This window comes from Carettochelys insculpta, chromosome 29, assembly GCF_033958435.1.
Source record: "Carettochelys insculpta isolate YL-2023 chromosome 29, ASM3395843v1, whole genome shotgun sequence".
NCBI lineage: Eukaryota > Metazoa > Chordata > Testudines > Carettochelyidae > Carettochelys > Carettochelys insculpta.
Genome location: NC_134165.1, coordinates 8,997,812 through 9,138,683, shown reverse-complemented (window position 1 = coordinate 9,138,683; position 140,872 = coordinate 8,997,812). Strand labels below are relative to the sequence as shown.

Genomic DNA, 140,872 nt, shown 5'->3' with positions numbered 1-140,872 from the left:
ATTCTAATAAGTGATGATTTTATATTCATTGACAAAGATGTTAAATAGCTTAGGGGCCCTTTGGGACCGCACTGGAAATGATCTCTCGATGATAATTCCCCATTACATTTACGTTTGGAGAATGGTCAGTTAGCCAGTTTTAGTCCATTTTATGTTGGGTTTTAATCCAAATGTCGTGCAGCAGCAAGTCAAATGCTGTACAGAAATCTACATCTGTTATGTCAACACTATTGTCTTTATCGACCAAACTTATATTCTCTTAAAAAAAAAAAAAAAAAAGATAAGTTCATTAGACAACATCTATTTTCCGTGGACCCCTGCTATTGTTTTGTGGAAGGTGCATTTCCCTCCTTTAGTTCTGTATTAATTGAGTCCTGGATCAGCTGTTCTGTTATCTTTCTTGGAATTGATGTCGGGCCAACAGGCCTATAATTATCCCAGTCATTCCATTAATTTTTTTTAAAAACTGGCATAATATTACATTGTTCCCTAGTTTGTCCAAGACTTATGGAAAATCAGCAGTAACATCTTGGGCCCAGTGTTATTTTGGTTCATGCCTGACTTCTCCCTGCTGATTTTAAAAAATAACAATAGTGATAATAAGTAAATTAAAAGACTTCAGGGACTGTTCATAAGCATCCAGATTTGACCCATGGTCTGCCTATTGGCTACCCCTGGAGTGAGTCATGGAGTGCCTGATCTTGGGACATGGCGGTTTTTCTGCTGTGAATCAAGCTTGGCAAGGCAAGTGCTGATCTATGGGCTATTTCACTAAGTGGTGAGTGTCAGGAGCAGCCTTACCTAAGGCAGGAGTCAGTAGTTGGGGACTAGGGGAACCCGGGCCCATTCTGCTCCATCAGTTTCGAATCCAAAGCCCTTTAGAATCATGGTCCCAATACGTGGCCAGTGTATGCCTGTTCCCTGGACACTTCTGACCCCACTTCTGTTCTGCCACCTGCACCCCGGTTCCATCTTGGGGTCCCCCTTGGATTGCTCTTGGGTCATACTCAGCAGCACCTCATCATCCTCAGCCCCTGCAGTGGAGAGGGTGCCGGCAGCCTGACTGTGGCCCTATGGCATTTGGGGTGTCGGTGGCTCCTCTGAAGGAGACTACAGCCCCTCCAGTGATGGCCTCCTGGCATTTCTACCCAGTCTGAGCCCAGCTGCTCTAGTTGGACTTTGCCCTCCATGGGCGTACACGGCTGTGCCCAGAGTGGCTCGTTAACCCTTGCCTCACCACTGCCTTGGGAGACTGAGGGGAGGCAGTGCATATTTACCTGCCAATCCTAAAGAGCAGCTTGCAGCACCTCCTGCCAGCCCATCTGGCTTAGCATTGCATTATTGGGAGTGTCATGGCTTCAGGAGCGATACCATCCCTTGTTCTGTGTTTGTACCGCACCCAGCGCAATGGGCTCCTGGGCTGTCCCATAATACGCCAAATAAATAACAGACAGCGAGCACCTTGCACACAGGTCCTGGTTCAGGAGTAGGGTGCTACTGCAATGCACATAATTACTTGTTTCTTTAGGTACAATGCTAGAGGGTATCGGAGGGGTAGCCGTGTTAGTCTGTATCTTCAAGAACAACAAGAAGTCCTGTGGCACCTTACAGACGAACAGATATTTTGGAGCATAAGCTTGCATGAGCAGGGACCGGCTTTGTGAGATGCATCTGATGAAGTGGGTCTTTGCCCACAAAAGCTTATGCTCCAAAAAATCTGTTAGTCTGTAAAGTGCCACAGGACTTCTTGTTGTTTCTGAGATTCATGCTGCCCCCAGGCAGGAGTCTTTGGATGAAAATCTCTGACATGTGGAAAGTCAGGCGAGGTGATCGGATTCCCTGCCTCAGTTTCCCCTTACATAAAATGAGGAGGATAATACTTTGTCTCTTCTGATGCTAGGTCTCATTAATGATTATTGTAAATGGCCCCTTCTGGCCTTAAATTCTCCTCATGTACTTTATAGATTTCCTCCGGTGTGGGCATTGGCTGTCTGAGTTAATAGCTATTCATGAAAATAAAGTAACCAATAAAAGGGGGGGAATAAAAATATAAACCGCTTGGGGAGAAAAAACTCCCTTCCCCTCTCAATTCATCAGCTCTCATTTTCTTTGCTGTTGTGCTTAGAAAGCTATTAGCTCGCCAGTGAGTCACAGTGTCTCACGACAGAGCAGCCAAGGACTGAATGGCAAATGGGTTAAAAAAATCAAACACTGAATTTTTTAAAAATTCTCCCTCCCCCCAGCTCCCTCATTTCCAGGCTGCTGTTACCCTCCCCCCACCGCCTGCACTTTTCAGATCCTCTGTAATGCAGCAGTTCTCTGGAGCAGCCAGTGTTGGTATGGGATGGGTGCTGCATTAGAGAGAAAAGCCCTTGAACGTGTGTCTCAGTCCACAACAGCGGCACCTCTAACAGTTCAGCACTCCGGGGGAAAACGGGCTGTTCACTGTAGGAAGGACACTAAGGCCTTCTAAACATTTTGGCCCATGCACTAAATTTCAGTCCCTTCCAGCTCTCCTTGTGCTCCACTGCAGCAGGGTTAGAGGGTCCCCACCCACCGCCTTGCAGGAGCACTGAGGCTGGGATGGGGCAGTTATCTCCCCGGTGTTGCGGGGATGTTCAGCTGGCGAAGGGATGAGTGGTGCTAAACTCACTGCTGCCATCATGGGGGGAAGTAGGGATCTGGTTTAATTGGCTGCAAACAAGGAGGCAGGGGATGTTGGTGCCAAGTGTGACGGGGTTTGGTGGGGAGCTGCTTCCCGCTCCCCGCAGCAGCCGGACGGGAATCCCAGGAGCAGAAGTGGCTGGTGCGCTGGGATGTAGTTAACTTGCCACACTGGTCTTGCTGTTTGCAGCTAATGCTGGAGAGAGCAGGCGAGGTCTGGGTGTTCAAAGGAGGAGTGAATCTAGCAAATTTCTGAACTGGTGAGCCCCAGAGAGAGCCTTGTGTCTTCCACATCTGAGTTTCCACCTCAGGTTTTGCAGCTGGTGCCCAGGGCAAAGAGGGTCTGTGCTCTCGAAAGCTTATGCTCCAAAATAACTATTAGTCTATAAGGTGCTGCAGGACTTCTTGTTTTTGTTGGTGCCCAGGGCTTTATGGCCACTCAGGTTTGGCCTGGCCACCTCGATAAGGGTGTGGTGGGCCACATCTGAATGAGTGCTGTAGCTAACTGGTGCGGCCCCATGGGTTTCCAGCACCACCCATTGATGTGTGGCCTTCTGCCCCCTCCGTCACCATGACAAGGCACAGTTGAGCCATGCTGCTGTGACCCCATGCACCAGGTCGCAATGCCTGGGCGGGAGCTGAGACCAGCCAGCCCACTGGGGCGAGAGTCACCATTGCAAGATGAGCTTGGCGCTGGCTGGCTCTGGGGCTCCCACCCCCAGGGCTTTCTGCCCGATCGTCCTCCCCAACCTTCCCATTTCCCAGAGGCAGGGCGTCTCAACTTCCAGGGGGCAGGATCCAACCCATGATTCTCATCTCCAGGTGCAGGATGCAACCCACCTTCCTGGGTCCTCCTACCTCCTGGGGCAGGGCCAATAGGGATGGGGGATGGAGGATGGGTACCTGGTGCTAGTGGGTTGGGGAGAGAGGCTGGGGCTCAGTGGAGGAGGGTGAATGTATCAGGAGGTGGGTAGGAGTTTCTGGACTGCTGGGGATTTTGAAGAGTGAGAAGGATGTGTAAGGGGGACACGGGTGCCCAGGGAGGCTCCTTGATTCTATGGTGGGGCTGGGAGGCGAGAACTGTAGAAGGAAGCTGTAGTGCTTGGGAAGACCCAGGGTGTCGTATGTGGTTATTGGGGTGGAGAGGACAGCCCTGGGTACATTTCAACTGGGGAACTCAAAGGAGCTGTTTGGGTGTTTTGGGGTGGCTGCCTTAAAGGGCAGTCTAAACCCTAGGCTCTCTCAACAGTATAGAGAGCCCAGGCGGACACTGGATTGCTTTATGCATGCCCCCTGATTTTATTGATGTCAAGGTAATGACAACCCATTTTAATTTCAATACAAAATAAATGGGAAATTCCTGAGAAGTGACACTAAAAAAAATAAGCATAATAGTTTTATGGGCTCTAGCCATTGGTGTGAGACAGGTGAAATGCCTGCAGAACTGATGTACGCTTCCTTCCTGTTGCTTTGCTGGCCCCCCTCAGGTCTGAACCAGCCCCTGCTATCCCAGTCCTGCCCCCGCCACCTGCTGTCTCTTCTGGTGCCCCATAGGCCTGACCCACAACTCCCTGAGAGCTCAGCCCTGGGCGCTTCTTCCCCGGCTTTCCTGATGCCCCTCAGTTCTGACCCCAGCCCCCTGCTGTCCCAGCCCTGGGCACGTCCCTCCCCCAGCTCTGCTGGGGCCCCTCAGGCCTGTCCCCACCTCTGTCCCAGCCCCACCAGGCCCCGCCCACACCCCATATTTAAACTGAAGTTCAACTTTCTTGAGGTTAAATAAATTGATGCAACTTCCTGTTTTGGTTTTTAAGAAAAAATGATTCTCACGGCTCTGCCTTTGGGGGAGCGTGGGGGTGTTTTGGCCGAGACAAATACACACAGGAAGGACACAAGGGAGGGTGTTGTTCTGGCCTGATGCAGTTGTTGCCTGAGTCCAGACTCACCAGCCCCTTCCTTGGCTGTAGAGTTCCAGCCAGGGTTTAGGGAGATAAATGACAAAGGGCTGCACAGGCACAAGATGAAGAGACAGGATGACACACCAGGTCTGTTTGAGTGTGGCTGCTCTGCCTACTCATCTTGGTCTCAGACACCTCCACACAACTCAGTCTGACTCAGCCCAGCAAGCACACAGGACCTGGATCCCTGGTCCCTGCAAACTGGGCCATAGTCCAAGTCCCACTGACGCTCGGCTGCAAGCGCCATGACCTGGGTCGCACAACTGTAAACCCAGGTTAATGCTGCAGCATGTATTTGCACACACCAAACGTGCACCCCTGGCTTCTGCCAGCCCAGATGTCATATGTAATGTGGACACCCCTTCCAGATCCATCAGCCTTCCAGCTGGGTGCCTTGCTCCTTGAACAACGGGGCAATGGGAAGGAAGCACCTTGGCCAGGCAGGTCCTAAGCACAGCCGGGCCAGGAACAGGCATCCTGTTTCTGCGGGGATTTGGAGATTTGTTTTGGTTTGAGAGCAAAATCAGAAAACTTTGGAGTTCCCCCCTAAAGAAACTTCCCCCAATATGTTGTTTAAGGTTCCTGGAAGTGTTTCATTTTTTGATTTTCCTAGATAAGAGATCTAACGGAGAAGAGCTGATTGATAGCAAACTCACCAATACACTGAGAAGTCATTCCGGAGCCATCAAAATGTTTTGTTCTGAAAAATCTCAAAACCAGATGAGTTGGTGTAACCATCCACAGGCTGACTTGAACCTGGGACCTCTGGAGCTTAGTGCAGGAGCTGCTACAGTGTGAGCTAAAAAGTCAGCCGGCTCCCAGCTAAGACTGTCAGGGACACTCAGTTTTGCTCTCTCTAAGTGGTTTAGGTGCTACTCCGTGGGACTGTGACCCATACAGTGGCATGGTCAGAATCCACCTCTCCTACCGCCCACCCCCAAAAATTGTTTTTCTCCCTCGCCCCCCAAACAACGCTTCCTCCCTCTCTCCCTGACGTGCTTGGTTCCGGACTGAGCAGGACACACTGGCGGCTGCTAGTCCTGTTGGAGTGTTTCCATTCGGTTTGGGTCCCAAGCACCAGCTTTTGCTAGCTTCAGGCTGGGTGCAGGCCTGGTGGTGCTGTCTGTTTTCGGTGGCCACTGGCCCTTTGCAATGTGGGAGGGTTTGGGAACTATTTCAAGCTCTGGAGTCCAACAAGTTGTAGTGGCTACTGCTATAGCGAACTAGGCACATTATTCTGAAAATGTATTTATTGTTCAGTCCAGTTAGCCACGCTCAACTAGCACAATAGCTGCATGTGGCTAGCATATTGGACACCCCAGACTTAAAGCAATACGAGCCTGTTCCTCTACACTGCCTTTCCTTCCATCTCAGCCAAACTTGGCTCAGCTCTGCTCTGCTCTGCTTTGGGGTAGGATTGGCTGTGGCCCCATGTGCTCTGGCTCAGGGTGGGCAGCCTGATACCTGCCCTCGTGTAAAAGCCAGACAGCAGCTTCCAACAATGACACCAAGGGGTGGGTATGCCCAGTGTTAAACTCCCTGATGCTCTTACTGTGAGGACCACCATCCTCCCCATCCTGCCTTAGAGCTGGGAAGAGACACTGCAGAGAGATCCCCTGGGGCGTGAGTAGCCTCCCAGCTGTAACTCCCATGCCCTCCCCTGGGGCGCAAGAGCTGGCTCCTGCAACTGCTGCTCGCTCCACAGGGGGAACATGTCTGCACATCCCCTTGCTCCTTGTCTCTCAGCCCCTCCCCAGGGCCCAGGCTCTCACTACCTGCATGCACCCGGCTCTGGCCTCACCTAGCGCTGCCCACTGCAAGGTCGTGCCCATGGCTGCACTGAAATCGCCCTCCTCAGCATCCACACCAGGGCTTTGCCCATTCACACATCCCTCCCTGGCACTCCTCAGGCCTGGCTGGTTGGGGCAAGTGCGTGAGCCCTGTTTACACATGGGGAAACTGAGGCACAGAGGCAAGATGGCAGTTTTACCATCTCTGATTGCTGCTGAAAGTGCAGCTGCTGCGGCGCTCCCATCGCTTCTACACAGCAGCTGCGTGTGGAGCCACAGGCACTGACTTGGTGGGTGCTCCAGGTCTGTGGGGATGTTAACAGGTGCAGAGTACCACTCGCACCCAGCACTCCTCTCTCGCCGCTTGCTTCCAGCTGCCCCACCCTTCCCAACCCCTTTCCGCCCTGCACTTGTGGAGCCTCATGAGCAACTGAGGCAGGAGGAGGGGTGGGAGGATGCAGGGCAGGAGTGAGCAGAGGCAAGAAGGGGGGCAGGGCTTGTGGGCAGGGGTGGAATTAGGGTGGGGCCTGGAGCGTGTGGGACATCGAGCACCTCATGACACCGTGAGAAGTCGGCCCCTATGAGCTGAGACTGGACTCCACTCCCCAGCCAAGCCCTACACCCCCCCACTTCCTTTTCGCAGCAGAGCCAACAGCCCGGATGTTTTAACTCCTGCTCCAGCCACTGTGACCACTCTCCCTCCCAGAGCTGGGCTTTGGACCCAGGAGTCCTGCCTCCTCTCCTCTGCCGCAACCAGCTAGATTCCCCTCAGCCAGCACATCTTCACCTTCATCTTGGTGCCAGCTTGCCTGCTAACTGAATGATTTTTATCAGGCATGTGATGGTGCCAGTTTGGGATATTGACACTTGATTCTTCAAACCCCCCCACCCCCCACAGCGCCTGTCGCTAAGCCAAGCTCGTTAAGCCTTCCATCAGCTCCATGCAAAGAGCTGCTATTAGTTATTTATTTTCCAGATGATTGGGTTTTCCTGCAAATGGCTTTGCAGGCTGCGCCAGGCTCAGTGGGAGAGAGCCATTCCTCCTCTTGTGGGAAGCTCAGGGCGGAAGCTGGACAGGACTAGCCAGCAAAGACAGGACGTGGGGTGAATTCACAGATCATGGTGCTGAGCTATCCGGGGAGCTTGAAATCCAGGAAGCAGAGACCTGGGAATAGCCTGTAGCCTTGGGCTGAGGCACGTACCAGGGGACTCCAACACTCCATGACGTGCAGGCAAAACCTTGGGGAGCTCCTGTTACAGCCTGATCAAGTCACCCCCAAACCTCTCTAATGAACCCCAGAATCACATTAGCCACACTGTAAGCTTGTGTTCGGCTCCTTATCCAACACAACCCCCAAATCTTTATCAGAGCCACCGCCTCCCAGCATTGAGTCCCCCTCCTGTCAGTAGGAAGTAGATGAGAAGTAGAAAGAAAGGGGGTGGGGATTGCTGAACACATTTTTACCAGCTCTATCAGTTTTTGAACTGAGGCAGGTCACCCACTCACCCCTGGTGGGGAGTAGAAGGGTAACTGTTAACTGGCTGCAGTAGTTAAACCCCTGAACCCCAAGTGGGGCATAGGTCATCCACAAGGCTCCTCCACCTGGTTCTGTCTTGGGCAATGGTTTCAATCTGGCCCCATGAACATCCCAGTTCTTGTGCTTCCGTGACTGTAGATCTCCTCCATGTTATTCGGGGTCTTCCTCGGCTGCGTTTCCCCTGAGGATTCCATTTTAGGGCATGTCGAACAATGCTGGATGGGGGTTTCCTCAAAGTATGTCCCAACCATCCCCATTTTCTCCTTTTTATTTGGATCCCCACTGGCTCCTGGCCTGTTCGTGTCCACAGATGTTCATTCATGACTTTGTCTTGCCATCTTATTTGTAATAGGTACCTCAGTCATCTGTTCAAAAACTTCTGCAGTTTGTGCGTTGAGGACTTTGTGGTGCGCCGTGACTCACAGGCACACAGCAGGACGGACTTTATATTTGAATTGAAGATTCTCAGCTTTGTTTCGACAGAGGTGTTGTGTGATCTCCACACTGGCCACAGAGTTTGAAATGCTGCTGTGGCTTTGCCAGTCCTGGATTTGATGTCTAGGTCGGTACCACCATCTTTATTCACAACAGTACCGAGATAAGTAAATTGTTCGATGTCTTCGAGGGTCTCTCCCCCTAAAGTGGTGATGTCTTGTTTAGTGGTTGACCCTCACAGTTCTAGTTTTACATCTACTGATTTTCAGGCCTGCCTTTGAGGCAGCGCTATCCAGTTCTGCAACTTTGCTGTCCATATGCTCATGCCGATGTGCCAGGAGAGCAATGTCATCAGCAAAATCGATATCCTCTGTTTGACAAGAGAAGATCCACTGAATACCCCTCTGGTGTCCGCTTGTTGTTTTTAGCGTAATCCAATTCATAACTATAAGGAAAAGGAATGGTGAGAGTAGACATCCCTGTCTCACACCTGTTCGGACAGTGAAAGATTCCGTCAGAGTGCCATTATGTCCAGCCTGGCAAGTGGAGGGTTCATAATTGGCTCGAATGAGATTAATGATTTTCTGAGGAATGCCATGATCCTGCAACAGTCTCCACAGTGTGTTTCTGTCTACACTATCAAAGGCCTGTTCAAGGTCTATGAAAGTTATATGCAGTGGGGAGTTCCATTCCAATGACTGTTCTATGATGATCCTCAAGGTCGTTATCTGGTCTACACATGATCTCTCGCTCCAAAAACCAGCTTGTTCATCCCTCAACAGCCTACCAATCTCTGCTTTCATTCTCTCCAACAGGATCCTGTTAAAGACTTTCCCAGGAATAGACAGCAGAGTGATACCTCTCCAGTTTCTGCATTCATTCAAACTTCCTTTCTTGGGTATTTTAATTATATGTCCATGTTTCCAGTCTCGTGGTATTTCCTCGGCGTCCACTATTCTGCCAAAGAGTTCGTACAGCACGTCTGTGGAGGTTTCAAGGTCCACCTTCACTGCTTCTGAGGGAATGCAGTCTGGCCCTGGAGCTTTTCCGCTTTTCAGCAGAGGAACGGCCTTCCTTATCTCCTCCTTAGTTGGTCTGTCTGTGTTTATTGGTAGTGGTGTTGGAGCTGAGGGTAAGTCTGGTGGATCTATTGGTGCTGGGCGGTTTAAGAGATCCTCGAAATGTTCTTTCCATCGAGTAAGTTGTTCAGCTAGATTTGACAAGACTCTCCCATCCTTGTCTTTCACGGGACGATCTACTATCCGTCTTGCACCTGCTAACTTCCTTGTGATATTATACAGTTCTTTTAGATTCTTCTGGCCTACGGCCTGCTCGGCTTGTGCTAATGCTTCCACGAGGTTCTTTTTATCCCTCTTTATACTTTTCTTCACTTCCTTGTTACCTTCTGCATACAATCGCAGCGCTTCTGCCTTGATAGCTCTGGTCTTGCTGCTGTTGACAACTGCCTTCTTGTCTTTTCTATCCTTTATCTTCCTTAGAGTCTCTGGTGATATCCATTCTTTGTGTTGTCTTGTGCTTTTGTCCAGGATTTTCTCACAAGCTTCTTTCCATGCTGATTTAGAGCTTTCCCATACTTGCTCTACCGCTACGGTAGTAGGCTGTTGTTTTTTAGTGGACTAGCCACTAGCAGGGGAGAGGACACTTGCTGTCAGGGAGGGTGCAGAAGCTTCGTGGCTGGGGTCAGATGCAGACCATGCTCGCAGGAGGGGGACTTAATGCTGGGAGGCAGTGGCTCTGAGAAAGATTTGGGGGTTGCATTGGATAAGGAGCTGAACACAAGCTCATAGTGTGGCTAATGTGACGCTGGGGTTCATTAGGGAGGTTTGGGGGTGACTTGATCAGGCTGTAACAGGTTTTGCCTGAACGTCATGGAGTGTGGGAGTCCCCAGGCCCTGCACCCCATCCGCAGTCAGAGGTGACTCTCACTCTGCAGGGAAAACAGAAGGTTTAGCAGGCAACAGGGACACAGCGTAGAACAGACTTGTCAGCTCAGCAACCAGAAGCCGTCAGTACAATCCATCTTGGGGAGAGGGGGCATGGAGGGGGTGACCCCCCCTTCCTCCCTCTCCAGCCAGACGAAACAGCCCCACTCAACGGCCCAGTTCCAGTTCAAACCAGCCAGGCCCCTTCTCCCGCCTTTATCCTATTTTCCAGGGAAGAAAGGTGTCTCCTGGCTGCCTAGGTTACAAAGAGCAGGGAGGGCCCGGCCCATGTGTGAGAAGTCACCACACCCAAACTCCCCTCAGCCCTGTGCATTGATGCTGTGCCTAGGGAAACTGAGGCATCCTCCTCGGCTTACTACAGGACAGTAGGAAACACATGCAACGTAACCGGGGGACCAAAGTCCTTACCCCACCCACTTTGTTGCACTGCACAATCCCATTTTAGAGAATTATTTTCTTCCGGGACCCTAGACTGCCTGGGGGAGGCCATTTTGAAGAGCAGAACAGCATCCGGGGGAGCTTGCGCTTGTGGTGCATGTGCACAGGGAATACCGCTTTGGGGAGCAACCTGGCGGCGTCCATGCAGTGGCACTGTGTGGAGCACTGTGGCGGTAGGTACAAACAGCAGCAGGCTCTGGATCTTCTTGTAGGTTGGCGGGGGGAAGTTGCTGCCCCATTTGCTCTCCTGGCTACGGTGAGGGGAGGGGAGCAGTGTCCTGGGTCACTGAATGGTAGATCTCTCCCCCTGGCTGGGAACCCCTTGCTGCCCGGGCCTCCCTTCCAGGGCCAAGGGGATCCCATGGCAAAGCCCCAGTCCTTGCTGAGGAAGGATGGGGGTCCCTGGGCCACCAGAGGATTGTGCAGGACCCCTGCCGACTCCAAGGCTCATTCTCTCCCAGGGCCCAGCCCACGGTGGTGGGCTCCTGTTTGGCTCCAGGGGTTTGCAGTGGCAAACGTCTCCCCAAACGCTCCTGCCTCCAGCGTGGCCTCACAGCTGTGCCTTGGCCAATGCCCAGCCCGAGTGCCCCATTGCCCTGGGGCCTCTCCTCCCCAGAGGCTGCTGCAGCTGGCGAGGGCCTTGCTGGGCTGGGCAGCACTATGATTTCCCTGGGGAGCCAGGCTGGGAGGAGGTGTCGTCTCCCTTTGGTTTGTTCCTTGGCCCAGTCCGTTCCCGGGCATATGTACTTCTAGTCTCAGAGTCAAACTGGGGCTGTGAGTGCGAAACAGCTGGGTCCTGGCTTCCTGTGCCACGCTTGGAGCAGAAGGAATGCAGGCCCATGAGGACCTCCCTGGAGCTGCCCAGAGCGGAGCCCACCAAGCACCCCAGGCCTTGGCATACTGCTGAGCTCCGTCAGCCGCTGTCAGCTCCATTTGGGAGGGGTACATGCCACCCATTAAGGACAAGCAGCTGAGATGCTGGGCCTGGGGTGAGGGTTCAGTTCCGGAGGGGTCTGTGGGCTCTGCCTCCTCCCCTGCTGTGGTGGGGCTGCTGGCTGCCGAAGCCAACCAGACGGTTATTTTTTAATGTGTTTAGTTCCAAAGACCAATTTGCAGCTGCTCTGTCTCACACCGCGTGACCCTTCTCAAGTCAAAAAGTCCTTTCTCTTGCCCTGCCTCAGTTTCCCCATCAGTCGGTTGGGAGTAAAATACCTTCCTGTTCACTGAAAGTCCTGGCAGAGCTGGGCTGCGAGATGCTGCACAGGTCAGGCCCAGCCTCTTCCCCAGTTGTGGGGTGGAGGGCTCCAGCAGTCCATGACCGGATGCCCTTTGGTCCCTATATCTCTGCCCCTCCAGCCCAGATAAGAAGTGGTGCCACCAGTGTTCCCCCTGACTTTTTTCTATCCACGTGCAGAATACTTTCTGTTATGGGCACCAAGTTGTGCGGGGATGTGAACATCCAGTAGAATCAGCTGTGCAGCACCTGACTCCTGGGCGGCCACCCAGGCACACAGCACACAGGTGCTGTCTGGGAAACCTGCGGGCAAACTCATTTTTGCGCATGTTCCAGGCACAGGCACCTCCTTCTCTGTGTGCCAAGTCTCACGATTTTACCACGGCTCTCATTTTCTTAAAGCCCCAGCCCTCTGACTTATGGCATGAGAGGGGCTCTTGGCTTTCAGTTAATATCCTGTCAATACATTTCCAGCCTGCTGGGTGCTGAGAAGTTTGAAGATACACTCTTGAAGAGCTCAGACGCTACAAGGCAAAGGAAAAGAACCTGCTTGTCTTGGGGTTTTTTTGTTTTTTTTTCGGTTTTTGTTTGTTTGTTTTGTAATCTCTTGATTTTTCGAGCCGGTCTCAGAGTGTTTTCTGCCTGGGGTTTGGTGACAGCGCAGCCTGCAGAAGGAGAGGGCTGTGTGAGTTCTGCTGGACAAGTAGCTCTTTATACAGTGTAGCAGGATGCTGGCCCATGGCCTGGCCCCATGGGTGGGCATGAGCCCGTCTCTAGGGCTGTAGCGATTGAACTATTGGATGCCTTCCTACCCTATTCTCTGCCTGTCCTTACCAGCTGGCTGGCGTGGGTACAGCCGGCACCATGGCATGTTCCGCAGCTCTGTCTGCTGCTCCCATCTGCCTGTCTGTCCATGTTCCTCCTGCACCAGCTGGCTGACTGGCTGGGGGTAGGCGTCTGTGGGAACAAGCAGGGCAAACACCCCCCGCACCCCCACCTCCCCGCAGTGAGCCTGCTCTCTTAACTGCCTGGGTTGGGGCTGCCCGGTTCTGCTAGTGGCTGAACTAACAAGCAGCAACTCATTCTTTGCAGGAGCCGCTGGGAGACATGCTATACAATAATCAGTGATTGTTTTGTGCCGGTACTTACCAGTAGTGAGTACCAGCACCTCAGCAGCCCCACCCATGGGATTGGCTGGGGCTGGGGGATGGGAGAGTCACCCCAGTACCAGCACCTTTTTTTTTTTTTTTTTGCAGCAAAGACGCTGCCAATAATTAAATCAGTACTTTCGTCTTCTGCACACACTCATTTCCTCTCCCCTCTACCTCTATCTCTCCCCACCGTGTTTAGCTCCTAGGGGCCCCTTATCTCCCAGCAAACCATTGTGCCAGGTGCTGCACAAATCTGGAGCAGAGAGGCCATCCCTGCTGCAAGGGACTGACAAGAGACAGCCACAGATGCAGGCAGATGGGCGAGTACAGGGAAACAATGGAAGCACATTGTCTAATAGGCAAGGCAGACGCTGGTTGGGGGAAGCATCTGAGAGGTGGTTGGGGGACAGCAAAGATCACGTTCACCCTGCCATTTATTTTTGGTGGGTTCGGTTAGGAGGGATCAGCTCACTGGATGGAAGAGTGAAGGCAGAGGGACTAAGGGGGGCAGGGGTGGAATGAAGCTCAGGTGAAGAGACTGAAGATGGGGAAGGCTGGAGCAAACCGGGATCAGCCCTGAGCAGAGCCAGCTGGAGCTTGGTCTGCAGTGTTGATTGAATGGCACAAGCCCCAGGTTTGGCGGTTCCCGGGCCTGCCATCTGGAGTGTCTGGCTAGTTGCTAGCTGTCCCCCAAAGTAATGTGTTGTGGGGGAACGGGATGCACCACCAGTCATGCAGATTGGAGTCAGGCAGGGGAAGAGCTCCCCCTTTTCTTTTCTTTTTTCAATAGAGCTGGAAGAGACCTAAAAAAGCCATTGAGTCCAGCCACTGCTCTAAGCAGGACCAAACCCATCAGATCAGCCCAGCCAGGGCTTTGTTGAGGCGAGACTTAAACACCTCCAGGGATGGAAACTCCACTACTTCCCTGGGTAGAGCATTCCAATGCTTCACCACCCTCCTAGGGAAAAAGTTTTTCCTAATGTTCAACCTGGACCTTCCCAACTGCAACTTGAGACCATTGTTCCACGTTCTGCCACCCGTGACCACTGTGAACAGCCTCTCTCCAGCCCCTTTGCAACCTCCCTTCAGTAAATTGAAGGCTGTTATCAAGTCCCCCCTCAGTCTTCTCTTCTGCAGACTAAACAGTCCCAATTCCCTCAACTTTTCTTCATAGATCATATGCTCCAGCCCCCTAATTATTTTGGTTGCCCTCCATTGGACCGTCTCCAGTGTGTCCACATCCTCCCTATAATTGGGGTCCCAGAACTGGACACAGTACTCCAGATGTGGTCTCACCAAAGCCAAATAAAGAGGAATAATCACTTCTCTGGATCTACTGGCAACTCTCCTCTTGATGCAACCTAATATGCCATTAGCTTTCTTGGCTAGAACAGCACACTGTGGACTCATGTCCAGCTTCTCATCCACTACAACTCCCAGCCCCTGCACAGTTCTGAGTGCAGGGCTCTGCTGGAGGACCCCTGATCCCTTGCCCCACATCCGTGTGCAGAAATCCCTGCTTTTGCTCCTGCCTTCTGGTATCTTTGTGCCAGTCAGGCCATGGGGGCTGGCTACCCTGGCCCCGGAGCGGGGATTCCAGCTTGGGCAGACATGACTGTGCTAGCTCTGTGGGAGCTGGTATGCTTAGCAGTGCCAGTGCCCAAGTCCAGACTGACAGCAGCTGGGCAGGGGAAATGTCTCTAGTGCTTCCCACTGAGGGATGACAACTTTCTATTGGAACAAAACCAAACCCGCCTCCCTCCTCCCCTTGCTCTCTCACCGCCACCCTGGCTGGGGCAGGGGTTGGGGTGTAGGGTGGGTGAGAGCTCTGGTTGGGGGTGCAGGCTGTGGGATGGGGATGAAAGGCTTGGGGTGCAGGTGGGTGCTCAGGGCCAGAGGTTGTGATTCTGAGCAGTGTGGCACCGCTCACCTTAGGCAGCTCCTGAAAGTGGTACCGCATCCCTCTGGCTCCTTGGCAAGCTGCCCCGGGCACACACACTGCCCCTGCCTCTCCCACTGGCACTACACTGAACCACCTGGCCACCTTTCTGCATGTCGCCACTTCCAGGAGTCACAGGGATCTGCGTAGGGAGCCTGCCTGTACCACAGCCAGCCTGCATCCCATGGCCATGGTCAAAGCACCCATCCAGGGACTTCTCCCACATCCATGGCACCCACCCAGCGACCCCTCCCGCATCCCACAGCCACCGCACCCACCCATCCAACTCCTCCCGCATCCCACAGCCACAGCACCCACCCAGCAACCTCTCCCGCATCCCACAGCCACAGCACACACCCAGCAACCCCTCCCGCATTGCACAGCCAGAGCACCCATCCAACTCCGCCCGCATCACGGCCATGACACTCATCCAGGGACCTCCCCTGTCTCCCACAGCCACAGCACCCAGCCAGTGACCCTTCCTGCCCTGGGCCCAGAACTGGTTGAATCCTTGCCCCCCTGCTTCAGAGAGGAGGTGGGTCTGTATCTTGTCCCCTCCATCGTAGTATGTTACTGCTGCAGGGCAGGGCCAGGCTGCCAGGTTCAGTCTCCACTGGAGCCAAACGGATAGTTACAGCAAAGGAGTGCAAAGGTCTGTCACAGCAAGCTTGGGTCCCCTCCCCCCACCCCTACGCTCCCCCAGGGAACCAGCCCCCGCTCCCCCATCTGTCCAGCTAGAGCAGTGCCCCGGCTCCAGGGAGCCTCTGCTCAGCGCCTCGGCTGCCGGAAAATCCATTCCAATTATGCGGCGCTGGAGGCTGTCGATGGCCTGGCGGGGTGATATCAACGCGAGTGCAGCTCTGCTCCTTGTCAAGGTTGCCTCTTGTTTTGCCTTGCACAGGCTGCTGTGACCCAACCCGTGAGCTGCTGTCATCCTTGTGCAGACAAGCTCCCACCCTATGGGGCTGGACACATAGGACTCTGCCCCCTTGCGCTGACAGTCCCTCCAAGCTGAGCTGGCCCGCTCTGGGACCTGGTGGTAGGGCTAGTCCCGCAAAGGGATGTGGTGATGCCACACCTGCTTCTGGGCTCTCTGCTGCCTAGTGGAATTGTAACCCACACACCTCGGGGCAGTTCACCACCCTGTGGTGACATCTCGACCACTTACACACACAGAGCAAATGAGTCTCTGCCACATCATCAGCTCGGAGCCAGCTGGCTTTTAGCTCAAACTGTACAGGCTTTTGCACTCAGCTCCAGAGGTCCCAGGTTTGAGTCCACCTGTGAGCAGTTACAGAATCATCAGCTGGAGGCAAGTGCCCAGGCCCCCTGCACCGTACACAGCTTAGGCCCACAGTGCACATCCCTCTCCCCATGGCAGTGAGGCTCAGAACTCACGTCTGTGCTTTGGGGCTCCAAAGAGCAGTGTTGAGGTTCCCATGGGGGCAGGACGCTGGGGGGACCTGGCATGTACCTGTGTTACTAGATCTGGAGCATGGGCCTGGCTCAGCAGACGGAGGCACTGCGATTCCCTGGGGGCAGGGTTTGTTTGGCGGTGTCGGGACATCAGCAAGGGCTGCTGGGGAGCCAAGGTGAGATGTATGGCCAGAGGTGGGGCTTCGGGCAAAGCAGTTGGGTGCTTTGCTGAGCTCAGCATTCCCAGCCTGGCACCCTAGGCCAGCATGTTTGGCGGGGATGTCCTCACTGTAGCTGTCAGCGCTGGGGGTTGGCCACTCTCCTGGGGTGGGAAAGCTGTTTTCAAACACCTGCTTCACTCATTTGGAGCAGGGGCTTCAGTCTCCTGGTGCCCCATGAGTGTCTCAGACAACAGGCTAGCGGTTGTTCTAGACTGGGGCTCTCCAGCACTTCCACCAAACCTGTTCCCTGTTGTATGAGAAATTAAATGCTCACTGGACTAGGAGCTTGGATGAGGGCTGCACCTCCCCATGGCACACCCTAACCGCTGGGCTGGGCTAGGCTGGTCACCTCTGGCTGTCCTTTGCTCAGCACACATGTGCCAGACCAGGTCCTTCAGGAGCGAGAGGCAGGAGAATGCCTCATTCATGGATCCTGCTGGCGTTTGGCTGGAAGCCCAGGCTCCAAGCAGCTGGGCAGCACCAGGATTCAGGCAGTTCTGTGTAAGTCTCCAGTGGAAACTGAGACACCGAGGTACATGTGGTGCCTCCAGGATTCAGACACAGCTGAGCAGGCGTTCCGTTCCGAGGAGCTTGAGTGTGCCTGAATTTCAGACTTAGCTGCCTAAGTCTCTTTGTGGAACTCAGCCTGTGCGCCAACGTGAGTGACAGATAGTGATCGTGTGACCCTGTCCAACCAAAGGGACTGCCATCTTGATTCTGGTCGCAGACGGGAGAACTGACCGTCTAGGCTGACTGCTGATCTAGCACAGGCCATGGTAGTGTGCTAAATTAAAGATCTAGGGGAGCATCCAGTATTGTTTAAAACCCCCCAGACAGTGTGTTTGCCACTGCCTGGGGGAAATCATTCCAGTGGTTAATTATTCTCACATTACTGTGGGATTGAACGAGGATCCCCAGAACAAAACCCTTAAGCGGCTGCACCTTGAGTTAAAGGTGCAAGGCCTGTGTTCTGCAACTGTACCCTGGGCTCTGGTGCTGGTGCCAAACCTGCCATGGGACCTGCCTGGACCAGCGGGTCACGTAATGATGTGGGGCTGTGCCTGGAGGACTCAGAGCCATGGGATTTCCACTTCCAGGTGACAGGAGAGGCCTCTCTTGCCAGAAGCTTTCCTGCTGCAGTGTGCTTTTGCTGAGTGATGCTGTTAGCTGCCAGTTGGGTTTGAACTGCAGTTAACTAAATAGCATTGCAAGTTTATTGTGCTCATCTGACAATTCTTATTGGTGCTAATGAGGTGGAGTTGTGCCAGGGAGCACCAGACCTGAGAAGCCCTCAGGAAACTGCCGCTGGAACTCTATTTTTTAATAATCTTTTGATTGGGTTTTAAATATTCCCCGAAGCAGAACATGTTTGCTGCTTTGCCCAGGACTTCAGTGAGAAAGGAGCCTTCTTGTTTGTCTATACTGCAACTAGAGGCCATGCTACACCTACTAGGTGTAGAGCCCAGGCAAGGTCAGTCACATCAGCCTTCTTCTACCATAGGGAAACTGAGACACAGAGGCTGCGTCTACACGTGCACGCTACTTTGAAGTAGCGGCAGTAACTTCGAAATAGCGCCCGTCACGTCTACACGTGTTGGGTGCTATTTCGAAGTTGAAATCGACGTTAGGCGGCGAGACGTCGAAGTCGCTAACCCCATGAGCGGATGGGAATAGCGCCCTACTTCGACGTTCAACATCGAAGTAGGGACGTGTAGACGATCCGCGTCCCGCAACATCGAAATAGCGGGGTCCTCCATGGCGGCCATCAGCTGGGGGGTTGAGAGATACTCTCTCTCCAGCCCTTGCGGGGCTCTGTGGTCACCGTGGGCAGCAGCCCTTAGCCCAGGGCTTCTGGCTGCTGCTGCTGCAGCTGGGGGTCCGTGCTGCATATACAGGGTCTGCAACTAGTTGTTGGCTCTGTGTATCTTGCACTGTTTAATGAAAGTGTGTCTGGGAGGGGCCCTTTAAGGGAGCGACTTGCTGTTGAGTCCGCCCCGTGACCCTGTCTGCAGCTGTGCCTGGCTCCCTTATTTCGATGTGTGCTACTTTGGCGTGTAGACGTTCCCTCGCTGTGCCTATTTCAATGTTGGGCTGAGCAACGTCGAAGTTGAACATCGACGTTGCCAGCCTTGGAGGACGTGTAGACGTTATTCATCGAAATAGCCTATTTCGATGTCGCAACATCGAAATAAGCTATTTCGAAGTTGGGTGCACGTGTAGACGTAGCCAGAGAGGGAGAGCACCTTGTCCCACAGACATATAGCTGAGCCCAGGCTAGAGCCCACAGCCTCAGAGTCCCAGGGCTGTAGGCTCACCACTGCACCCCATAACAAGCTGTGCACCAGTCTGTAGAATGCCTCCCTACATATGGCATGCCTGGCCACAGCTCTAGTCCTTGTGAAAAGCGAATTACAGCCTGGTGCTCTAATGCTTTTCAATTACACATGGGCTCCCAAGTGTCTAGAAGTTGTCTACACACAACTGCTAGTGCCTCAACTATTCTGGTCTAATTCAAGTGGCAGAACCCCGACCCTCTCTCCCCAGTGTGGACGCAGTTATGTTGGAGTAAAGTTTGGGTACTCTGTTGGGCCAGGTGTTCCTGTTCCCCTGGGGTTGTACTAGTCCGGTGTTTCCCAAATGGTGTTCTGGGGAACCTCGGGGTTCTGCAAAGTGGAAAGAAGGGCTCCATGAGCAAATTCCATCACAATAGCTGATTCCTCTGTGGCTCCCTGCCCTCTCACCGCTGAAATGGTAGAAGCAAACGTAATTGGTTTAGCAGCCGGCAGGGCGGCAGGAGGGATCCAGCTATTAAACCAACTGAATTTAGTTCCATTATTTCAGCGGTAGCAGGACAGGGAGTGGCGGAGAGCCTATCACTTGCCCCGCTACCCAATCAGCCACACCCCTCTGGTGGGCATGGCTTGGCTCACCTCCATGCCAGCCTTCCTTCTGCTGGGTGCACGTGGGCACCTGGCGTAGGCTCCCCAGATTCACCACGTTAGTCCTGGGGGCTGGTTTGGGGCTGATGCGGGTTAATCCTGGGGATGGGGGGTGCAGGTTTGGGGCTCAGAAGGGTTAAGCCTGGGGATGGGGGATGGGTTTGGGGAAGAGGAGGGCAGAGCCTGGAAATGGGGTTTTGAGTTTAAACGAGTTTCATGGCCAAATAAAATTGGGAAACACTGTACTAGTGTAATACAGTAAAAGAATCCCTCCCCAGTAAAAGGTCTGAGTGCTGAGCGGGCCCAAGTCCCATTCCCACAGGGGTTCTGGCCCTTCAAACCTGGACATGCATTGAAAATCGCTGGCCCTCATCCACACTTCAAAGCTTTCCAGTAATGCTGTGCCTTACAGCCCTGACAAAACCACCCCACTGAGACAGCTGTACCTGCAAAAGCCCCATCCCAGACACAGCTATACCAGCAAATAACCCCCTGCTGCTGGCACAGCTGCTCACACCCGGGGAACTGGGACAAGCTGTGTCACGACTGGGAGGCTGTTGATACAGCTCTACTGGCAAACCCTGGCACAGTCGCCGCCTTCCACTGGCTGTGAAAATTGGACGTCGCCTCCCAAGTTGCTTGGCACATTAGTAAATGTTCTAGTGTGGTGATCAAGTGACTCACACGCCGAACATGAGTCAATGCTGTGACGCTGCTGAATGTCCAGTGCAGAGGTGTGGAGTTGCAAAGGGATCTCGCAGACAGGGGTGACGGGGCAGCACCATGGAAGACGAAATTCTGCATCCATACATGTAAAGAAATGCACCTTGGAAAACATAATCCCCATTATACTGATAAAATGATGGGGGTTAAATTAGCTGTTCCCACTCATGTACGTCTTGAAAACATCTCTCAATGTGCAGCAGCAGCAGTCCAAAAAGCTGACAGACTGTTAGGAACCATTAGGGAAGAGCTAGCTAATAAGATAGAAAACACCATAATGTCAGCATGTAAATCCATGGGATGCCCACGCCTCAAATCCTGCCTGCAGTTCTGGTGGTCCTTGATCTATCAGAACTGGGAAGAGGACAGAGAAGGGCATATAAAATGGTAAGGGGTGTGGGAGAGCTTCTGTATGGGGACAAATGGAGAAGGTTGGGGCTTTGCAGATTGGAAAGGAGATGACGAATGGGAGGAGATGATGGAGGTCTATACAGTCGTGACTGTGAATACGAAAGTGTTATTTACCCCATCAGACATGAATTGGGAGTTACCCAATGACATTAATAGGCAGCAGATTTCAAACACACAGCAAGTACTACTTCACCCTGCACATGGGCAGTCTGCAGAACTCATTGCTCACGGGGGTGGTGCAGGCTCGCTGTGTAACGGGGTTCAGAGAGGATGAGGTACGATGATGGAGGATGGGGCCATCAATGGCTTTTAGCAAAAGCGGTCATGGGCACAACTCCATGCTCTGGGTCGCCCTAAAGCTCTGAGTTCCAGAAGCTGGGACTGGACAACGTGTGTGTGGTTGGGTGTGCGGAGGGGCAGAACGCAGTAAATTGGCCCATTCTGACCGTTCCCTCTGCAGCCTCTGGCGCTGGCTGTTGTTGGAAGGCTCCGATACCAGCTACATGGGCCATTGGTCTGACCCAGCGCAGGCATTCTTATGTTCTTAACTCTTGAGTGGGCAGAGATGCATACATGGTCTCTTGACTTGGCATGTTTTAGCAGCATGTGGCCATCTGTACTGGGACTGACTGCAGCAGCTAACAGGCTTTCAAATGCAATCAAGATATGGCCACGTCAATGAATTTCCGAATTTCAGGCTGGGAGAGGACAGCCGAGTGGAGCAGGCTACTGGGTTGCTCTGGCTCCCGCTGATGCTGTGAGTGTGTATATGAGGGGAGTCAACACCTGCTGCCATCCCGCACAAGGCCCCCTGGTAAGCCCCCAGCTTCATGTCACTCAGGGGAGGGATCTTCAGGCAAGGGGCAGGGCAGGTGCAGGGCTTGGGAGAAGGGGTGGAGCTGGGTCAGGGTGAGAGGAGCAGAGTTGGGGTCAGGGCATGTGGCAGGGTGGTTGCCCTGGGGCAGTGGAGGGGTCCCCCAAGCTCCAGGGCCCCCTGAGGATGGCCCCGCTCACGCTGACCATGCCCTGCCTGTGCTACAAGCGGATGGACCCTGACCTCTCTTCTCTGAGGTCAGATCAGTCCATGATAGAACTCTGAGAGCCCCTGCCACAGGAAGTGGCCACTGCAGCCTCTTAGCAGAGCGGTCCTAAGCAAGCAGCAACTGCAGGCCAGTTCCAGGAGTGTCCTTGAGCTGGCACCAGCAGCTCCTGCCTGTCCCAAAGGGAGAGAGCCCAGCATGGACATTCCATGGATGTCTGGGTAGAGGGGGAGAGATGAATTTCTCGGATCCACTCCTCTTCCAGGAATGTCCCATATGCTGGGTGCTCCCACCTGCCTCCCGAACACAGGCCCTTCATCCCCAAGGAAGCTGAATCACAGGATCTGAGTGAGGCTGAAACAGGCTAGGAAAAGGCATGAGCACCCGCCTGATTTTGTCAGCATTCAGGGCATGTTCCATAGGGGTTAACACACCAACCTGGTTTACAGGAGGTGTGAAGACAACTATAAAAATAATATGGAATAAATGGAGGCATTGATAATACTGAATATAACTCAAAAGGTAGGAACTGGAGGAAATTGATAAGGGAATCAGATGGACACAAGTTGACATCTGTGGTCAGCAGAGTTAAGCCTAATAAAAAGGAGAAGGGTGGGGATTACATGTGTTAGGAACAAGAGTCTTGACCATTGTACTGGTCCATCATTAGATGGAAATGGTAGAATTATCAATACTCTAGCAGAAGTATTCAATACACATCTCTGTTCTGTACTCGGGCAGAGGGAGGATGTAGTCATTTCACATGACAACACTTTTTCCATTGCGTTGGTATCTCAGAAGGAAGTTAAATAGTAGCACCTAAAGTTAGACATTTTAAAGGCAGCAGGCGCAGGTGGCTTGCGTCCAGGAATGTGAAAAGAGCTGGCTGGAGAGTCTCTGCACGGCTCGTGTTGATTTTCAGTAAGTTGTGAAACCCGAGGGAATTTCCAGGAGACTGGAAGAGAGCTGATGATGTGCCAATATTTTAAAAGGGTCATGGGATGACCTGGGTAACGATAGGTCTGTACATGCAACATCAGTTCTGGGCAAGATAATGCTGCAGCTGATACTGGACTTAACTAGTAAGGAATTAGAGGTGAGTAATATAACTGATGCCCGTCAACGTGACTTTATGGAAAACAGACCCTGGCAAACTACCTGGACATCTTTTTCTTAAGAACAGAACATAAGAACGGCCATACTGGGTCAGACCAAAGGTCCATCCAGCCCAGTATCCTGTCTGCCGACAGTGGCCAGTGCCAGGTGCCCCAGAGGAGATGAACCGAAGACAATGATCAAGCGATTTGTCTCCTGCCATCTGTCTCCAGCCTTTGACTAAAGGCTAGGGGCACCATACTTTACCCTTGGCTAATAGCCATTTATGGACCTAACCTCCAAAAATTTATCAAGCTCTTTTTTAAACTCTGTTAGAATGCTGGCCTTCACAGCCTCCTCCAGCAAGGAGTTCCACAGGTTGACTGTGCGCTGTGTGAAGAAAAATTTTCCTTTATTAGTTTTGAACCTACTACCCATTAATTTCATTTGGTGTCCCCTAGTTCTTATATTATGGGAACAAGTAAATAACTTTCCAATATTCACTTTCTCCACACCATTCATGATTTTATATACCTCTATCATATCACCTCTCAATCTCCTCTTTTCTCTACTGAAAAGTCCTAGTCTCTGTAGCCTCTCCTCATATGGGACCCTTTCCAAACCCTTAATCATTTTAGTTGCCCTTTTCTGAACTTTTCCTAATGCCGGTATATCTTTTTTGAGGTGAGGAGACCACACCTGCACGCAGTACTCAAGATGTGGGCGTACCATAGTTTTATATAGAGGAAGTATGATATTCTTTGTCTTATTCTCTATCTCTTTTTTAATAATTCCTAACATCCTATTTGCTTTACTGACTGCTGCTGCACACTGCGTGGATGTCTTCAGAGAACTATCCACTGTAATTCCAAGATCCCTTTCCTGAGCTGTTGTATCTAAATTTGCCCCCATCACATTGTATGTATAATTGGGGTTATTTTTCCCAATGTGCATTACCTTACACTTACCCACATTAAATTTCATTTGCCATTTTGCTGCCCAATCACTCAGTTTGCTGAGATCTTTTTGAAGTTCTTCACAATCTACTTTGGTTTTGAGTATCCTGAACAGCTTGGTATCATCTGCAAACTTTGCCACCTCACTGCTTACCACTTTCTCTAGGTCATTGATGAACAAGTTGAACAGGATTGGTCCCAGGACTGACCCTTGGGGAACACCACTAGTTACCGCCCTCCATTGTGAAAATTTACCATTTATTCCAACACTTTGTTTCCTGTCTTGACAAGTTTACTACTTTAGCTGGTACATTTAATCATGCTGACATAATGCATTTGACTTGATGCCACATGACAGTATGGTTAAAAAACCCTAGAGCTATGTAAAGTTAGCTTGGCTATCGGACAGGTTTTGAACTGTAATTGTAAAGGGGGACTCGGCATAGGATGGGTGAGTTTCCAGTGGGGTCCCAGAGAGATCATGTCTTGTCCCTCCCCTGCTTAACCTGGTTTCCATTTTCCAAAGGGTCTGAGGGGCCAGAATCGCATGGCCAGTCACTGGAATGCAGGACCCCAAGTAGTCACGTCTCTTTGGATGCACTGGTGGGGTTAAAGCCCAACTCCCCACTCGCAGTGACTGGGCTAGCAGCATCCAGCCAGCTGGAGCAAAGAGCAACCAATGCTTCTGGGAGCCTTGCTGCTGCCCTTGGCCCAGACACTGCTGAGCAAGAGAGAACTTTGGTTTATTTTTGCTCAATACACAAACAATTTGCCTAAAATAGCAAGTCTGCTCCTGGCCTTGTCCCTCACAGGGGCTGCAACGGAGACAGCCTGCAAGCTCAGACTGGACCCTCACGAACAGAGGGCTTAGGAGAGAGGCTGCTCTGGAGAATGTTGCTGCAGCTCCTTGAGCCAAACTCTGGGGCTGTTGGACATGCCCCGCCACCCCCGGCTGCTTTCTGGGGTACTGGCCAGGCGTGTTCCATTGCAGTTTCTGCTCCGCAGAGGTGGTTCTGGATTTCTGTCCCCAAGCAGCCTGTGGGGCTGCTCAGTCCCCTTGGTGGGCCCTGCAGATGGGTCCTCCCAAGAATAGCTGGGAAATGGCTCTTTACGAGGGCAGAGCCGAGGGCTGGTGGGGATCTCTGGGCTGCGGCGGAGTAAACTCGCACAGGCGGAGCTGGGCAGGGGTCGGAGCAAGAGAGGGGCTGTGTGCTTGTTTCATGGCAAAGCTTCCTCCACAGCTGTGTGACAGTTCCTGTGGGGTTATGCTGTTCACTGCTCCCGCCTTCCCCCGCCCTCCTGGCCACAACACTCCCACAGCCCCGCTGCAGCTGCCCAAGTTAGTTCCTCTGAAGCAAACAGCTTCCCCGCTGCCCTGGCCGGCAGTGAGCCCCCAGAGGTGCTGGCCAGCCAGCGGCCGGGCTGCCCCAGGACCAACACCGACTGCAAGGGCTGCCCCCAGCACTAGACTAGCTGGTGCTTGTGTTCCATGGCACGGTTCGTGAGAGTGCAGAGAGCCCACCTGCAGGGGCCCATCCTAAGGTAAGAGCTGGGGCATTCCCCACGCCTCCTTCACCCTGCTCAGCTCTGCTCTGCCAGTGACACAAGCACTGGGTTCGGGGCACTGGGGGGGTGGTTCTGGCACTGAGCTCCGCTTGTGGGCCCTGCATGGCACTGATGCCTGCACTGGGCTGGCTCCCCAGGGTTATTCAGAGGGACTGGTGCCATGTGGAGCAGGCTTTACATCTTGCTTTGATGCTCCGATGTGAGGAGCACTAAACAGGGGCGGGAGAGTCAGAGTCTGGAGGTGCAAAGACCACCGGCAGAGACATGACCTGTCACCTGGTACTTGGGAACTGTAGGGACTTAGTCCTACTCCTTCTCCTGTTTGCAGCGTTGCTACGTGCTGTTAAACAGCTGCTGCGTTCCTTCTCAGAGGTGGCTGCATTTGAGTGGCAGGGTATCGTTCTGCACTTCTGTGGCTCTCTCTGCCCGAGGCTGCCTAGGCTTGGGCAGAGGGAGGCTGCGGAGTGCTCACCATTGTGCAGGAAAGGGGCTGAAAGGCAACAGGGCCTGGTGGCAAGAAATCTGGAGGAGAAGCTCAGAGTCTTGGCTCCTATGTCTAGTGCGTTGGACTCTGTGGGGGAGACAGGGTCATGGAGGAGATCACAGCCTCATTCTACTGCCAAAGGGACCAGGACAAAACAAACTTTTTGGGTTAGAGTTTTGCCCAACCAGCCTGCATGAGCCCAGGCCACAGCAGCACTGAGGTTTGGCTGTGCTGACCTCTAGCTTAGCAAGGGCAGGTTCCCACATCAGCATTGGGGGGCACCAAGATCCACTCCTTGGTTCCCTGGGGAAGTGCCCCAAGCTCCACTGAGGACACCTCCTTGCACCTTGTCTCCAGGTGTGGAGCATGTGCTGAGTGCCTGGGCCTGTGTCATCAGTCCCTGTCCTGCTGAAAGGAGGCTCAGAGCCTGTGTGGGATTTAGGGGACATTTCCACCAGTGGAGAGAAAGGGGGGTGGGGGGGCAAGATGGGCTGGGTGCAGACTGCCTCTTGCAGGGATCTCAAGGCTCTGGCAGCTAGCCCATCTACCCAGCCCTGCTGGACAAGCAAGGATGGCCTCATCACAAGCTGGGCCCTGCCACCCTGTGCATGACTTTCAGGCATCAGTTCAGGGAACCTTGTGTCCATCCATGTGTAAGTGCCAACAGGTGGACTTAAACCCAGGACCTCTGGAGCATCTTGTAGGTACCACTACAGTCTGAGCTAAAGCCAAGTAGTACACAGCTAAGGCTGCAGAGGAGACTCATTCTTTCTCTGTGTAAGTGGTCCAGGTGCCACTGTATGGGTAGTGAACCGCCTCCAGTCGGTGTGTGGGTTACACCTGCAGGCAGGAGGGTTCTGCTGGTGCAGGCCTGAGCTACTGGCACTGAGGCCAATGCCCCTTGGGGGGCTTAGCCGTGGGGAGGGGCACCGGAGCTGAGTTTGTGATGGAAACTTTGCTGGGACGTCCTCAGCACCCTGAGCGGGACTGGCCCATCCTGCTGGGCCCAGCAGGAGAATACAGTCCTTACCCGCCTCTTCTGGGGCCTGCCCTCGCCCTTTTCCCTCCATGACAGGTTGGGCAGTCTCTCTGGGCCAGCGCAGGAAGGGCATCAATAACTGCTCACCCTGGCATCCAGAAGCAAGGCTCCTGTGCCACCTTTGGGCCCCATGGCCCTGCGTCCAGCCCACTCAGGCTGGGGGAGGGAGGGACCCCCTGCAATCAATCCAACCGCTGTGTGCAACAGCAAAGAAAAACGGCCCAAGGTGCTGATATCGTTGGGGTCTCACTGGATTTGCTGGGCCCCCTGTGGAGGTGAGAGGGTGGCGTATTCTGGTCTGTCCCGTCCACAAGGTTAGATGAGCTGAGCTGTCAGTACCTCTGGCCTTAATGTGGATGAACCCATGAAAACCAGCCATCATACCCCCCTGCTCTCCACTTCCTTTTAATGGGGAGGTGGTTAAGGAGCCTGCAGGACAAGAGCTAGTACCAAGTCAGAGCCAGCAGCAAAAGCTGCCCACACCTGGAAAGGGTGAGGCGGTAACACGTGCGCACAGTCAGGGCCCTCTTATTTTCAGGGGGAGGCGAGGAAGGGCAGGGTGGCCGATATAAGACACAGCCTCTCATACTGGGACAGTTGGTCACCCTACACCCAACTGGGCCCTGCCTGAGTCAGCTGAGTGTTCGGGGCTCCCAAGGAAAGCACAGAAGCAACCAGGCCTCACCAGCTGCAAAGAGCATTAGCAGCACACCTGAGAGCAAGATTAGCATTAGGGAAACTGAGGCACATCATGGAAGGCACTTGGGTTAATAGCTTCAGAGCCAGGATGAGCCACCGGAATGTCAAGGGCGGGTCTGGGGAGGCACCAAACACTGAGGCTGAGCACCTTTCCCAGGGGTAGAGCCAAGAAGGGGCATGGAGTTGAGTGACACTCCCAGGCTTCAGGTGTAAGCACCTGGCCATGTCCCTCACCACATGCCTCATTCGCACCTGTGCAGAGTGGGGGGCAAATGCTAAGTCAGCCTTCTCCTCTTGCACCAGGTGTGAGTGACTCAGTCAATAGTACTTCATAGCCGCACAGCGGTAGTGCCCCTGCTGTGCTGGGGACTGCAGGGTACAGACCAAGAGATGCTCCCTGTCCCAGAGAGCTCACAATCTGCACAGGACCCTGCTCTGTTCCTGTGTGTTTGGGGGGAGGGCGGGATGAGGTGTGAAGGTGGCTTTATGCTCCCACTATCCTGGGGATCTGTTCTGACCCCAGTGTAAGCTAGAGCATCCTCAAGGCTGCTCTCTCTTATGCTATGTTCCCTGTGAGGGCCCCCTGCATGGGATGTGGGAAGCAGAGAGGAGCACGGGGAGACTCAAGGCGGGGGGTGGCTAGGGGCAGGGCTGGCACAGAGCCCTTGGGTTAGCTGCACACCAGAGAGGGGGGATTCTCCAGTGCCTTTTGCATGTCCCTGGGACTCAGCCTCCAGAGCTGTGCAGAGCTGCGGAGGAACAAGCCCTGCTGCAGTGGGTTTCTCCAGGTGCCCTTGCTGGCCATGCACTGCTTCGCTTCTAACCTTGTTGAGAGCGTCTCGAACAAGAGCCTTCTGTCCCCTGCCGTGCTCTGAAATGGCCCTATTAGTGCCATTGCGCTGGGCTGTGGATCTGCAGCGCAGCTGTGAAGTGTCATGTCAAGGCCGATCCAGCATTTTGCTGTCTGCAGCCAGGGAGGGGGAGTGGGAGTGTGGGATATGCCTGGGGTGGGAGCTGCCGGGCCTTTTCCCTGCCCAGGGAAGGACTTGTTCCCGGCAGAGATGGGAGGGGGAATTCCAGGATGCAGCATCTTCTCCAAACTCCAGGCGTGGGAGAGAAGTGACTTAAAAGGGGAACTGAAATGCTCTGTGAAAGTACAAGAATGAGGGAAGGATTCAACAGATTTTGTGGCATATCTGGTCCAACAGGCCCGTGAGATCACCTACAGCAGGGTCAACAATCTTTCTGAGACGGGGAGCCAAAATCTGATCGTTTGACCTGTGGATGGTCCGAGTGCCACTGATACTTTCTCAAGTCACTAATAGTCCTACTTGCAACAGCTTCATTAATAAATACATTCAGATGCAGAGTGTTACCGTCTGGGTGGTGGTTGGCAGCAGTAGCTGGTTAATCCGCAGGCTTTGTGTAAGCTCCCAGCTACACGGGGGAGAGGGGGCAGGGCTGAGCTCCTGCCCTCACGTGCCGATGAAAATCGGTTCACATGCCACTTTTGGCGCCCATGCTGGGGGTTGCTGATGCCTGATCTAGTCTGGCCTCCTGTAGGCCACAACCAGCACCCACATACGCTTGTGCAGAGCCCAGCATTGCAGAGAACTGGACAGATCTTGGTGCCCTCAGTGGCCAGGCCCTGTGCCGAAGGGGTAAGAGGTGAGGGTCCAACAGGTGATCCCTGCGCTACGCCTCGCCCCGGGGGGGTGATAAAACCCAAGAGTCCCAGCTCCCACCCCACTCCCAGGGCTGGAATAGAGCCCAGGAGTGACCTGGAGAAAACGTCCTTTCTGATTCAAAACCTGAGGGTCACTTGGACCCATTAAACACCTAAGACACAGGATTGTCCTCTGGTGCATGCATCTTGCTATGCTGAAGGACAAGGCTGCACGTCTAACGACATAAAAGACGCTGTCCCCGATTTGCGGTGTTGGGCACACAGGCCTGGTCACAGTGGAGCCCACAGACTTGCCATCCTGACTGTTTTGCATGCAAAGTTCCCTCTGTTTGTTTCATCCGTGTGCAGAATAAATTTTGTTATGTGCACTGAGGCATGTGCGGATGTGCGTCACCCATAGAAACATGCTGAGCGTGTTCAGCTAATCAGCTGACCAGCTCCTGAGTCTCTCCTTGGCAGCTGCCCATGTGCTCAGCTGACAGGGAACACTGAAGCAGATCTGTACTGAGTGGACAGAACTGCTAGGGAAGCTTCACCTCGGGATTTGTGGAATGCTGCGGGCAGGCCCCTGTGACGAAGGGTCTGACAGAATACGGCAGCGGAGGGGCTCTTTACTCATGACAAGGACTGAATGTTCCCTGGGCCCAGCCATCCTCCGCAGCACCAGTCGGGAAATGAGATCACAGACGAGATTGTGTGAGCATGAACATGAGCCTCCTGGGACCCTTGTCCATGCCACTGGCAGGGGAATCCAATCCCAGCACAGCTCCAGTCTCTCGGGTGGGGCATTTCCTGCTTTCCTGCCCCTTTCCCATGGCCAGGAGTGAGGTCACAGGCCTGGTAGTGAAGGCCCTGCAGGGAGCTCCAGGCAGCCAGGCCTTTCCCTCCAGGGAAAGGGCAGGAGCCATATTGTTTAGGCAGCCTTTGATGCCCTGAGGTAGTTTCCTTCCAATCGTGTCTCTTCAGCTCCTGGGGGCTGTGCACTGCTCCAGGTACCAGGGCCTTTGCCAGCCAGAGAGCCCGGACAGAGTTGCAGGGGTGGGTCTGCGGGTTTGTATCAATGGGTGCATTGGCCCAGCCACCGCTTGGCTGTGCGACAAAGAGAGAGCCCAAAGGATACTCCTGAGTATACACCTTGCTCCTGGCTTAGCCCATCATCTGATTCCCTGTCAGAGCTCCCAGGCTGAGCTCCCTGGGGCAGGGCCGGTCTCCTGCTGTGTACCAGCGGGAAGGGGCCCTGAGTTCAATGGTTGCTACTAGCACTGAAGACTGACTGTAGCAGAGCAATATTCTGGCAGGTGAGGGTGTGGGGGGCAAATAGGGAGGGGGAGGCAGTGGATCTCAGACAGTTTGTTCTGCACACTGGTCCTGGAGGTGTTGGCCTGGTAAGGAGGTCACACGTTGTTTGGCTTTTGCGTTTTCCATCTGCCCACAAAATCTCCTTTCTTTGGGAAATTATGCAGCGTGAGGTGCCACCTTTGTATCTTTCAGTGCCCCTAGAAAAGGTCCCTCCGGGGCTGCCCCCCTCCCTACATATGTGCCCCTCATCCTGTCCCAGAGGGGCCTGCTCCAGGAGGCCTGGTGCATTCAGTCATTTGTCTACTCCAGAGCTGCCGAAAATCCAGAGCCAGGGTGGAGCTGGAGGCCTGGACACTGGAACACACCCAGGGGCAGCCAGTGCAATGGCTGACAGGAACAGCCGTTTGCCAGTGGGATTGCAGGGGTGGCCTCAGCAGTGGTTCGACCTGGGCACAGTCTGACACAGAGTTGGCACAGCCCACCCTCGGCTGCTCCGAGCTAATGCTCTGTCATCTCCGTGATGTTCAGAGCCTCTGCCTGGGGCAAAGAACAGACAACCAAAGGCCCTGGTGAGTCAGCATGTTAAGGGGGAAATCAGTCCTGGTGCTTGAGCAATGAGCTGTCATCAGCCCCACAGTCAGGTCAGGAGGCCGCAACTGACCACTTTACAGCAGCAGCAATGAGATGCTCGGTGGAGGCTGAGCATCGTGGCGTGTTCAGTCACTTCCCCTTTCTCAGCTCACGCTGGGATCCCGCCGGGGAGCTGAGAGGGGAGAGGTGCTGTGCTGTGACTGAGTCTGGACACTAAATGGAGCTTGTGAGCAGTGAGACCTGGGCCCTGCAAGGCTCAGTGCGTGTGCACCTCAGCCCTGTCCTGCAGGATGCGTGAGACGCTCAGTGAGAGACAGGCCCGCTCTGCAGAGCGCATGCCGTGGCCTAGAGATCAGGGCGGCTGATCCAGCCAGCCTTGCAATGGAGAGCACACCAGACCCTTGGGCTTGGCACACTTTACATGTGGGTCCCAGGAGCTCTGGTGTTATAGCCATAGCCAGGGTGGCCCTCAGAAGCACCACGGGGCTGGTGTGCAGTCTCTCCAGGGAGCTATGTGCTGCCTCCCTGATCCAGTGGCCAGGGCAGCTCATGGGGATTTCAGTAGCACCTGTACGAGGTAGCACCTGGGGAGACTGATTTTAGAGGGCCAGCAAGGGGCAGGCAGGCGGGCAAAGGCAACGGGCTTTGCCACGGCTGTGTGGCGCTCCAGTGTGGCAGTGGGGTACACCTGGCTGTGCAGGGCAGGAGCCAGCCTCCCTACAGCTGTGCCAGCACCCCCGTGTGCCTGTGTCCTGTTCAGAACTCCCGCATGCTGTTCCTGCAGCAGCAGCACGGTGCAGGCCGTGCCCAAGAGCAGCCTGGAGTGCGGCATCCCCGACTACAACCCTACCCTGGGACAGGCCATGGATTATTATTTGTATTTCAGCAGCGCCTTGGACCCCGCCAGGGATGACGCCCTGCAGCACCGGGTGCTGCGTAAAGACACCCCAAGAGCAGAGGCCCACAGAGCTGGGCCTGCTCTTAAAAGGCCAGGCCTCTGAGCTGGGTGCTCCCACCCCGAAGTGACAGCACCTTGTGCCCCCAGGCCCAGGGGAGGAAGCCTGGCTCCACAAGGAGGGCTGGAGATGGGTGACAGCTAACGAGGGCAGACATTCCCACTGCCCTCGCCCATCCACCTGGCTCTGCCGTCTCTGCTCCTGTGCACTCCCGGTCTCCCTCTGGCCGCCCTGCTGCTGAGCACCGCTGCCTGGACCCAGGCTGTGGCTGTTCCTGGCCTTGCCGGATTGGACACACCATCAGAGCGATAGATTCCCACTTGCTACTTTCACCCTCAGGTGAGGCCTGTGGCCCTTGGCTCCCCCAGCCTGTCGTTAGCGGCCAGAATTCACAGCTCTTTAGGGAGAATTAATGTCCTGTGGCCGCCTTAGCTGTGGATACTCCTGACAGCTGCAGGAGAGCACAGCCTGGCCCAGCGACCGCCTCCAGGCAGAGGGTAAGGGAGAAAGGGTCCTTCTGCCAGTTCCTGCCCCCTGCTCTCTGGGGTGAGTTCCTGCAACCCTCTGTGCCTCAGTGGCCCCATCTGTTAAAGTCAGGTCACATGCAGAACCCAGGCTGAACGGGGGCTGCCTGCTGTGCAGTGGTTAAAAAACCAGCCAGGCCTGTTGCAATCATCTTGTTGTCTGCTCTCAGGTGGGACGCAGGCTGCAGAACTGCCTGGGCAGAGGCGATGCCTGGGGAGTACACAGGGGGCACACACAGACCCTTGTGTCCCTCCCTCGCTGCCCCCAGAGCCACGCGGCCTGCGAGCAGCACCAGCTTCCTTGCTCACACCACTCTCAGGCCGTGCCGCTCAGGGGAGGGGGTCTGGCCCCATGCTCACTGGAAGTGGTGCAGCTCTTCTGTGGGAAGAGGTGAGCAGGGCACAGAGCAAGGGCAGGGCGTGGACGGAACAGAGGGAGACAGTGGGGCAGGCACTTGTGGCCAGCACCCCACCCCCCCAGAATTCCCACACCGGTAGCTATTTGTGCTGGGGCATGAACCAGCCCAGTTCCACAGTCTGTTGATTTGAAAATTGCCGAGAGTGGCGAATCCACCCCACCCTTGGGACATGCTCCAGGGTTAATTGCCAGTGATTTGACTGTAGGATTGTGGCTTTTGGGTCTCGAGTAAAATGTGCTTACACAATTCCCAAGTACGCCTCCTGCTTTTCTGATTAAATTCTTCCTCCCCGCTGATTTGGCTCATAATTGTTCTCAGCTTTATGAAACTGGCTCTTTTCAAGCACCGAGGAGCGAGCGTATCACTTGTTTGGACTTCATCCTGTTTGCACGTAACTCATGTAGTCAAGTCACACTTACTTGTATCTACCCTTATTTATAGTTCTGTGATCAGCTCCTCCTAAGCTGTCAAGGTGCAGTCTAACGCAGATTGCCCCATGTTGGCTGCAACACTTTGTGAGTTAGGAAATTGTCCTCCAGGATGTTTAGCAATGCTGAGAGCCTTTTAACACTAGCAGGAGGAGACCTGCCGTGTGTGCTGTCCAGATTGAAGTGCCCCGGAGATAATGCAGGTTTGTTTCCTAAGCATAAGTAGCTGCTGAAAGAGCCGGTCCTCCCGTTCCCTTGTGTGAGCTGATGGGCTGTGGCAGACAGCAGCAAGTGCCCCAGTTGTGCTTTATGGGTTCAGCTGTTGACCCATAAGCCAGGCCTCCTCCCTCCTGGAGCACCCCTACTGCTGGGTGTGTGGGAGTGGTGGCACAGCGCTCTGCCAGGCGTAGGTTCTCTGCCAGGAGTGCTGTCTGGCTGCCTTGGGGCTCCTTGGCAGCAGGGACAGTGCTTGGTCCTGCCCAGAAGGCAGGGGACTGCACTTGATGACCTCCCAAGGTCCCTTCCAGTTCTATGAGATGTGTATCTCCCTATGTTAAGGACTGCAGGACAATGATAACTTGGGTCCATGGTGCCAGGACTCCTGGGTTCTGTTCTCAGCCCTGCCACTAACTCATTGTGTGTGTCCCTAGCTGGGAGCAGGCTGGGAAAGGACACTCACACCCCTGGGTTCCCAGGGGGATGGTTTGTCTAAGCCACAGGCGTAGCAGTGAGTCTGCAAACCCGACTCCCAACCCCGCCCCCTGTTCTAACCGTTAGACCCCACTTCCCTCCCAGAGTCCAGGGGAGAACCCAGGAGGCCTGCTGCCCAGTCCCTGCTTTAACCAGTGGGTCTCATCCCCCTCCCGGGGCGCTGATTCTCAGCCCTGTTGCTGTGCCCACTAGCCCTCCCTGCCTCTTCTGTGCTGATTGCGAAGAGCCCCTTCAGAGGCTGTGCGCTTGTGTGGCTGGTGCTTTCTGGAGCTGCGTGAAGTGGGATGGTCCTACAACTTCGGGGTGCAGACTGGGCGCTGCCAGTCAGTCCCTTGCCCCGTAGTAGCTCCTCAGCACCCGGCAACACCAACTGATCATTTGTTATGCAAAGCAGGGAGAATAACTTAATCTGCATAATTACATAATTCCCGGGGGTGGGGAGCGCGGCTCCACCACTAAAGGGAACCACACGCAGGAATACCGGAGCAGCGTTTGCCATGAGTAATTCCTCGGCTGAGTCTCTGCCGAGCTGCACGCTCCTGCTCTGAGCAGGCTTCCATACATGCCCCAGCCAGCATGGGCTTGCTAGGCCTTACCATCCCACCTGGGCCATGCAGGCCTCTCTGACCATCCCTGCCCTACAGCACCTCAGTGCTTCGGCCACACCAGGCCCTATGGCATCTCCTGGCTCTACTCTGCGCTCACCTCTGCTTGTTTCTCCAATACCTCCCAGTGAGGCAGGGCCTGTCCCTGTCCCCGTCCCCCCCACTTTCCCATAGCAGCTGCTGAGTTGGAGCTGGGGTTTGGCTCGCCCCAAGCCCATTAGCCTGTACTGCTACCTTTTGCCCTGTGAGCCGCTCCGAGACGTTAGTGCCAGTGCAACCGCCCACAGACAGACTTAAACCTGGGACCTCTGGAGTGCAGTGCAGGAGCGTCTACAGTGGGTGCTAAAGGCCAGCTGGCTCTCAGCTGAGGCTGTAGCAGAGACTCATTTTTTCTCTCTGTAAGTGGTCTAGGTGCCACCGCATGGGACAGTGACCCACACCCCTAGGTGTGTGGGTTACACGTAAGAATCCTGCAGCTGTTGCAGAATATTGCCTCTTCACTCTGTTGCAATGCAACTAATCATAATGTCTGAGGGCTGCGGGATGGCAGTGGTACAGTACCAGGGTACAGTACCGTCCACATGGGAAACACAGTACCAAGGAAGGGTGGGGCCCAGTGACACAGGCCCTCTGCATGCTTGGGAGCTGGAACTAGGGATGCTGCCATGCTCCCTGGCTTGGAGAGGTTTCCATTCTATACTGTGACTCTAAGTTCAGTGACTCTGAGCATCCCCACTATACACTCCATTCCAGTGACCCATCTGCATGACTAAAACTATCCCCTGGGGTCAGTTGGTAGCTCAGAGAGAGGCACAAAAATCAGGCCTGTCCACCTCCCTCCCACCTGCTTCCACCATCTCCATTTGGTTCACAAATTATACCCCCTGGCTGCTGAGCCAAGCAACCAGGCTTAAGCCGAGGCTCCCTGGGGAGGGGCTGTCCAGTTCTGGATCCTTCGCTCCAGTTAGGCTGCAGAGTTGCTATTCCATCGTGCTGCACAGAACTGGAAACCTGTGGCTGGAATCAGAGAGAGCTGAGGCCTGGCTGCGAGCTGCAGAGGAGAAAACCGAGAAACCGCATCTGCTCAGGAGCAAAACTCGCGCCCAGGGACGGTGTGTTCTGCTGCTCTGCAAAGTGAAAGCAACTGGATGTGGCTTTCGCTCAGGCCAGGGGAGGGGTGAGGAGTGCAGTGGAAGAAGTGGCTCCCACCTAATACTGGAGAGATCCCAGCACCCATGTCAATGGCGAACAGGAGCCTTGGCTTGTGGGAGGGAAGATCCGAACCCTGGGAAATCAGAGTCGCCATCCTCACTTGCAGCAGCAACTGTTGGGGATAGGAGGTGTGAGGGAGAGCGAGTGAGCGAGCTTGGATTTAACCCTTAGGAGGATGGTTTCTTCCAAAGTCCCAGCCCGCTGGATGCCCAGGAGGGAGCGTTGTACTCATGCCGTTCGATAGGGGGCTGGTTCTTAGAGCTTTGCAATGAGGCACAGGCCGGGGAGGAAAGGGCTGATGATTTGCCCCTGAGATATGGGAAGCGCCAGTGAATCTGTAACTGGGCGGGAGGCTGCTTGTGCCACCATCTGCTGGGATTTATAGACTCAGAGTGAGGGGGCCGGCCCTGGATGGAGAGAGAGGAGCATGGAGTGGGGTGAGGTCCAGAGGCCTTGGGCAGTTCTGAATCCCAGTGAGTCACTCTGGAGGTCTGTAGCAGCTAACACCTTCCTCGCCTGTCAACTATCAACTGCAGAACAAGGAGCAATGGTCTGAAGTTACAGTGGGGGAGGTGTAGGTTGGATATTAGGAAAAATTATTTCACCAGGAGGGTGGTGAAGCACTGGAATGTGTTACCTAGAGAGGTGGTGGAATCTCCATCCCTCGAGGTTTTTAAGTCCTGGCTTCACAAGGTCCTGGCTGGGGTGACTTAGCTGGGGTTGATCCTGCTTGGGGAAGGGGCTGGACTTGATGACCTCCTGAGGTCCCTTCCAGCTCTGTGATTCTATGAACTCAATCCAACAATGCCCTTGTGCAATGGGTGGGGAGCTTCACCCAGCATTTTACAACTGGGCAAACCGAGGCACAGAGATTTGTCTGTAGGGCTGCACCGATGCTGTGGCAGAGCTGCAAAGAGAAGCCAGGAGTCCAGACACTCAAGCTCGCATTCAAACCACCCACTAGACCCCACAAGCCCCTGTCGTGGTATATTCCATTCATTTCAAAAGTCCTCATAGAAAAGTTTATGACACAAGATACTTGACACGTGCACGATCCTGAGAATCCCACAGGCTCCATGGGGAGACTACGACATGCCTGGGAGCTGTAACTGACTGAGGACAGGAAAAGGAGCTCAGCGTTTGCTCGGGCAGGGGCCAGTGCTACCTCTCCACCTGTGGTCCACTTCTGAAGCACTAGTCACAGCAATGGGTACCGCTATAGCAAACTAAGCATGTTATTCTGAAAGTATATTTATTGTTCCAGCCACATACCCACACTCAGATAGGGCGGCTTGGACACTACAGCTCTGCCGGAAGTCACAGGTTCATTTCTCTGATGTGGGGGAATTCACAGCCATTGTCAAGCACTCGGTACTAGGGCTATTGGACAGCTCACAATAAATATCAAGAAAAGTGACTCACTAACAGCTTCGCACGAGACCTTTTACTCCCTCTGCATCTATCCCCCTTTTGTTCCCTGCCTGTGAACATGCCCGCTTGTATGAACATTCATGAAAGCCTGTTGGGGGCCCACAGCCAAGAGCAGCTTCATGGCACCATGAAATCTAGTTCCCAGCAACAAAACTGTAATCAGAGAAGGTCTAGCGGTTAAAAGGATAGGCTGGATTCACATCACAGCTCCGCAGGAGGCACCTGGAAGGAGTCACGTTATCTTCTTGTGCCTCAGCTGTAAAATGGGGTTTATAATCTGTGCTGGGCTTTGCTTTGTCTGTGCAGACTGGGAGAAGCTCTCCAGGGCCGAGGTTGCCTTGCGCTGGGTCTGTGCAGTGCCTGGTGTGACAGGTCCCTGATTTGGGGCAGGGCTTTCAGGATGAAAGGTGATCTCAATAGGAAAAATTAGGCCGTCTAGTCAGGGAGTGGGAACTGCAGGAATGTAGGCACCTCCAGATACAGCTCAGGCACCTCATGTTTCTTAAAAGTGCTTCTGAGCTAGTTAGGGAGCTAAATCCTTTAGAAAATCATTGGGACGCAAACACCTAACTCACACAGGCACCTCTCTGCATCTTGGGCACCTATGTACCTTGGTACGTTGGGCCCCTGTGGGTGTCTCTGCTGACTAACTGTACTGGAGCATGTTGGAAAGGCTGTTGAGTTTTCCATCAGGCAACACTGCCATGGTGACCCCTTACCCCCCCAAATCCTTTTCAGTCAGATGAACTTTTCCGTGGAAGAGTGAAAAAGTCCATACAAATTGTTTCTGTGCCAGAACCTGTGAATCTCCGTTCTGTGGGAAATGCTGTGGACATTGGGACTGGGGCTGACTCAGAACGAAGCCATTTTTGAAGTGCTGAAATGCCCCACGAGGTGGACTGTCCGAGGTTCAGCCCCCGGCTTCTCGCTCACAAGAAGCACTTGGGATGACAATCACTGAGCGCTTCCCAGGAGCCCAGAGATGGTTCAGCCCTGCAGCTGCGCATGCAGAGCTGGGGGACTGGTTACAGGAGTCCTTGGTGGGCAAGGGGCTGAGGCAAGGGGCAGCTCTCCAGCTGGAGCATTTGGGAGACAAGAGTACTCTTCTGCAAAGTGTCTCCTTGAGTGCCCTTGCTCCTGGCTTTGAACAATGATGATGTTTTCCCTCTCCCTCCGCTTCGCTTCTCAGAAGCCACCTTCCTGGCTAATTGAAAAGATAGTTGGAGGAGATTATAGCGTTACTGTTTAAATTGCCCAGGAGGGGAGGCTGACGCGGCAGCCAACGAGGGAGGGATGTTTTCAGACCAGCGAGTCTAGATCACAGGGCTGTCAAGTTGAAATGTGGTCGTTCATGCAACATCACCCTTCCGCTGAGCAGTGGGATGCCACCTAGGCTGTTTATTCACATGCACGGATGCCTGGCTGTGTAGAGGTTTAATCCAGGCAGAATTAGCTGCTGCTTTGAAGACACAGAGCCATTAAGGGTCACCCCAGATGTGGGCTGTCCAACTTGGAGGTATTTGGATCCAGGTTTTGTTATTGGCCCTGGAGGAGCAAAGCTAAGAAAGTTCCTCACTCAGTCCTGAGAACCAGGGGGCAAATTCGTAACTTTGCCAGACGCTACAAAGCCTGGACTAGAGATGCTGGATTTATGGTTTATAACATTCTGTAGCTTGCTAATATCCCCCTTTCTGCTCCCCCGCCATGACAGGAGAGGTTTTAACAGGCTGCTACCCCGAATGGTCTCTGGAAATGTGCGTTACCGCCTTGTGCTAACGAAACAATCTATTCCACCTTGACTTTGGCTGTGACTGTCCGTGCACGTTCCAGCCCTGAAGAAGAGCTGTGCAGCTCCAAGGCTTGTCTTCTCCCCACAGCAACTGGTGCAATAAAAGCTATTATCTCCCCCAGCTCCCCTCTCAAGGAGCTCAGTCTGTTTAGTTCCCGAATGAGGTGAAGGGGTAAGATGATGACAGGCAGTAGGTACCTACGTGGGGAACAATACGTAAGACTGGGCTCTTCAAGGGAGCAGAGACACAATCCTATGGCTTGACCAGTCTCCAAGGGGCAGCCAGGTTGGTCTGTAGTGCCACAAAACCAAGTAGTTCTGTAGCACCTTAAGGACTAACAAATTTATTTATTCGGTAATGAGCTTGCGTGGGTCTTACTTTAACAGATAAATCGGTTAGTCTTTAAAGTGCTACTGGACTTCTGGGTTTTTGCTATGGCTTGAAGCTGAAGCAAGACAAATTCAGAGAGGAAATGGTGTAAATAAGCCATAGGCACCAGTGCCGCTCAGCTGAGCCATGGAGGAACTTCCATCCCTGGCAATTTTTAAATCCAGAGGGGCTGTTTTTTTAAGGGATCTGCCAGTCCTAGGGATTGTTTTGTGTTTGTTCCTTGGCCAGTGCAAGTCAGGGCAGGCTGGGTGATCACAGTGGGCCTTTCTGCCTTGAGACTCCAGTAACAGCAGCCAGGTTGTGTGTGCCTGCTGCTGAGCTGGGGCTCAAGGAAGTCTGCTTGCAGGCCTAGGCAGTGAACTACAGTGTTCTGAGCATGAGCTTCCTGCTTCAGTCTCTGCTCATGTGTGCCTGTTGCTCCTAGGGCACCATGAGGTGGGGAGGGGAGGCTCTCCGGCTGTAGGGGTGGTTGCCCTGTGGAAGGTGGGGGGGAGTCCCTAGATGGTCCATGCCACCAGGCACTGGGAACAGGGCTGCAGCTCTGTGGGGGACCTCCTGGGCTGTCCCATGCATTCAGGAGCTGGGAACAGGCCTGTTGCCCTGCCAGTACAGCTCCTGACTTCCCCAAGCTTCAGGCAGCTGGGAACAGGGCTGCAGCCTTGCTGCAGGGAGCCAGAATGGGGCTGCAGCCCTGCCTTGTGGGAGGGGAGAGGGTCTCCCAGGCTGGAGGGGTGGCTGCCTGGGTACCAGGTCTCATTAAAATCTTAAAAAGGAGTGTGGGACATACATGACCCCTCCACCCTGCCCCAACATCCCCTGCCTTACTAACGTGGCATGGCCCCTGCTGGCTCCCTCTCCTGCTGCTGCCTGTACATGTGGACGTTGAGTACCTGCTCCGCCTGCTTTCCATGTGCTCTCTGGCTGGCAGCTGTGGCTGCACTGACCTGGGGGAAGGGGAGCTCAGCAGGGGGCATGAATATGGGGCAATTATCCCCTGTGTTAAAATAAGTCAGGACGCCTGCCTGGCACCTGAAATATGGGACCGTGCCGGCCAAAGTGGGACGGATGCTCACCCTATGCAGGTGGATCCTGTTTTCATACTGTGAATCCAGTGTGTGTGTGTGTGTGTAGGGAGGTGTTTTGCTGGAAGGATGCAGGAGGCTGGTATGTGTAGGGCGGCATTTTATTGGAAGGTTGCAAGAGTCTGGTTGGAGATGGACAGAGTGGGGCTTCAGAAAGGAAAACTGAGACATTTGCTTGTATTGGGAAAATGCATCCCTGCTGTCACCCCTTCACTGCTCACTCCTAGTTCCAGCCTCCCCCTCCAATCCAGCTGTTGCCCCACCAGCTCCCTGGGCCTCCCATCATCCCTCATTCCCCAGTTGTCTCCACTCTTGACTGCCACTTGCCTTCTCCTCCGACTAGCTCAGAATCCCACAGGGTCCTTCACCTCCCCGAATCCCAAGACCTGCCGGCTCAGACACATCCCCCCTCCGTGCTCACATCTCTCCCCACTTCCCTGGCTATGTACTGGTGCCAAGTTATTCTTATCACCGTGGCCGGATGCTCTGAACCCCATCAAACCCTGCAGCCAGGTTCTGCCTGGTGAGTCAACAGCCTGATTCTGAAATATGCCCCAGGGGCACAAGCTGTACCCGACGGACCACTCGGAACAACACCAGTCGGGGAGGGATCAATCTAGCCCTTGACTGAGGTATTGGTCAGTATTGTCATCTGTGTGGTGGTAGCGCCCAGGAGCCCTGACACCACTGGCCAGTCATGGCCCATGCTCCTTGGAGTTTACAGTCTAAGAGAAGACCCAACAGGTGGATACAGAGAGGCACACGGAGAGCATGAGGGAACAGCATGAGGCCAGCATGACAGTCTATGGTTGCAGGGTTTCTGCAGAGAGGGGTTTGAGGAGGGCTTGGGAGGACAGTGCAGCTGTTAACAGGGAGCTCCTCCCATTCGACATGTGTGACTAGCTTGTGGACCTCCCTGCCCTGAGCAATCAGGAGGCCAAGATCTTAGCAAGACTCACACAGGCACTGGATGTTTCTAGAGTAACTAAACTGTCTCAAGTATCAGAGGGGTAGCCGTGTTAGTCTGGATCTGTAGAGCAACGAAGGGTCCTGTGGCACCTTATAGACTAACAGAAAAGTTTAGAGCATGAGCTTTCGTGAGTTAACTCACTTCTGAAGAAGTGAGTTAACTCACGAAAGCTCATGCTCTAAACTTTTCTGTTAGTCTATAAGGTGCCACAGGACCCTTCGTTGCTAAACTGTCTCAGGTCATCATCAATGACGAGAAACCTTCTGTGAGGGTGATTAAATCTGCTCTGGGGCTTCAGCTGAGCACTAAATATTAATTAGTGACCTGGATGAAACTGTTATGGGGGCAGATGCAAGGTCCTCACCCCTTTCTCTGCAGCATCAGGAGCTGGACCTGTGGGACTCAGGACCATGGAGCAGCTCAGCCGGACTCTAGAGTCTGGTCCCAGCTGACAATTTCCATGCTCCCAGCATGCGTGAGAGGCACCACAGCAATCTCATGCTCTTTGTGAGGGCTTTCGCTGATGCCTGTGGTCACAGCTGCTAGGCCCACAAGATGCAGGTAGTGAGGGTCTCTAGCTCCATTTGCATCTCTGATAAATGGACATTGTTCCTGCTGAGCCACCAGAGGTGCTGCCGAGAGGGTGGCAGTTCCCTGCTCTAGCGGGAGCAGTAAAGTTACGTGGGGTGAAGAAGCTGCTCTCTGCTCCTGCATTCCTTTTACGAACTTAATGCCAGTTGCCCTGGTTAAGCAGCGCCACACAGGGCTGTGTTTAGTCCCCATTGCCTGATGGGAATCTGCAGTGCTGGGAAGGTTTCCTGAGATCTGGACACTTCTCCCCTTTGCAAATTCTCCTTAAGTAGGCCTGGATCCTTCTGATTCTGTTCGTTGGGGGTAACCCGGCCCAAGTCCCCTGTGGGTGGCAGCTGCAGGCAGGGCCAGCCCCAGGCCAAATGGTGCCCTCGGGAAGGAATGTCTTCACCCCCCCACCCACATTTGATAAACTGCAGAAAACCACATTTTGCATTGCCTTTGTAGCCCATTTCACGACTCTGATGCGCGATTTACATGCATGATTGATCCCTGTCATATACGATGATAAATTTACGCACTCGGATCTGTAAATCTGTACTTATTCGTGCCATCTATAAGCAAATCAAAGCGAAGAAAATGTCGTTTTCAGAAAGCCTGGAAGGTTCCACGGGATTTAGAACACTCTGGAACATTCTAGGAGGTTAGTGGAAAGTAACCCCTCCGCCCCCCCCTTTCCGGGAATAATACCGGAGACATTTTACCTCAGACGTTCTATTCCCTTTTGTTCCTAACAACAGAAACAGCCTCCCACCCCTCAGCCTGGTGCCACCCGAGCCCAGCGGCTCAGTCACCTGTGTCTCCTGCCCTTACACCTGGTCTAGCTCCCAGCTTTGGCATCACATAACCCAGAGGGCTCAGGAGTCACTTCAGCCATCTCTGTGTTCCCTTGTTGTAGCTCATCCAGGGATTAGCTCACCAATGACTTGATGCCTCATCTTGTGTTTTGCGCCCGTCTCTCCCAGTGCGGCAGCTTGGCCCTCCAGCAGGTCACTCGACTGGGTGTGAAAGTCTCTCCCCATGCCACCTCAGGCAGCCTTCCAAGTCCACCACCCTGTGTGCACCGGGGAAGACTGCCCTCTACATTGGTTCCAGCGAGGGACCCTGCATTTGGCAGCTACGGCCCCTGCATGGTCACTTGTGCTTCTGTTTCCCCCAGGCTTCCTCCTCTTCCTTCCTCGCCAGCCCATGAGACACTGCAGCCCCCTCCCCTGCAGCCCCCTTCTGCTCTCCTCACCCTGGCTCTGTCCAAGGCCAGACGCTCCTTCCCCAGCTGGGCCTCACACGCAGTTCACCAGCCCACGTACTCCCCAGGGGCAGCACGTGCAGTCAAGCAGCCTATTCTGAGACATATTGCACCTCAGGGGGTGGAGTGGGGTAACTAACCCCCATCACACCCACCTGCGACTCTCCCCACCAGAATCTGCTTCCACCTATTTCAGCCGGGTCGCTGCCTGTTCCCAGCGTGGGCATGGCCAGCACATTGAAGCAGAGGGATGTGGAGATGGCTCTGTGACTGCAACCCAGCTGGGTCCGGGAACTCTGTGGCGCTGGTGTTGCACATAGCCCAGCCTCGACCTCTCGCTGCCATTGTTGTCACCCCTAGCAACTGGGCAAGCTCTTTTACCCTACAAACTCCTTAGGAGGCCCCTGCACCTGCAGGCTCCTGAACGCCTTTAAAAAATCTGCACTTGTTGCCTGAGATCAGATTCCCCTTCCCGTGTGGCACCCACACCCATCAATACACACACATGCCAGCAGCCTGGGGCTTCGCAAATCAGGCAGAGCCATAGTCACTTCCTCCTCTTGGCTGCCAGACAGCAGTGCAATGTGCTGTTCAATGGCTGAGGAGCCACCCCAGAGGAGGCTGCACTTCAGTGCCTGGAGGAATATTTGCTGCAGTGAGTTGCAAAATACCAGTAGATCTCTGCGGGTGAAAGACGATGGGCCAAATTTTCCCAAGTGCTCAGCACCCAGGAGCACTCTTGGCTCTCGGGAGGGAGGGGGGAATTTTCCATTGCTTTTAGTCAGAGATTGTGGGTGCTGCAGATTCCAGTAATTATTGTGATTGCTGTTGTCGTAGACAAGATGGCCACAGTGAGGTGCACAACAGCCAGGCTGGAGACACAGACTGGCTCCTAGCTGCCTTCAACTTGCAAGAGACTGTCTGGGTGGCAGATATCCCACTCTCTAAGCCAGACCTTCTCCCCCACCAGTGTGGTACCTGGCTGTTCCAACATCTATGCCTCCCTGTGCTCTGACCACTAGACAGCACTCTCCAAGCTCTGCTCTGCCTGGGCTGTGAAGTCAGGCATTGCTGTCGGCTGTCATGGGGCACCTGCAGGGCCATGTTGCTGCTGGGATTGGCCACGGCTGGGTGCAGAGTCTTTGGAGATGGCAGCGTTAGTCCCACAGACGTGTGAGTGCTCAGGGCCAGCAAAGGCTCCCAGTATGTTCTGCAGAATCCCCACTGTTCATTCCCAGCCACCATGCAGTGCTGGAGGACGGTGTAGGTGCTGGCTGGGGCTGTGCAGACAACAGGGCAGGGGGGGAGCTGGGAAGGTGCAGAGGGCAGGGGAATGGCTGCCTTACTGTCAGGCTGGACAGGGGCTTCCTGGGGACAGGTGGGCTTCTAGCACCTGCGCACTACTCTGGGTTGAGCAGCGATGGATGCTGTAGGGTGCGGGACTTCGGCGGTGACCCTGCTACTTGCAACACTCCCCCTCCCCGGCCCAGCCTGGGGGCTCCCTGCCCCACAGGATGGCGCAGGCTGTGCCACTTTCTTCCCTGCACCTCACATTGTTCTGCACAACCGCTTTCAGACTGACACCCTGTGAGTGTGTGTGTGTGTGCGCGTGTATGTGTGCCTGGGTGTGTGTGCACGTCTGCGTGCCCACGTCATGTCAGGGCAGAGTGGGTTTCTGATTGAATGCGGAGGTGTTAATCCAATTGCTGGCAATCAAAGAGCCATCAGAGGCTGTTCACAGAAATGGAATGAGGGCGGCTCAGCCAGATCCCCACCTGGGATTCGAACGGGAGCCAAGTCTCATTTCCCTCTGTCACTACAATAATGCTGCCTCTGGCGAGGAACAGAGCAGGCAGGGCCTCGGGCAGGATCTCCAGGCCTGGGGTTCCCTCTGGGGGCCCTCCCTGGCAACATGGGTCGGATGGACCAATTCTGGTTGCTGTGCTGACGAGGCTACCAGGCTGTATCCCTGTCACCTAATTCCACCTGCTGAGTGAGAGTCTCTCCTGGCTGTGGATGGGGCATGGAGTTTGGGGAGCCTTGGACCCCATCACAATGAGGCCAGTGGTCTTAGCGCTGGGATCCTGTCAGTGGCCAGCACGCACAGGGTATGTGTGTCAGTTCAGAGCTCTCTGCAGTGCTGGGCCTGTGTGCAATTCACCAGGCACTGGGGTGCAAAGGGGCCAGTTATCTCCAGAGCAACCCAGGGGCCAGGCACTGTTCACACTGAATCCAGCCCTTTTTGGCGCTGGCTGGTGAAACGCACTGGTGAGTTCTTAGCCCCCCAATCCCAAAACCACCCCTGCTGCTGTCTGTCTCCTCACAGAAGAAAAGAGACTAGGGCCCTGGAGGGAGGGCTGCCCCCAACCCTGACTTGGCAGGAAATCACGTGGGGTCAGGGTACCCTGCAGCCATGTTCTGTGGCTACAGTCCCTTGAGCTGGAAAGAGGCCATAGGGCGAATCCCAGCAGACACCCTGGCCCTAGGGCTGCCTCCTCCAAGAGGCAAAAGAAATGCCTACAGGTCACCCCCATCTGAACAAAATGGTTCCTAGTGCCAACTGTAGCTAACTGTTCCCCAGAAGCCCCTGTGCTACCAACTCCCGGGTACCTCAGCCATCCAGAGAGCTGGCAACCAGCCCCTCCCAGGAGCTCCCACCTCCTCAAGCCCAGTCCCCTTCCTGCACTGCTGCCTGCTGCTGAGCTTGGCTGTGTCCTGGGGCTGCCGAGCTTTCAGCAGGTTGAGGCCCAGCCCTCAGGGCAGGACCTAGGTGCAGCTATGTCCCCAGCTGTGGCTGCAGATAACAGCAGAGCCAAGCGGGCAGGATAGATGGCATGGCTGTGAAAACCAGGCCTGTGGCAGTCCCACTCATTCAGGCCATCTCTGGGGAGTTGCAGGGGAGGGATTTTGCTCTGGGACCTCATTGAGCAATCCCTCAATCTCTCCAAGAGGCCCCTTGTCCCCATGGCTCCAGGTGCCCATGTGTGAGGAAGGGGATTGTGAGCAGCAGACACTGGACGTGGCACCCTAGGAGCTACAAGCACAAGCCGCTAACAGGCCCTGGTCTGCTAACCGAGGATGCAACCAGCTCCCTGCTCTCTCTGTGGCCCAGTCACCCCGGCCTTTGAGCACAGAGGTGGGAACGCTTTCCAAGCATGACTGCAGCCTCCTTCCGTGGTCAGGGTATGGATGGCTTCCTTAGATAAGTGCACAAACCCATCCCTTCTGCGGGTGAGGTACTAACCTGGTGAGAGGCAGCTGGCTTTTTGGGAAAATTAATTAGCACAAGAAAAAAAGCATTAATTTAAAGCAACTCCAGGTGAGTGACAACTCCTAATCTGAGGAGGAGTAATTGAGGAGGTAGGGGAGCTTGTGTGGGTGAGGGAGAGACAGAGACTGCCTCAGTGCCATCCATCAAAGGAGGATCAAAGTGGTTTCAAGAGCCCCTGCAAAGCTAAAGATGTGTTCCTGTTTTTCCAAGTTCTCACGTTGCCCTCCAAGGAAATACCTCCATCCTGGCTACTGGATCAAGTTGCGGAATACACCAAGATCAGGGGGAGTGAGAAGGAAATAAAAGATCTCTCGACCTGTGATGGGGCTCTGCACAAATCCCAAGACCATATGGGGCTCAGAGTATAACGCTGGGTGTATCATTTGCACTGGTACATACTGGTGTGAAATATACTTACTCAGAATGCCCTTCACTCCGGTGTCAATCACTGCAGGGTGGGGGCAGGCAATGATCAGCAAATCAGGCCGCGGGTGTTTCATGTAGGGCTCTATAACCAGCTGGTTCACAGATCTGAATCTGATGTTTGTGAGTGTAATTAGCTGAACGGGAGTCCTATTTAAAACAATTTCAACCCGACATAATTAAATGGGATGAATTTGACTAGTCTAAATTACTTCACTGCTGATTAACTTTGGTTCATTTTGTGCTTCATTCAGCTGGGAAAGGAAAAAAAAAAGAAAATCAGTTCTGCTAATGCAACTGACTTTCTCACAAGTCTTTTGGTATTCTTTCTTCTTCTGAAGTCTCTAGCTCTCATGTGAGAATATCAGTTTTTATTTTATTTTGTTTTAAATATTTCCTCTCCCTCATGATTGTGGAGAAACTCTTGAAACTGTGACCTACGCATGACCCAAATGTCTGTAACCAACAGCCAAATAATAATAATAATAAAATCCTGACATATAATTTTGTTAAAATCTCAAAATTTCAAAGCCACTCTCCTGATTTTTGAGTGCTGACTCAGAGATGGTGGCAGGGTGGCCAGGCTGCAGCATTGCTCTGGTTCACTTTGGCTTTGATTTTTAAAGGTACATGTTGAACCTCTCTAATCTGCAACGCTCTCGTCTGGTCAGCTCTGTAATCCAGCATGGTTTTAGTTAGCTGAACAAACCAAGTTTCCTGTTGTCCCAAAAAGCTTGTTTATAGCTACCAGCCCTGGCTCTCTGTGTTCTGTGCTGTTGTTCAGCTGTAATTTACCCCTAAATGTCTTCAAGGAGCCCAGGAAGCTGTGGAAGTGTTGGTAATGTGCTAGACAATATTGACATCCTGCGGCCGGGCAAATTCTCTTGTCCGGCACCAGTCAGGTCCCATGCGCACCAGATGAGAGAGGTTCAACCTGTACTTAGGCAGCCAACTCCCGTTCTGGTCAGTTTCACTTCCATTATTCCCAGGCACTAGCCCAGCAGCTCTAAGCCTTCACTGCACTGCAACCCACTTCTGACAACAAAAATGACCACGTGACCCAATGCCACATGGGATCCCACAAAGCCACCTTGCTTGTGCTTTGGCTTTCTGCCCTGGGCCCAAGCAAGTCTAATGCCAGCCCTGGTGACCCCATTAAAATGAACTTGTGACTCACATTGGGGTCTGGACCCTCAGCTTAGGACAGCTGCATTAGCCTGAAGCACAGGGATTTCTAGTCTCAAAGGCGTAGCCATGGTAGTAGCTAGCTGCACAAATAACAAGCCATCCTGCAGCACTGTGAGAGCTCATGACCTGATTGTCTTTAAGGTGCTATAGGACGGCTTGTTATTTGTGAAGGGATTTCTAGGTTCTTGGCTCTGTCAGGGCAATGCTCACACCTCCTGCCAAAACAAAGATCCCAGTTGCTCCCACTGCCAACACAATCCATTTCAGAGGGACTTTCCAAGCTCTTCAACTTTTTTGTCCTTTTCAGACCACCCCTAGTGTTTGGGCTGAAGCTATTTGTATTTGCAGTTGGGATCAGATTCATTTTAGCTCAAAGGAAAGCAACAAAACGAGAGAACAAAAGCAAAATCCATGGAAGCTTGAAGCTTCCCTCCCTGAATGCTTGTGCAGGTGCACGTGCAGTCTCTGGCACAGTCTGCACTGATCAGAGCACAGAATGGCAGCTGGCTTTAGCAGATGGCAACAAGTGGCAGGAAGTTTTATAGGGGTGGCACACAGAAAGAATCCCCTGGAGCATGTGGTTGCCAAACTGTCAGGGTTTGTGCTGCTGCAAACAGTGTTTGAAGGGTGATAACCCTCCTCGTTCAGGGCATTAGCTGCTCTTCCACTGGGTGGAGCCCTCTGTTGGGGCAGATTACCCCACTTCGGACTGTTTCGGCCTTCTTGCACCTTCCTCTGCAGGACCCGTGGGAGCTGGGCCACTGTGCCAGAGAGCAAGCTCCCCTGAGGTTCAAATGGCTGATCAGTTTGCCGATAGCAGATAGTGCTGCTCTGTTTGAGAGTTGGGTGGCACAAATTGGTGGGTTCTCAACCTAGCACCAGCACGTTGCTCTAGGGCAAAGTACGGGCATCTCTGTCTTGGAATGAACCTCTCTGCAGCACCTACACGTGCTTCTATGCCAGCTTCAGGAGCAGGTCAACAGTCTTCCAAGAGTACACAGGCCTCGTCCTTCCCTATACACAGAATGTGCAGCTGTGCAGGACACCACTGAGTCTGAATACCCACACCTCCACCTCTTCCTATCCCTGCTCTGAGGCTCTGCTCCCTCTAGAGAGAAGCTAGTTCACTTAACCTGCTATTATCAGAACCCTGAACCTGAGAAAGAGCCATTCAAGTGGTAATGAAGCTACTAAATAGGCACTTGGCAACCCCAGGTACATACTTTCAGTTTCGGAATTTACTGTATTAGTCGGCAGGGTCTTTGTTTAAAATTTGCTTTAAAACAGGGGTCCCCAAACTTTTTGGCATCATACCCTGCTTTTGATTTTTGAGAAACCTTCACACACCCCCACCTCTTCTTTACCATCACCCAACCCCCACTTTTAACAAAAAATTCAATTTATAATTTAAAATAAACACAAAAGCTTGATATAAAATGTTATTTAAAATTAAAAATAAGCACACACAGTTTTTCTTGGCCCCTTGTGGGTTCAGCCCCACCTGGCCAGCTGCCATTACCCCATACCAGGCACCAGAGCTGCCCGCCCACCTGAGACCTGCGTTGCCAGAGCCTCCTGCCCAAGCCCCACACTGCCAGGGTCAGCCACGCACGCAGCCACCAGGGCCAGCCGCCCAACTTCCCGAGCCCTGTGTTTCCAGGACCAGCTGCCTGCCCATCAGCTGCCTGCCCCAGCCACAGGCCAGCTTCCTGAGCCACCTGCCTAAGCCCCATGCTGTCAGGGCCAGCAGCCCACCCTCCATACCGAGTCCCACGCTGCTGGGGCCAGCTGCCTGCCCACCAGCCCAAGCTACCCAAGCCCCATGCTGCCAGGGCTAGCCACATACCCACTGGCCTGAGCCACCCAAGCCCCGTGCTGCTGAGGTCAGCTGCCAGCCTGAGCCGCCTGAGCCCTGCAATGCCAGGGCCAGCTGCCCAAGCCCCACAAGTCCTGCAAGCTGGCTGGCGGCCCAAGCCCCACAAATCCCATGAGCTGCCCACCAGAGGCACCACCAGCCCCCCGCTCTTACCCCATGTCCATCCTCTCACCCAAGCCAGTCACCCCCAACCCCCCATCTAACCCCATCATCCCCCTTCTCCTCCCCTCCAACCCACACTCATTCACCTTTGCAGGAGGCAGCTAGCTCCACGCGGGCTTTTGCCAGCTGCCTGCTTTTGATAGCAGCTGCGCTGAGTCACCTATGTAGAATGGTAGGGGCTGAGAGCCAGAAGCAAAGGTCGACTCTTTCTTGGGGTCATGGGAATGATGGGGGGATGGGTTGCCTCACGCCCCCCCCGGGAATTTCTTCACGCCCACCCCCCCCAGATGGGCACAACCCCAGTTTGGGAAACCAAGTATTAATAATTTCATTAGTGTGTCACTGAACTTTATAAAATCACATCTCTAAAAATTGTCACTCCCCACTTCCAGGCTGCTGTTGGGCACAGGGGCACTAGTTTAACTGTACTGCGTACAGCCCCATAAATCCTAAGGACAGACCTTTACCTGCTCTCCCTGATGGAGGAACTGGAGCTTGCTGTGCCCTGGGATTGAAGCTCCAGGTTTTAGCCCTGCTGCTGATTGTGGCGGAGGGGGCAGTAGTGGGTGTCTGTTGCTCTTGTAGCCAATGTGGCTCAGATATCAGTTCCAAGGGCCTCCCCTTTAGAAGAGGAATCAGAATCCCAGGGCTGGAGAAGATCTCAGGAGATCATTTAGTTCAGCCCCCTGCCCAAAGCAGGATCAATCCTAACTAAATCATCTCAGCCAGGACTTTTTCAAGCCAGGAGTTAAAAACCTCTAGGGATGGAGATTGTACCACCTTTCTAAGCAACACATTCCAGTGCTTCACCACCCTCCTGGTGAAATAATTTTTCCTAATATTCAACCTACACCTCCCCTTCTGTAACTTCAGACCATTGCTCCTTGTTCTGCCATCCATCACTACTGAGAACAGCCTCTCTCCATCCTCTTTAGCGCCTCACTTCACATAGCTGAAGACTGCAATAAAATTGTCCCTCACTCTTCTCTGCAAACTAAATAACCCAAATCCCTCAGCCTCTCCTTGTAGGTCGTGTTCCAGCTCCCTAATAATTTTTGTTGCCCTCTGCTGGACCCTCTCCAGTGCATCCCCATCCTTTGTACACTGGCGGGGGGCTCCAAACTGGATGCAATACTCCAGATGTGGCCTCACCAGTGCCAAATAAAGGGGCATAATAACTTTTCTAGATCTGCTGGAAATGCTCCTCCTAATGCACCCCAATATGCCATTAGCCTTCTTGACTACAAGGGGACACTGTTGACTCATATCCAGCCTCATCCCCTGTAATCCCCAGGTCCTTTTCTGCTGCGCTGTGACTTAGCCAGTCAGTCTCCAGCCTGTAACAATACTTGGGATTCTTCTGTCCTCAGTGTAGGACTCTACACTTGTTGAACCTCATCAGATTTCTTTTGGCTCAATCCTCTAATTTAAAAAGGTCAGTCTGAACTCTATCCCTACCCTCCAACACATCCACCTCTCCCCCTAGCTTAGTGTCATCCTCAAATTTGCTGAAGGTACAATCCCTTCCCTCATTCAGGTCATTAATAAAGATGTTGAACAGTTCCAGCGCCAGAACTGTTCCCTGGGGCACTCCACTTGAAACCAACCAGACATTGAGCTGTTGATCACTACTGGTTGGGCCTGACCACCCACCCAGCTTTCTGTCCAACTTACAGTCCATTTATCCAATCATAGAATCATAGACTCACAGAGCTGGAAGAGACCTCAGGAAGTTGAGTCCAGCCCCCTGCTTCAAGCAGGATCAATCCCAACTAAGTCATCCCAGCCAGGACTTTGTCAAGCCAAGATTTAAAAACCTCTAGGGATGGAGATTCTACCATCTCTGTTGGCAACACATTCCAGTGCTTCACCACCCTCCTGGCAAAGTACTTTTTCCTAATATCCAACCTACTCCTCTCCTTCTGTAACTTCAGACCATTGCTGCTTGTTCTGCCATCTGTGACCACTAAGAACGGTTTCTCTCCCTCCTCTTTAGAGTTCCCCTACAGGAAGTTGAAGGCTTCCATTAAATCACCCCTCAGTCTTCTCTTCTGCAAACTAAAGAAGCCCAAATTGCTCAGCTTCTCCTTATAGGTCATGTGCTCCAGCCCCTGAATCATTTTTGTTGTCCTCTGCTGAACATCCACATCCTTTCTATACTGGGGGAGGGGCACAAAACTGGACACAATACTGCAGATGTGGCCTTACCAGTGATGAATAGAAGGGAACAAGAACTTCTCCAGATCTGCTCAAAATGCTCCTCCTAATGTATCCCAATATGCTGTTAACCTTCTTGGTTACGAGGGCACACTGTTGACTCTTATCTAGCCTTTCATCCATCATAATCCCAAGGTCCTTTCCACTGTACTGCTGCTTAGCCAGTTGGTCCCCAGCCTATAACAGTGGTTGGGATTGTTCCATCCCACGTGCAGGACTCTACACTTCTCCTTGTTGAACCATATCATTTTTCTTCTGAACCAATCCTCCAGTTTATCCAGGTTACTCTGGATCCTATCACTACCCTCCAATGTATCTACCTCTCCCCCTAGCTTTGTGTCATCCACAGATTTGCTGAGGGTGCAATCCAGTCCCTCATGCAGGTCATTAATAAAGATGTTGAACAACACTGGCCCCAGAACCAAGCCTTGGGGCACTCCACTTGAAACTGACCACCATCAAGATACTGAGCCATTGACCACTACCCGTTGGGCCCGACCATCAAGCCAGCTTTCTATGCATCTTATAGTCCATGTATCAAATTCATACTTCCTTAACTTATGGGCAAGGATGTGGTGGGAGACTGTACCAAAAGCTTTGCCAAAGTCAAGGTATATCACATCCATTGACTTTCCCATGTCCACAGAGCCTGTTACTTCCTCATAGAAGCTGATCAGATTGGTCAGGCATGACTTGCCCTTGGGGAAGCCATGTTGACTACTCTTGATCACTTTCCCCTCTTCCGAGTGCTCCAAAATGGATTCCTTGAGGATCCCCTCCATTATTTTCCCAGGAACTGACGTAAGGCTGACTGAGCTAGAGTTCTCTGGATTGTCCTTCTTTCCTTTTTCAAAGACGGGCACTACATTTGCCTTTTTCCAATTATCTGGGATCTCTTGCAATCTCCAAGAGTCTGCAGAGATAATGGCCTAAGGCTCGGCAATGACGTCTGCCAATTCCCTCAGTACCCTTGGGTGCATTAAATCCAGACAAATGGATTTGTGTACATCTAGTTTTTCTAGGTAGCTCTTAACCTGTTCTATGCCCACCGATGTCTGCCCTCCACTTTCCCATATTGCATTGTTTTAACACCGTGGTGTGGGAGCTGTCCTAATCTGTAAAGACTGAGGCAAACAAAAGCATTGCCCGTGTCTACACTAGCCCCAAACTTTAAAATGGCCATGTAAATGGCCATTTCGAAGTTTACTAATGAAGAGCTGAAATACATATTTAGCGCCTCATTAGCATGCGGGCGGCCGTGGCACTTTGAAATTGACGCGGCTTGCCGCCACACGGCTTGTCCCAACAGGGCTCCTTTTCAAAAGGACCCCGCCTACTTCGAAGTCCCCTTATTCCTATGAGCAGATGGGAATAAGGGGACTTCGAAGTAGGCGGGGCCCTTTTGAAAAGGAGCCCTGTTTGGACGAGCCGCGCGGCGGCGAGTCGCATCAACTTTGAAGTGCTGTGGCCGCCCGCATGCTAATGAGGCTCTGAATGTGTATTTCAGCGATTCATTAGTAAACTTCGAAATGGCCATTTGAATGGCCATTTCAAAGTTTGGGGCTAGTGTAGACACGGCCATTGAGTATTTCAGCTTTTCTTATATCATCTGTCACTAGGTTACCTCTCTCATTGAGTAACAACCCCACACCTTCCCTGATAACCCTCAGATTGTTAACCTGCCTGTAGAAACCCTTCTTGTTACCCTTCACACCCCTTTTCCACTGCAGATCCCATTGTGCTTTCTCTTTCCTGATTATTGCCCAGCATTTTCTAGCCATACATTTATACTCCTCCTTTGTCAGCTGTCCATGTTTCCACTTATATGCATCCTTTCTGAGTTTAAGTTGAGCAAGGATTTCCCTGTTAAGCCACGTGGGTTGCCTACTGTATTTGCATTTCTTACTATGCAGCAGGATGGTTTGTTCCTGTGCCTTCACTAAGACTTCTTGAAAATACTGCCAGTTCTCCTGAACTCTTTTCCTCTTCATCTTCATTTCCCAGGGAAACCTGCCCATCAATTCTCTCAGGGAGTCAACGTCTGCTCTTCTGAAATCAAGGGTCTGTATTTTAGTGCTCACCTTCCTTCCTTCCTTTTGTCAGGATCCTGAATCCACTATCTCATGGTCGCTGCAGCCCAGGTTGCCACCCACTTCTATTTCTCCTACTAATTCCATAGTTCCTTAATTTGCAGGCAAGAATGTTATAGGAGACAGTATCAAAAGCTTTGCTAAAGTCAAGGTATATCACATCCACTGACTTCCCATGTCCACAGAGCCAGTCACCTTATCATAGAAGCTAATCAGATTGGTCAGGCAGGACTTGCCCTTGGTGAATCCATGTCTTGATCACTCTTGGTCACTTTTCCCACTTCCAAGTGCTCCAAAATGGATTCCTGGTGGATCTCCTCCATGGTTTTTCCAGCGACTGAGGTAAGGCTGACTGTCCACAGTTCACTGGATTGTCCCTCTTTCCTTTTTTAGGATGGGCACTACATTTGCCTCTTTCCAAACATCTGGGACCTCTCCCAATCTCCACGAGTTTTCAAAGATAATAGCCAAATAGCCTCTGCAATGACACTTGCCAAGTACCTCAATACCCTTGGATGTATTAAATCTGGACCCATGGATTTGTGTATGTCTAGCTTTTCTAAACAGCTCTTAATCTGTTCTTTCCCGAACTAGGGCCGTTCACCTCCTTCCCATACTGCATTGCCTGGTGCTGTAGTTTGGGAGCTGACCTTGTCTGTGAAGACAGAGGCAAAGAAAGCATTGAGTACTTCAGCTTTTCCCGCATCATCTGTCCCCAGGTTACCTCCCTCATCCAGTAATGACCCCACACCCACCCTGATCACCGTCTTATTGTTAACAAGCCTGTAGAAACCCTTCTTGTTGCCCTTCACATCCCTTGTCAGCTGCAGTTCCAGTTGTGCTTTCACTTTTCTGATTATTCCCCAGCATTCTCCAGCATTTGAGCACTCTAGGGAGCAAGGCTCTTGCTGCCTCTTCCCCTTGGGAGGAGAGCATGTGTGGGCTGGCAGGAGCCAGTGAGTGCCAGGGCTGTGATGATGGGGCAGTTGGGGGTGCTGTGGGAAGGGCCAGGCACCAGATGTTGGATCCATGTAGCAGGTCTCCCCTGCAGCAGGAAGGGGGTGCTGATCTGGGCCAGGGTGACCTGGGTCTGTCCTGTTTTGCAGGCTGAGGTACATGGTGAAGCAGCTGGAGAGCGGCGAGGTGAACATTGAGGAGTTGAAGAAGAACCTGGAGTACACAGCCTCACTGCTGGAGGCCGTCTACATTGATGAGACCAGGTAGGCTGGGGTGTGCCTGCCCCATTGTGCCCCCTGGGTATGCTAGAGGGTTTACTTGGGGCATTCCCCCTTCTAAGAGAGGATGCATAGGTGGTGGGGTGCCATGCTGATGGGTGGGGGGTACATAGGGAATGGGGTCCATGTTCCCTCTAATCTTTCCCTGTCCATGTATGGAATACCTTTTTGTGCACTAAGGCATGGGCAATGTGCATCACCAGGAGAAACAAAAAGCCCAGCTGTGGGTGCTCTGCTCATCAGCGGGGCGGGATTTGACTCTCCCCTGAGTGGGCATACGAGTGCTCAGCCTACAGGGAATACCGGATGGGGCGCTGTGCTGCCTGGGGCATCCATAGGGAACAGAGTGGTGTGCAACCTGGGAGGTGGAGGGGGAATGTATTGGGTGCCCAGCTGGCCTGCAGAGACTCATGAACGTAAGTACCAGTCTCCGGGCAGACTGTTGAGAACCAGGGCACCACCCCCAAACTGAGTGTGAGTCCTATGCTTGGATTTCACCAATCCATTGTTCAGAGTAAACATCTCAGGCAATGGTATAGCTCAGGGGTCTGCACCCTGCAGCTCCAGAGCCGCACAGGGCTCTTTAAGGTCTTCTTCATGGCTCCCAGTGCTCTAATTGCAAAATAAAAAAACAAAACAACCCTTCTGATTATTTTCAATAAATTTAAATGTCTAAAAGCCCCCAAATGAACAACTAAGATCTAAGTAGCGAATGATACAGGATCTCAAAATGTTGGATAAGTCCCCCTGGCATCCTCCAGAGAGAGAGAAGGTTGGGGAGTGAAAGTCAGGAAGACAGTGACACACACACACACACACACACAAGGGCTACGTCTACACGTGCACGCTACATCGAAATAGCTTATTTCGATGTAGCAACATCGAAATAGCTAACGTCTACACGTCCTCCAGGGCTGGCAACGTCGATGTTCAACTTCGACGTTGGGCAGCACCACATCGAAATAGGCGCTGCGAGGGAACGTCTACACATCAAAGTAGCACACATCGAAACAAGGGTGCCAGGAACAGCTGCAGACAGGGTCACAGGGCGGACTCAACAGCAAGCCGCTCCCTTAAAGGGCCCCTCCCAGACACAGTTGCACTAAACAACACAAGATCCACAGAGCCAAAAACTGGTTGCAGACCCTGTGCATGCAGCATGGATCCCCAGCTGCAGCAGCAGCAGCCAGAAGCCCTGGGCTAAGGGCTGCTGCACACGGTGACCATAGAGCCCCGCAGGGGCTGGAGAGAGAGCGTCTCTCAACCCGTCAGCTGATGGCCGCCATGGTGGACCCCGCTATTTCGACGTTGCGGGACGCGGATCGGCTACACGTGCCCTACTTCGACATTCAACTTCGAAGTAGGGCGCTATTCCCATCCCCTCATGGGGTTAGTGACTTTGATGTCTCGCTGCCTAACGTTGATTTCAACTTCGAAATAGCGCCCAACACGTGTAGCCGTGACGGGCGCTATTTCGAAGTTGGTGCCACTACTTCGAAGTAGCGTGCACGTGTAGACACGGCCAAGGTGTGAGGAAATAGAATACATACGAAGTTTGTGAACGTCCTGCAGTAAATATGTATCACATTACAAATCACTGTGTGCGCTGTTCTTAAAAGAGGGGTTACAAAAAATATGGTTTGATGTTCTTTATTAAGCACTGTCTCGTATTCACATGCGCTGCAGCTCTCGAATTACTGAGTTTTTTACCGAATTGAAAAAAATGGTTCTTCTTGCTATTTTGGTTGCTGACCCTGGTGTAGTTTAACCATGGAGACACAGGCAGTCCCTGTGGGCTCTGATCTGTCTGACCCCGCCAGGTGAGCCAGCCTGTGTGACAGATGGTCCCCTATACCCTTTATTTTATTTATTTATTTATTTACTCCCAGTCCCAAAGGGCCAGTCATATACCCCAGGTCAGTTCCACCTTTGATCTCACACCAAAGACAATACTTGTAGCCAGTCCTGTAATAAAGTCTGTACAACTTTTTTAACTGGAGGAAGGAAATAAAGTTATTGACAAGGTCAAAACAGGTAAACATACACATTCAGATATGCTCCGGTTTTAACTTTCAAAAGGGAATAGTCACTTCTATAATAAGCAAACTCGGTATGTTCTTTTGGGCTAACTCTGGCTTAGCAGCAGGGGATCTTTTGCTTGTACTTAGTAATCCTTGCCCCTCAGAATCCAAGCAGAAGATACATTTCCTTCTTTTGATTTCTTTCTCTCTTCTGCTTCCAGTCCATTGCTGAGCAGGAACTCACACCTCCTGCTGGAGACTAGTGTTCCCCTCTTCTTAATGGTTCTCTGCTGTGTGATGAGTTACAGCTATGCAGCAAACCCTTAACCGTGACCGTGCGGCAGGGATTCCAGGTGTTGTAAGGGAGATTAACTCCCAGGCATTTCATAAAGTCTAAATACATCTGTGTAATTCAGATCCCTATTTTAACAGAACCGCCCCCAAGTGAGCGAGGCGTCAGCCATGGGACCCTTAGCTTGAGCTCGGATGAAGTCTCCCAGGATCCCATAGGAGAAGGGATGCCCTACATACAGGATGTATGGGAAGATGGCCTGTGGTCTACAGGGCAGGGGATGCTGTGCTGATGGGGCTCATGGGGGTGAGCGTACAAGGCTGGTACGTGTCCATCCCTGGGTCACTGGAAGTTTCTGTTTCAGACAAATCCTGGACACAGAGGATGAGCTGCAGGAGATCAAGTCGGATGCAGTGCCCTCTGAGGTGCGGGACTGGCTGGCTTCCACCTTCACCCAGCAGACCCGCGCCAAGGGCCGGCGCTCGGAGGAGAAGCCCAAGTTCCGCAGCATCGTCCACGCTGTGCAGGCTGGCATCTTCGTGGAGAGGTTCGGCACTGGGCCGGGGGTCACCGCGGGGTGCCTGTGGGCAGCTTGCAGGGTTCTCTGTGGCACGGAAGAAGTGAGCTCTTTGCTTGGCAGAGGGGCCTGGGAGCCGGGAATCAGGATTTCTCTTCCTGAATCTGGAAGGGGACTGGCAGCTGATGGGTGGGGCATAGGGGCAGGGAGCCAGGACTCCTGGGTTCTCTTCCAAGCTCTGGGGGGAATGTTGTCTAGTGGTTAGAGTGCGAGGCGCTGGAAGTCTCGACTCCTGGTTTCATTCCTGGATTTGGGAGGAAGAGAATTGAGCGATCTCCCCTCTCTAGGTGAGGTAAGAATGGCCATGTTGAGTCAGACCACGGGTCCATCCAGCCCAGTCTCCTGTTGGCTGATGGTGACCAAGGCCAGGTGCCCCAAAGGAATGAACAAAACAGGGAACCATTGAATGATCCCTCCTCTGTCACCGCTTCCCAGCTTCTGACAAACAAAGGCTAAGGACACTGTCCCTGCCCAGCCCGGTTAATAGCCAATGATGAACCCAACCTCCATGAATTTGTTTAGCTCATTTTTGAACCCTGTTAAAGTCCTGGCCCCTCTGTGCCTCAGTTTCCCATACTGTGCCCGGGGTGCACCCCACACGGGCTATGTGGGTGCAGAACTGAGCAGTGGCTAAGAGCTCAGAGCTCCTGGGAGAGGGTGGATCAGGGTCACCCCCGTGCATGACAGTAGAGCCTCCTGGCTGGGCTCAACACCTGTCCTAGCGCCCCCTGCTGGCACGTGGGGAGCAGGGCCAGGGCTTCACTGGCACCCCTTTCTTGTAGGATGTTTCGCCGGACGTACACGGCCGTGGGGCCCAACTACTCCACCTCTGTCATCAACTGCCTGAAGGTAGGGGGGGTGGGTGTTGGGGCCTGCTGCGTCCCACCCCCGTGACCCTGCCTGCGCAAGGGGCTGTGACTCCCGCGGGGGCAGAGACCACAGCCAGTCACAGTCCAGCGTCCTCTCTGCTGCTCTCCCACGTCCTGCTACAGCCACCAGAGCTGAGCGCGACTCTGCCCTGCACTGGCAGAGCCAAACAGGCCCAGCGGAGGCTGCATCGCCACGCCCAGAGCTCGGGAGGGGTCACCCAGCTCAGCCCTGCCTGTCACATCAGCGCCACCCCATCCCAGCACCTGAAGATCACCAGCCCCTCCCCCTGCGACGGGCCTGCCATTGGCCTGCTGGGATTGGTTGGGCGGGCCGGTGGACAGGGCCCCCCCATAGCCTCTTGTGCCCCTAGCTGGGTTGTCTGTGCCCTTCCCCCCCTGCTCCCCTAGCTCATGCTCCCCTGCACCCGTTCCCAGCCCATTTCGCCTGAGCTGCAGACAGGGTTTCAAAGATCTGAGGGCAAATTCCCACTGCATTGACCAGTGCCCACAGGAACAGGGCCCCAGCCTGGGAACCAGGCCAGCCACCCCGTGCATGCCACAGCCCTCTCCTGAGCCAGGCTGCCTCACTGGCTGTGCTGCACGGGCCAGGGTGTGACAGCTGCTTTGCCTTCCCCGCAGACCCTGGACCTGTGGGGCTTCGACGTGTTTGCACTGAACCGAGTGGCGGAGGATCACGCCCTGCGCACCATTGTCTTCGAGCTGCTCACCAGACACAACCTCAACAGCCGCTTCAAGGTCAGCAGCCCATCACCTTCTCTTCACCCCCAAATGGCCCCTGCCTCCATCCCCCGCCAGGTCCCCCCCCGGCCCCCTGATCCCCAACGGCTCCCTGCCTCCCGCCCCCGCCAGGTCCCCTTCTGCCCCCCCGCCTCCTGTCCCTGCCAGGTCCCCCTCCGGCACCCTGTCCCCCAACGGCTCCCTGCCTCCTGCCCCCGCCAGGTCCTCCTCCGGCCCCCTGACCCCCAGTGGCCCCCTGCCTCCCGCCCCCTCCAGGTCCCCTTCTGCCCCCCCCACCTCCCTCCCCTGCCATGTCCCCCTCCGGCCCCCTGTCCCCACCCCTGCCATGTCCCCTTCTGGTCCCCCACCTCCCTCCCCTACCATGTCCCGTCGGCCCCCTGACCCCCTCTGGCCCCGCTGCTCCCACCCTTGCCCTTCTACGCCCCGCTCTGGTCCCCTGCCATGTCTCTCACTGGCCACCCTGCCCCCCAGTCCCAGCCATGTTCCCCATTAATCCCCTGCCCCCTAACCCCAGCCCTTATCCCCTTCAGTCCGCTGCCTCCCAACCCCTGCCATGTCCCCCTCTGCACCCCTGCCATATCTCTCACTGGCCCCCCGCCATGCTCCATTACCAGCCGCCTGTCCACTTAGCCCCCGAGGGCTAGAAAATCCAATGGACAACGGAGTGCTCAAAGCACTGAAGAGGAGGTTTGAGGGACATGGTGCAGGGGTGTGACCAGCAGAGCTATCACCCAGCCAGGCCCTGGGGGGTCACAGCAGCCCTGGACGTGTTGCTGGGGCAGGAGGCCAGCTGCTGGGCTCGGTGCTTTGAAGGGAGGGTTGGGCCTCGCAGAGGAGGAATCCCCTACGTTCTCTCAGCCAGCCGAATGGAGAGCTGGCACTGATTATGCCGGCTCTGCCAAGGCTTAGGTAGGGCTCCTGTGCACACCTGGGGCTGGGTGTGCGTGTGCAAGTGCACGAGCGTGTCTAATGCCCACGGACGCCGCGCAGCATCGACCGGGGACTTCAGAAACTAAATGCCTGAGTCCCTGCTCCTGGCATTTGTTAAAAGCCCCCGGCTCGTAGCTAAGCCAGTGGCAGACTCGCCAGTCCCTCTCAGCTCTCCACCAGACATCTGCCAGGAGGTGCCAGCTCTGCTCCAGGTGGCCCCCGGTGCAAGTGTGAGCAGAGAGTCCTGATCGTAGAGACTGTCCCAGGGCACCACACTCACGCGTGTGCATCAAGGACTTTGGCTTAGCCGATTGGTGCTTCCCCTGACGGTCCCAAGGGGCCTGGATGCTCTGACACTCTTACTGCTCCATTTCCCACAGGACAGCGCCAAGGAGCCCAGACAGTCTGTCTCCAGGCGCTGACTCTGGAGCGGACTCCCCTTCACCCATCCTCTGAGCAAATGGACTCAGCTGTGATGCTTTGTTCCCCCTCGTAACAGGGTTGGGACCTGATATCAACTCCACTCCCATCTCCTCTCTGCCCTCTGCCGGCGTCAGGGTCCTGGCAACGTGGCCTTTTCCCTCAGGGGCTGGCAGAGTGGTGTTCCCTGGGCCATGCAGATCCCAGGCTGCTGCAGTCCTGTAGAACAGCCCCGACAGGGCTGCCCCTGCCAGCTGGCCTCAGCCAGTGGAGCCCGTCAATGGCTACAGAGTCCTGGTGCCCGTTCATTCCCTGGCCTCCTTGCTGGTGCTGCTCAAAGACACCTGTGCTGGAGCAGCACTGACGGGGAGTAAGTCCCGGCACGGTGGGGCCTGAGCCAGTCTGACATCTGCACATAGAACAAGGTGCTCCCAGACCACAGGGGCAGAGCAGGTCCCTGCCCTGAGGGGAGCACGGAGGTCTGGGGCTCCAGCACAGGTCTGAGAGTCAGGAGTGCCTGAGTCCTTTTCCTACCCGGACAGCCCTTGGCGAGTCACATGGGCTGTTTCTGTGCCCCACTTTTCCCACCTGTCCTGTCCCTGGGGCTTGTTATGGGGTGAGCTCTCTGGCTAGCGGCCGTGTCTGGCAGGCAGGTGCAACGTCCTGACCCCCGTCTCCTCGCTCTGCAGATCCCCACTGTGTTTTTAATGACCTTCCTGGACGCGCTGGAGGCCGGCTACGGGAAGTACAGGAACCCCTACCACAATCAGATCCACGCGGCCGACGTGACCCAGACGGTGCACTGCTTCCTGCTCCGCACGGGCATGGTGGTAGGTGGATGCTGGGTATCCAGGGCCCCTCCCTTGGGTTCATGCTGAGGGTCAAGGGCTGGTCTCTCTGCTGGCCAATGTGGGGAGGTGAGAAGATCAGGACACGCTACTGCTTCCTCCCTGGTGCCCCTGGGTGGAAGATCTGGGATCCCCCCCAGCCCTCAGGAGCAACCTTCACCCCCACCCCCCCAGCTCCTTGTCATAGCACTGGGGGAGGATCCAGAGTTGGGTTCAGCCAGGCGTAGAGTCGGGACCCAGCCTGGGGGTGGATCAGATCCAGACCCACTACGGCAGAGTTTGGGGGCGCTGGGGTCTGGGGCTTGGTCCAGGCCCCTGTAAGAGCAGCCTGGCCCCATGCAATAGGCTATGTCCGTACCAAGGAGCACAGCGCCCCCTGGTGGCCTCTCTGCCCTCACGGTAATGGCCAGGTGGTGAAACCATCCCAGTGTCAGAAGGGCGAATGGTGCTGAGTGCCCTCCTGCCTCCAGGTGCCTGAGGGCCTCCCCAGCCCTCCCCTGCACCTGGCACCTGCCAGGCTGCCCGCAGCCAGCGTAGACTGAGCTGCAGCCCACAGCCCTTGAGAAGGGGTCCGGGACAGGCTGGAGGAGCACAGATTCGGGGGGTCACTATATTAAGGTGCCGCTACCAACCTCCCCCTGCAGGTTATGTAGGAGCCCTGGGGCAGGACGGGCAAGGGGCGGAGCAGGGCAGGGCCCCTCCTGGGCACTAATGCGTCTCTGCCCCCAGCACTGCCTGACGGAGATTGAGATCCTGGCCATCATCTTTGCAGCTGCCATCCACGACTACGAGCACACAGGCACCACCAACAGCTTCCACATCCAGACCAAGTGAGTGCCAGCCAGTGGCACATGGCAGAGCCGCTCCAGTCAGCAACCCCATGGGCTTGCCTGGAGAGGAGCTGTGCTCCACTCAGGGATGTGAGGTGGGCAGGGTGCCCCTTGGCTGGGGAGCAGGGAGCCCAGGGGCCAAGCAGTGGGGGAAGGGGCAAGGAACCATGGGCCAGGCAGGGTGCCTGCAGGCTGGACAGCGGGAGCGGGACATGGGCCAGGCAGCCCCACTCTGGACGATGCTCTGGGGAAGAATCAGGCCTGCTTCGGTCCACACTCTGGGGGATTCCACGCTGCTCTGGCCTGTGCTCCTGGGAGAGGATGAGGCTCACTCCAGCCTGAGACCTGTGGAGGATTGGGCCCATGCCAGCCTGGCTTCTGAGGGAATTCAGGCCCACTCTGGCCTGCACTCTGTGGACGATCAGGCCGAGCGTGTACGCTGGTGAAGAATCAGGCCCTCTACAGCCTAGGCTCTGGGGCAGAATCAGGCCCACTCTGGCAGAATCATCCATCCCTCAGTGACGCAGCTGTGACACTGGCTGGTGGCAGCTTGGGGTGGCCTCTTCCCAGCTCCCCATCTGAGCCGCAGCCCCTCTGCTCCCAGGTCCGAGTGCGCCATCTTGTACAACGACCGCTCCGTGCTGGAGAACCATCACATCAGCGCCGTCTTCCGCATGATGCAGGATGACGAGATGAACATCTTTGTCAACCTGGCCAAGGATGAGTTTGGGTGAGGCCCTGGCTCCCTCCCCCACAGCTGCAGGCCCCCCAGTGCCCAAGTCCTCACTGGGCCATCTGGCCAACAGCGAGCACTTCGCAGGCCTCTGGGCAGCAGATATAGACGTCAGCCCCGTGACTGTCCCAAATCAAAAGGGAGGTGGAGGGACCCTTCCACCCCTCAGGTTTAGCATTGATCATCTGTGTCCTGTGTCTTTGAGGGGCTCTCGCCCTGCATCAGCACCCCACTGCATTAGCTCTGTGTAGACCCAGCACTGCAAGGCAGCCCCACAATGACTTGGGTTCGTGAGCTGCTGATGGGATTTTTACCACCAAGCAACTGTGATGCACCCCACTGTGCTGGTGGAACTTGCTAATGATGGAGGTTTGTCCCTCTGACACAGGTCTGGCCCTCGGCACAGGGCGGGGAAGGGGGTGGGAAGCTCATTCAGCCCGAGGCTCTAGCTGTCTTTCTGAGCCTTCTCTGTGCTGGAGGATCCTTCCTGGGGTGCCCTGGCAGCGCTGCCAGCTCAGGTCCGTCGGTTGTGCAGACACTGCAGTCACAAAGGGGCCAGTTCATGAGACGCAGCGGTGGTGGGGGGCATGTGAACAGGCTGAGTCACTGGCCCCACAGGAGTGATCATACGTCTCTTTCTCCACATGGGGAAGGGAGCTGCGGGCCCTGGTGATTGAGATGGTGCTGGCCACAGACATGTCCTGTCACTTCCAGCAGGTCAAGTCCATGAAAACCTCCCTGCAGCAGCTGGAGAGGTGAGCGGAGGGCCGGGGGCGGGGGAGGCGGGGTGCAGCCTCTTTCCAGGCTGCTGAAGGAGCGTGCTACTTCCAGGGGAGCAAGGGGCAGAGTTGGTGGGGGTCGGGGGTGCTTTGTGCACCACTGCAGCGGGTGACAGGACCGTGTGTGTCATGCAAGGATTTGGGGAGCAGGATGTGTGCTGAGTATGTGCCCTGCAAGCGCACAGGTGTGCATCTGCCCCACATGCGTGCGTGCGTGCATGCACCAGTGTCTGTGTGCCTCACACTGGCAGAGCGGAGCGTGTTCGGAGAAGAGCCACAAGGACAATTCAAACGCTGGAGAAGCTGCTTGCTCCATCTACTTCGCTTGTCAAACAGCTGGGTGAGAGCTGACCTGCTCCTGGCCTGCCCGGCAGCCGATTTCAGGGAGGGGAGAGCTCTACTCTCACAGGCCAACGGCTTGAAACCGGAGCGCAGCAAACTCCAGCTTGAAATGTCTGGCCTGGGATGCGGGGGGTGTTCTCTGTCATGTGGGGTCGATTGTCTTGCAGCTGGAGCTGTGACTCCCATCTGGGATGGACGGATACTCACTTAGCTGGGTGGAGGTGGCATGGGGCAGGCAAGATCCAGCCCACCGGCCAGATCGGGCACGCCAAGATTTGACTCCGGCCTGCGGCCCACGGCCTGACGAGTTCTGCTCCCTGGGGCTGGCTGGGCTGGGGGAGAGGGCAGGGTAACCCGACTGCCAATAGGAGCTGAGAGATTTCGCGGGGGGGGGAGGGGCGGGGCAGGGTGCAAAGCCCCCCACCCCCACTCTTTCAGAGAGCCACATGGAACAGCTTTGAACTGTCTGGGGCTGGCAGGCCAGGAAGGCTGCCTGGGAGTGATGCTGGCCAGGAGCTGCTCAAGTAAACACCTGACCAGAGCCTGCCTCTGGCACCCCACCCCCTCCTGCACCTCAACTCCCTCCCCAACCCTGCACCCCTCCTGCACCTCTTCCCCGGGCCAGAATCCTCTCCTGAACCCGGCCCCTGCACCCCAATCCCCTGCCCCAGGTCACATCCCCTTCCTTCACCCAAACTCCCTCTCAGACCCCCCACCCTCTCCTGCTCCCCAGGCCCCCACCGTGAGCTCCCTCCTGCAGCCAGCCTCCACCCCAGACCCTGCACCCCTTCCACAGAGCATGGGCCTTGTAAACTCACGGTTGTGAGGTCAGTCCCTGAGGGGCCTTTCAAGGTTCTGGGGCAGGTTAGATCATTTAAAAAAAAACAATCAGTGAGGGATGGCGCTAGGTCCGGCTGTGCGGGCAGGGGCTGGACTCCAGGACCTCTCAAGGTCCCCTCCACCTCTGTGCGATATGTTTAGCACTTACCAAAATCTTGGCGTGGTCCCCATCCAAAATGATTGTCCACCCCGAGACAGCATGTTAAGAGGAGCAGTGTGGCGCAGTGCGAGGGTAGCGGCGCCGGCTGAGATCCCATGTGAGCTCCTGGTGGGGGGAGTGTGTTTGAGCAGCTGGCCCCTCTCACGGCTGTGCCGCTGTGTTGAGCTCGCCAGCTCCGGCAGGTTCGGTGGTGACATCTGCGGAGCCAGGAATTGCAGCTCCCGCTGCAGCCGAGGTGGAGCCTCGGAGCCTGTCTCCGAAAGCTGTGCCCTGGCTCAGCTGTTTCTGGAATCGCTGCCTGTGGCCTGGGAGGTGCAGCTGGGCAGAGCAGATGATGACAGATGCAATAGCTGTTGAGCAGTGCTGGGATGTGCGTGTGCGTGTGCGTGTGTGTGCGTGTGCGTGTGTCCTGCATGCCCTTGCAGGTGCCCACACAGCTCCCTGCTGGGTGTGCCAGGCTACGTGTGAGCCTCCGGGGTGAGCAGTGGTGGGGCCAGGCTGCGCTTGGGTGGAGGCCGGGCAGAGTGCAGGGCCCCTCCCTCACAACGCCTCCTGCTGCAGGATCGACAAATCGAAAGCGCTGTCGCTGCTGCTGCATGCGGCCGACATCAGCCACCCCACCAAGCAGTGGAGTGTCCACAGCCGCTGGACCAAGGCTCTCATGGAGGAGTTCTTCAGACAGGTAGCGTGGGGCCACTCAGCCGCTCCCCAAGGACTGTGGCTCTTTCACTGTTGGCCATATGGCCGCTCCCTCGAACACCGGACGAGCCCAAGGGGCTCCAGGCCTTGCTCAGGAGCATTTCAGGAGCCTGCAGCTCCACAACCTTCACCTTGGGAACCTGCCCTAGTGATTTCAGTGTGACTTGCTACCAGGCAGGGGCCAGACCCCTGGCTGGGTGTGGAGAGTGGGTCACCATTGCCAAGCCCCTTCAACTGGCTCCTCTCAGCCAGGGGTGGGTGATTCCCTTATGCACTGAGCTCAGTCCACACTCCTGTGACCCCTGTGGGCCCCCCCCAAGTGTGGGCCTGCCCCAGTGTCACCCTGTGAGTTGCACTGGCTTCCCTGTGACTCCGGACTGCCACCCAGCCTTTCTCAGCCAGTGCAGAGCTGGGCATAGCTGGCTGGGGCCGTGATTCTGAACTCAGCCCCCGACAGCAGAGAGCCCAGCCCAGAGCCTCTTCCAGCCAAGCAGCCTGCGGGCTGGCGCTCCCCAGAAGCAGGGGCAGGGCACAGGCTGAGGAAGGAACATGGCTCATAGGCAGGGTGACCATATTTCCTGAGGCCAAATATGGGACATGGGATGGGGGTGGGGGCTCCCTGGCTGCAGTTGCCACCCCACAAGGGAGCTCCCTGGTTTCAGGGGTGGTTGCCCGTCAGCAGCTGCCTCAGTTTCCCTATCTGTAAAATGGGACTTGTACAGTTTCCCTGCTGGGTGACCAGCACCGTTGCGTCATTCAGCAGTGTAAGTAAGGACTTCGGGATTCTCTTCCCAGTGCTGGGAGAGGAATGGGATCTGGTGAGACTGAGCAGGTGGTCAGGGAGTCAGATAGATAGATAAAAAATTATAATTTGTAATATTTGTAATTTATATTATATCCATAATTTATATTATATCCCCTCCACCAGCGACAGGCATCCCCAGCCCCTGCTCTAACCCAATCCCCCACCTCTCCTCCAGATCCAAGCACCCTCCAACCCCCCAATATAACCCAATCCCCCACCCTTCCCCCAGGGCCAGGCACCCACAGTCCCCCCTTGCCCTAACTCAGAGCCCTCCCCCTGCCCCAGAGCCAGACACCCCCTACACCACCATTCTAACTCAATGCTGGCAACTCACCAGAGCCACCGCCACCACTGCCACCATCCCGGGGCCTCGGCCTTTAGCAGGGTTAATGGTTCTTTCATAGAATCATAGAACAATAGAGCTGGAAGAGACCTAAGAAGCCATCAAGTCCAGCCCCCTACTGTAAGCAGGACCAAACCCATCAGATCAGCCCAGCCAGGGATTTGTCGAGCCGAGACTTAAACACCTGCAGGGATGGAGACTCCACTACTTCCCTGGGGAGACCATTCCAATGCTTCACCACCCTCCTCGTGAAAAAGCTTTTCCTAATCGTCAACCTGGACCTTCCCAACCGCAACTTGAGACCATTGTTCTGTGTTCTGCCATCTGTGACCACTGTGAACAGCCTCTCTCCAGCCCCTTTGCAAACTCCCTTCAGTGAGTTGAAGGCTGTTATCAAGTCTCCCCTCAGTCTTCTCTTTGTCTTGTTTCTCCCAGGGGGACAAGGAGGCTGAACTGGGCCTGCCCTTCTCTCCACTCTGTGATCGCAAGTCCACACTGGTGGCCCAATCCCAGATTGGTGAGTTGCTGCCCACCCCCTCACACTTGCCCTGCTCCAGGGTATACATGGTGCTGTGCCCACCTGTTGGGCCAGGCCTTGCCCTCACATGTGTGGTGCACTCGGCACTGCTGGCTCAGGGGTACATGGCCCAGTGGGGCTCCGGGTGCAGCGTGCCCTAACGCCGCCTCTCTCTGCCTCGGCAGGGTTCATCGATTTCATCGTGGAGCCAACTTTCTCAGTGCTGACGGATGTGGCAGAGAAGATTGTCCTCCCGCTGGTGGAGGAAGGCTCCAAGTCTAAGTCCTCCTCCAGCCAGCAAAGCAGGTGGGTGCTGGCATGGGTGGCACAGAGCATCCTGCAGGGGTTGCAGCATTGGCTCTATATTGCCGGTGGGGGAACTGAGGCAGAGAAGGGACTTGCCTGTAATCATGCACCCAGCACATAACTCATTTGGGATTGAAACCCAGGAGTCTGGCCTCCAAGACTGCACGCTTGGCCCAGTCTAGCCATTTGCTCCATGGGAAGTGTGTCCCCAGGGCAGGGCAGGGCAGGTACTGGTTCCCTTCTGACTGAAGGGCTCCCCAGGGCAGGACAGAGCAGCTGGTTGAAGTCTGATCCGTGGGGGGCTACCTAGGCAGCCACTGATTACTTCCCAGCCAGTGCCACAGGGCTTTGGAGTGTCACTGGCTGGCCAGCCCCAGGCCCCTGGCACGGTATTGCGACTGCAGCCTGGTGCTGTCTCAGCCGTCCTGCCAGGAGGTGGTTTCACTGCTGGGGGCCTAGGGCCTGGATCTCCTGGCAGAACCCTCAGCGCCCGGGCCAGGCTGTCCAGCAGCTCTCATTGTTCTCGGGGAAGGGAGCTTTTCAGTGGACTCAGGGGTAGGGATATGGGCAGGGCAGGATCCCAGCTGTTCTCAGTGGAAGTGGGGGGACAGATCAGGGCTGGCCAGAAAGCCTGAATTTCCTGGTGTGAAAACTGCCCAGGTTTGGGCATTTGGGTTAGCTCCACACCGGGACAGAGCTGTGACTTTTGACCTACTTGACAAAACCCCAGAAAGCAAGCAAGAGAGATGCACCCCAAAAAGCCCAGTGGGCCGGGCGCTCCCCAGGGCTGTGGAAGTCCCAGGGCCCAGGTGTGGAGCCTTGGGACTAGCCTGAATATCTGGCTTGGCAGCAGCACAGTGAAAGGCTAATCTCTGCTCTAGATAAGACTTTGCAAGTCTCCTGGGAACAGCCCCCTCCATCCCACATGCCCCACTCGAACAGTAGGAATATGGGGAGCAGCTGCCACCCTGACTTTCGCAACTCCAGCTGCAACTTTAGCCCAGCTGCCACTGCCAGGCTGTGAAGGCAGGTTCCCCGCTGCTCTGCCTGCATTCCCATTGGGCCCTGCAGGAGCTCCAGGCAATAGTACTTCTTCTCTGTGGGAAGAAAGGGGAATTTCAAGCGGTTGCTTCCAAAGGCCTTTATCTCTGCACAGCACTGGGGAGGGGAAGGGGGGAGCAGGGCAGGTATGGCCTTGGGCAAAGTCAGGTTGTGTGTGAATGGCTCCGGTTTGTAGCTGGGAGTCACAGCCCAACTTCAGAGGTTCCCAGCTGCTTTGTATGCACCTGCCTGCTTGTCTGCAGCGTGAGCGCCGAAGGCCAGGGACCGGCTGGGGCCCTAGGGTGACCACATTGCCCTACGGCAAATATGGGACACTGGCCTCCAGGGATGGGGGGCTGCTGTCCTATGTCAGGGCTCTTCAGCTATGGGGGCAGATGCCCCCCAGTGAGGCACCAGGGATGGGGGCTCTGCAGCCTGCTGATGAGGAGAGTGGAAGATGGGGGCTTCACAACCTCTCAGCGGGGGGCGCCAGTGAATGAGGGGGCTGCCCTGTGGCAGAGCTCACCAGCAGTGGGGGCTGCATCCTGGGGGTGCCAGGGAATGGGGCAGCTGCCCAGCGGAGGAGATCCCTGGCTGCCACCTCGAAACACTGGGTGCCAGGGAACAGGAGCCCCACAAAATATGGGACAATTCGCCCATTTGCTTAAAAAAGTCAGGATGCCTGTGAGACATCTTAAATAAGGGACTGTCCTGGGAAAAACAGGATGGATGGTCACCGAGCTGGTGGCTCCAGGCTGTAATGCCTGAGCCTCACAGACATGCGTTCACTGTTAGCTTAAGTCCCTTGTTACCACCATTTCACCAGGGGAAGCTAAGCCCAAGGGCAAAGGGCTTGAGCCAGTCATTCAGATGAAGCCTCAGGTGAGTTAGGGGCAGAAGTGAGGACAGAACCCATGAGTCCTGGCGCTCAGCCCTTGCTCACTGGAGATTGTTGCACCACCCAGGTCTGGGGCTACAACCCAGGAGGCTTTAGCCACAAGCCTGATCACGTGGCCGATGCCAGTGAGGTGTCCCTCCAGCCCCCACAGCGCCTCTGAAAACCAGCACCGTGAGGCCTGAACAGGTTTTGCCAGACTGGGAAAGGCTCGTTAGTGGTGGTACCCAGCCGCCTGGTTGCAGTGTGTGCTCGCCCCCTGCTGGCCTTGAGCAGAGCACCCACTGCAGAGGACAGGAGCAGGTCTGAGGGGCTCAAGCGGAAAGCACAAAGGATGAAGGAGCCACCCGAGGGAGCAGTGGGCCAGTTGGACTTGTTCAGCAGGACTTAGCACTGCAATCGCTCCCAGCCAGCCCCTTCCTGGGGTCAGCGCCAGCAGAGCCTCCCTAATGGCAGCAGCGTCTGTCTTCCCGCTGGCAGCGTTCCCGCCCCCACCCATTCCTACCACTGGATGGCAATCTCACGTCACACCCTCAATGAGCAGGTGCCCTGAGGAGGCAGCGGGGTCTAGGGGTCAGTGCGAGGCACTGGGGCTGCGAGGCAGGGGTCAGGGGATCTTATCACAGCTCCTGTCTGTGGCACCAGGGCAGGTCCCATTGCCTCCTGTGCCTCAGTTTCTCTTCCATGCCAGGAGGGCTGTGGGGTGCCTAGGGGCAGGCACATTCAGGGTTACTTGTTACTGAGATGAGGGGCTGATTTGCTGAGCTGTTGGGTACAGGCAGCTCCCACGACCACAGGCTGGAGGGGAGGAGATTAAGCAGCCCGTGTCCTTGCCCCAGCCCAGCCCCATGCCAGCTGCTGGGACTGCCTGCCACACCGTCTACCTTGGCATGGTACTGAGCAGTTCCCTCACTGCCCCTCTGGCTTCCCTGCAGCTCCCAGTGGCGGCAGCCATCCCTGGACGAGCACTCAGAGCTGGGTGACATCAACGCCGACATCACCAGCTTCCGCTCCACCTGGACCAAGTACATCCAGGAGAACAAGCAGAAGTGGAAGGAGCGAGCGGCCAGTGGTACATACCGGGCTTGGAGGGCGTGGGGGGGGTAGCCAGGACCTGGAGCCCTCTGTGGAGAGACCCTTCCCCACCCAGCCAGGTCTGAGAAACCCTCAGGGTGCTTGTAGCCCCTCCTTCCCCCACCCCTGCACCCTCCAGACCAAGCCAGGCCAAGTCTGGGAGCACTGCATCCCTCTGCCAGGTCCAGCGAGGGCCATGGTGACATAAGAGGAATGGCCTGGCTGTGTGGACCTTCCTGCTGCCCCAACAGGGTCAGGGAGCAAGCTGGGCTCTGAGCAGTGGGGTGGCAGTGGCAGGCCTTCCTGCCCCAGATGGCTGCAAACTGTGAGTGCTCCTGGGGGCAGGGCAGATGGGGGCCAGCAAAAGCTGTTCACCCAGTTCCAAACCCAAGCAATGCAGGGAAGCAGTGAGCTGGAGAAACACACTGGATGCGTCAGTCCATGCAGGCTGCATGGCAGCTGAATGGCCGTCCCCGGTAACCAGCTCTGGGGCCCTGCACGAGATAAGTTGGTAGCTCTCAGCCTGCCTACTGCGGGTGTCACTGGGCTCCATCCTGAGGGGGGCGCGTCCCTGCAGGCCCAGCTTGTGAGCCGGCCGCAGTGCCCAAGGTGCCCTGTTTCCCCAGGGATCACTAACCAGACATCCATCGATGAGCTGTCACCGTGTGAGGAGAGGCCACGTGTGCCCGAGAATCAGCACAATCAGAACGGCGATGTGGAATAGCACAGCCTGAGGTGAGCACCCGTCTCCATGATCCCGGAGTCAGTGCAGCCTGGTGCTGTCATGTGGCACTGGCCACCTTGAACCCAGAATCCTGCACAGAGGGGGCCGGGCACCCACACACCCCCGCGCTGGCAATGGGCAGAGGCGTCCTGGCTGAGCAGGACCCCAGCAAGGCGGGATAGGCTGTCATGCACAGAGGCTGCAATGCACTCACATTGATACTGGTCACGGGGAGGAAGGGGGTGGTGCTCAGATCCTGGGTGGGTGTGGGATGCATTTCCTGCATATAAGCGTCTGTGCTGTTAGATTGGCATCAGGCAGGGGTTACCCTGGCTCAGTTGGCCCTGGGAAGAAGGGCTTATCTAGGCTGCAGAAGAGAAGACTGAGGGGTGATTCGATAGCAGCCTTCAGCTTCCTGAAGGGGGGCTGTAAAGTGGATGGAGAGAGGCTGCTCTCAGTAGCATCAGATGGCAGAACAAGGAGAAATGGTCTGAAGTTACAGAGGGGGATGGTCTAGGCTGGATATTAGAAAAAAACTATTTCCCCAGGAGGGAGGTGAAGCACTGGAATGTGTTGCCTAGAGAGGTGGTGGAATCTCCATCCCTAGAGGTTTTTAAGTCCCAGCTTGACAAAGCCCTGGCTAGGATGATTTAGTTGGGGGTTGGTCCTGCTTTGGGCAGGGGGCTGGACTCGATGACCCCAGAGGTCCCTTCCAGCCCTAGGAGTCTAGGATTCTGTGCAGCAGCGCTCCCTAGGTTGGTACAGCGCAGGGTGTGCCCTGTCTTGTTCTTGATTCTCCTGCTCTGCCCCAGCAGGTCCTGTTTCTGACCGAATGATGCAGTTTAGTCCAAAGTTTTTGACGCCATCGAACTCAGCACCATTGCGGGAGGAGCCGCCCCAGGCCGGAGGGCGAGCGCGAACCACCATTGCCAAGATCCGATTAGCCAATGTCAACCTTCGAGTCAAGGGCAATCCTGAGGTCACCGAACACATGGCCTGAACCCCTCAGCACCCTCCCATGCCACCCACCCCAGAGTCCCGCCATGGCCAGGCCGGCCGCAGCCCGGCTGAGCCAGGTACAGTAGCTCTTGTTCCAGCTGCTGTCCTGCCCCACCCCTCCAACTGGGGTTAGTGGAGGCGCCTCACTGCCCACCAGCAAAGGCCTGGGTCTTCTAAAAGGACTTGTTCCCTGGAATCCCGATGAGCCCAGGGACAACAGAGGAGCAGAGGCTTCAGGGGGTTCACTGGCCTGGGGGAGAGGACCCCAAAGATGGAATCTGGGGGGGAAGGGGGGTTGGTGAATTGATCACTTGGGGAATTGTAGACTCCAGCAGTGCCCACATGCCCATTGGAGACAGAATGGATGACTGCTGCACAGGCCCAGGATGGGGTGATGCCTCTACCCCCAAACCTCAGAGCCCTGGTGCCTACCCTCAGCACAGAGCCTGGGCCGGTTCACTCCCCACAGCCCCAGCCACACACCCTCTCCTCCCCCCGCCCCACTGGCAGAGTGGCAAACCCGCCTGACCAGTGGTGGGTGACTTGTGGCCCACACACCCTCTCTCTGCCCTGCTCCCACATACGCCTCTTGCTCACTGGGGCTCTGCACTTCCTGCTCCTCCCCACGCCCTCCCAGCGGGGGGGGAGGGGGGCACAGAGCACACATGAGCTGATTCAGATGCGCCAGAAGTGCTGGGCCAGTAGGCGGAACAGAACCTAACCTGGGACCTCTGGAGCTAGTTCAGGAGCCTCCAGTGCTTGAGCTAACAGCCAGCTGGTTCTCCAGTGCAGCTGCAGGGGACAGCCACTCTTTGGGTAAGTGGCCTAGGTGCCACTGCTTGGGAGAGCGCCCCTCCCCTCCCCCCCCCCACCCCAGGTGTCAGGGGTTACATCCTGCCCCCAGCCGAAGAAGCAGTCCCACACTTTACTGACCCACTTGAAATCCTGGACGAGCCCTCACTTGTAACCACCCACAGGCGGACTTGAACCTGGAACCTCGGGAGCTTGGTGCAGGAGCCACTGCAGGCTGAGCTAAAAGCCACCTTCTTTCTTTGTGTAAGTGGGCTGGGTGCTGCTGAACCCCACCCACAGGCTGCAGGTGGCACCCCAGTGGGCAGCAAGTTGCCTACCACTGCCCCTATGCAGCTGCTGAGCTGAAGGAGGGCCACCCGCGAGGCCTGGGTGCCCAACGCTGCACTTGATTCAAATTTGCTGCTGCCCCAATAGCTACCTACCTGGTACCCAACAGTCAAACAGCCCCTGTGCCAGGGCCAGACCCAGTCTCGGCAGAGCAGCTCCTGGCCCCAGCTAAGCCCCCAGAGGGGGAGATCTGGGTCCAAAGTGGGCATAGGCTGGCAGTGTGTGCCCCACAGTGTGACATGGCCCTATGAGTTAAACCCCCTCCCGATCAGCTGTTGCTCCAATGTGATTGGGTCAGAGGCAGAGCCCAGGCCAGTATCCTTCCTGTGGGGGCCCCAGAGGCGCCTGCTGCCCCGGGGCTGGCGTGGGGGTGGGGGCAGCACTGGGGCTGTGACCTTAGCCACACCAAGGCGCTGCTGTGTGGACTCTGCTCTCAGTGTGACCTGTGCCTGTGACTCGCAGGCCCCATGCGCCACTTGTGGGGCGTGTGTTCCGTGTCACCGTGCACATGGGGCCTTGTACATGGCGGGCGGGTCCCCGGGGCACAGGGCAGGGCATGCGTGTAAACACTTGCTAAAGAGTAAAGGGTCCAATTCCACGCAGCAGGCAGTTGAAGCTGTGTCAGCCGCAGTGCGAGCCATAAATGCAGCTGCTGCGAGGGCTTCTCTTGGGTGCCCCCTCCACACCTAGGCCTCTCCTTAGGCCACACAGACAGGCTGTCACTGCTCCCAAGCACCCCAAAGGACCCTTGTGCAGAAGGCCATGGAAGGCTGGGCAGCGGCAGGGCAGTCGTGCCTCGCCCTCTGGGTGCAGTGACTAACCGAGCGGCCCTTGGCTGGCAGGTGCTCCAGGGCAGGCCGCTTTGCGTGCCTGTCTCTGACCTGGTCTCGGCACGCGCGCACGCGCGCACCAGGCGGCCTGGCCCACACCCCAGCGTTTGCTTCATGTGACCCACACCCTGCAGGGCTACACTCGCAGCACTGGCATGGTGGGTGGGGCGTGTTTGAACCCTGCACTCTGGCCCTGGCCTACTCACACATGCAATGACTCTGGCCGCCTCAGGTCCAAATGGCTAACACTGCAGAACTGCCATGGGATGTGGTGGGGCAGGATTCAGCAATATCCAAGGGCACCAGCAGGCTGGAGGGGCATTGGCAGAGCTGGGGGGAGGGTCAGGACTGGACTAGCAGAGCTGGTGGAGGAGGGCCTGCACCCTAGAGGGCATGCAAAGGGAATGAAGCGTGCTGTGCCTGGCCTCTGGCTCTATCCACTGTAGCGGGGAGCCATGTGCTTTGCAGAGCTGGGAGCCAGGACATGTGGTGTGAGGCTAAGAGGCACACTTGTACTTGGGGCCAGGTGCCCTGGGCAGGGAGGTGAGGGGTAGCTTGAAAATAGACTTGCTGTGGGGCCAGGGGCCCTGGGGAGTCACGTTTTCTATAGGGGCCAGGAGCCCTGTGGAGGGCGGGTGGGGGGGAGGTATACTTGCTGTAGGGGCCAGGTGCCCTGAGAGGGGTGTGGCTGGGAGGTACACTTGGTATAAGGGCCAGGAGCCCTGGGGAGTGGCTAGGAGGTATGTTTTCCATAGGGGCCAGGAGCCCTGGGGAATGGCTCACAGTACATTTGAGATAGGGACCAGGAGTCTGGGAGGGAAGTCAGAGAGACGTATGCTTGCTGTAGGGGCCAGGTGCCATCTATAAGGGCTGGGTACTTGCAGGGAATGTACGCCGGCTCTAAGGACCCAGCGCTCGGGGTGGGGGCAGGTTCACTGGCTGTAAGGGCCCAGTGCTTGGGGGAGGGGGTAGGTACACCAGCTCTAAGGGCCAGGTGCTTGGGGAAGAGGGCGGGTACACCGGGTTTAAGGGCCAGGCGCTGGGGGGACAGGTACCCCGGCCCTAAGGGCTGGGTGCTTGGGGGTGGGGGAGTGGGGGCAGGTACACCGGCTGTAAGGGCCAGGCGCTGGAGTTTGGGGGGCGGGGGGAAGACAGGTACACCGGCTCTGAGGGCTGGGTGCTCGGGGGTGGGGCAGGTACACCGGCTCTAAGGGCTGGGTGCTTGGGGGTGGGGGAGTGGGGGCAGGTACACCGGCTCTGAGGGCTGGGTGCTCGGGGGTGGGGCAGGTACACCGGCTCTAAGGGCCAGGTGCTCAGGGGTGGGGCAGGTACACCGGCTCTGAGGGCTGGGTGCTCGGGGGGGTGGGGGGGGGGCAGGTACACCGGCTCTAAGGGCTGGGTGCTCGGGGGTGGGGCAGGTACACCGGCTCTAAGGGCCAGGTACTGGTCCCTTGGAGCACTTTCACCTTTGGCTCAGTTGAGATGAAGGCCTGACGACCCTGATGGACTCACCTGTTGAGCTGTGGGTCCCGGATGTAGGCGTTCAGGCCTGGCCACCCCACCCCAGGCTGCCCAGCAGGCTGGGAGCCTCCATTGTGCTCGGGGCTGTCTGGGTGGCAGGAGACACTGCAGTCACCAGCCCCAGGGGAGCAGAGCTTCATACTGACCACAGCCTTGCAATTACTGGGGGACAGCTCGCAGCATCTCTCCAAAGCTCAGTGAGCTGTGTATGGGCAATCCTGCCCCCCCAGACTCCATGTCACCTGCAGACCCTCCTCCCTGCCCTCTGGCCAGGCAGCCTCAGACCTGCCCATTGGAAGGGAGCTGTGGTTGATAAGCCACATTTGCTCCCAGTGCTGTGGGAGTGGGCTGGGTCTGGCGTGTGGCAGCATGGGGCTGGAATCAGGACTCCAGATGCTTTGACCAGCTCTGGGATGAGCCATGTGCCTGGAGCAGGTGCAGGGGGTTTGAGCTATGGCACTGGGAGTCAGGACTCCTGGGTGCTACCCCCAGCTCTGGGAGGGGCATAATGTCTTGAGTTGGAACTGGAAAGTGGGATGCAGGACACAGGTTCTTGTCCAGCCTTTGAGACAGTTAGGGGTTGGGGGGGAGCATCAGTGAACTGCCTTTGGTGTTGCTCTGCGATGTGGTTTTGGGAGTGTCACCCCCCCCACATCCTGTGTTGAGCCCCCCCCCGCAACATGGGGGTAGTGGTGCTGCCCCCCACCCCCGGCTAGAAGGGCAAAGGTGCTGGAGAGGATGAAAAAAAGGAGACCAAACTGACACCCCACTCACAGCCAATCACCTGAGACCACCCAAGCCTCAAATCCAGACCACATCCTGGTCTTCGCCACACCACAGCAAATCACCCAGGTAAACCCAGGTGAGGGCCTGACCCAGAGAGCACTGAGTGTTAGCACTGTCTCTGAGGCCATTGTGCATCAGCAGAGCTCAGCATCTCTCAGGGTCAGGCACTAGATGAGAAAGAATCAGGCTCAGAATCAGCAGCGCTCTAGCAAGAGCATCCCTCAAACTGACCTCACCAAAGTGGCTTCCTTGCGTGGGGGCTTCTTCGACTGTGAGGACTTTTCACTTCAACGGCCCTGATTTGCGAACCTCTCCTGCCCTCCCTGTAAATACCCCCGAGCTCACCTCCGCCATGGGTATTCTCTGTACGTGTTTGTACGTCGGGCATAATTTTCTACATTGCCGTTCCTCTTCGTTTCTCGAAACTGGTTATTATTCGAACAGCTCCACCTTCCAATACTGAATCCAAACTCTGCGCATGTAAAAATGAAACTAAGGAACTAATCACAAGAACTACGCGAAGGATAAATAAAAAAACAAAAGAGCATTAAAAATGGTTTCTGTTGTAGGTTTTTTCGCCTCTCTTTTGGAAATAATTTTTAAAAGGGCCTCAGGGGAAGAGCCTTACTGCGGGGAGAGGGAGAGAGAGAGAGTTCACAGGGTAAGCTGGGAAAGAAAGAGGCGATTTAATTATTTGTTTTTTTAAAAAAGCCCATGTCTAGGGGTACATCTATGCTACTCAGGTCGATCTTCTGGGGTTCGATTTTCAGTGCCTAGTGGAGATATGCGAAATCAACCTACTGGGGTCGACATTTGACAGGACAGCCAGGTAAGTTGACCATAGATACGTCGATTCCAGCTACACAATTGTTGTAGCTGGATTTGCCTATCTACAGTCGACTTTAAGGTCTAGGGCAGCCCTGCCGTAGGTCTTACCCTGGCTTGGGAAACAGAGCAGGATGTAGTTGGCAGAGCAGGATTTGTCCTGACAACAATTTTTGTGTGTGTATCAGAAGCAGGAGGCCTGCCACAAAAAAGAAAAAAAGAAAGTCAACGGGGCCATTGGCTGATCAATGTGCCAAAAGAGGAAGGATTCAAGAAGAACAAGGCTGCTGCAGAGACACCAAATGAATTCTTGTATTGGCCGTCACTGCAGATGAGGGAGATTCTGACAATTCCGAGATTCTGAGCCTTTTTGTCAGGTGACAAAGCTGAGGAACTGTCTCAGATTGAGGTGTCAGTAGAGAAGGTTTTGGAACAAATCAATCAACAGTATTCGGCACCAGGACCAACTGGTATTCACCCAAGAGTTCTGAAGGCACTTAAGCAAGAAATTACAGCGCTATTAACCATGGTATGTAAGTCAGCATCTGCACCAGCAGATTGGGTGGTAGCTAATGTAGTGCTGATTTTTTTAAAAGATGCCAGAGATGATCCTGGCAATTACAGCCTGATGAGCCTAACTTCAGTACCAGACAGGTTGTTTGAAAGTAAAGGATTGCCAGACACATAGATAAATACATTGGGGAATAATCAACACAGCTTTAGTAACAGAAAATCATCCCTCACCAGTCTACTAGAATGCTCTGAGGATGTTAAGAAGTATGTGGACAAAGGTTATCTTGTCAACATAGTGAACTTAGACTTTCAGAAAGTCTTTGACAAGGTCCTACATGAAAGGTAAAGTAATCTGTCATAGGAAGTGAGGTAAGGACCTCTCCTGGCCGAGTAACTGGTTAAAAGATGAGAAACAAGGATGACATAAATGTTCCTTATCACAACAAAGAGCAATAAATAGCAGAGTCCCCATGGAGGTGGACCTGCACTGTTCAACATTTCCTGCACTGCGAAATGGGGTGAAAAATGAGGTTGGAAACCTTCCTGACAATACAAAAATTACTTGACAGATCAGTAACTGAAGTGTAACGAAGGGAGCTCACAGCCCTGACCTTCGTGACTGGGTAAAGAAACTGCAGATGACATCAGGATTTCCTCTAATTTTTTCAGGCCATGGGTGGAATAAATGTTGTTACATGTACTGTGGCATGAGCTGATGTGCACAACTAACAGATACACACACTGCCGGCTCAACACACTACCAAGCGCTCAACTGACAGGGAACACTGGATGACATTTCAATGGCAATAAGAGAAAAATAATGCACATTGGATAACATAATCCCAAATACACCCAGAAAATGATGCGGGGGGATGTCTAAATGATCTGTTACCACTCAAGAGAGATCATAGCTTATTCGCCCAAAACACTCAATGGACAGCAGCAGTCACAAAAGCTAATGAAATGTTTGGACCTATTAAGAAAGAGCAAGTATACTAAAGCCACTCTATTAATCCCTGGTACGTGGAGACTCACATGCTGTGTGCATATGTGGTTGTCCCAGCTAAAAAAAGCACTATTAGAATTGGAAAAGGTACAGCATGGAACAACAAAAATGCTTAAGGATATGGAAGCCTTTCCATAGAAAAAGAGTTTGAAAAGACTGGGCCTGCTCATCTTAGAAAAGCAATAAAGAAGGCGGGACATGATAGAGGTCTATAAAAATCACAGGTTGTGTGGAGACCGTGACTAGGAACATGTCATTTACCCTTTCACCTCACACACGAACCAGGAGTCTGCCAGCAAATTAGTAGGTTTATAGACTTAAAAATGAACGTAAGGAAGGACATCGTCACTCGATGCACAGTCAGCCCATGGACCTCATTGCTAGGGGCAATGTTGTGAGGGTCAAATGTATAACTAGGTTCTAAAAATAGGTAAGCTGCTGGTGGGCTGATGTGCAATGGCTATTGGGCTATGTAGTCAAGGACACCACCCTGTGCACTGGGTGTCCCCAAACCTCTACCCGCCCGCAGCTGGGACTGGACAAGAGTTGCCCTGGTCTTGTCATTCCCTCTGAAGCACCTGGCACGGGCACCGCTGGGTGAGAGGACACTCAGCTCTGGCAGGGCTATTGGTTGGCTCCCGTATGGCTGTTCTTAGGTGCTGGGAGTCGGGTCTCCTTGACTCTATTCCCAGCCTCAGGAGGCAAGTGGGGCATAGTGAATAGAGCAGGAGGGTGCTGGGGGTTCAGGTAGCACAGGGTGTTACTCACAGGGCTTGGCCTTTGAGCCCCTGGCCATTTCCAATGCCTTTGTTGCCTAGGCCTGGCCTCCTCTCTCCAGCCTCCTGGGGACTCTGAGGGTCTGCTCCTAATTCCTGGACAGCTGCTCAGGCTGGGCCTAGGTCAAGCTCAGAGCTGGTGGCACCAAAGACATCCTGGCTGCTGGGAAGACACCGAGGACAGGGCCACTCATCCATTGAACCCACCCAGCTATTATTGCCCTTGAGCTCCTGGGGCAGAGCCAGGAGCAGGGGCCTGAGAGTTGGGGCCTTTCTGCACCTGCTTGTCAGTGCTAAGGAGGGGGTGTCAAGAGAGTCCCAGAGCAGCAGCAATAAAGCTCCCTTGCCTGAGTATCACAGGGGGGTGGAGGGCCCCTGCCAGTGAGACCAAGGGTGGCTCCTCCCCCGCCACGAGAACAATGGAGTTTCCTCTTCCCTCCCCCCCAAAAGAACAATGCAGAGTCTTTCATCACACTGAGAACAATGGAGGCTCCCCCACACCTCACTTGGAACAATGGAGATTCCCCTCCCACCACCAGCAAGAACAATGGAGGCTCTGCCCTCACACTGGGAACAATGGTGACTCCCCCACTCTGGCAAGAACAATGGAGGCTTCCCCAACTCACTGAGAACAATGGAGACTCACCCCCACCCCTGTTATTCTCAATGGAGGCTGCTGTGGGGGCTGGGAACTTCTGAGCGCCAGAGCCCCGGCCCAGGGCTGCCTCCTGCCACCCGCCAAGAGAACTTTTGGACAGAAACACAAAAATGTTCAGCCGATGACCTCCCTGCACTGTCCTCCCCAGCCGGCAGCTCCCCTCCACGGTGCCGTCTTCCCCAGGGAGCTCCGCTGTGCTAGAGGGGTATCTGGACTGTCCTGCTCCCTGAGCGAGATCCCCGTGCTGTCCCTCTCAGCCAACGGCCTATGCAGCTGCTCTCATGCTGCTCCGTACCTCACTGCCTACGGTGCCTGCCTGGTGCCTGTCTCCAAGCTGGCCGGCTCCGGGTTCCCTCAGCCAGTGAGCTGCAGTGCAGGGGTAGTGGGCCTGAGCTGCTGCTCTGAGCTGGAGGCTCCCTGTGGGGCTCCAGGCCTCCCACCCAGAGCTGCCAGTGTAGCCCCTGCCAGGCTGTCAGAGGCTCCAGCATCGCTCCCACCACAGCAATCGCTTTGCTGAGGTGCTGGACAGCCACTAGGACTGAGCACATGTGCCCCTGTTTGCAAACAGTCCCAGGGAGAGCAGAGGCCAGGGTCACGGTGGCTTCTGCAGCTCAGATCCTGACTGGGCTTCTCTGGCTTTTATTTTCTACACTTTCCTGCTCACTAATTAAAGGCAGGATTTTCAAAGCTGACCAAGGGAAATACTTTACCACCCAAGAAGTGCTTGCAGCTAGGAGACCGGGCTGGGTGGGCCCCATCTGGCAGAGCCTTGTGGACCCTCCCTCACTGGACCCCAGCGGAGAAGTGTGCTGAGCAGCAGGTGCCGACATGAGAAGAGCAGTTTATTGATTGACACAACAGACTTGGTGCTCTGGAGGGCCAAAGCTGCAGTGACAGAGGGGGCTTGTCGAGGCCCTGTTGAGGCCTGCAAGTGACGACAGAGACGCCAGGCGGGGCTCAGCCTCCGGTTCTGCGACAGCGGCAAAGGCAGCTGGGCACCGTGGCACTGCCCCGCTTGAGGCAGGCTGCGTGCTCACATCCATGGACCCAGCGTGGCCCCCCTGTCCTGGGCCCTGGCTTTGGGCAGCAGGAGCCGTGTAGGGCTAAAGACCCTGCTGACACCCAGGGCAAGGGGAAGCACTGAGAACCCTCTGGATGCTGCGTGGAGTTGCAGGCCCACGCCCATCACTATCAGTCCCGCCCAGGACGATTGCGTTGTTGCAAAATGCCCCACGTGTGTTGAGTTGCCCCAGGAAGGGCCGGTGGGTCACCGGGGCCAGATTTCAGCCTCCTCCTTCCCACCCCCCGGGCATCTTCTCTATGCCAGTAAAAAACCCCAAAAAATCACAAACACGCAAACAGCCATTGAAATCTTAGAAAACAATCAGGAACCCCCCATGCCCAGCGATCTTCCTTCTTCCGGACTGCCTGCGGCGTGGCCCTGCTGCTGTCCTTGAAACACCACTCACACCGGGACTGGCATGTCACCTGCAGGAGGGTGAATACACAACAAACGGTGGGATTGGGACCCACAAAAGGAAATGAAAAGCCAAGCAGCTCTTCCTGCTGCTCCTCTACCTGCCGGCGCACGCCCGCCCATTGGCACAGCTACGAACACCGCAGACCTGCACTGTCACCTTAACACTTCCCATTTCCACACTACGTGCACACCTGTTTCCCTGGACAATGGCTCCCTAGCGCTAGGGATTGGGGCAGGAAGGGACAGCCACTGGCTGGCGTGGTGAGGTGATTCAATACACAGCTGAGAGCAGAAGAGGTGGGGGCAGGCGGCGTTACTAGGGGCAGTGAAGGCTGCCATGGATGTTAGGGAGATATCCAGCCTGAGTCAATAATGCCTCCCTTATTGCCCAAAGGGTGAGCCCCAAGGCCTTGCCTTAGCTCACGTACTGATTTCAGGGCTCAGCTGCTCCTTGGCCTGGCTGCTGGGCCTGCCCAGGATGTGGCCAGCAGCAATAGCCCCCGGGTTGGGCGCTGTGGGGTGGGCAGCCACGGGCAGCTGGAGTGTGGGGGCTGCTGAGAGGAGCTGCAAAACCTCATGGATTTATAAAGGGGCTCGGGGGGCACTCCCGGGGCAGCACAGGGTCACTCCCACTGCCCACATGCACAATAAACAGGAACAGGCCACTCGGGGTGCTCGTTTGTTTCGAATAGTCAGTCGAAAGCGCCAGTGTCCAGGGAGCAGCATCAGCATCAGCCAAGCAGGGAGCTGTGATCCATACCCAGGGGAGTTAGTCCAGCCCTGCACCCGTTATCACCATTATCACATCTTGGGCATGCAACACTCAGCCCCTGGGCATCCCAGGCCCAGGAAGCTGTTCCTCGCGGTCAGTCCGTTTTCCTCCTCCAGATCCACTGGCTACGTCTGCAGGACAGTTATTTTGAAATAACCTGGCTGTCATCGACGCTACGCACACGCTATTTCCAAAGAGAGTCGTGTGCATTATTCTGAAATTGGCACCCCTCATTTCAGCAGGAAGAGCGTCTCTTTCGAAATAGGTCGAAATAGGCATTGGTAAGACACGGAACAGCACTGTCTTGAAATAAGCCATAACGGCTCCCAACGGCACTATTTTAAAATCGGCTCCAGGTCCGGAAGTGCTATTTCGAAACACAGTGTTTGTGGTTGTGTTATTTCAAAACGAGACATTTTGAAATGCCAGGTTAGCAATGCCTTAGTTTGAAATAACTCCGAGGTGGAGATGTAGCCACTGTGCCCCACCCTGAGCCAGTCCTCTCCTGGGGCACTGTTCATGCCCTCCAGCTCCTGCTGCACCTCCCAGCCCCACTGAGGGAGCACAGAGCCAAGCCCGACCCAGCAGCTTTTAACTTCTCCCTGCTCAGCTTGTGCCGCCAGCCCCCCAGTGTCTGTATCCCTGTCGCTGAACTCTTACCAGGGCACTGATATCTTCCTGGGAGTCAATCAATCCGACTGCGCAGTCTATTACCCTCCCCCAGCCCCGTCACGTGGAAGCTGCATGCATGCTCCAGCACAGGCCTGGTCAGGTCACCTTCCTGCCTCGGCCTCCTGTGGATTCGTACCTAGTCACTGGAAGAAGCCTGCTTGCTTGGGGAGTCCTTTGGTTGTATATGGACGCTCTGCTTCTCTGAGGACTGTCCTGGCCTTCCATTGTCTTCGCTATCCACGCCAGCTCCTGTCCATTTCTCCTCTGCACAAAACAGGCCCAAGGAACATGAGCATGGGGTGGGGTGGGGGGAGATGGGGGTGGGGGTGCAGGTTTCCTACTCTTCCAGGACACTCCCAAAATGGCGTGCCCCCCAGACGTGCCCAGTGCGGCCTGCCCCAGGGATCTTCGCCCTGTAGGATGTGATGCAGCCTGCGCCAGTGGGCCACCTTTTTCTTTGCAAAGAGGATGCCACGGAGACACGGCTGTGTGGTGTTACTGCAACAGGACTGTAAGGGGTGGAGGATGCTGCTCTCGTGAGTACCAAGGGACCTAGCAAAAAGTGCTTAGAGCCAGCCCCGCTGCCCACAGCGGGCACTGATGTTAACAGAGAGGGCAGGGGGCTTGCACCTCCCCCATCCAGCATGGCCCCTTCACAGAGGCTAGGAGAGCATCCTCAAAGGACCCCTGCTTGCCCAGGGACCTCCTGGGCTTTGCAGAATCGGATGGGAGGGTTCAGGTATCCAGTCTGAGCCACTGCCGCCCCACTTCCCCCCAGCCCAGTGTTCTGAGTCCCTCTCTAGTGACTTGTTCACTTAAGATAAAAACCTACTAGCACCTCCAGCTGCAGGCCATTGTCCTGTTAGCTCAGGTGGGGCCCAGGCTTTGGATGCTGTAGCAATCTCAGATGACTGAGCATGCTGTAGGGAAGCTGTGTGTGGCTGATACGCGGTGTTCCTGTAGCTGGGCCGCTCCCAGCCTCCGAGAGAGACGGGGGAAGGGAGAGCTATCATTTCTTGCACCAGCGTCCATTGGTTGAGAGAGGCCAGCTCTCGAGCCACACCGACCTCTGCGTCATGCAAACCCTGCAGACAGACCTGCGCTGCTACCATGATCAACACCCCCACAAGACACCTTTTGAGACCCCTGGTGCCTCACACATGCCACTCACAACATGTGGGGCACCTCATCCACACCAGTGCTGCAGTGCCAAGGGCGTGGAGGTAACCAGCCAATCACTGTGCCCTCCAGCAGACTTGCACAGGAAAATGAGGAAAGAGAAAAACACCAATTTGCCCTGGGATACAGAAGGGGAAACTGAGGCACGGAGAGGGGCTGAAATCTGCTCTGAGGTGCACAGAGCCAGAGAGAATCCTGGTTGTCTCCCACTCCAGCAGCATCTCTTCTGCAGGTGCGTCTATGGCGTGCTGTGGTGCTGTGCATCTGGCCTGAACACAGAGGAAGCAGCCAGCGAGAAGCTGGGGAGCCAGGTGTCACTTGTCTGCATCATGGGTGTGTGTGTGCCCCCTTGCAGGCTGCTGGCAGCACAGGACCTCCCGGTAAGTATTTGATGAGGGTTTGGAGGACTTGGTGGAAAGGCTGCTCCAGGGAGGACACGAAGAGATGGAAACTTTCTCCCAGCTCCATCATGGCCCCTGGAGCATCCAGACCCCAGCTGCACTGCTGGGCATTCACCAATAGCACCAGTCTGGGCCAGCCGCTCTCAAGCCCTGTGACCAGGGTCCATCGCTCAGCCTGTTCAGTGGCTCTTGGCAGTGATGGGGAGCTGAAGCTTTTCCCCGTGACCACTGGAGATCAGTGTTACCACCGCTGTTGAGCAACCTTTCTCACCCCCTTCAGACCCAAGCCCTCCGCCCCCGCCCCGGCCTCGCTCCCACAGCCTCTCCAAGACATGGCTCCGCTTAGTCCACTGCGGCAAGGACAAGGAAGGGGGGGGCACCATGGGGAGAGGCTAGCGGGGCAGGAGGCAGAGAAAAGTGTGTTTGCTCTACATGGCACCAGCGCAGGGCCTGGCAGGCCCATGCACGGGGCCATGGCACATGCGAGGGACAAGAACCCCCCCACACACACACAATGGGCTGCCCCACCACTTCTCCGCTCCGCTGCCATCCTGACCCTGGGTCCCCCCCGACCAGCCTGGCTAAGGATTACCAGGGGGGGACCATCTCCCTGCGGCCTCCCTTGCTCCCCCACCCCCCCAGTGTGCGCACAGCAGGCTGCATGTGGCACCTGCCTCGCTGTGGTGCGAGAGAGGCACAAGGTGCCGGATAATGGTACCAGGCCTGGCACAGAGCAGTGCAGACAGAGGGGCAGGGGCTGACTCTGTCCAATGAGGGCATCACCTTCCCGTGTGTCCACGTAATACTCACGCCCGGCTGACTCTGCGTGGTTGCCCTCCTGCGACTCCAGCCTGGCCTTGGCATGGGCATGGGGGCAGGTCCCCCCGGGGCTGTGGCTGGGGTCTGTGTTACCGTGGCGGCAGCACCCAGGGCTGTGTGGCTCCTGGCTCCCCACGCTGGCATCCTCCTCCTCCTCCCCCTGCTGCTTGCACAGGTGGTGCTCCACCATCATCTGCAGCTCTGCAGGAGAGAGAAACGCCAGAGTGAGCAACGCGCAGGGGCCTGGGGCCGAAGGGGGAACTGGCCCACGTGGACACCTGCGCTGTGTCTCTGCCACGGTGGGACAGTACATCCAGCACTGGGCCACCATGGGTCAGGGCTGACTTCGTTAGCTCCCAGGCCTGGCCAGGGCTAGGGCATCTGAGCAGACCCGGTGTCGATCCCCCTGACCCGTGGGCACATTCCCAGCACTGAGTCACTCTGTGCCCGTTCCCAGAGGAGACGCTGTCCCCCGAACCCTTCCCCAGCCCTGTCCCACCCTGTCCCAGGTCAGGCCTGTTGCAGGTCCCCTGGTGGTGACCTGGTGTGAAAAGGGTGACATGACAAGGTGGTTTTCACCCTGGGCAGTAGCCCTGGGGACCAAGAGTCTGGGCCCCACTAGGACTGTGCCCCCGAATGCAGCCAGCCCAGCGGAGGAGGCCAGTGCACGGCCAGGTTCTCAGTGGAGGTGAAGATGAGGAGGAATCAGGGGTGAAGCTGAGAGAAGCGACGGGCAGAACAGCTACACGCAATGAGCCAGTGGTGGGTGGGACCTGCCAAGAGACAGAGGAGGCTGATTCCCAGGGATGTGCAGTAGAGACATGAGTGTGTAGTGAGTAAGGAATGGAGGTTCTAGCCCCAGTGCCACAGAGCAGGGAGGATGCAGCAGTCAGAACCCAAGCTGGCAGCCCAGTCCTGCAATGGAGAGGACTGAGGCGCTGGGGCCACTTGAGGTGGGCTGGCTGGGGCCACACATGCAAGGAGGCCATTGTGGGCAAGTGCAGGAACTAAGGAGCCCAAAGGAGCAAAGTCCATGACCAGGTGCTGAGGGGTGGAGATAGGGCCATGCAGATCCCCTGCTGCTTCACTGGCTGCAATTAGTGAAGTGCTCAGTGCAGATGGAACGTGAGGGTCAGAGTCAGAGGAGAGCCCTGGCTCTTCTATTGGCTTATCCTTTCTAAAGTATCTTTCACCTGGACATCCTTACAGGAATCAGTTAACTGCCCCCCGCCCGCCTTCCACACATGGAAATGCAGCCGCCTCTGGGGTGGAGCACAACAGACTATCAACAGCCTCACTGCAATGCATTACAGCCATGTAGGAAGGAGGCTGAGACTGGATTCATTGTAGCTATGTTAGAGGCAAGACTCCAAAACTTCACCCTCAAGAACAACACCAGGATATCTGTACTGACTGAAGGTGTCACGCTCAGGAATAGGCACTCTCCACTGCACAGGTTCAGAGAGCAGAGTGCCCCCTACAGCTTCACCAATCCCATTTCCTGTAGCACCTGGACTCCCCTTGGTCCCCCATCTGAGATCCAGCTGTGCCTAGTAATGTCTCGCTTCCAGGCTTCAAGCACGTGTGTATCTCAGTGCTGCCTCTTCTTTAACTGCTAGCTACGCAATTATCATTTAGAAATAACTTCACAGGCACAGTAACTGCTGCTTCATCAACCATGGCATGGAACTGGGACGCACCCTCAAGCTCCATGGCTGCTCAATTTAGCAGCCCAGTTTCATAGGGTGGCTATCCTGGGTCTGCGGACAGAAGGGCAATGCATCAGTACAGACTACTTGGATGGGGAATCAGGAAATTACCTGGGAAGCAGCTTTCCCTTCATGCACATGCTAAGACCCAAGCTCAGGACTCTGCCCTAAGCCAGCCAGCATCAGTACAGCTGGCTAATCAGTGCCTTCCTCCCTGTTCAGCTACAGCAGGCAAACCTGGGATGCAGCATTGGATCAGAACAAATTTTCGCATCTTATTTAAAATAAAACATTGCCATTCCCTGGGATGGGGCTGTGCTGAGCACGCCTGCACTAGAGAGCTGAGCTCTAGTCGCGGAGGGACTCTTTCCTGGGGATGTTGACAGATCACAATGTTTTGATCTTATTTTAAAAAACAGACCAAGCTGTGTAACAAGAAGTCCTGTGGCACCTTATAGACTAACAGATATTTTGGAGCACAAGCTTTCATGGGCAAAGACCCGCTTCGTCAGATGCACAAGTCAAGGTCTTTGCCCATGAAAGCTTATGCTCCAAAATATCTGTTAGTCTATAAGGTGCCACAGGACTTCTTGCTGTTTCAGAAGACACAGACTAACACGGCTATTGAGCTGTGTAAGAGCTCAAGGCCAACCAAAAAGTTTTCTCAGTTTAAAAAAAATCCATCTGGGAACTTTTTAACCACATGAACCTTCCCCTGGAGACTACCAACACATACTGGTCCACGTGCATCCCACACACCTATTAGGTGTGGGTCACTGTCCCATGTAGTGGTACCTAGACCACATACAGAAGGAAAGAATGAGCCTCCTCTGACAGCCTTTGCTGAGCATTAACTGGCCTTTAGCTCAAGCAGTAATGGCTCCTGCACCAAGCTCCAGAGAGTCTGCCTGTGGGTAGTTACCTGTGCAACACTGGCCCAGGACTCAGGGGGAACAAGGTGAAAATGACGGGCCTGTTTTCACTGCCCTAGCTGAGAGGAAGAGGAAAAAGTGACATGGAAGCTCTGCTGTTTGTGCCCCTTTGGACTCAGAATCACAACCCTGCACTCCGCGTGATACCTTCCCTGTGTGTTTGCACAGCACCTGGCCCAGGGATCCATGACTGGTGCCTTGGTGTGCTCCCAACAGACACCTCCAAAAGCGATTCTCTGCCTGAGAGGCAGTCTGTCACACAAGTGAGGGAAATTGCATTCTTGGAGATTTCTGGAAATGCCAGTGCCAGTTTGCTGCCTCTTTAACGGAGGGGCGTGTAAGGTGACTGGCCACCTTTCATGCCTCGAGTCTCCTCTGCCACAGCCAGGCCACCTGCTGTCCCTGTGTTCACTTGGCAAAGGAAAAGCTAGCAGACGAGGTACATGGAGACTCCATTGCTGTCCCCATTGGTGGGCTCGGAGTTCAGGGGTTTGTGCCTTGCCTTGGGCTGGTTTGCACTGCTGTGAGAGCTGGGTCCCATTCGAGCCCCTCTCACTCTCTCAGCCCTGGAAAAACTCAGAACTGGATCCCAGGTACGTGAGCTCTGTTACTTCACCGGTGGCTTCAGGGAACGTGGAACTGGAACTCGGGTCTTGGCAGGCGTGTGAAGGAGGAAAAGATCTTCAGACTATAGGCTTGTCAGAGCTTGATGCACAGTGGGCCAAACTCTGACTGGTGCCCACATGGGGGGGCTGGTTTTCATGGAAGACGTCCACAGCCTCTGGACTGCTATGAATGTGAGGGATGCCATCAACACCTGCCCCCTGCAGCCTTCCCCTCTCTCCTGCCAAGTAACGGCATGGATAGATCTGTGCACAGCAGCAGGCGAAGTCCAACACCCCTGCACAGTCTGGGACGTCCCTCTGCCACTGGTGTTTTATCTCCCCAGGCCTGGCTGCAGGAGCTGACCACCGTGTTGCTGGTCTGGAACCCAGATCTCTCCATGTTTGCTGTTAATAATTGGCCATGTGCACTTTGGGTAGGAAAGAGGGTGGGCAGGGGGAGTTTTGTGGCATTAACTTATGCCCAGTGAGCTGTCAAACCAGGGAGTTCACCCAGCACAGCTCTCCTAGTGGCTCCACAGACTCGGCCACCAGCGCCCGTGTTTAGAAGCAGGCGTGTGAAGAGGGTTTTAGCAGCAATGTGTAGAGCCATTGTCCCCCAAACTGGCTGTGCAGCACTCTCACCCAGAGCTCATCTGTCGGCCCTGGACTTTGTGGACTGGGATGGAAATGGCCTGCTACTGCCTGCTCCAGAGACCCCAGCCCCATCCTCTCTGATCCCAGCTGCAAGCAGACGGCTGCAGTGGAGCAAAATCCACCAGATGCAGAGCTCACAGAAAGACCTGAGCATGAATGAAGGTTTGGAGCTGTGGGCACATGGCTCTCAGGCCTGTTCCGTCTGTTATTGTCTATTGTTCTCTTGCCCGATTGTCTCGCTGCTTTCGAGGGGGCAGAGCTCTGGGCAGCAAGGAGCAACCTGTGAACTCATCCTGTGCTTCACACGTGTTCAAAATGGGTCCAAGCCCCACTCCCAGCTCCACACACCTCAAGTGCCCACAACCACTTCTCCGAGTTGAGAATGGGGAAGGCGTGCTGGTCTGTGAGCCACCCGGCATGGACTGGGCAGGACTCCCCTTCGCTGGGTAACACCAACCGGCTGGGGAATATCAGGAAGGGACTGGAGCTGTTCTGCAGCGCCAGCCTCTCACCTCAGCGCCCCCAGAGGCCCCAGTGCCCAATGGTTGCCAGTCTGAAGATGGGACAAGATGGTGGGAGGGCAAAGGGTGGAGAAAAGGAGCAAAGCTCAGAGGGAGGGAGGCAGGGTGTGAATGGAGGGAAGGGGAGACAAGCCGAGATGGATGGCGAGTGGATGAAGGCAGCATTAGGGGACAGAACCAGGGTGAGCTGTGTCCCCTGCGTGTCCTTGCACCCCCAGAAACAGCAGGAAGTGGAGGGGGAGGAGGTGCCCCGGTACCTTTCATGGTGGGGGTCGTGCGGGGGACCTTCTTCCTCTGTCTGGGTGACATGGACAGACCTGGCTGCAAAGAGAGGGAAGGCCTGGTCACCGCAGGACACTGCATGGCACAGGGACCCCACAGCGACTGGAAAGGGCAGCACTGCAGTTGCTTTGGTAGACCACTGGGGAGCAGGGCTGGCAGCCAGCAGGCCCTGACTAGGCACTCTGCCCCCCAGGCCTGCTCTGGGGCCCCCGCTGCACAGATGCCAGGGAGCGTTTAGTCAGGAGAGACCGGCCCACTGTCTCACCTTCAGCCTGGCAGGGTGCCACAAGAAGCAGAGTATGTGGGCAGTGAGGCCTCACCCTCTGGATCCCAGTGGGGCACTGATAGGCTGGCTGCCCTGCTATAGCTATGGGACCCCCGACATCAGCTGATTACAGTGAGTCATGTGCAGAGCTGGTATCCTGTCCCCCCCCCTCCCCTTGCTGGGCCCAGGGATTAGGCTGGGCTGCTCTGCCCTGCTGCTCCAGCCGCATGTGACTCAGGCATGCTCCTGCTAGGAAACGCCAGGCATGCAGGAGCCTACTGTGTGGGGCGTGCCCTTCCCAAACCACCAGACGGGGGTGCAGAAGACAGGAGGCACCTACCTTCAGCAAGGGGTTGGGGAGCCGGTCCTCGTCGATTTCTGTGGGGGGAGGGGAGGGAGTGTGGAGTGGAATTGGGGAGAAAGAAAATGGGGGCGAGGGAAGAGGAGCCACAGGTTAGTACAGAGAAGAGTGCAGGAGCTGATTACACACAGTACATGCTGCCATGGGGTCTCTGATCCCTGGGGGTAGGGCTAGCCCTGGAGATCTGCAGCAGCTGCTTTATGACATGCTGGGTTCAAACCATTAACCCCGACCACATGACTTCTTTGTGTTTCCAGAATGTCCCTGGCTGGGGATCTCAAACACGTCGGAAATATGGATCCACTTCATCCCAGCAAGGAAGGGAGCAGGTGAAGGGGCTCAGCCCTGGTCTACAAAGGGGGTGACAGCTGGGGTATTCGCTCCAACCCTCTTCCTGCCCTGGGGCCAACTGAGCAGGCCTCTCGTGTCATTCCCACACCTGCAAAATGGGTGCAAAATACCACCCATTCAGCATGGCTGCACCTTGTGACCACTTGGTGCTGGGCAGAGTCTCAGTTTGTTACTTGGGAAATCATAGAATCCTAGGGCTGGAAGGGACCTCAGGAGGTCATCTAGTCCAGCCCTGTGCCCAAAGCAGGACCAACCCCAACAAAATCATCCCAGCCAGGACTTTGTCAAGCCAGGACTTAAAAACCTCTAGGGATGGAAATTCCACCACCTCTCTAGGTAACACATTCCAGTGCTTCACCTCCCTCCTGGTGAAGTAGTTTTTCCTAATATCCAACCTACACCTCTCCCACTACAACTTGAGACCACTGCTCCTTGTTCTGCCATCTGTCACTACTGAGATCAGCTTCTCTACATCCTCTTTAGAGCCCCACTTCAGGCAGTTGAAGGCTGCTATTAAATTACCCCTCACTCTTCTCTTTCACAAACTAAAGAAGCCCAAATCCCTCAGCCTCTCCCCATAGGTCATGTACTCCAGCCCCCTTAATGTTCTGGTTGCCCTGCGCTAGACCCTCTCCAATGCATCCCCAGCCTTTCTATACTGGGGACCCCAGAACTGGATGCACTGTCCCAGATGTGGCCTCACCAATGTTGAATAAAGGGACATAATAACTTCTCTAGATCTGCTGGAAATTCTCCTCCTAATGCACCCCATGTACTGTTAGCCTTCTTGGCTACAAGGACACACTGTTGACACATATCCAGCCTCTCACCCACTGTAGTCCCTAGATCCTTTTTGCTGCACTGCTACTTAGCCAGTCGATCTCCAGCCAGTCACAGTGCATGGGATTCTTTGATCCCAAGTACAGGACTCTGCACTTGTCCTTGTTGAACCTCCTCAGATTTCTTTTGGTCCAATCCTCCAATCTGTGTGGGACATGGGAGGGGGAGGTTATGGCATTCAGTCATTCTGTGTTTTGAAAAATTACCACAGACCTGAAATGTACTGGCTGAGTCCCAAGGAGTACCTAGCAATAGACTCTCTGTGCCAGGGCACCACAGCCCAGGCTGGTGCAGGACACACGGCACAGCAGGCCTGATGCTGCCAGACTCACTCTGACCCTTGCTGGGGCAGCTCCTGTTGCTGATGGTTAGCAGCAGCATTGTCAAGACCAGGATCAGGCCCAGCTTGCTGGATTCGTTTGTTCCCAGTTTCTCCCCGGTGAGGCAGGCTTTGTCAGAGCCTGGGCAGCTGAGTCCTTGCTAGGCAGCCTGGGCAAGTGGCCTCCGCTCCCTCCCAGAGAACATGTGTGTGTGGGCTGTTTGTACCGCGTGCCTACAGAACGGGTGTGTTTATGGGTGGTGTCTGTGCGGGATGTGTGCCGAGTGTGTGTGGACAGCACGTAGCTGCACAGAAGGAAGCGACTCTGTGTGTGTGTGTGTGTGTGTGTGTGCACGCGCGCGCACACGGGCACATGCGATATTCCATGGGCTCTCTGCCTTGTGTCTCACCACCTCCCCCGCAGGACTGAGCTGGGATGCTGTCACCATGACAATTTTGCTCCAACAGACTAAAAAAATCCCCCAATTTTAAAACACTTTCCCACTCAGCAATGGGATCTGACCTGTAGCATCTCAGTTGCCTGGGCAACAAAACAGGGTGTTGCCATGGTAACCAGAATCACTGACCATCAAGTTCCCTCAGTCACTGAATGGCTACAAAGCTTGTGGACCTCAGGAGGGCCTCAATGGCAGAGTCCTTAGTCCTCTCCCCTTGCCAGTCCTTAGAGGACAGGGGCCCAGTGGCCTCTCCTTTCTCCCCTCACACTGCTCTGAAGCACCAGGGGAAAGAAAGAAAGAAAGAAAGAAAGAAAGAAAACGCTGTGGCGTTGAAGCCTCCACAATAGCAATGGTGGCGTCTCCATCATGGACAATTTTTAAATCCAGATTGGATTTTTGTCTAGAAGTTCTTTTGTTCCAACACGGATTGATTCACAGAAGGTCTCTGGCCTGTGGCAAGCAGAAGGCCAGACTTGATGATCACAGTGGCGCCTTGTGGACTTAGAATCTAGGAACATCTCAGAGCTCATCTACACTTAAAATACTACAGCAGCACAGCTGCGTACTTACAGCAAAAGGAGTGGCTCACCTCCTCCCTGTGAGGTGGTACCTGGGCTGATGGACGTAGTTAAACCACCCTAATTTTCTGGTGCAAATGAGATTTCAGTATGAGGCACCTCTACCACAGCTGTTTGATGTTCCCATAGCTACCCAGGGCATGAGATGGAAGGTAAATCCACTCAGCTGAGCAACCAAGACCTCCTATTAGATGCTACACACAGTCCAGGCTGGCCCTCACTTGCTGTGTCTGCACTAGGTTAACTGCCAGAGGACACTAGTATTTTAACCAATGTGATTCAGGTCTAGTGACAAGGTGGGAATAATAGAGCTGAGCACTGTCTATGAGTGCCTCCATAGGTGGAGTTGCCCTAGGAAGTTCTGCCCAAAAGGCCAGGGCTGTAGAAATGCTGCTGAGGGAATCTGCCAGAAGTAAATCAGCTGCTACGGGGGAGATTTGAGGAGTTTGACTCCTCACCCACTACCAGAACCATCGAGTCACGAATTGAGAAAGAAGGATCATCAAGTCTAACTCCCTGCCAATGTTCAGGATCTGTTGTGTCCAGGGGTTGGCACCACAATGGTGTACAGTGGACACTTCACAAAACCACTGTACTTAGTGAGGGACATGGGGGCAGGGTATGTCATTCTGTTTTTTGAGAAATTACCACAGTCTTCAGAAGTTTTAGGCTGTATGAAGATGTGGCTGATAGTAGCAAAACCACCCAAGACAGGTGGCTATCCAGCTTGCTTTTGGAAACTTCAGTGAAGGAGCTTCCACAGCCTCCCAAGGCACCTGTTCCTTTCTCCTACTGTTCTTATATGGCTACCATATAAAAAAGAGGACACCTTTGAGAGAGAGAGCGAGAGAGAGCGCATCTGTATCAGTGTCTACCCACTCACATTGTTGTAATGTACTATATACATTATAACACATTAATACAAGGTGAGTTGGTACATACTGATACAGATAGACTCCCTCTCAAGGATGTCCTCTTTTCTGCAAGGTCAAATATGGCATCCCCAGTTCTTACAGCTCAGAAGGTTTTCCTGATATTAAATCTAAAACTGACATTCTCTAGTGTAAATCCATTACCTCTTGTCCTGCCCTCTTGTGGCAAGAAAGAAGATTTTTTGCCACCTTTTTTATGGCAGCATTTCAAATATCTGAAGACCATTATCATACCCCCTCCTGCCCCAGCTTCCTCTTTTCCAAACTAAACATATCCAGGTCCGTCAGCCTTTGCTTGTACGGCTTGTATTCCATCTCTTTGATCATTGTTGTCCTGCCCCTCTGGATCCCATCCCATTCCTCTCCATCTTTTCTACACCCTGGTGACCAAAACTGGACATGGGATTCTAGCTGTGGCCTAACCAGTGCTGAGGAGAGCATTACTGTCCCTGTGACTTGCCTGATATGCCTCTGTTAATGCAACCGAACATTGTACTTGCTTCCCCCCTCAACAGCATTGCATTGCTGACTCCATTACAGCTCCCAGATCTTCCTCATCAGAGCTTCTGCCAAGCCAGTTTCCCCGCATTCGCTGTTTGGGCTTTTATTGTACCCCCTCAAGTCGAGCACCTTACATGTGTCGTAGCTGAATTTGAATTTGAATTTTGTTATCTACAGCCCAGCCCTCTAATTACTTATGGTCCCTCGGCTTTTTCACTCTATCCCCAAAGTTGCTGGCAACCCCTGTAACACGCTGTACCTCAGACTGACACCTTGCACCCCACACAGTCATCACTCAGATATGGTTGTGATATCTCATACGAAGCCTGCCATGTGAGGCGTCATAGGAAACGTCATGATCTGCAGGGGCCCATTGTTCTGCCACAATAGGTGTGTGTAATAGGCTAAGGAGTATAGAAGTATGTGATTGTTTGGTCCGGTTGTTCCTGAAATATGCTGTCAGTTTGCTAGTGTCATGGAAAGTGTCCCTGCTCATGTGTGCCACCTGTGTGACATAACTATGCAGGCACCACAGAATAGGAACTGATCAATCACTGTGACTGGGCAAACCCATCAGGATATATGTGAGCTGGTGTCCACCAGGCACATGGACCAAGAGTATAAAACAAGGGACAATACACTAGGTCTTGGCTTTTCTCCTCCTGCCTTAGAAACAACCAGCATGCCAAGAACATGAAGCTCCTCTAAACACACTGGACCAGGCTTCCCAGAGATGTCTGTGCATGAAGGACTGAAACATCCAGTGGGGGAGAACATTGCTCGATCCAAATATTTCCTAGTGGAAAAGGGTTTAAGATTGAGGTTGGTTGCTTGTCTTTTCTTTGGCAAGCATCTCTGTCCTTCTATGCCTACCACTTCTAAACACTTACGCTATGTCTACACTGCAGAGCTCTTTTGAGATATTTAGGTATCCTAAAATAGCTACGCCATGTCTATGAAACGTGCCCAGTATTTTGAAATATTTTTCAAAATAAGGGGCGCACTATTTTGGCATTCGTCTACACCTCATTGCAGAAGGCATAAGGGATGTCTCCAATAGTGCAGTATTTCGACATTAGTCACTGTGCAGATAGTGCCAAATGCCAAAATAACCAATTTCGAAATTAACTCAAAATAAGCGACACTATTTGCATAGTGCACATTTCATCTTATTTTGAGTTTAGGGGCAGTGTAGCCATAGCCTTACACTCCCTCCTTCTGCAATTAATAAAACTGCTTTATATTTTACCTGTGTTTTGCTTACTAAGGGAGGGGCAGGCTGGGCTATATACATGCACTGTTCAAGACTTGTGGTCTTGGTAAGACGGTGCAGCTCAGGGGAAGGTCAGGGAGCTGTGGGGAGTCAGCTGGTCCCTTTCTCTGTTATTTGCGAGTGGCTCTGGGAGCAGTCATACAATCTAGCTGGGTGCAGGGCTCCATGTGCCGTTGTGCTGAGTGTTAAGAGCACCTGGAGGGGTTTGCTGCTTGTCCCTAGCAAAGCACTGTAAGAGACAGCCCTGGCTGGAGAGTTGAGGGGACACAGCAGTACCCCAGTTCCAGTCTGTGTACCACATAACCCACCATATCTCCCCATCGGCTTTGTGTCATCTGCAGACTTGACCAGTACGATCTCTGTACCTACAGCCAAGTTATTGATAACACTAGCCCCAGACCTGATCCCCGTGGAACTCCACGTAAGATCTCCTTCTCATCGGCTACCATTCCACGGAGAGTTACTCTTTCTTCACCGTTGGTTAACTGACAGTAGTTCTCTTGAGCCTTCATTTCTCCATCTTCCTTAACAGAATGTCAAGTGAACTGTGTCCAAAGCCTTGCTGAGGTCCTGGCATATTATGTCCACCCCATTTCCCCATCCATCACCATGCTATGCTGAAGGGCTGGGTGGGGGAGAATAGCCCCTGCCCCACCCCCTTCCTCCAGAGGCCCTGCTCCTTCCTGGAGCCTGGAGCTGGCCCTCCCCACCTGCGGAGGGCCACAGCAATTGTGTCGGCTGCTTTGGTCACAGAGAACACAAACAAACACATTCTAATATCTAGGATGGTACACACATTCCCCAAGGATAACAGGAACACACTGAGCCCACCCAAAAGATAAGGTTAGGATGACAAGAGGTAACAGAAATGTTTTGATCAAACCAACACGTGCAAGGTGACATCAGAGGCAGTAACTTTGTCAGAGGGGTAGTTATAACTTGCTTGTACGGTGATATAAAGACTTAACTCACAGGGAATATGTTTGCCCAGGAGAGGGAGGAATGGAAAATCCCACCCATCCACTGTCACAGGCATGCATGTTTTAAATAGCCTCGTAGAGTCTGCAAAATGCACAACTGTGCTTGGTCAGCAATAAACTTGGTCTGATACCTTCATCTCATAATGAATCTTGTGATTATTGGGTGGTTTGCTCAAGGTCTGCTGTGCCAGGTGTCCCGACTTACTTTAACAAACAGTTACTCAACGTCTCTAAGTGCTTGCTGGGTACTCTGGCTCGGTGAGCGTTTGTACTCCAGGAGTGCAGCGCGCTTCTTTTCAATGACAGGAATCATCTCATCGGAGTTAGCTTCGAACCAGTCGTTCGTGTTTCTAGCTCTTCTTCCAAACACCAACAAGGCCGTGTTGTAAACTGTATCCCTCAGAGCTTGCCACTTGGATGTCACATCGGCGCCCCCAGGGCCGCTGCCCAGATTTTCCTGGAGGGTCTCTCTGAACTTTTCAGCTTTCTCCGAGTTTGCCGTCTTTCTGGCGTCGATGCGGGGCCTTCCAGCAGATTGAGAGCGGTGCAGCTTCTTGGGTCTCAGCTTGAGCTTGCAGCAAACTAGCGAGTGATCTGTATCACAGTCAGCACTATGATAGCTGTGTGTCAGAAGGAAGTTTTTGAGGTTATTATGACTAGCGAAGACCACATCTAGTTGATGCCAGTGCTTCGAGCGTGGGTGTCTCCACAACACTCTGTGCTGTGGCTTCGTTTAGAAGAATGTGTTTGTGATGCACAGATTGTGGTACATGCACAGTTCAAGGAGACGCTGTCCCTTGTCATTCATTTTTCCCACACCGAAGTGTCCTAAGCAGGAAGGCCATGAGGCCCAATCAGCTCCAACTCTTGCATTGAAGTCATCCAAGATGTACAGTTGTTCACGAGCAGGTATTTGCGCTACAGCAGCACTAAGCACGTCATAGAACTTGTCTTTTACTTCTGGTGTGGTGTACAGGGTTGGAGCATAAGCGCTGATTGAGTGGACGGGACCGGCGCAAGTTTGAAGCGTGATCCGAAGAAGTCTTTCTGATCCGCCCAGGACTAATTCCACCATTTGTAGAAAGGTGTTTCTGACAGCAAAGCCAACACCATGTTCTCTGGGTTCTTCTTGGGCTTTACGCTGCCAGAAAAAGGTGTAGTCCTTTTCCTTTAGAGATCCCAAATCTGCGAGTCGCGTCTCTTGCAGTGCAGCGATATCAACTCGGAGCCTCTTCAGTTCCTCGTTGACGACAGCGGTCTTTCGGGTGTCACTGATGGCCTGAAGATCTTCAGTCAAGCCGGTCAGCATGGTCCACACATTCCAGCAAGCAAGCTTAAAATGTTGATGTTTCTCATTTCTTGTTGATTTTCTTATTGGTTTGCCTGGTGCCCAAATTTCAGTCACTTGTCAGGTTCAGGAACCTTAAGCCTCACGCATCCAGTGAGGCAGGTGAACTCTGTCACTCTCATGTGGGTCTTCATAGTCACAATAGACGCTGTAAATGAAGTCCTCAATTGAAACTATAAAGGGCGCGATCCATAGTCTATGCAGACTGAAGGATGCCTACTACTACCTACTCAACGTCTATCAACATCTCACTATGCTTCAGGCCAACAATTGCTTATCTGGTCAGTGCAGCTGGTCCCTGTAGAAATCATGATCTAACACAACAGAAAACCATGAGTCAGGGAAGCCCCCAATCCCCTCCCAGTTCCACAGAGGTTGAAGAAATTCGGACCCTTCTGAGCTTCAGATTAACACCAACAGTGGCTACTGGATACAGGAAGACAACTCAAACTTTTGTTCTAAGTTTGGAACAGAAACTATCTCAAAAGTGGCCAGACATGAAGACAATAGCCAAATCAGATGAAAAGGAAAAAGAGAGCCTAAAAAGACTCTTAGAACAGATGTTACTCAGATAACAGTCGGTCTAGAACCTGGGGGCTGTGCTTGTGTCAATCTGGATGCAGAAAAAGGATGGATAGCTCCAGACACTCTAGATAAAAGAATTCATCATCCAGATCATATGTGGTCAAGACTGACAATGGAGAGTTCAACAGAAACTATTGCCATCTACAATTTGTTTCTCAGCAAGATCAGTAGATAATATGTAACCACACACCTACTGGGTGTGGTTTACTGTCCCATGTAGTGGCAGTTAGACCACTTACAGAGGAATAGAATGAGTTGCCTCTACTACAGCCTTAGCTGGGAGCCAGCTGACTTTCAGTGAGAGCAGGAGCGGCTGGTGCTAAGCTACAGAGGTTGCAGATTCGCTTCTGCCTGTTAGTGTTAAACAGACTTTACAGAAGACAAAGTGGCTCGAGGATTCCAGACACAACCAATTGTTGCAATTAATGGATGGCCAGATAAGCAACTTGCTGCAAGGTTGAGTTGTGGAATTAGAAAATCACGAGTCAGTGGCCGTTAACAGACACACTGAGCTGGTCTGTAAGCTTTGCACATGGCAGGAATAGTAACAGAGAGGTAGCTGTGTTAGTTAGTATTCTATCAAAACAAAACAGCAGCCATGTAGCACTTCAAAGACTAACAAAATAATTTATTAGATGATGACATGGCAGGAATGTAGAATTTAAGGGGGGAGCTGAAATGGAATGTTAAACTGTATTATACAGTTTAGTCACTAGATGGCGCCAAGTGTACCATACCTTAGTCAAATAGTTAAGGTATCAAAACAAAGAAGCAGCCCAGTAGCACTTTAAAGACTAACAAAATAATTTATTAGGCGATGAGCTTTCGTGGGACAGACCCACTTCTTCAGCCCATAGCCAGACCAGAACAGCCTCAATATTTAAGGCACAAAGAACCAAAAATAGTAATCAAGGTTGACAAATCAGAAAAATTATCATCAAGGTGAGCAAATCAGAAAGCAGAGGGGCAGAAGTGGGGGGATGATAATTTTTCTGATTTGTCCACCTTGATTACTGTTTTTCGCTCTCTGTGCCTTAAATATTGAGTCTGTTCTGGTCTGGCTACGGGCTGAAGAAGTGGGTCTGTCCCACGAAAGCTCATCACCTAATAAATTATTTTGTTAGTCTTTAAAGTGCTACTGGACTGCTTTTTAGTTTTGATAGTCTATAGACTAGCACAGCTTTCTCTCTGTTAGCTACGGTAACCTCTGGCACACCTGGGCAGTGCTCACAGCTGGTGCGCATCTTGCTCAGAAGGAAGCTCTGGCTGGGTCTACGCTTGCGGTGCAAGATCGAACGCTTGGGTTTGATCTTCTGGGGTGCCATTTCAATGCACGAAACAGTGCATTCCAGGTCAAGGTCGGCCCCGGACCCCCTTGTGAGCACGAGGATTAAGGGATGCCGAGGGGAGGGGCGGTCCCGTGGGCGTTCTGCGGCGAGGACAGGGATGAAAACTGACAGTCGCAAAATTGATTTTTGGTACTCAATTAGTGTACCTAAAATTGTGCAGCAGCCGTCGTTATTCAAAGTAAGTGTAGACGCAGCCTCTGTGACCAACCCGTCTGCTCCAGGAGCACAATAATTGCCCCATGTGTGTCTGTGGAGTGTGGCAGCACTAACTTGTCAGGGTGACCATCCGTCCCATTTTGGCTGGGACAGGCCCCTATTTCAGGCACCAGGATGTATGTTAACAAAGGGGCTAGTTGTCCTGTATTCATGCCCCCCGGTGAGCTGCCCTTCTCCCAGGTCAGCGCAGCTACAGCTGCCAGCCAGAGAGCACGTGGAAAGCAGGCAGAGCAGGTACTCAACGGCCATGCGGACAAGCAGGAGAGGGAGCCAGCAGGGGCCTGCCATGTTAGTAAGGCAGGGGATGTGGGGCAGGGTGGGGGGGTCATGTATGTCCCACACTCCTTTTAAAGATTTTAATGGGACCTGGTACCTGGGCAGCCACCCCTCAAGCCAGGGACACCCTCTCCCCTCCCACAAGGCAGGGCTGCAGCCCTGTTCTGGCTCCCTGCAGCGGGGCCACAGCCCTGTTCGCAGCTCCCCATGGCTTGGGGAAGCTGGGAGCCACCACTGGAAGGGCTTCAGCCCTATTTGCGGCTCCCTGTGGCTTGGGGAAGCTGAAAGTTGCACCGGGGGGGCTGCAGCTCCGTTCCTGGCTCCTTGCGGCTCGTGGAAGCTGGGAGCCACACTGGCAGGGCTGCGACCCTATTCCCGGCACCCGGAGGTGTGGTCACCTTGGAACCCCACCCCCCTCCACAGGGCAACCACCCCTGCAACTAAGGAGCTCCTCTGTGGGGCAACAGGCCCTGTTCTGGAGCCCCATAGCATGGAGCAGCCAGGGAGCTGTACTTGCTTGGCAGTTGTAGCTAGGGAGCCACCTTAACCTACCCCCCTCCCCGCCCCATGTGTTCCGTATTTGGCTTAGGAAAATATGGTCGCCCTAAGCTTGTGCTAATGATAGTCAAATAATGATATCAGGATAAGGTACAATTTATTTACTTCTCTCCTAAAGACAAGGCTTAGCCAGCTGCTATGGACAACACCGTTCCCTCAGAAACAGCTAACCTGAATAAAGCAGACAAGCCCCGCCTCCATCAAAAAGAGCCCCCACGAGCCCATCATACAGTGCATTTGAAATGGAAAAAATAATTTCCTATTAATGTACCATTGTTATTTGTTATTTAGATGTGGTCATGCCTAAAAGCCCCAACCTCGAATGCACTATGCAGGTCACAGTCTAAGTACAGGATGAGACACAATCCAAAGACAAGGATGCTTGAGGTATCAGTGGTCACTGTAATAAGAAGCTGTAACCTAAGATGTTCCCAGGTTTCACCCACAAACATCACCAAGCTCTACCCCCTCCACAGCAAATGGACACGGATTCATAATAGGACAATCCCTCTCCTTCTAAACGTTATCAGTAGTCTCCAGAGTCAACACACATTGAGCTGAATGGGGGAAGATCACCCGCGCTACAGCCACTGCTCCAGTCTGTGTGCGCTCAGGTGAACGTCACTGCATTTGTTACGCTTGCTGATAATTGACTTCCCCGGTGCTGTGCTCAAGCTCCCTCAGTGGAGGACATGGCCCTTCGTATACTTTTATTGAAAACTGAGTTTCTTACTCTGATGCACGGTAAGAAAAGCAAATATGGTAGGCAACCAGCTAGGCTTAACAGGAAAATCCTTCGCGAGCTCACACTCGAAAGGGATGCATATAAGAAGTGGAAACTTGGACAGATGACTAAGAAGGAGTATAAATATATGGCTGGAGAATGCCAGAGAGTAATCAAGAAAGCAAAAACACAACTGGAATTACAGCTAGCAAGGAAAGTGAAGGGTAACAAGAAGGGTTTCTACAGGCAGGTTAACAATAAGAGGGTTATCAGAGAAGGTGTGGGGCCATTACTAGATGAGGGAGGTAACCTAGTGGTAGAAGATGCAGGAAAAGCTGAAGTACTCCATGCTTTTTTGCCTCGCTCTTCATGGGCAAGATCAGTTCCCAAACTATGGCACTAGGCAATGCAATATGGGAAGGTGGGCAGCCCTCGGTGGGGAAAGAACAGGGTAAGAGCTATTTAGAAAACCTAGATGCACACAAATCCATGGGTCCAGATTAATGCATCCGAGGGTACTGAGGGAATTGGCAGACGTCATTGCAGAACCTTTGGCTATTATTTTTGAAAACTCATGGAGATCGGGAAAAGTCCTGGATGACTGGAAAAAGCTAAATGTAGTGCCCATCTTTAAAAAAGAAAAGAAGAACAATCCAGGGAACTATAGACCGGTCAGCCTTACCTCAGTCCCTGAAAAAATCATGGAGGGGAGCCTTAAGGAATCCATTTTGGAGCACTTGGAAGGGGAAAAGTGATCAAGAGTAGTCAACATGGATTCTCCAAGGGCAAGTTGTGCCTGACCAATCTGATTAGCTTCTATGATGAGGTAACTGGCTCTGTGGACATGGGGAAGTCAGTGGATGTGATATACCTTGACTTTAGCAAAGCCTTTGACACAGTCTTCCACAACATTCTTGCCCATAAATTAAGGAAGTCTGGATTGGCTACATGGACTGTAAGATGGACAGAAAGCTGGCTAGATGGTTGGGCCCAAAGTGTAGTGATGAATGGTTCAGTGTCCGGTTGGCAGTCAGCTTCAAGTAGGGTGCCCCAAAGATTGGTTCTAGGACTGATATTGTTCATAATCTTTATTAATGAACTGTATGATGGGATGGATTGCACCCTCAGCAAATTTGCAGACAACACTAAGCTAGGGGGAGAGGTAGATAGCTTGGAGGATAGGGCCAGAACTAGATAAATTTGAAGATTGGTTCAAAAGAAATGTGATGAGGTTCAACAAGGACAAGTGCAGAGTCCTGAACTTGGGACAGAAGAATCCCAAGCATTGTTTCAGGCTGGGGATGGACTGGTAAAGTAGCAGTGCAGCAGAAAAGGATCTGGGGATTACAGTGGATGAGAGACTGGATATGAGACAACAGTGTGTCCTTGTAGCCAAGAAGGCTAGCGGCATATTGGGGAGCATTTGGAGAAGCATTTCCAGCAGATCTAGAGAAGTTATTGTTCCCCTCTACTTGGCACTGGTAAGGCCACATCCAGAGTATTGCATCCAGTTCTGGGCCCCCCACTAAAGAAAGGATGTGGATGCACTCGAGTGGGTCCAGCGAAGGGGAATAAAAATTATTAGGGGGCTAGATCACATGGCCTCTGAGGAGAGGCTGAGGGACTTTGGCTTATTTAGTTTGCAGAAGAGAAGAGTGAGGGGCGATTTCATAGCAGCCTTCACCTTCCTGATAGGGGACTCTAAAGAGCAGGCTGTTCTCAGTGGTGAGGGATGACAGAACAAGGAGCAACGGTCTCAAGTTACACAGTGGGAGGTGTAGGTTGGATATTAGGAAAAACTATTTCCCCAGGAGGGTGGTGAAGCACTGGAATGTGTTACCTAGAGAGGTGGTGGAATCTCCATCCCTAGAGGTTTTTAAGTGCTGGCTTGACAAAGTCCTGGCTGGGATGATTTAGTTGGGGTTGGTCCTGCTTTAGGCCGGGGGCTACACTTGATGACCTCCTAGGTCCCTTCCAGCCCTAGGATTCTAGGATTCTAAAAAACCAGGTGGCCACGTCACGTCACAAAGACATCAGCACAGTGGCAGCTCACACAGCCCACTGCAAGCACCCTGTGGATGCCACTCCCTCTGTCTATGGCGGACAGGCAGGATTCAAGGATGCCTGAAGCACTGCAGAATCTGTGAGCTGGGTGGCAGAGGGCAGCAAGGCCTGGCCTGGCTTTAGCTAGGCTAAACCTCTCATCGTTAACATTTCATTCCTGCTGTCACTTTCCATTTCTCCAAGAGGCAGATTTCCCCTGTCTGATGAAGCGCATTTGCCAGCTCCTTTCACGGTAAGAGACAGAGCGTGGAGCCTCCCCCTGCGATCCGGCTGCAGGGAGAATCCCTGCATTGTGTGCATCAGAGGTTATCATGGCCACAAAGGAAAGACAGACCAATTACAGCATTAATGAGCTGGCTCCATCTACCAGCTCCTCTCAGCACCAGGCATTCAATTCGCTTTCATTTACAGAGTTAATCCCCACAGCTCTAAGAAGCTTGCAGGCTCTGGCATTTATAACATGTCAACCCAAAGCCCCGGATCCAAACGCCATGGGCCGCCCGGACATCTGAAACTTGGATCCCAACCAATGGCTCCAGCCAGAACTGGAGCAAGGGACTTGGCATCTGAAAATCTGCCTGCCACTGGTCCCCAGCTGTTTCCCCTCCGTCAGCAGGAAGCTCCGCTCAGCCTCTTAGAGAGCGAGTGGCCACAGCACTGCAAACTCATTCATATTTCATTGCCTGGGAGTGTTTTTAAAAGACTGCAGCCCTCTCTGGGTCTCAGCAGCATGTCACAGCTCATCTGTCAGTGGAGTGGAGGGAGCCGGAGCCTTAGTTGGGACAGCAGTGAAATCCTGAAGGCAGAGCTGCTCCCAACACAGGCCAGCCCTTTCCTGGCCCCTGCCATAGGAATTAGCAAAGCAGTGAGGCCGTCCCCAGAGCTGGGTACAAAAAGCTAGCCAAAGGGCATCAGACAAGGGAGACCTACAACAGAAAACACTCTCACCTGGGCCCAATAATAGGAAGGAAGAGCTGCTAATGGTCTGCAGGAAGCAGGGAGAGGCCCAGGGAGCGCTAGGAACACTGACACCAGTGGAAAAACTAGGAGAGAGAGGTCTGCCCCATGATTTTGTTAAAGTTCTACAGGACTGCTTTTGTGTTCTTTGAAGACACAGACTAACACGGCTGCCTCTCTGTGACATGGAGAGATGACTGGAAAGGGGATTTTTCTTTTTTCAGAAGGTATCAACTTTTTGGTGGGAAACAAAATATTTCCATTCAGAAAGGCCTCCTGGGAGCTGGAGTCTGATGTTTCAAACTTCTGCTCCCTGCACTAGGCCAGGCTGCCTGGTCCGACAGCATCTCCCCCTTGATGAGGGCAGGCAGTTGCATCATGAAGTTGTCGCTGTGTATCTTGGGAGAGGTAGTCTAGCTGAGATCATAGAGGAGAATGCAGCAATGAGGAAACCAAACCACAAGTCCCATGAGGCACTGAAGCAGGCACTTGGAATTGAAATATTTTTGTTCTCAGATTTTTTTTTAAACAGAAAAATCAGCTTTTCCTCAGAAAACAGACTCTTTGACACAAAATCATGCAGTCAAAAATCTAATTTTCCGTCAAAACTGATTAGATAGCATTGACCAGCCTGAAAATTTATGGCAACAGTACAGAAAAGTCTGTCACAGTGTGGTTTATCTCAGGCTGGATGAAAAACTGACTTCTTTTCATTCAGTGGCTGAACCAAAAAGATCTGAATTTCTGGTGGTTTGGGCTGATCTGATACAGAAAATTGTCAGGGTTTTTGTTTTGTTTTGGTTGTTTTTTTTTTTTTTGGTGAATTTTCCACCTTTTTTAAAACTACTCTAGCTACATTCTGAAAAGAACCATCCTATTGAAACTCAAACTCAAAGTATTTCAGTTTGAAAGTGTAAAACATTTCAACTTTAAATAACTTATTTTTATCTGCAGATATTATTTGCTGAATTCAGTCTGAATTCATGATTAGCTTCAGTCAACCTAAAACTGATTTGCTGTTGAGGAAACTGTCGTCTGAAAAAGTTCACCCAGCTTTAGTTCTGTTGTTAGTATTACACAGGGTCTTGCAAGTTCTTTTTCCAGATAGGGAGCAGCGTCTAGCCTTCGAAGAAATGCTGTTGTTGTGAGCTTGGCAATCTAGTTTCTTTGGGGGATCTGTTGCAATCAGCTAAGAGTTTGTTCCTTGCCAGACTCTCTCTAGCTAGCACCAATCCCAAGGCAGGGTTACTCCATGGAATTTAATATATGTATCTTTGCAGCAAGCAGCTTGGAGCATTGTTAATGAGTCCTTTGTCTGCAGGTCACTAGTTCGAATCCAGTCCAGTGGAGCTGGGCTTAGAACAAGCAATGGTGTCACCTTCCCGCTCTGGATAGTACTGTTCATTGAGCCCCCATCTCTCCCCCACAAGGAGGCGCTGGGGTTTTGGGGGGATAGTCCCGACCCTCTGATTTCAGAACTCCAGCGCTGTCTAAAACCTGTTCCTCTCTGATTTGGTGTCCCTGACCTGAAACGAATTTGGTGAATTTGTACTACTGTCGTGCGCACCAGACGGGGAAGTGCTGGGGACCGGGTCTGTCTCACCACTTGTCTGGGAAGTATTCTGGGTGCCTGGGGCCTGTTCTGAGCTGGGACCTCTAACAGGAGGGCAAACCTGCCTGACTTGTGATGACCGTGGACGAGTTGGCAGCCCTGTCAACCACAGGGAAAAGGGGGAATCCCTGGATCAAACCAAAACAAAATACGTGATTTTTCAGACAGTCTCATGAGCTGTGAACTTTCAGGGTTGTGCTAACAGCCACCATGGGCCTCTAAACAGACGGATGTCACAAAATGCCTTAGCACCAGCGCAGGTCAACCACAGGGTGGGGGAAAGGGGCAACTGCCCCAGGGCCCAGCAATTCAACAGAACCTGGGGCTCCCAGCTGCTACTGGTGGTGCTGGAGCCTTGTACCCAATACCACTGCCAGAGCCCTGAGTAGCAGGCTAGCCCCAGCCCTGAACCCTCCCCAACCCCAGACCCCAAGTCTTCGAGGGGAACGGAGCCACCACAACCATGCCTTGCCCAGGGGACTGGCAAGTCTGTCGGTCCCACTGCAAAAGCCTTTTCCTGATGTAAAAGGTCCTGCTCACCCCTCCCCCACAAACCATAGCATCTTAGGGCTGGAAGGGGCCTCAGGACATCACTGAGTCCAGCCCCCTGCCCAAAGCAGGATCAACCCCCAAATAAATCATCCCAGCCAGGACCTTGTCAAGTTGGGACTTAAAAACCTCTAGGGATGGAGAATCCACCACCTCTCTAGGTAACACATTCCAGTGCTTCACCACCCGCCTGGTGACGCAGCTTTTCCTAATATCCAACCTACGCCTCCCCCACTGTAAGAGGCTGAGAGCTGGGCTGCTGTCAGAGTCTCCATGTCACATGGCAGGTCAGAGGCAGCAGAGGTGGAGGGCCGGCGGCTCCCCTGATATCTCCCTAGACCGGCAGATCCCAGGGACACTCAGTTCAGCCAGGTAGCTGCTGCCTGGTGTGGGGAGAAGCTGCATCCTGGGATGGGATGGTCCACGCCAGAAGCAGCTGTTTCCATGAAGACAGAAGATTGATGGGGTGAGGTAGGGGGCTGTGCCCCCTGGGACTCTCTGACTGCCCCAGCTCTGGGAGCAGAAAAGGAAGGGCAGACTGGATTGGAGCAAGGGGAGGTTTACAGATTTTTAAGGCCAGGTTGAAGAAGCCCCGGCTGGAGTGATTTAGTTGGAGTTGGTCCTGCTTTGAGTACGGGCCTGGACTCAAGGATTTGCTGAGGTCACTTCCAAACCTCATCTTCTGTGATTTTCAGACAGTGCTGGGGGGTGAGCCTGGGAGCAGTGGTGCCTACAAATTCACTCCCAGCCCACAGCCAGAAACCTGGATTGCTCTTCCAGACACATGTTTCATGATCCCCTCCCCTCACCCATCAGGGCTGTGTCCTTGTTTACAGGGAGCAGGTTTTGGAGGTAGTCAGGGAGGAAGAGGAGCTGGTATGCCTGGAAAGCCCCCTGCCTTATCGGCTGGGACTCTGCAAGTTTCCCCCAGACTCAGGGCCACATCTGAGAATGGAAATCAGCTTCCCAGGTTCTCCTGATGAGAGACCAACTCCTGCACATAAATCTGCTGTCTACGGCTCTCACCTGGAGACGACTGGTCGCTGCTCAGAACCAGGGTGGCAGGAGTTGGCCGGCGCCTCCGGATCTAGACAGAGAGAGGGGACAAAAATCATCTCTAAACATCAGTCATGCAACAGGAGACAAAGCAATACAATACAGCAGAACCCCAGAGACAGCCAGCCTGCCACCGCCTGGGTGCAACAGCCCTTAGAAAATGGCTGTTGTATTGTGTCCATCCATCCGAGGCACTGGGCTGCACAGCTGGGTGATCCCACGCTCCAAGGCAAGGGCGGGTGGGTAACATGTTGCTGATACCACAGTTTGGCCTGGTGCTGCCTGTCCATCGTTACAGTTAAGTTCAAGACTGACTCATCAGCCACATGCCTCATTTGGAACCAAAAGTATGCAATCGGGCAGAAGGGGAGATGAAGGAAATACTGGAGAGTCCAGGAAACTGCTAAAAAATGAAGGGAAAATTTTGAAAGAGGAGACGTGACAAGGGAAGGAAACTGTTCCAGCGCTTGGTTCATTTAAATGAAGATGATTAAAAGTCTTTTTCTTCTGCACAATAAAGTTTCAAAGCTGTTTTAAGTCAATGCTCAGTTGTGAACTTTGGAAAGAACAACCATTATGTTTTGTTTAGAGTTAAGAACATTGCGAAGTTACAGCCAACTCTGAGGTTCTCCTGTACTTGCTGCACCCACAGCTGCAGGGGAGCTGAGGTTTAGCACAGCATTAACTAGAGATGACTCAAGCCCCCAAATCAGCATCTGGGTGATGATTTCTTATACCCAGAAAGTTGCAATGTGGTGAGAGTTTCGTCTGGGATTTTGGTTCAGTTGAGGACCCCAAAGCACCTTACAAATTGTAATGGTTCCTTGCCTGGGCAGGTAGGAAATAAAGTCGTCACCATTTTATAGGTGGAGAAACCGAGGCACGAGAGAGCCCCCGCCAAGGTCACACACCGAATTGATGGCAAACATGGGTATAGAATCCCAGTCTTCTGTCTTGAGCCACAAGCACCATACTGTTCCCGCATTCATGGCAACATTCAGCGATAATGACTAGAGCTGTAAAAAATTTCCTACAAATAAATACTTTTGCCTGAAAATGGCGTTTGGATCAAATGGTAATTTTTGAAAAGTAATTTCCATTTCCACCCAAAACTGGGGTTTTATCAGGAACACAAAAGAGGAGATACCTTAGTGCAAATCCTCCCCCTCCCCCACCCCCCAGTTTTTCACCAGAAACAAAACTTGTATTTTAAAGGAAAATTGCAGCAGAATGGTTGAACGTTGCACCGGGTGGGGAGAGGGATTCCCAGGCAGCTCCAGTCTTCCCTCACACAACACACGGCTGGCACAGGGTTACAAAGCCACAGCAGTGGAGCTGTGTCATGCCAGCACGTTGTGGAGAAGTTACCTGCACCAACAGGAGAACTTCTCCCATCAGCGTGCGGACTCCACCTCCCTGACAGGTGGTAGCTATGGCAACAGGAGAAGCCCCCGGATGACATTGCGCCGTCCACACTAGAAGTGAGGTGAATGTAACTATGCCACTCAGAGGCATGGCTTGCCATAAGTCTGTAGTGTAGACAAGAACAGAGACAGTGAAGAACACTGTCTCTTTAAGAAAAAACTGCATAAAGTGACATGGGAGCAATACATAATTGATAACTGATACAACCATTGCATCAGCCTGGGCATCGAGCTTGCAGATGCGTAGGACTACAGAAATCAGGAGGCAGCGGAGATAGATGCTGCTGCTCAGTGACCTTGGGAAAAATCAACATACTTGATCTGTGCCTCAGTTTCCCCCTCCATAAAACAGGGATCGTGACCTTAACCTCCCTGTAAATTGCTCTGCAAGCTATTGATGACAAGCACTAGATGAGACCTAGGGATTTCTAATGTCTAGAGTTTAGGACCTGTGTGTTACTCTTCAGAGCATCTGTCCCACTTCTCTTGGCATCTAAATGGGTGCTGAGGTCGTTCACGTGCCTGGCTCAGGAGGTAATGCTGGATATGCAGAAAGCTCGGCCTTTAGGCTGGGACAGGGGCAGCTCTGTTCCCAGATCCTCCAGAGCCTCCTGGTGTCACCGGGAGTTAATCAAAAAGCCAAGAGCCTCAGCTGGATCTTGGGCATCATGAGCCTTCTCCTCTTCCTACTCTGACATTGGTTGAGAGCTCCTTGGGGCAGGGGACGTGTCTGGACAGAGCCCTGTGCTTGGGCGCAATGGGCAAAGAAACAAGTATCAATATTGCAGTGATGGAGCTGGAGGCAAGGGAGCGAACCAGCAGACGGGCTCCAGCGAAGGGGCTGCTCCGTGTGTCTGCCTCCGGGTTTCCCTGTGGCTGCGTGGCTGGGGACCTAGGTAGCTTCCAACAAGCTTAGCAAGATGCAGATGTCCTTTAAAACCAATGCCTTAAATAGTTCCTGGCAAACGTGGAAAATATTGACTCTAGTAAGGTGCGTGGGTTAATTATACCCAGTGCCAATAAACACTTGGCAATGTCTGGGCTGTTTTGTGGTCCTGTTTAGCGCCAGCTTCCTCCTCCAATGAAGCTGCCTCTTATTAATAGAGCTCTTCATTGCCAGAGCACTTCAACAAGGGTAATTAATTAATCATTTCGTCCGAGTGCTTGCTGTGTGCAAAGTACAGTACAGCCATTAACTACCTGGGCACATTGATCACACCGAAGCCGGGGCTGTCCACTGCTTGGCAGAGAGAGCTCAGAGGTCCCGGGCTGTTCTGTCACTGATGTGTGTTTTGTTTGGCTGACAGATGGCCTCCCAAATGAAGCCTGATCAGGCAAAGGGCGGGACCCAGCACAGCTGGGGTGGGGACAGCTAATCAGGAGAGAATTAGAGTTTTACACTTAAAATGTTGTATGGAGACTCAGGAATTCTGGGTGCAATTTCTGGCTGTGCCACAGGTGCTTTGTATGACCCTGGGCAAGACCCTTAGGCCCAGAGCCACAAGTATTTAGGTTCCTAACTTCTCCCATGTTTTCAGTGGCACTTTGGTGGATGCAGACGGTAGTGACTCTGGGCCTCAGCTACCCGTGTAGACTTGCAAAGGGGGCTTGGTTCACATGGTGTATATGTGTGGAGCAGGGGAAGGGGGCTGTTCTTAGCAGCGCTGCCCAGGAGAACAACAGGTTTCACCCACCAATACCAAGAATTTGCTCTTTGCCCCACAAGTTCAGCTTGTGCCCTCTTTAAAGAGTTTTGCTCAACCAATCAGGCTGCACACCCATTGCCATGCAGCTTCCTGGCTGTGCCCAAAGTGGGAGCAGTGGGCCCCCTGGGAGGGTGTGAAATTTCATAAAGGGCAATTGGCTGCTGGGTCTCAGGCTCATCCAGCTCATTAGAAATGTTGAGATCTGTGACTGGTTTGATGTAGGTGTTCACATTCATATACCGATCAATAACGTTTTCACATTCTTCACACTTATTTTCTTACACACGCTGAAAGGTTTTTTTCATATAAACATAACCAAAATTGCCGTCGGTTTGGATGACATTAGACAGGTGTGTGGGGGCGATGGGTGCTAATTTTAGGGATGAAAAGAGGGGCCCACTGTAAAATGTTCGCTCCCCCTTGTGTTACAGAGCTCCCTTTCCGCAGTTAGGGTCTGGCAGTAACTCACCCTCCAGCCACGGCTGCTCCAGCAGGCCAGATGTGAACCAGATATGGAGCAGTAGTTGTGCCCAGTGCTGCTCCCCTGAGCAGCCCAGGCTGCTGCTGCTTTCACAGGCTACTTCTGCACTGCTGCCTGCCTGCCATCAATAGCAGGAGGAGCCATGATATTGATCAAGCTGTGGGGCATGTAGCACAGGGCCCATAAGCACTGCACTTCCCCAAGCACTCAGTGATATTTATACCACATACACAGGCAACTTCCCCCCCACCCCCCAGCTGCCATTAGCAGCTCCAGGCTCCGAGACTCAGCCAGGGCTTTGGGATTTCTGGTTGATTTTCCACTATGCATTTGGTTCTCATCTGAAAAGAGGCCCAGCGGCCTGTGCCAACTGTCCCTCCATGCTCTGGGTGGCTGCAGGGCAGAGTCCTGGCTTACACCACACCCTTTGGGCATGCTGGGTTACTCTTGCTTCCAAGGGGGGTGGGGGAGGAAATAGTTGAGCGGTAGCAGAAGATTCCCCTCCCGTGCTCTGAACCCTTTCCAAGCCCTGTGGGCCTCTGCCAGGCATCCCTCAGACCTGCTCAGGGCCTCCCAGAGCTGGAGCTGTGGCTCAAGAGGCCACAGCTGGGGATGAGCAAACCCAGACAGATGGAAATGCGGGAAACTCGACTGCATAATTGGTTTTAGCTGAGGGAGCCCCTGGTGGAGCAGGGTGAGAAGAGTGGACATTGTTGCTTGTCCCAGGAAAGAGTCAGAAACTCCCACATGCCCAGTCCATGCTCAGAATCATTTCCTTCAAAGAGTGAACGCTGATCCTGGAAAGAGCTGTGCTCACTACTCCCGTCCACTTCTCTCCTGCTGCTTAGAAATGGTCTGCTGTCAGAACAGGAGCAAAGCTGGGTGACCAATCACGCCCCAGGGGACATGGACTGCAAACAGGCCCCCGGAACAAGACTGCGAGGGATAATTCGCAGCAAATCAGCCCCGGGCCCAGCTGCTCTGCAGGTGGGGAGGGACTGGGGTGAGGGTTAGGGGGATGCAGCACAGACTGTGCAACAGAATCCTTTGGACTCACTGGGCCCCAGGGTAGGTGTCCCCTTTGGTCCCCCCAGGCGGTCGGGGGGCCTGTCCATGTGTGAGAAGATGCGGGCTACCACACAAACCATTCAGAACGTTAGCAGGGGGCAGCATTTTGGGGTTGCTGCTCTCTCCTTCAGGTGCTTACCTCTCCACTGTGCCACGTCATGCAGTTATCTCTGCATGCCTGGGGGAGCCAGGACACTGCTCCCCTTAACCCCATGTTACCTGTGGGGAACTGAGACCCAGACACACACACTAAGTGACATGGCCAAGGGGAGGTCAGGAACTGAAGCCACATGTCCAGAGCCCGAGGGCAGCACTGACCCTGGTACCTCCCTGCACCATGCATTGTACTAAAATATTTATGTGGCAACAGCCCCCTCTCCCCACCCGCCCCCGTCCAGCTTGGCTTAGGTAATTGGTGAGTTCCTCTGGGCTAATCACCCCAAGTCCAAAATTCATTCTGTAGCATAAAGCCAGCTCTGCCCCAGAGGAGGGGGTCTCCTGTCAGGCACAGAGAGGGACACCACACACCAGGGAGAGGACGTACCAATACATCACGATCAGCAGAACAATTCTTTGCCCTGTGCTAACGTGAGAACCGGGGGCACTCCAATGCCAGATAACGACCTGCGCCGACAGTCCAGGCACACACGTTCTTCGGGTGTGCCTACGCCACACATCCCTTCAGCAACAAGTTTGCGTTCATGCAACCAGGTTGCCCAGAGCCAGCGTGTGAATGTTTTCTTTTGTCGGCAAACAAAATCCTCCCACCCCCAAGAAGTGGGTGTCGCTTTGTCAGCGGGCGAGCACTCCTACACACAAAGCAGCATTCGCACAGGCACTTGCCACAGCAGAACCTCGTGGTTCAAGGGAGGGCCAAAGGGAGGAAGCACAAGGCGAACAACAAAAGTTTTGCTGAGCAAAGTGTAAGTGTGGACACAACCTTGGCAATTCAATGATCTGTAGGAGAGAATGTTTATTGTGACCATCTCGTCTAAGCCCCTGCATAGCAGCATTTCTCAACCTTTGTAAAGAACCCCTTTTATCTATAAGTACCCCCAGTACCTACAATTTTCAGACATGCTTTTTTTCCTACCATTGCAACGCATTTTTAAAACAACTTAATTGTAACTGGTGAGAAGAGAGGAAATCGCCTATAGGCAATGAACTTGCCATTGTACATGACTGTGCACAAAGGAGACATAAATAAATTAGATGAAGAGAAGTACAATTTTTTATTCATAAAAAAAGGTTGAGAAACAGCGAGTTCATGTACCCTCTGGAAGAGCTCTGCGCACTCCCAGGGGCACACAGACCCCTGGGTGAGAACCACTGCTGTATAGCACGCGCCAGAGAACCTTGCTCAACAACTCCAGAGGGGCGGTGCCAGAGCTGGTCTTTTGAAAGGACACCCAGGCTGCATCCCAGGGCCAGGAGGGTTTCCTGGCAAGGTTCTGAAGCTCTGTGGTGGCATTGTCCTCACACACAGAATCACAGGGCTGGAAGGGACCTCAGGAGGTCACCTAGTCCAGCCCCCTGCTTCAAGCAGGATCAACCCCTGCTAAGTCATCTAAGTCCTGCCAAGCTGGGGCTTCATGTGGGGAGACCACACACCTGGCCACAAGACCAGTGGATGAAACTGAAATTGTTGCTAGCGAGTCTGATGCAGATGCTGGGATGAAGGGCTGGCATGTTAACTCCAGAAACACAGCCTGCCTTCAATGTCCCACAGACGCCCCTTCTTGAGTGCGCCGCGTGGGCCTGGAACAGGTGCTTTGCTCTCCTCAAAGCCCCTGTGGTCGCCACAAGCTCCCTGCTCCCTCCTCAGACAGGTGGGACAGGAGATGGACTTAGCAATTTGCTCCATCAGCTGGCTCTGGCACTGCCATCTGAGCAGCTCAACATGTTAGCACCATCTCCCCCACCCCTGCCCAGAGACTGCAGAGACACCACCTCCGAGCCTGGAGTTGTGTCACAGAATCAAAGGCTGGAAGGGATCTCAGGAGTTCGTCAACTTCAGCCCCCCTGAGGTAATCAGATCCCATTCGGCAGTGGGAGAGACTGGCGCTCCCACCTCAGCAGGGGTGCTGCTTGGGCAGGCACCTGCACTCAGGCAGCCATGAAAGTTGGTCAGGAGTCAGAGTGAGAGAGAGAGAGAGGGTGTGCGTGCATGCATGCATGTGCGCGTGCGTGCGTGCGTGCAAGAGAGAGAGAGAGGGTGTGCGTGCATGCGTGCGTGCAAGAGAGAGAGGGTGTGCGTGTGTGTGTGAGAGCATGTGCATGCGAGTGTGCATGCGTGCAAGAGAGGGTGTGCGTGAGAGATGGTGCACATGTGTGCGTTAGAGAGAGGGTGTGCATGCGTGCATGTGAGACAGAGAGGGTGTGCATGAGAGAGTGCGCGTTTGAGAGTGCGCATGTGAGAGTGTGCATGCATGTGAGAGAGAGTGTGTGTGTGTGTGCGTGCAAGAGAGAGAAAGAGCGTGTGCGTGTGTGCGAGAGAGAGAGAGGGCAAAGCACAAGGTGCATTGTGCAGGTTTGCTACTGATGGGCAAAACGGAGCAGGAGCTCTACAATGAATAGCTCTGTCCCTTCTTCTGGGCTCATGCAGCAGGCTATGGACTGGTGAGCAGGATGGTATTACAGGTAGTGTTGGCCAGGACAGAGGAGGCTGCCTGACATTTCCCATTATAAGGCCCTATTTTCAGTTGCTTACAATTTTGTTTGGTCACAGCACCAGGAGAGCTTGAATCCGCACCCAGTCCTCCTGCCGAAGAGCCAGTCACTTCTCTGCCGCTCCCCAAGACCCAGCGTCAAGGAGTGGCTTAATCCCCATGTGGTGGCCAGGACCCGTCTACAGCTGGGACTTGTGGGGATGGGAACACACTGGGGTTCACCCCTCTGAAGAGGCTCTCCAAGGTAGGGATCTGAAGCAACCCAGCCTGGTGCAGCATATAGGAGACCTTAGTAAAGGTCTGTTACAAGCAGCACTGGGCTGGAACTCTGTACAAACCCTCCCTGGTGAGTCCTTCCAGCAGCAGCTCCTCCTGCAGGGCAGAGGCAGACAGGCCCCGTGATGGAGAGGGGAAGAGGGTGGAAACAGACACACGGAGAGAGAAGTGGACCCTGCTTTGCGTGGAGGGACTGCAAGCCTGTTGGGGGTGGAACTGCTCTTGTTTGGAAGGTTCTGTCAGGGGCCAGCCTGCACAGCACCCAAGAGACCTGTCACGCCTCTGGTCCCCATCACCAGAGGACCTCAACACCTCACGTCTTGCTCTTCTCGTGCCCCGGTGAGGCAGAACTCTTAGCACACGGGGGAACTGAGGCACACAGACATTGGGGGCTGGTTATTAAAGTGTCTAGTCCCCTAAAGACACAGATATGCACCCACCTCCCCACGAGGCATCTTCTTTTAAGGGTCTTAGATGGCCTTACAAATCTGGCCCTTACTTACTTGCCCATCAGCACGCAGGGCACAGGTGCCACAGCAGATCTCCCAGCTCGTCACCCCCTCCGCTCTCTCCTCCAGGGCTCCCTCTAATTTTTCCCACCCATGGGAAGAATAATTTTGTAATGTGCACCGAGGCATGTGCAGATGTGCCCCATGAGTAGAAACCCACGCTGCCGGCTATGGGCACCGTGAGTGCTCTGCTAATCAGCTGGGCAGAACCTGAATCTGTCCCAGGTGGCCGCCCAGGCGTTCAGCATAGAGGGAACACGGCTTTCCTCTGCAGCGCTGTCTGCGGTTGCCAAGCACCCAGCTGCCTAATCCTGAACCTCTCCAAATGCAGAGTCCAGCAGAGCCATTTGCTCTTCAGTCTCTGGAGGAGATGCTCCTGAGACATGGGGAGGGGGAGCAGAGGGGGAAACATCTCTGGTCCTTATGCAGCAATCGCCCAGGTCCTCCCTGTCTCCCCACTTGGCTTGCTCACGCCTCTTCTCCTTGTGGGACTAGTTGCCATGGAAACCCAGTATCTGAATTTGAAGCAGAGATTAAATTCCCTGGTGATTAAATTATTCGATGTCGCCTGTCCCCACAGGAGAGGTTCGACTGGAGAGAACATGCAGGCTGGGGCTTGGGTGGGAAGTGCAACCATGCCCCTCTCCCCAGCCCAGCGCTCATCACCGTGTGTGCGGGCCATGGTTGGAAGGTCTCCATCCAGCTTACAATGGGCATGTGTCTATGCCCCAACACCTAACTAGCCCCCTGGGCTCTCTGCTCAGAAGCCAGGGCCCCTGGGCCTGATCCTGGCAAGCAATGGTACACACAGCTCCTAGCACAGCAGCGGGTGATCAGAGCACTTGGCCCCAGGGGATCAGGCCCTTGAAGACCCAAAGGGGCTGAACTGTCTCCCATCCCCACTCGGGTGACATGCACCACGATGGGACCATCAGACACTTGGCTTTCCAGGATGTCACTCCCTCCACCCGCAGGCTGCAGCCCCTTACCAGGGTGGGATATCCTCTCGGGCTGGTCCCCCACCTGGGCATGATGTGTAGATCTGGGGGAGGACGTGGCCTGGGCATGAGGCAGGGCAGCGAGCAACAATGGCTCCTGCAGACTGCTCACCTCTCCTTTCCTGGACCAGCATCTTCCTAGTGGTGCCGGAACGCCCTCTGCAGTGCCCAGCTGTGCCCTGTATCCAGCATCCCCCTGGCTTGCTGCACAGTGTCCACCCCGTCAGCAGGCTAAGGTCCTTCCCTGGCCTCCGTTTCCCTCTGCATCACTCACCTCTGCCCCCCAGGAGAGCAGCACGCAGCTTGTTCTGCCTCGTGCACGCAGCTTGTTCTGCCTGGGGAGATGGCAGGAGAAGCAGGCTGTGAGGGACTCCAAAGAAACAAGGCTCGTTACACCCAAGGAGGACCTGCCATAAACCTGCCCTAGTGCAGAAACTGTACCTGGGTGCACCAGGAGCTAGGTTATGGGTCATGGGATCCCAGGATCTTATAGGGCCCCTGTCATCATGGGACCTGAGCAGTCTGCACAGGGACCAGAGTTCACGCCTGGCTCCCCCCGTGCAGAGGCTGTGGTTCCACCAGGGAGGGGATTTGGCCCAGGGGGAGGGGCGATGCCTTGACAGCACGGACATATCCTAGCAGTCCCCGGGCTGCATCTGCCATGGCATCAGACACGGTCACAGCACGCCGCTGCTCCCAGAGCGACACGCCTGGCGCCTGAGGCTTGATCAGAGGCACTGAGAAAACAAACAAAGCCCAGAACAAAAGGCAGTGGCTGTTCTGGGTTTGTGCAGCCAGACACTGCACCAGCTCAGCTTGCAGGGGGCACCTGGGGCTGGCAGCTCCCCCCAGCGCAAAGCCATGCCATGGAGGGCGGGGGGGGGAACATGCAGGACTGGAGTCCCTCTCCACGGAGCATGAATGGTGTGAGGGAAACTCAGGGCCAGTCGCTGGCTTCACTCGCACTGGTGTAATGCACTGAATTCTCTGGGGCTGCTCTGTGGGGACATGACACACATGGCTCCCCAGCAGTGCCAGCTCAACCGCCCTGCGGGAGAACACCACAGCTGTGGGCTGTGAACCAAATCTCCCTTTCCACAGAGCCCTGGAGGCAGAAAGACGGGCAATGGAACTGCCTCCAGGCTGCCAGCAGGGCTCCTTTGGTTTAGAGGGCATATTTCTGCTCCCTCCTCCTTCCCTGCAGATGGCCATGCAAGGGACAGGCTGTCACAGCTGGCTTGTTCTGATGCTCATGGCATGTGGAGTCTGCTCCCAGCAAGGGAGTTTTATTCACCACTACATTCCAATTGTTTAATCCTAAATCAGACGAGTGTGGGCTGCAAGGCTGGCAGGCCAGGTACTAGCTCATGCCACAGTTCCCCATGCCCTGGATGGCTGCTGGATGCCATCTGGCTGACCTGCGTGCGGCGTGGTTACAATGGGCACAGGGTACAAGGCTGTGTTTAGTGGCTAGACTCTACAGAATGCTTGGGAGCTGCCCCAGCATTCGTCTCACTTACAACCCCTTTATCGCATGTCATAAGGCAATATTTGAGCTTCTGCACTGTAAGCCTCTGTGACTGCAGAGATCACTAGTGTGATGAACTGGTCTCCTGTCCTGCCCAGCAAAGACGGCTCATCTGCGCTGGATGGAGTGAGATCTTAAAGGGGGCAAAATACTGTGTTGTTCATCTCACCCCCATAAAGAGGAGACAAATTCCTCCCACCAGCTAAATCTGCAGATCAAAGCACAAGGGAGTAAGTGCATAAAACCTCGACAAAAAGGAAGTGTCTTTCACTGCTGTGTGGACTCATGGTTTCTAGGCAAGGTTTGCAGGCATAAGCCAGGCTCCTCAGCTCCTTACCCTGTGTTAGTCTCAAGGGACATATGGTGATTGTTTATTATGAAGCTTTTATTACACGAGTTGCAATCTTAAGTTTCAAAAAGTATGTGTATTTTCCTGCTTCGGCTTGTAAATAACTTTCTGGTTTCATCTGCCTCGTTAGCAAATCTGAAGAGAGTTTATTATAGCACTGGCTAAAAGTGTTGTCTTTGTTGTGAGAAAAAGGAAGCTTTATACAACACACTGTCAACCTGCGGAACCCTTTGCCAGAGGATGTTGTGAAGGCCAAGAGTATAACTCAGTTTACAAACAAGAACAAGATCAGTTCATGGCTCCATCAGTGGCTATTAGCCAGGAGGGCATCCCTAGCCTGTTCGCCAGAAGCTGGGAATGAGCGTCAGGGGATGGATTACTTGAGGATTGCCTGTTCGGTTTGTTCACTTGGGGGCACCTGGCATTGGCCAATGTCAGAGGACAGGACGCTGGGCTAGATGGACCTTTGTTCTTATGTTCACAGACCTGGGGTAAGTGGCTGGTCCGTAGGGAGTGGAAATGACCGGACCATTGCTGTGATTTTTGGTGATCTGCATGCTGAAAGAGATGGCAGTTCCCAGGGGGCCTGGCTGTGAGTGACTCCATGGTAGAGCTGTGCCAGTGGCTAAGGAGTTTACACTTAATGGCTGGTGAAAGAGCCACAGAGCACTCACAACCATTTTGGGGTTTGTGCCCTGCTTTCTAACAGTCTGCCCTGAGGCTGCAGCTCATGCTACGCTGCAGGACAGCTGGGCAGGAGGGTTAAGTGAAAGCGCCTGATGGCTCAGGCTGGGTCTGTACCCCCAGTTGTTCAGCTTATGAAAGGTCCATATCTCCAGTCACGCAGCTCACTCCGAGTCAGTTTCCCTGACTGTGCAGCTCACACTGGGTCTGTACCCCTAGTCAAGCTGCTCACACCGGATTCATAACCCCAACCATGTAGCTCACACCTGCTCCGCACCTCCAGTTGTACAGCTCATGCTAGGTTGGTATCTGCAAACGTGCATCTCACAGCGGGTCCCTGCCCTCCACTCCTGGACTTGGGGGTGTGACACAGCCAGAGGGCAGGGAGCTTTGAGGCACTTTTGTATTCCTGAAGCTTAGGACAGGCTGCAAACCTCCCTGGGCAGAGTCAGAGCAGGGGTCCACAAAGCAGGGTGCAGACTCCCTCCGCGGGGGGTGAAATTTCCTAAGAGGAGTGAAGCAGCAGAGTTGGCTGCTGGGTCTCAGGCTCATCCATCTCATTGAACATGTTGAAATCTGTTACTGCTTTTGTCCGCGCACTCACATTCACAGAGCGAGTAACAACACTTTTACATTCTTCAGACTTATTTCCTTACGCAGGCCAAAGGGTTTTCTTCCATATGAACAGGATCGAAATTTCCTTTGGCTTGGATGCCATAAAACAGGAGTCAAGTATCAGAGGCAGCTGTGTTAGTCTGTATCTTTACAAACAATGAGAAGTCCTGTGGCACCTTATGGACTAACAGATGTTTTGGAGCATAAGCTTTCATGGGCAAAGACCTGCTTCGTCAGATGCATGAGTCGGGGGGGGGTTCAGAGGAGGATTTAAAGAAGGGGGGTCCCCCCTTTACTAAGACCCCCTTCTGAACCCCCCCCATGTATCTGATGAAGCAGGTCTTTGCCCACAAAAGCTTGTGATCCAAAATATCTGTTAGTCCATAAGGTGCCACAGGACTTCTTGTTATTCGACAGGAGGTGGAGTGGGGTGGGGGCTGCAAACTGCAGGGATGAAAAGTGGGGCCTGATGTCAAAAGTTAGCTTTCCCCTGAGTTAGAGCCACCTCCAGGGTGTTCTGACTCCATTCTGAGTGCCAAGGAGCAGAGCAGAGGTGGCGTTCAAGGTACCGCAGCCACAGGGCTTTTTTTTTCCTGGTGGAATGCACCAGAATAGAGTTTCCACAGCTTTTGCCATTAGAACACCAGAAAAGTTTTCCCTGCCGGTCCCACAGCAGCGCAGGGACCAGGGCGGGAGACCCTGCCGGTCCCACAGCAGCACGGGGACCAGGGCATTAAAACCAACACCCCAACCCCTATGAGAAATCATCAGACTTGAGTTCCAGCCCCATTTTTTTCTAAAGAGGCAGTGCTTGGCCCTGCCCTGCTCTACCCTCTATTTACAGGCGGCTGTTCCCAGCCTCATCTCAGCCCCTCATGCTGCCAGCACAGCCCATGTGGGACCGAGTGTCCTGGCCCTTCAGATGGCCCAAAACTGCCTCCCCCACCCTACACATCAGCCCTGCTTCCCTGAAGGCTCTCTCCCACCTCCGCCTCGCCTTGCATTCATTGCCCTTCTCTCTGCCATCTTAGGCACTCAGCACTCTAAGGCAGCCAGCTCCTCCTCCTCCCCCTTCCCCCAGCACCTTCTGCCTGCAGGTGGCCCTGCCAGTCAATTCCCCCAGCTCCCTCCAGCACGCAGAGGGCAAGGTGCTGGGAGGGAGTGAGAGCAGGAATGAGGGATGCACACCACCAGCTCCCAGCCAGGGCTGCTCTGCCGGCCTCTGACCCAGGTCCCAGCCACCACAGTCCTGTTCTCAGGGGCTGCTTCCCCATGCCCCTGCCCCCGGGTGGGTCCCAGCCGGTGTTCCCTGCAAGCTGAGCACGGGAGCGATTCAGGTGCCCACCAGCTGCTTAGCAGAGCGCCCACAGCCAGCGGTGTGTGCCTATAGGTGCCGCACATCTTGGTGCACGTAAATTTATTCTGTTCATTTATCACGCCCTCTCCTCTCCCAGACGCTGCCCCTCAGCCCAAGCACATAGCCTGACTCTCTGGGGAGAGCCTGAGTCTTACTTTTAAGTCCCGGTGGGCTTGGCGCCCTGGCTCCTCCTGTGGGATGTCTGTGCTACCTGCACCCTCCTACGCCAACTGACTGGGCAATGTGGAGGGGCACTCGCCCCAACTTCCCTACTACCCCTCCCCCATCCCTCATTTCTCAATTTATTTGAGCCATAAACTCTAACTTTGCTTCTCCAGTTTGGTGGCCTGGGCACCGGGCCAGTGAGGAAAGGGGATAAGCATTAGCTAGTTCCCCCACCTGCTCTGGTTCAGAGCAAAACGGGTATTTGATTAACAAACAGAATGCAAGAACACGCTGCTGCCAGATAAGTTCCTGGAGAATAGGTCAGCCATGGCTGTTAGCCAGAAGGGGCAGGGACGGTGTCCACAGCCTCTGTTTGTGACCGGGGATGGATCGGTGGGAATGGGTGACTGGGAACAGATCACGTGATTCTTCAGCTCATCCCCTGTGAGGGCAGGTCTACACAGCACCGTTATTTAGAAACAACTATCCTAGCGTCTCCACAACTCCCCTGCTATTTTGAAGTAGCTTATTTCAAAATTGGTAAACCTCCTGCTACGAGGAACAGTGCCTGTTCTGAAATAGGGGCTGTTAAGACGGAGTATGGCTCTATTTCAAAATAGGCTCTGTGTGTGCAGACGCTGTAGTTTGAAATAACTCAGGCTGTGTCTACACGTGCTGCTTCTGGAAGAAGTGGCACAGTAATGAGCTATCCAGAAGATGCTAATAAGACATGGATGCATATTTTCTGCACCTCATTAGCATATCGGCACACGGTTCAGCGTCCGGAAGAAGCTGTTCTGGACTCAAAAGTACACATGCAGACGCATGGCCCACGAGGATCTTCTGCAAGGAAACCCTCCTTCCGGAAGCCCCACCTTACCCAAAATTTTGAGGAAGAAGGGGCTTCTGGATGGAGGGTTTCCTTCCAGAAGATCCCCATGGGCCACATGTCTGCATGTGTACTTTGAAGTCCGGAACAACTTCTTCCAGACTCCAAACCATGTGCTGATATGCTAATGAGGCATGGAAAATTTGCATCTGTGCCTCATTAGCATCTTCTGGACGGCTCATTACCATGCCGCAGAAGTGGCACGTGCAGACACAGACTAAGTGCTATTTTGAAATGCATTTTTCGTCCACAGGATGAATGATGGAAGGATTCCAAAAGACATCCTGTATGGTGAGCTAGCCTCTGGCAAAAGACCTCCCGGGCGCCCCCAGTTGCGCTACAAAGATGTCTGCAAGAGAGACCTCAGAGAGGCAGACATCGAGCTGGACAACCGGGAAGAACTAGCAGATGACCGCAGCAGATGGAGGCAGGGGTTACACAAGGGCCTTCAGAAGGGCGAGATGAGGATCAGACAGCTAGCAGAGGAGAAGCGAGCGCACAGAAAGCACACTAAGGACTTGCCAGACACCCACCACATCTGCAAGAGATGCAGCAAGGACTGTCACTCTCGTGTGGGTCTTCATAGTCACAGTAGATGCTGTAAATGAAGTCCTCAGTTGAAAATATAAAGGGCGTGATCCATAGTTTATGCAGACTGAAGGATGCCTACTACTATTTCAAAATAAGCTATGTCAGAATCACTCTTCTGGAATCATTTATTTTGGAATAAGGCTGCTGTGTAGACAGACCCTAAGGCACCTGCCTCTGTCCACTGTCTAAAGACAGGATATCACACTAGATGGACCTTTGGTCTGCCCCAGGGTGGCTGTTCCTATGGTACACCTTTGATCTATCTTTATCGCCTTAAGCCCAACAATCTCACAGCACTTTACAGATACCATTGAATTAACCTGAATAATTGCCCTGGGAGATGATCAATATCATTATCCCCAGGGAACAAGGTGGGGAAAATGGAGGCGCAGAGGGCTAAAGTGACTTGCCCAAGGTCACCCAGCTCGTCAGAGCACAGCTGGGAGCACATGCCGCTCCCTCCCCACAACCTCTCGACCTTCTTCCCCACCCAGAGCCAAGGACAAACCCTCAGCTCCTCCACTCTCATCACTAAACACCACTCCTTTCCCAGAGCCATAACTAGAGCCCAGGGCTACCGAGCCTGTGTTCTGGGCATGGTACAACACGTCTGCCCTCTGTACCCCTGTGGGGGGTGGGCGGGACCTCAGTGCTGCTGCTGTTTCCTGCCCCAGAGTCAGGACTCTGTCCCCTACCCCAGAACTGCTGGCGCTGGGAGTTTTGCTGCTTTCCTTCAGTTGCTGTTTCTAGATCAATGTCCACATCGATTGACCATTGCCATGGAGAACAATAACTACAGGAATGCGACACAGTGCGTACCCGTGTGCGTGTCTTTGGGCACGCACGCAACCGCCACCATGCTTGTGTTCCCAGCTGCGAGAGTGACAGCTCTGGGAAAGATTATGCGTGTGTGTCCACTTGTGCATGTGGAGCAGTGTGTGTGTGTGTGTGCCTGGCTGCAGAAAGCACACGCCAATTGCCAGCCACCCACTCGTCCATCTAGCAGGTTTGAATGAGCCACAGAGGTCAGAGCCACACAATAAGACTCCTCAGGTCGCAGGAAGCCTGTAAGCCCCTGTCTGTGCTGGGACAGGACTCACAAAAGCGTTAGCCCTTGTGATGCCGTGCGACACCCACCCAGTGACATTGACAGTGAGCACCAAGCAACCCCAGCGCTGGCACTGGGACCTGTCACTGCAGTGCCAGGCTGACCTCTGGGCAGGGAGGAACTAGCTCCCTCTGCTCCTTAGAGCTCCTGACCAGGGCTTGTTTAAGCCTCCTGCGGTGCTGCCCTGCTAGAACGCTACCAGACCACCACAGGTGCAGCAACTTGAACCCAACTCCTCAGCCGCTGTCCCTGAGCAGAGGCCCCTTTGCAGCTGCTGGCCTCTTCGCTGAGCTTCAGTTAGAAACTGAACAACACGTTTTTGCCCCTGGACCCATCTGTTCAACGGCGGGTGCCACCCTGCCAGACAGCTTGCGGCAGATCCCTGTTCTCCTCTCCACAGCACACCACACGCAGCAGCACTCACCAAAGGATTGGCCTTTCTCTGCCTCCAGTGTGAGAACAGCATCCACACCGGGAGCTCTGGCTGACCTAGACACAGGCCCAACCTGGCAAATAGGGGTTGGGTGGGAACTGTCTCCAGGGCCAGGTCACCCCAGAATCCCCTTCCTGCAGGAGTGTCGTGCGCCTCACTGTGGAGCAGCAGGTGGCCCAGACCAGGGCTGTCCCTAGAGGGGCGAGGGGCAAGCCCCTCCTGCTCTAGGCCCTGCCTCACCACACCTGTGCCACCCCCGCCATGTCCCAACTCCACCTCTTCCCCCAACCCCAGCCCCTTGCTCTATTCTTACTGCACCCCCTCCCCAACATCCCCTCCCTCAGGAGATGTCAGCTAGGCAACTACCAGGGCCCAGCAACCTCACCTCAGCCCAGGAGTCAGGGGCGCAGAGCACCCTACCCAGCCCCAGCCTGCTGCCCCAAGCTCAGGGCAGCAGGATGGTCTGGGGTCCAGCCTACGACACTCTGCTTCCTGCCACTGCAGAGAGGCAGAGCAACCCAGCTGGGAGATGGCAGCAGAGGGGAGCAGGCTGCTGCACCAATCCGCTTCCCACAGTTCCCACCACTGTGGTGGTTGAGGGAGGGGACACCCCCTGCTGCCACCCTGCACCAGAACCCCAAGTAATCCCCCAGGCTGCCCTGAGCCCCATGGACTGATGTTGATATGGGAGAAGCATCCCATCTATTCGACAGTTGGGGCATCTGCCACAGGACTCCCCAAAGCAAGGGGCCTGGGGCAGCCCACCTGAACCATCCTTTGGAGGGAACAGCTTTGGTCAGGACTTCTGAGACGGGACCCCAGGCTAGCTGGGCCCCTGGACTGACTCACTTCACCATGTCACAGAGGCAGAGAGCAGCCCTGGCTAGATACAGAAGCAGGGAAGCCGGGCTGTTTATTCAGCAGTTCCCCAAGACGTTCAAACATCCTCCCCAGACAGAGCACCGGCATCGGCTGGAAACGCAGACCTGCCTGGTAGCTCGTGGCAGGCCAAGCTCTGGGCTCAGCTCCGCGATCCCTCCCTCTGCCTTCTGACCACACTGCCCAGCCCCAAGTGCCTGGAGGAGGAGCCCCTTCTGAGTCCAGCTTAAAGAGAGCAGCCCTGAACAGAGCCCGGGAAGTGGCTGTCAGCTCTTCGCACACCTGGCCAGCCACCAGTGCGAGGGCAGCGCAATGGGAGCGGGAAAACGCAGAAGGCCAGGCCAGACACATGGGATCAGCACCGAGGCGCATTGCAAGGGCCTTGCAAGCAAAGGCAGAAATGCTCTGTCCTCCCCACTGCTCTGTCAGTCTGACGCCACTGCCCACAGCTCAGGTGGGCTGGGAGCTGCCAGTAGCATCCCAACCCCCACCCCCATCCCTAGCTGAGAAAGCTCCTCTGCTACCCCTTCCGTACATGGGCAGGGAGTGTTAAAGGCGTCCCTTTGAGGAAAGGAGCGGGGGGGTGTATTGGCATCAGATGGAACAGGCCCAGGTCAGGGCCTTTCCCCACCACTCAGTCGGGAGTGGGGGTGGGAACACCCATCAGCTGCCTGGGATTAATCAGCAGACTGTTGTTGTAGCAAAGAAAAAGGTGCTCTGCAGTATCAGAGTAGGCTCAGCCCAGCACTGAGGACTGGAAAGGGCCACTCGAGGGCAGGAAGCCACTAGCCCGGGGCTGGAGCTGGGAAAGGGGCAACTACCATGTCAGGGCTGTTACTCAGCAGCTAGGTGGGCAGGGCTGGGGCCAGCTGCCAAGGGAGGGTGTCAGCCCAGCAGGCAGGATTGTGAAGGGCACAGAGACACGATGGGAGGGCCTGGCCCGGCCCAGGGATCGCATTTAGGCCCCAGCCTGACGTCAGATTCGCTGAGCGCAGTCCTCTCCGCTCTAAGCGCCGTGATTGCCCACAACCTCCTGAGGCCAGGGCAGGTGGCCGGGCCAAGTCTGGCCTGGGTAGACCAGGTCCAGCTGGGCTCCCACTCCCTGCCAGCAGTGTGGTGGGGCCCTGCTGCCCCGAGATCGCTGAGCATCGCTCCAGACGGGGTGTCTCCTCACCAGTTTCACACACACCCCAAGGCCTCCGGGAGGACTGGCTCTGCCCCAGTGACTCCCACCGAACGGGAGCAAGCTGTAGGGTGAGGGGTAGAAGGCCCCCTGCTCCCGCAGCCCGAGGATCCCCTCTCCCCCAGTCCATGCCTCAATATCAGCCAACCTCCGGAAAGCCCATGTTACCCTGGGGCCATGCTGGGGCAGAGGCAGGCTTGGGCCAGTGGTGGGGTCTGCACAGCGGCGCTGTTGGCATAGACAAATCTGAAGCAATAAGCCAGGGGCGGGGGGGGCTGGTTCTGCTCTGAGCTGCACCTGCAGGACCCTGGTGTCACAGGGCTGTGTCTGATGAGCCAATGCGGGGAGAAGGAAGGAGCAAAGGGACCGTGAACAGCAGCGTCCCTGCAAGAGCCAAGCAGCAGAGAGGAGCCAGGGGTGCTGCTCAGAGGTGTGGTGGTTGCAGAGGACCCTGGAGAACCTCTCCCAGCCCAGTCAGGCTGCAGCACACCAGGCCCAGGCACAATTTGGGCCCCGTGTCTGAGGGAGCTAACAACAGGGCCTGCAGGAACCAGCTGGGCTGGCAGCACTGGCAGGAAGGAAGGGATGGGGGTGCTGCTGCCAGGAAGGGCTGAACCCTGCAGCTTCTCACAGGGACAGCTGTGGCCTCCTTCCATCCTGTAGTATGTGCTGATTGGCCAGGGGTGAGCTGGGGACCAAGGGCAGAATGGCAAGGCCAGAGAGAGTTGGGGCAATGTGAGGTGGCAGAATTGGGATGGGACAGGGCTGAGTGGAGACAGTCCCCACCCCACACACACATCTCCCACCCCCATCCCCTGGGCAGCACTTTTAACTCAGCCCCTGTGGCCAGGTTTGTTCCTGCCCAGGGCACTCACTGACCCCGTGAGAGCAGTCTTGGGAATTCAGTGCAGTCGCCAGGTTTTGCTGATCCTCCAAACTAGCCTAAGAACGACCCCCCCACCCCCCCCGTCAGAGACCAAGCAGTGAGCCCCACCTAGATCACAGGCTTGTTCAGCTTCAGACTTGGGCAGGGAGCGTGGCCACAGGCAGGGCAGCGGGAGACCCGTTCACCCCCAGGCCTGGGCAGGGAGCAGGGCCGTGGGCAGGGCAGCAGGAGACCCGTTCAGCCCCAGGCCTGGGCAGGGAGCAGGGCCGTGGGCAGGGCAGCAGGAGACCCACAGAGCGCCAGGCCTGGACAGGGTGTGTAAAAGCGGAGGGAGGGGCTGGAGGCTCATTCGGAGCTAGGCCCAGGCAGGACTTGAGGTGGCCAAAGGGCAGAAGGCCCATTAGCACCAGCCCAGGGCAGAGTTCATAAGTGCAGGGGCCAGCCTGGGGGATGGAAATTCAGTAACCCAGGGCCCCAGCTGGTGTGGGTGTGCTGGGGGGGCACTCGCTCGCAGTGCCTCTGCTCCCAGCGCCTAGAGCCGGCTCCGTCTACCTCCTTCTCAGCAGCAAATCCACTCAGAGAAAGTAGAATAAAAATAAACCTGCAACTAAAATACCTGCGGGGGAGGGGAGCTGCTGGCCCTGGCACCGTGCCCGCCACGCAGCCAGAGAGTTCCCAGCCCCCTTCCCTCTGCTGGCAGCCACGCACCTGCGCAGCGTCTGCTCCCAGCGCGGCACCTGCTAAATGAGACGTCTCCAGTGCTAAGCTGCGTAATCGCCCATCTGTGCAGGAGCTCACAAACTGAACTGAACTCAGAGCCTCGTCACTGACTGCCTCATCGGCTCCATCAGCGCCGGGCCCAGTCCCAGCCCCAGCCCCAGCCGAGGGGTGACCTGGGGCTGCGGGGGGCAGGGGTAGCAGGGGGCTGCAGGACACGAGTGAACATTCCCATTCGCTGCTCTGTGGAGCCACTTCCGAACCGTTAATTCTCTTTGTTTCTAATTCCTGCTGCATTTAATATGCACAAAGGGCTGCGGGGCAGGCAGGGGGGAAGCACAGCTGGGTAAGGGCAGGTGTACTGCAGTGCTCGCACGTCTGACACACCGCTGGGTAATGCTCTCAATCCCCAACCACCCAGAATCACGGCCCTCTGCTTCCCCCACCAGGGCTCCCCTCCCCCACTGCTCCTCTGTCCAGAACCACAGCCCCAGGAACCCCCCCCACACAGCTGTCACGGCTCCTCGGTCATGACCAGCACCCCTGCTCTGCGCTCTCCACATGCAGCGCTGCCGATGTCTCTTCAATCTGACCTGCATCACCTCTGTGGCCCTGTCTACACAAGAGAGGCCTGCTTTAAAACTTGCCCTCTAACCCATTTTTCAACCCAGGGTGGCCAGGGCAGGCCATAGCTTTATTGCACATCGGCCAGACAGGAGGACCCCTGCAGGGAGCCTACACGCCACTCAACTCCCCACAGAGGTGCCAGCGGGACTGGAGCAATACCTAGGCCCATGTGCCCTGAGCTTCACCATGACCAGTCCAGGGTATGCTGGAGAATTCAGAAAGTTTCTAGTCAGCCCTGCCAACCCCTGGGTGCCAAATACCTCGCACCACAGGCTAGACAGGCCAAGGAGGGCAGGTTCAGGGATAATGCTTAAAGGAGAGCAGGTTTTGGCCTCTCATTCCAGCCTCCTCCCCTGAAATGTCCCCTAGTGTGCCTGGGAAACCGCCTGCAGTAACTCTCTGTGCAGGAACTCGCCTTTTCCTGCACATCATCCCTCTGGGCTGGGGCTGAACAGAGCGCACTGTGACCTGGAAAGATCTCAGGCTTGGTTACACACAAAGGACAAACAGAGAGCTGAGCAGGGGAGGAGAGGACAAGATGGGAACAAAGCATAACCCTGAGAAGGAATAAGTCTCTCCGATCCTTGCCAGAGGACAGGCAGAGCGAGAGGTCATCCAGAATGGGGCTGAGCTAACAGGGACCAGGTTCCATAGCCATGTAGTGCGTCGACCCCAAGGAACGGGCACACCCAGCTCAGAAATGCAGCCACCTTGAACAGCCACACAGGGATCTGCACCTCAGCCATGGCGTCAGAGAGCTCCGTTGTCCCCAGAAGCTAGAAAACCTGCATTCACTTACCGCTGCCCTAGGACAGTATAGGAAGCTGAATTGCAAATCTGGGGTGACACTGGACCGTGGCCAGGCCTCCAGGCTAATGCCCCAGGTCACAGCAAACCAGCCCTGCTCCCTAACATCCTTAGCATGCGGTGTGGATTGTGAAAGTTCCTGGAGTCCCTGTGTGTAGGCACTGGCCAGTGCAGGCGGGGGGTGGGGGGGCAGTCAGAGACCCCCACCGGGGATGTCTGTGTCAGCAGCCTCCATAAAGAAGTCCTGCTGGCAGCACTGCCACACCAGAGCTGGGGACGAGGGACTATCGCTGGAGCTGGAGGCTGCTGACCCCAGGGCTTAGGCTGCTTTGAACCAGCACTGGCCAGGGCCATTCCACATAACTCACCAGCTCACAAAGCCCAGGGGCAGCACCTATACCTCTAGGGCCCCAGCTCCAGCTCAGTCCCAGGCCTTTACCGCCACACCTGCTTGGTGGCCCAGACCAGAAGTGAGTTGTGACAGGTCTCAGCCCAGTTCTGCCACACACCTTCTCTTGCCACAGCCAGCACATCAGGCAGAGGTTGTTACTGGCACTGGAGCTGTGGGCAACTAGGTGCTCCCGCCTGGGCAGTCTCAGCTCTGCTGAAAGAGCTCAGCCTCCAGACTCCTTCATCCAAGGAGTCGTTCACACGGGGGCTGAGTTCTATGGGGACGTTTGCTTGGCACTTAAGTAACCAAAGGGCACAAAAGGGGCCGAGTGCAGTGTGAATTTGCACCAGCTCCCAAAGCAAAAGGTGGAAGCTGCAGCCGTTGCTGTTCGTTACTCGGAGAAAGCAAACCTGGGTCAGCGGCTTGCGTTGCAAATCAGAGCGTTCACCTTGGCAGTAAGCCAGACACCAGCACTGAGCCAACAGCACATTAGCATTCATTAGCATGTGCTCTCTGATTGGCTGCTGGCATTGGTGTGCAAAGCCCAGGGCAGGGCAGGGCTGTGCTCCACACACTGCGCAGGTTGGTTCTGGTGCTTGTTCGAAGGCTGCTGCGCTGTGACCAGTGCCCGGGCAGTGAACAGTGCCTGGGGCAGGGCTGGTCCTGGATATCCCACAGCACCCCAGGCAAATCTACATGTCTGTCCCCACAGACACCCCTCAATCTGTGCAATGGTTTTATCCTGCTGCCCACCAGCACTGAGTCCAGACGCCTTCTATGTACAATCCATAGCAGAAGCCAAGGCCCTAGAAGCCATCATGAAGCCTCTGGCTCCGCCCGCAAGCATCAGACCACTGCTCGGTAGAATGTTTGGCTTGGTTTTCCGTGGGGATGGGGGTTCCCTTGGAAACCCAGCCCAAGAAGTAAGCTGACTCGGAGCGAGCGGGGAGGGGGGTGCATGGCAAACAGGGACGAGCAGGGGAGCTCCCCGGGGACAGCGCGCACAGCTGCTTGCAGCACAGACCGTGGCACTGTGACGGGTGGACAGGGGTTGGAGTCTGCACACAGCCTGGTGGGGGTGGGCACCAAAGATGGGGTAAAAGCAGCGCAGAGTGGTCCTGATGAGACACAAACTCACAAGCCTGCTCCTGTTTAGTGCTAGCAAACCTGGAGAGGGCATCCAGGGTCCCAGGCCTGAGGAGCCCTCTGCTGACTGTCCCCTCCTGCCCAGGGGCCAAATAGGAATTGCTGTTGTTTTACTTTGAGTCGTAGCTGATGTCACCTCCCTGCCAGCTGTAGTCCAATGACCCCTACTCAGCCATGCTGAACCACTGGGGGAGACTGCACCAGGGCTAGTGCCTACAGGACCCTGCAAATCACCAGTCCCCTGGTGTGCAGCTACCACCACAGAGGTTTGGCTACCCCAGCACCAGCAGCTGTATCACCACAGCAGTATTGGCCAGCAGCTTCCACTTCTCCTCCAGAGAACCCCCCTCTTTGCATGCTAATGCAGGGACGGCTGAAGGTGTGAAAGGCAATGGGCCAGCCTCTCACTACAGAGCGAGAACAGCCCAGCAAAGTCCTCCCCCTGCAGCCACCACTGCACCCTTCTCATACAGAACCCCATCATCACTTCGCACACTCCAGATCCCCAGAAACCACTCTGCCCCAAGACAACACCTCTAAGCTCTCTGCATCCTCTATGGAGGGCAGGCGCCACCCCTCCCTACAGCCTGCAGCCAAGCCCCTCCCAGCACCCCTGTGTCACTGACTGGAGACACGGGGCTCCGGTGTCAACATTCAAATGGCCACAGCGATTTGAGTGACACAGAGGCTCGAACAATGGATCTTGCTTCCCAACCTTTAACCCCTGACAACTGTGCTGGTGCCCCTCAGGCCCAGCTCACAGCCTCTGCTAACCCAGTCCGGGGCCCCTCATTCACCATGCATATGGCTCTGCTAATGCCCCACAAGACTGATATGCAGCCCCCTGCTAATACCTCAGCCCTGGGCTCCCCTCCCACAGCTCCGCTGTGCCCCTCCACTGAGACCTGTGTTCCCTGGTCCCCAGCAGATGGGCTTGGCTGATGTTGCAGTGTTTAGGGTCATGCTGCTGCTGTCATTGAGTGACCGTGGGGTCCTGCATTGCTGCTGGGGGGAACTAGACCCCAGCACATCAGGGAAGGACCAACAACTAAGCAGGGACTGTTCTGGGAGCTTGCTGGAGAGGCTGTGACCTGCCTTTGCTGGGGCTCAGCACCTTGAGGCTGGGAGGAAAATCTGGCTGAAGCATCACAGCTTCATTGCCTCAGCAGGAGACAAAACCAACCCCAAAAGCGGCTCAGGGTAGCAGGGAGAGGCTCTTCCAGCATGCACCAGCTCCTCCCACCAATGAGTTGCTGCCTTTGGCTTTCCAGGTGGTGCTGCTCCCCACAGGCCCTGGGAGGCTCCTGGTTGGAGTCTCTGCTGCAAACGCTCGGGACAAGGGGTCAAATTGGGCAATCAGGTAATTGTGCTGCCCCCAGGCTTTGCCCTCAAAGTCCTGCCTACAATGCCCCATGAGACTGCACAGAGCCCTCCTTCCACAACACCACCATCCTCCCCCTTCCTCTGCTGCTTTACCCACCAGCGAGCAGTGCTGACATGGATGGAAACCATTGTAATTACGCTCCACCTGGTAACCCCCTCGGGAACAGAGTCCGCTCTCACCAAGCGGCTGTACTGAGGTCCCTGCCGATTAGTGACACTTGGCGAACACATCATTGTGGCTCTGAGGAGAGCAGGGGTTGGCACTCCCCAGGAGACACTCACAGCCCCAGAGTGCCGTGAATTGGCCTGGGAGGGTCCCAGCACTGGAGTCAGATGCCCCAGGGGTCTGGCTGCTTGGCGCTGGACTCCCTGCATCACACCAGCTCATCACCCTGCCCACGTTCCTTAGCTGATGCTCTCAAACCCTGCAGTTCCCAGCGTGATGCACAGTGCCTGGGAGGTTTGCGCAGAAGCATGCCAGTGCTCAGTGCACGAGGCAGGGTTACTTGGCACAGCACCGCAGACTCCACAGGGTGCCTGGCAGCCCACACTGCCTTATCCGGTGCCACACTTCCTGCTCCCCAGTAGGGCCTGGCCTTGCCTCGTTCTGCCCACACCCAGCCTCTTGCTTTGCTCCCCCCACCCAAATCCTCCAGTGGTGGCACTGGCAGGCTCACACTCAGCTCCCCTCCTCCTGGGAAGCTGGCAGGTCGGCATCTTCCAACAGACTCCCTCCCAACCCCCGCCCCCACTGCCCACAGACCCCTGCCTATGGCCTACTCCCACCCCCCAGCCCCAGAGAGGGATTCTGCAGCTCTGCCTTGGGGACAAAGAGGGGAGAATAGGGAGCCAGGTCCCTCTCCCCGCCCATTTGTCTCAACAGCAAAGCTCTGCAAAGGGGATGGAAGTGTGATGACAAAGCCAGTGCTCTGGTCTCCCAGTGGCCTTGTGCTAGGCCCTTGACACTCAGCAGCTCCATTGCTCTTGGCAAGGGACGGGGAAGTCTCTATAGCTGCTGGGGGCTCCACACTCCTGGAGCTCTGTCCCATTGTTCTTTATGCACATCGATGAGCCCTGCCTGTGATGTCATGGATGCCATCAACAGACAGGGTAACTGAGGCACAGACAGGGGCTGGGACTCATTCAGCATCACACAGAAAGTCAGTGGCCAAGCCAGAAACAGATCACACAATTCCTGACTCCCTGGTGCCCCCTGCTCAATCCCCTGGACCTCACTGCTTTCCTGGAAACGGAAATTCAAGCCTGGACTCCTGCCTCCCACTCACCTCACTCAAACCCACTAGACCTTCTCAAGGGGTGACTCACTCATAGTGTGTAAACACCTGCTTGGGGAGCAGATGCTCAACAATAGGTTCTCTGATCTAACAAAGGGCGAGCAGGCGACAAAGGCTGGAAGCTGAAGATAGACAAATTCAGACAGGGGAAAAAAAAAAGGCACAACCCTTTCCCAGAAGGCAATGAGCCTGGAACAACTTCCCACCAGCTGGGGTGGGCTCTCCGGCACATCAAAACGGGCTGGTTTTGAAGTAGCTCTGCTGGGAATGAATTCAGGGAAGTTCTGCACCAGAGCTCACGCTGTGATCACACGGGGGCTTTCCACTCAATCCCAGCTCTCACCTCTCCCAGAAAGACTCTCGGCCCAGACGGTGCGGAGGAGTGGGAGGGTGGAAGCACCTATTCCTAGCTCAGCAAAGCAGCTCCACGAGAGGAGGGGTGAGAAAGGTGCCATTTCCACTCTCTGCCTAGCATTTTAACCCTGGCAGCAGTTTCCCAGCCCCCGCCCTGGCTGCTGCCGGCGAGATGCTACAGCAGCTCCAGAGAGCCGCGCTGCACATGAGCTGTGTGGCAACGACACAGATGGTGCTGGGCAGCCTTTCGCTCCTCTGGGAGGTGACAGTAAGACACTCAGTGCTGAGACGACCTGTGTCTGCCATCACAATCCCACGCATTTGGGCTCCCCAGCATCATCCTGCTGGTGGAAACACAGGCCATGAAGATGTCCTGCTGGGTCTGCCGTCCCCAGAGCCATGAGGAAAACACACAAGCTTCAGTCCTGGAGCCTATTAAGATGCTCAGCCCGGCACAGGGAGTCACTGGACTGCAATTCGTGTAAGAAGTCTCTGCTCCTGCCTCTCCACACAAAGCAGGATGGAAAAGGCTCAGCTGGGTTCAGTGCTGCCTGCCGGTCTGGGACCAGATCCTGAAACTCCTCCAGTTGGCCCCAGATCTGGGGTCAGAGAAATCCCCTGTGCCCCACACTTCTATCCCCTTGGTCCGGTCCCCTCCCAGTCCCAGGAGAGAGGCCCCAGGTGAGCGCTGCCAAGTCAGGCCTCTCCCAGTTGGGAGACCACCTTAGGAACCAAGTTTGGTTTATTGAATGAAGGACTCTTACTTTCTGCTTCGTTGTCTTCTGGCTCTGGAGCTTTTCGCTTGTGCTCAGGTCATGTTTTCAAGCTTTTCTCTCCAACCAGCAGGGCCAGAAGCTCACCCCTGTTCTAGCCCTGTACTTCCCACAAACAACACTGCTACTGTCCCCGACCTCTGCCTCTGCTATCTTTTCCCTGGAGCGCCCCCAGCTCCAACTGTCCCTTGATCCTTACCCACAGTCACCAGTTTTCCCATCCCTGGTGTGCCCCCAGCTCTGTTGGAGCCCCTCAATCCTGGTGCACAGCCCGGTGCTTATCCCATCCCTGAAATGCCCGCAGCTCGACTCCCTTAGGTCCTGACCCATATCTCTCTGCTAAGCCTGTCCTAGGCTTTCTACACCCTGTGTTACTACTGCACCATGAAAGTCCCGACCTGCCCTTTGCCATTTCTTCCCAAGGTCTCCCTTGACACACAATCCCTGTTGCTGCCCAAAGGGGGATGCTGGCCAACGGAATTAGGAGGCTGCTGCAAGGCGGTCACGTGGAGATCGCCTGGTCGATTGCTCGAGGCCATTGGCCCCACGAACGGAGCCAGAATCCAGGCTCCTAAAGGTGCATTCACCTCTCCAGCCGTGTGCTGATCCCGCCGGCCAGCACAGCCAGGCTGGGCCAGCCCCGCCCCAGCCCCCACCAGCAGCTTCATGCAGGACCACAGAGCACCTGGGCCACGGGACTGAGTCAGGCTAGACCCGGCCAGGCCAGGTGCTGCTCTCAGCTGAGTCACTCACCACTCCGGGCTCCCTCGGGCAGGGGCTGCTGAGTGGAGTGTAGCGAGACACCCGCCCCCCATCCCACCCTCTAGAGGATCTGGGTGGGAGACGCTGGCCTGGCCACCAAGCCAGGCTGGGGCAGCCCAAGGGAAGCGCTGGCAAGGTGAGCTGCAGCAAAGCTGCCGGGGGTGGGGGGAGGTGCTAACACCCCCACACCTGGCACAAGGGTCCCCAGCCCAGACAATGCACATCCCTGCGCCCCGCCCAACACCAACCGACACAGCACCTTGGACACCCCGTCCGGCCCGGCCGCCACTCAGACCCCGGCGACCCCCGCAGACCTGGGGGCCCGACCCGGGCAGCGGTTCCCTCCGAGCGGCCGCTGCCAGACCCCAGCCCGGCTCCGCCGCCCCCCGCCACCCGCGGGCTCCCCTGGGCGCCGCGCCCCGGCCCCACCTGCTCGGCGGCCTCGGGGTCCAGATGCGGCTCCAGCAGCGGGACGGTGAACTGGATCCTGCGGGGGCTGTTGGGCTCCATGGCCGGGGGCTCCAGCGCGGCTCGCCCGGGCACAGCGGCAGGGGGCGGAGGACGCGCCCTGCGCTCGGCCCCCCTCGGCTGCCCGCTCGCCCGGCCGGGCTCCGCTCGGCGTCGGAGCAGCTGCTGGGGCGCTGGAGGAACCGCCGGTGCCTATTGGCTGCTCGGGCGCGGCCCGCCGCCCCCTCCCTCCGCCACACGCTTCCCGGAGCGTTAACCCTGCGCCTCCCAGCCGGGCCGCGCCCCGCCGTGCCCAGCAGCTCCGCGGGGGTGCCCAGCAGCTCCGCGGGGGCGCCCGGCAGCCGCGCGTCTGGGCGCGCCGGATCGGGCCCCACCTCCAGCGGGTTCCGTCTCCGCTCGGGAGGCGTTGGCGGAGCGGGCGCCCCGGCTGCGGCGCAAGGGGCCGGTGTAACATGAGCCGGAGCCAGCAGCTGGGGAGACAACGAGCCCTGGGCTGGAGGAAGAGCCGCCCCAGAGCCCGGGTCATCGAGCCGGGCGCAGGCGGCCCCGCAACTGCCCTGCGGAGGAGCCAGGTGCTGTTTGCGGATAACTTTCTTTATCGCCCTGTCTGGTCAAATCTCGCCGGTGTCTGTCACTGATTTGCCCCCCCACACACACACACAAGGAGGGGGGCAGATGTGGGTTTGAAATTCCACCAAATTGTTTACAAAAGCAAACGAGAGCAAACAATGGACACGCCTGAGTCTGGTGTTGCCCAGACCCCTTCTGTCAACCAAAATGAATGGGGGCGGGGAGGGCTGGACCGGACCCTTTTGGTTTGTCCACCAGACTGAAAAATCCATTATTCATGGATGCTGCCAACATCCTGGGACACCCCCATCCAGGCCAGGCCAGTCTATGTTTTCCCCTATCCAGTGCCCTGGCACTGTCTGGTCACAGGGCACGCCATAGAATCATAGAACATTAGGGTTGGAAGAGACCTCAGTAAGCCATCTAGTCTTGCCCCCTGCTCAAAGCAGGTCCGCCCCCAATTAAATCATTCCAGACAGGCCTTAAAAATCTCTAAGGATGGAGACTCCACCACCTCCCTAGCTAAACTCGTTCAGTGCTTCACTACCTTCCTAGTGAGGTCATTCTTGGCAGTGTCATTGCTGAAGAAGTAGAATGGGGTAGCAGTCCCCAGCCTTCATCAGCCTGAGCAGACACTCCTTCACATCCTGAATTCTAGCTCCAAGCATGCTTCTCGAGTTTCCTGGCCTGGATGATGGATGATTCCACCCTGCTGAGGAGGGAGTCCCTGACCATCACAACCTTGGGAACAGCGGTGGTAGAACCCCCACCCTGAGGACAATGCATCCCATGGCTCCTGTTCGAGGGGATCATCTCCTGATCCTTCCCTCAGACAACTCTTCCAAGCCATTTTCCATAGAACTGGTGCAGAGAGACTGAAAATGCTTTACCTCTGTCTACACTGGATGTACAGGCATGGTCAGTGGGTGAACTGAGTGCAGGGGAAGGCTAGACCCCAACCCTGCCCCTGCTTGCCCAGGACCCCAGCAAGTTAAGTGCCTCCACCCACTGTAGGGACAGGCCACATGGTCACAGAGGGAGTGGTGGAAGGGGCCGCTGTGTAGTCTTAATCTTCCCTGTCCCCATCAGAGCTCAGGGGAGAGAACAGCAGGTGAGCGTGAGCCCAGCCTTCCATGGCCCTGGCCAGAGCACACGGGAGAAGGGCAGGTGGTGTGTGCCCCCAGCTTTCCCTGGAGCCTGCGGAGGGTGGCCCCTATCCTGGAGGGCACATGGCAGATGGCCTCCCTGGCCTGAGAGCACAGTCAGTGTCCAACTCCAGATGCCCCAGTCCCAGGAAAGCTGGTGGCATGGTCCCATGTTTCTGTGGGGCTGAGAACCAGGCAGCCCCCAGAGACCAGGGGAGATGCTCTGAAGGAGGGTGAGGGCTGAGGGCAGAGAGGGGGCAGGGCCAGGCTGGCAGTTTGGGATGGTATTGCCTTCTCCTGCCTCTGCTATCCACTGCCTATGGGCATAGGAGTTCTCCTTTCTTCTTCTGGAGGTCACGTGATGCCAGTTGTCCTCCCTCTGCACTGCCCTGCCTGATTCTCCAGCATGCTGGGCCTGCAGCACCAACCACAGACTTCTATCCAGAAAGTCTTCATTTCCTCTGACGTGGTGCAGGGCAGATACGTGGGGCTCTGGTCCTTATACCAGT

The 140,872-nt window shown here is 54.7% G+C and overlaps 2 protein-coding genes across 3 annotated transcripts; one reads left to right on the top strand and one right to left on the bottom strand.

Annotated features, from left to right (window-relative positions):
• Positions 1-25,318: 25,318 nt before the first annotated feature.
• PDE1B (phosphodiesterase 1B) lies at positions 25,319-74,218 on the top strand. Its single transcript, XM_074979589.1, has 15 exons — positions 25,319-25,451; positions 55,963-56,076; positions 58,769-58,951; positions 59,764-59,830; positions 60,490-60,606; positions 62,649-62,789; positions 63,537-63,637; positions 64,242-64,367; positions 65,024-65,125; positions 67,053-67,173; positions 68,774-68,855; positions 69,041-69,161; positions 72,033-72,169; positions 72,798-72,906; positions 73,711-74,218. The coding sequence occupies exons 1-14, from the start codon at positions 25,399-25,401 to the stop codon at positions 72,893-72,895; spliced, it is 1,563 nt and encodes a 520-aa protein (XP_074835690.1). The 5' UTR covers positions 25,319-25,398; the 3' UTR covers positions 72,896-72,906; positions 73,711-74,218.
• Positions 74,219-82,770: 8,552 nt separating this feature from the next.
• PPP1R1A (protein phosphatase 1 regulatory inhibitor subunit 1A) lies at positions 82,771-139,007 on the bottom strand. 2 transcript variants are annotated; one of them, XM_074979926.1, is made up of 7 exons: positions 138,610-139,005; positions 110,098-110,158; positions 92,581-92,618; positions 91,951-92,014; positions 87,264-87,473; positions 85,010-85,137; positions 82,771-83,437 (listed from the first exon to the last, which is right to left on the bottom strand). In XM_074979926.1, the coding sequence occupies exons 1-6, from the start codon at positions 138,688-138,690 to the stop codon at positions 85,010-85,012; spliced, it is 582 nt and encodes a 193-aa protein (XP_074836027.1). In that variant the 5' UTR covers positions 138,691-139,005; the 3' UTR covers positions 82,771-83,437. The 2 variants fall into 2 exon arrangements, with proteins under 2 accessions (XP_074836027.1, XP_074836028.1); XM_074979927.1 differs by lacking the exons at positions 91,951-92,014; positions 92,581-92,618 and having other exon boundaries at positions 138,610-139,007.
• Positions 139,008-140,872: the final 1,865 nt, after the last annotated feature.

Excerpts from the sequence above, each read along its gene's own strand:
- PDE1B (XM_074979589.1), top strand. The coding sequence starts at position 25,399 with ATGGCACGGTTCGTGAGAGTGCAGAGAGCCCACCTGCAGGGGCCCATC. Across the intron at positions 56,077-58,768 it reads GTCTACATTGATGAGACCAG|ACAAATCCTGGACACAGAGG; the intron begins GTAGGCTGGGGT and ends TTTCTGTTTCAG. Across the intron at positions 68,856-69,040 it reads GGTGGCCCAATCCCAGATTG|GGTTCATCGATTTCATCGTG; the intron begins GTGAGTTGCTGC and ends CTGCCTCGGCAG.
- PPP1R1A (XM_074979926.1), bottom strand. The coding sequence starts at position 138,690 with ATGGAGCCCAACAGCCCCCGCAGGATCCAGTTCACCGTCCCGCTGCTG. Across the intron at positions 92,619-110,097 it reads CAGCGACCAGTCGTCTCCAG|AAATCGACGAGGACCGGCTC; the intron begins GTGAGAGCCGTA and ends CTCCCCCCACAG. Across the intron at positions 87,474-91,950 it reads CACGACCCCCACCATGAAAG|AGCTGCAGATGATGGTGGAG; the intron begins GTACCGGGGCAC and ends TCTCTCCTGCAG.